Source organism: Epinephelus fuscoguttatus, linkage group LG1, assembly GCF_011397635.1.
Source record: "Epinephelus fuscoguttatus linkage group LG1, E.fuscoguttatus.final_Chr_v1".
Lineage (NCBI taxonomy): Eukaryota > Metazoa > Chordata > Actinopteri > Perciformes > Serranidae > Epinephelus > Epinephelus fuscoguttatus.
Window position 1 is genome coordinate 6,142,783 of NC_064752.1, and position 102,861 is coordinate 6,245,643.

The window sequence follows — 102,861 nt, forward strand, 5'->3', positions numbered from 1 at the left end:
TATGGTGTATATAAGCTCTATTGAAGCTAAGATTTTTGGTTCAGAATATGAGAATGCATTCTGAGAAAATGGCCTTTAAAGATACATATTTCTAAAATTACGTACATTTTTATATCAACAAAAAAAACCCAACTTTTTGCACAAATTTCCAAAACAGAAATCTGAACTAAAATTATTAACATTTGAATTTGTATTTTAGATAGTTTCTTTCCGATAGATTTAAAGATGATTGAAGATTGTGGAAGCAAAATAGCCCAAAATCTCAAAACTGACCAGTGCGTCCAAAAAGGTGTTCTGTTACTAGGGTGTCTAAGCATCACAAAGAAATGTCATAACTTCACATAATAGAACTGCTGTCCTTCTTTTTTTGGCAAACTGACACTTTAACATGTTAATTTGAGTGTTACATGAATTCAAATTGAAGTTATCCAACAGAATGAGACAGGCAGACGTCTGTCAGCTCAGCCTGTGAGCACCGACCTGTGTCATCCTGTCTACCACTGATTTAAACACAATGAGGTTCAGCTAAACTTCAATAAGAGTAAAATCAGGTTCACCTCTCAGCCTGATGAGACCGACCATTCATTTCAGCTTGATTACAGGGCAGCAGCCTTATGAATAGATGCACACATGTAAAATAGTGTGTAGGGCCTCTGCTGCCCCCTGATGGACTCCAGCAGCACTGATACATGTGACACCAGCAGGTTCTGAGCAGAGGCTGGACACAATAATGGAGTCCTCATTGTTCTGCTGGTTCTGGACTGTCTGGAGTGAGACACTGCATCATTGTTTAAGAGATAAATATTATACATCTTCTCTCAAACTATTTCTGATCTCACCCAGAGAACAAGATGATGTTTAGCAGGTGATGTTTATCATGTTTACTGTCTTACTTTAGCCTGTTAGCATGCTAACATTTGCTAATTGGCACAAAACATGGATGTCTACAGAAAACTACCAATAGATGATGAGATATTTCACAGAATAAGTAAAAAGTTTGTGTTTTCAAACACCTTCTAAGGTGGAGATTTTTCAAAAATTTGGTTCCATGAGAGACAGAGCATTTGGAAAACAACAACATCGTCTCCTCATGTAGTTTTATTTTAGTTATTTGCACATACATGTGTATAAAAAAGACAGACTTTAAAAAGTTTAAACATTTTGCAGGAGAGGTCAGAAGTCAAAAGTGGGCTGCTCATCTGGCAGCTGCAAATCTGCCACTTTTTCCTTCCATGTTTCGTCCTTCTTAATGTGATCACAGTAAGAGCTGGAGGACACATCATACAGCCAAAGCATCTGCTGCCACAACTCCACAAGGTTTTCCTCTCTGCTGGAATCCCACATACTTCTTTAACCGTGTTTAGCCTCCAAGGTGAGCTGCTATCTGTCTGTCAGCAGTCACACTGTGAGATGGTCATCCCAAATTGTATCCCAGGCTGTCTTTGATCGCAAGACGGTCTTTGAAGACATTTGAACACATCTTTGAACCTCTCTCACTGTGTGACGTAGGACCACTGTTTTAGAGCCACGACCAAAGATATCGCTACGTTTTTGTCACATTGGTCATCTTTCATCTTTCACACACCGTGTATACGGGGTATGATGGCTGATCCAACATACCAAAGTTCCCAGCCTACTTAGTTTGTGAGGTGTCTCAGTTTTGACTGGTGTTCCTGTTCTTTTTCCGGAGATCCACAGTACTCACATGAGGCAGGTAAAAAGTTGAACAAGGTTTATTGAGAATACAAAAAAAAAAAAAAGCCACTAACTTGATGTCCTATTTCTTTCATTCTCAAAAACTTATTACAATCTAAATCAACACTGACTTCACGTCGTCTTTTATGCACAATCATCACAGTCTTTTGTCCACAATCTCTTGTCATGCAACCTAAACCGTCTTATGGCACCATACATAGCATAACTAGCTTGTGCCTGCATTCTAACACATAAATGCAGTAAATATAAACATAACCTCAGCATAGTCCACGACCATACACCATTCAAAATATACAGAAACTGTTGTGTAAACTTAAATATCATCAGAACCTACATGATATGTCATATCAACACAGCAACCTTTGTCAAATATAAATATGTGCTACAGTGGCTCTTACACCAGGCTTCAAACAGCGATAGTCATACTTTAAAAGACAAAGATTTCATAACCAATCAAAGTTTCAGGACTGTGCAGTGACACAAAATTGATAGAGATGTACAAATTACAAAAAAGTTTGTATTTTACAGCTGATTTTTTTTTTTTTACAAATGGATCAATGAATTGTTATAAGTCTTTGTAAATTAGAGTCATTTACAGATGTTTGTTATATAAGGATGATGTAGATGTTGATTGCAGTAATGGATGTAGGTTGCTCCACAGAGATGGTCTGTGGTCTGCTCGGTATTTCACTGAATACTGAATATGGAAAGTCTGACAGTAAGGAAAATTAAACTGTTCAATCCCACATTTTTCCCAGACATAAAACTTTCCAAAACATCATTATTTTTTTAAATTTTTCATGGAAAAGTAAATGAAAAGGTGTGTTTCATGGTCAGTCACAATTGCTACTGGTGGGATAATATGTTGTATCTACCGTTTATTGAGTAACATAATCTTCTATGCAGTCTTCAAAATTCCTATATTCCTATATATCCCAGCTCAGTTATTAACACATTTAAAACTCTGTCACTGGCAGTCCACAGCATTGCCACTAGAATACTCTTTCATATTCTTTGCTGTTGATGTTCCAAGACATGCTACCAATACTTGGACATCACCAAAAGCACATGACTGGGTTTAGAAAAAAACATCTCAGGAAGTGAACACTCGGCTCCCAGGTGAAAGTCTGTGATTTGTTGGAGACATCCATCTCCCCTCCTACCCTCCCTACATGCACTTTCCTGCTCCTTATATAACATGGTTACCAGCAGCTTTTCAAGCTTACTATGTCCAGCTGCGCAGCAAACCGCCCTGATAGGTGTCCATGTGGCTGACCAAAGATTATGTCTGGCTGCGTTACATACTGCCACAAAATACTGGAAACTTTTTTTGCTGTCACTATTGTGATCGATGAGACTAAATGGGTTAAAGTCCTGAGAGTGTTCATTGTCGCTTTATGTACTGAGCATGATGCTGCACCTCACGGTAGAACAGAGGCGTCTGCTGCATCCAGTTTATTTGCTCCACCTCAGCACCTGCGGTTTAAACCTTGGAACCCTGAGCAAATTGGTGTGATTTTTTTTTTTTTAAATTAGGGAATAAAGCAAGGGAAAACTTTATTTAAAATTTCTATTACATTTTAAAATTATGTTAAAATTAAATTAAAAATTAAAATTAATTTTTTAAGCACCCTTTCCAGGTCATTTTTTTTAATATTATATTATATAATATATATTATATAATATTTTCTTACTTTTCTTTATTATATTTATACGTAATTGTATTATATCTTCTAATTTTCTAATTTATAACACAATTATATTATATATATATACTATTACTATACTATTATTTGAATATATACCATTATATATATATATATATATATATATATATATATGTATACTATTCCATAAATATAGGATTTGAGTGTGTGAAATTTATGTTATTTTGTACAGATAATTTATTTTATTTTTTTACTTTGTGTATTAAAAATATGATTGCATTATTTAAGAATACAGATTAGGGGGTAGAATTATAAAAGTTTTTATTTCATTCTACTCCTTTTCGAGCATGTTGACTTATGTTGGATGTAACTTTTCTTTTTAAATGTTTGTCGTTTGTTTTGTTCCTTTTATTATTATTTTCTATTATTAATAGTATTATTTTCTTGTTCACTTTTTTTTGTCTGATTTCAGTGCTGTATGGTTTATATGTTCGAAATAAATTAAAAAAAACTTTTTTTTTCTTTTTAATTTTCTCTTTTTACTAATTTGTTGCTAATTTTTGGGGTAATTTCTTCTATCTTTGCTCATTGCCTTCATCCCATGTTTTTAAAGGACATCAAGCCAATTAGCTCAGGTTTCAAGGGGTTAAAGAGATTGTTATCGATGAGGAGTGTATGCTGAGCATCACTCATATCTTTGAGTGTGCTCCCTCTTCCTTATATCCAACGAGAATTAACAGTGATGATATCTGCAGTAGGCGTTTTGACAAAGTTAACGTTAGCCTGTATACTTAAGCTAACGCCAGCAAGCGTTTGGAGTCATTTTTGCATTCTGGTGTGGATGGAGATATTTTGTAAAGAGAAGATTGTGTGTATGGACAGAATTATTCTTTTTTAAATGGGGGAGGCAAACATTCATTATTCAAAAATATCTGTATACATGTAGACAGAGCCTAAAATGAATGCTCTGACCACCAAGGAAACCTGTAGCAACTTCCATTTCAGTACCTCCATTAGTTGTGTAAGTTGCATGGTGGCTATGGGCGGCATTAGAAGCAGCCTGTTCCTTTGTCGGTCCTGACTGTGAGAAAATCTGTGTGAAATAATCTTTGTTTCTCAAGATGTATGTAACCGAAATAAAAGATATTCATCAATTCATTCATTCATTCAATTTGCATTACTAATTCATACTGGAGTAGTTACTGCAGTCATATGCTTTTGAGGATTTATACAGCAATACATACAAGATTACTTGAATTGAAGTAGAACAAAGAAGGCGGCTCTTTTCTGCCCCCTTTCAATTATTTTCACTGTAATTCTGGTGCGCTTCTGTTCGTCGTCTGACCTCCGATGTAAAACAAATTCGCTCTGGCTGTTCAACACATCCTGTTTGTTTAATCTCCTCACACATACATTTGAATGTAGACAGAGCTCGTCTGTTTGTTTGTGTTGTCTTGGCACAGGCAGCAGGCTGAGACTGATAGTCGAGCTGGCAGTGAGTCAGTTTACCGTCTAAAGAGGCTGAGTCACCAAACGGACACCCAGGTGTGGTCATCCTCTGTCTCTCTTTATCGCAGCTTGTCTTTGAAGACTGAAGTGGGTGAATCATTGGGTTCAAGACTTGCTCATTCTCTACTCATCTGACTCTCTCTGAGACTGAGTGTGTCTATTTATCATTGTCTTTTTGGTGTTGAGACTGAAAATGGCAGTGTTTTGAAAGAGGAGGCTGTGCTGGGGGCGGGGGGCTTGTTGTTTCAGGAACTGGTGAGAACATGAAATACAATCCAGGAAAGCCAGTCTGAGTAATAGATCCCTGAGACTGAAGGCTTATCTGATGCTAAAACACGACACAGCTGTTTATAACACCATGACACAGGATTTTATATCAGATTTATCATGGTGGCAATGATTTCATCCTCCACCTTGATGATTGTGAGATAAGCAGCAGAGTTATAGTGTTACAAAGTCATCTGCCAGGAGAGTGTGCTCATGGATATTTGTCTACAACACCATAAAAATGACAGTCACGTACTAATGAATGGTTTTAGAAATGTGTTCTGGAGGAAACATTTCTGTTTGGGTTACGTTGACTGGCCAACACATTCTCACTCGGACCTCGTCACATATCGACATTCGGTCATGGACTTTCTACGTCCAGATTCGCCATGCAAGATACCCTGGGTGTGTTGGTTTTTGATGTTCTGGGACACTGTGTCAAACTCGTCGATACAACACTGCGAAGTTACGCTTTTTTTTTTTTTTTGTTCAACAACAGACAGATGTGGTTGGATTTAGGCAACAAAAACACATGGTAAGATTTAGGAAAAAAGAACAGGGTTTGGCTTTAGAGGGAATAAATTTCTGTTATAATGGAAACGTGCGCACAGTTATCTATATAAATTACACAGACACAGACAAACTAGCTAACTGATTGCCTAACATAAACAACTGAAAATTGAAAAAATTAGCTTGCACCGTTAGCTCCGGTAAGGGAAAGCATGAGGGAAAGCGGCTGACCGGAAGTTATGCACAAAAAAACGGAAGTTAATCACTATTTACTTCCGTGTTTGAAAATAAGGTGGATACAGCACAGCGAAGCGGCATAATGGTGTGATACTCTCACCTTAAACAGGCAGTGTAAAAGGAGAAAGTGACTAAGACTTAATAACATTTAAATGATTGAGTTATATACAATTTTACCCACTGTACAGTTGTCATGAATATTGAATTTGGCTATAGAGACCAAAACAGTTTTTGTACCAGCCTGTAAACATGTTTATTTCTGCTGTAAAATTGGGCATTTTAGCATGGGGGTCTGTGGGGATTGACTGGCCTCTGGAGCTAGCTTCAAGTGGCCATATGAGGTACTGCAGTTATTGACACTTCTCCACTGGCTTCATTTTTCAGCCCCAGAGTTTTCCACTTGACTGGGGCTCTTTCAATAGGCCTTTTTCATGGACAACATTTTGGGCCTGTCCCAATACCCACACTTCCCCTAGAAATGCCCACTTGCACTTGGTTGTGCGCGTTCACATTGAGGCCAGTGGTGTCCCAAAACAGAATTGAGGTAGTGGAAGTGGTTTCAAACACTTAAAACCTGCCCTAGATTCCAAGGGAGCCCCGACCCACACTTTCAGTGAAGTGGAAGATGAAACACCTTGCGAAGTCAGCACCGCCGGCAAGTTTTGGAAAACAATTTGTTACTGTACGATCGGAATGTAGGCTATACAAACAACAGATGACTGGGCTAGCGTAATCGACTTACCCGAACAAAATCGATCAGAACTAGAAGACGTCGTAGGCGCCTCCTGTTTTCATCATTTCTTCTCCGTTGATTCATCAGACGGAGAAGAATAAACATAGCACACGCCACAACACATCTATCTTGTGTCGCTGCTATGCGTGACGTATGCCTGCATGTCGGCCGCGCTGATTTGCATGAAGTGGTGTCCCATTTCTTTGGGAAAGATCTCTACCCTAATATTTCTCACTTCCCTCATCAAGGGTTATCTTGCAAACAAGGGCACTCAATACCAAGTGGAAGATTTAAGGGGTAGAAATGGGATTGGGCCTTTGACTTGTAACAGTAAAGAAAATCACAGGTGTGAATAATTAGATTAATGATGGCTGAATTCCATTTAGCTGCTTTTTTTTTTCAAGTTCCTTGTCCTGTGCAGGGTCGCTCACCGTCAGGTAGTAACAGAGCCATTATTAGTGTTTTTCCTACCATGACAAGTCAAAATGTCTGCTGTGAGAAAGGCCTATTACATCATCTCAGTAAGGTAAAGTACGTCGCCTCTGTAAATCTTCAGCAGCTCGGCTTCACCTAGCGCAGAATGCTGCGGCTTGTATTTTAACTGGGACAAATCGGATGTCACATATGACCCCATTTCTTGCCTCCCTTCATCTTTGGCCAGTTAATGTCAAATTGATTTTAAGATACTTCTGATAACTTTTAAAGCTCAACATGGTTTAGCACCAAGTTACATAGCTGAGCTTCTGACGACCTATGCTCCAAGACGTGACCTGAGATCCTCAAGCCTACCCTCGCTGGTCGTCCCTAGATTGATCGGTAACTAAAGGTGGGCGGGTGTTTCCCATCAAGGCCCCGAGGCTCTGGATTTATAGGAAAGCTTCCCTTTTAATGCCTGATTCGTACTTTTCAGTTTGTAAGTTTTGCTTTTTATTTCCTTTTGTTCTATTTTTGCCTCTGTGCACACTATTTTCATGCTCTTTGTGAAGCACTTTGTAACCTTGTTTCGATAAGTGCTATACAAATAAAAATATGATTATTATTATTATGTCTGTGTTTCCCTTTTCTTCTTCAGTGAGTTAATGGCACTCGACTGGAGAATAAGTACCACCTACTATTTATCTCAGTGTGCCCTCCATTCCTGAAATCTGCAAAACAGTTGTAGATAGACATACGCATTCATTTGCATTTTCTTTTGCTGATTTGTTTAAAATTTAAGCTAAAGTCAGATGGAAACTCGGGTGGTGTTACAGTGAGCCAGCATGCTGACACCAAGAACAGATAACCAAAACAGTTAAATGAAATTCAGCCATCATTCATTTTGACATAATACTCCCGTGTGTTTCCTCCTCTGAAGTGTCAAAATGGCTTCTGTGGAAAAACTCCTCAGGAAATAAGTCTCTAAGTTGTGTATGAGGTATCGTCTCTCTCGTAATGTCAAACTAAACTAAAATGAGGGAGTTTTCATTCCCACAAGAGGACTTTTCTTCCTCTATAACTTTTGCTTTATTTGTTTCAGTCTTCATCATCTCATTTTTCATCCGTGTGTTTGCAGGAATATGTGCATGTTTATCTCCCTCCTCCTTCCTGTATGTTTTTCACACGGTGTCAAAATGGCTTCATCCTGCGTTTGTTTCACTGTTCTCTCTCTTTCTGTGTATCTCACATTTCACTGGTCCCCCTTCATCTTCTCCGTTAATTCCCTTACTTTCCGTGTCTCTATCCTCATCCAAATCCCTCACGCTGTAATTTTCTTTCCACTTATCCTCCTGCCTCTCTCCTTCGTTTTCAATTCAATTCAATTCGACATGCATTATTAGCGAGCGAGACGAATGCAGAATTGCCAAAACAAACTTTTTTTTTTACTTTTTTTTTTACATAACTCTCTCCTTGTGTCTGTCTCTCGGCCCAGGTGTGTGGTAGTCTGTGTCTAATGCCTGGATTCGGGGTAATAGCCGTCAGAGTCTTAGGCGGTGGCCAATCCCGTTGCAGGTGGGATTAAACAGGGATTAAGCATGTTTCTCTGTGAAAGCAGACAGACAGACTAGCACTAATCTGACTTTAGCCCTGTACCAAAAAACGGCAGGCTTGAGCAGCCCCACTCTTCCGTGACTGCATTTTGTGTACAGTGTCTGTGTGTGTGTGTGTGTGTTTGTTCTTTTACCTTTATGGGAATCAAATCCCCTCTGAAGTACAGAATGATGCAGGAAGAACAATTAATTACACCTGAAATGCTGAAGTATTCATCACTAGCTGTCTCTCGAATGACGGCTTCTACAAATAACAGTTTTTAAAATGTTCCAGTGGAAATCAAAATCACACCAAATAAGACAACTGAAGTGAAACTACTGAGTTCATTTATAGCTTTGAAGGATTGTGTTGTCCTGTTGCACAAAGCTCCACTGTATGTTCTAAAGTCACACAATGTTGACACCCATGTGCGATTGCAGTCACAGTTTAGGTGACGTTAGACAATAAGAAACCAGAAAAAGAACAACACTGGTCCTTCAAAACCCAAAACAGATTGTGTTTATGCCTGTGGCTCTAGTTGTTGGGTGAATGACTGTTGCTTCTCAAAAGCAAAGCCAGAACAGTGAATAAAAAAAGGCAAAGTACTGCAAGACTCAGGAATATAGAGTAGAAAAGTTGTTGTGTAGTTCTGTTGGCTTCATCACACCATGACCTCTAGCAAGTACTGGGGTGGTTTGCAGCCGAGTCAGCACCTCCAAATCTGAGGCCGTCGTTCTCTACCGGAAACCAGTGGATTGCCCCCTCTGGGTTGGGAGAGAGTTACTGCCTCAAGCGAGGGAGTTCAAGTATCTCAGGGTCTTGTTCACGAGTGAGGGTAGAATGGAGCGTGAGATGGATCGGCGGTTTGGTGCGGCTTCTGCAGTGATGCGGACACTGTGTTGGACCATCATGGTGAAGAGGGAGCTGAGCCGGAAGGCAAAGCTTTCGATTTATTGGTCCATCTACGTCCCAACCCTCACCTATGGTCATGAGCTCTGGGTAGTGACGGAAAGAATCAGTCAGTCCATCAATTTTATTTATAAAGCCCAATATCACAAATCACAATTTGCCTCACAGGGCTTTACAGCATATGACATCCCTCTGTCCTTAGGACCCTCACAGCGGATAAGGAAAAACTCCCCAAAATAACCCTTTAACGGGGGAAAGAAAACGGTAGAAACCTCAGGAAGAGCAACTGAGGAGGGATACCTCTTCCAGGATGGACAGACGTGCAATAGATGTCGTACAGAACAGATCAGCATAACAAATTAACAGTAATCCATATGACACAATGAGACAGAGAGAGAGAGAGAGAGAGAGAGAGATGCAGGTAATGACAGTAGCTTACAACCACATTAATGAAAGTAATAATATTATAGTTATAGTTCTGGCTACTGCGGTACAATATGTTGAAAGTATGTATTATACCTGGCAGTATACATGTGTGACAATAATCATATGTGTATAATAACAGAAGAAGTATGACTAATGACTAATGATGGCAGCAGCAGCAGCAGGCATCTGGCAGGACCACGGCAGCAGCACAACCACACACGTCACGCTGTCCAGGCACCGCTGTGATATGAGTTAATCTGAGAGACAGTGGAGCACAAAGGCTCTGGAGAAGAAGCCGAGTTAGTGACATCCAGAATGGGCGAGTTAGCAAGATGCAGTAATAGGATATGAGAGAGAGAGAGAGAGAGAGAGAGAGAGAGAGAGAGAAGGTGCCCGGTGTATTATAGGGGGGTCCTCCGGCAGACTAGGCCTAAGTCAGCCTAACTAGGGGCTGGTACAGGGCAAGCCTGAGCCAGCCCTAACTATAAGCTTTATCAAAGAGGAAGGTCTTAAGTCTAGTCTTAAATGTGGAGACGGTGTCTGCCTCCCGGACCGTAACAGGAAGATGATTCCACAGGAGAGGAGCCTGATAGCTGAAGGCTCTGGCTCCTGATCTACTTTTGGAGACTTTAGGGACCACGAGTAACCCTGCGTTCTCAGAGCGCAGTGTTCTGGTGGGATAATATGGCACTATGAGCTCTCTAAGATATGACGGAGCTTGACCATTTAGAGCTTTATAAGTTAACAGTAGGATTTTGAATTCAATTCTGGATTTTACAGGGAGCCAGTGCAGAGAAGCTAAAACAGGAGAAATATGATCTTGTTTCTTAGTTCCTGTTAGTACACGTGCTGCTGCATTCTGAATTAGCTGGAGAGTTTTTAAGGACTTACTAGAGCTACCTGATAATAGAGGATTACAGTAATCCAGCCTAGACGTAACAAAAGCGTGGACCAATTTTTCTGCATCTTTTCGGGTCAGGATAGGCCTAATTTTCACAATATTAATGATGATATTATTATAATATTAATTATAATGAGATCACAGATACAAGCAGGCGAAATTAGTTTCCTACATGGGGTGGCTGAGCTCAGCTTTAGAGATAGGGTGAGGAGTTCGGACATCTGGAGGGAGCTCGGAGTAAAGCTGCTGCTCCTTGGCATGGAAAGGGGTCAGTTGAGGTGGTTCGGGCATCTGATTAGGATGCCTCATGGGCACCTTGCGTTAGAGGTGTTCCGGGCACGTCCCACTGGTAGGAGGCCCCGGGACAGACCCAGAGCATGCTGGCTGGACTATATATCTCATCTGGCCTGGGATGGCTTCAGGATCCCCCAGGAGGAGCTGGAAAGTGTTGCTGGGGAGAGGGACATCTGGATTACTTTGCTCAGCCAAGATAATTCCATTCCTGCTCTTGACATATCGAAAAAGGCATCACTTCCTGTGTGGCACTATGATTTCTGAAGGTTTATAAAATGCACTAAAATGGTTTGTTGTCAGTGGCAGCTCTGTTGAACAGGGAAAACTTAATACCTTATCATCAAAAATGTATTACATTTACTTAAATGTGAAAGATGTATTACACAGACAATACTGAAATTAAATGATTTAGATTTACTATCTGTTTTCTCCATAGCGTTAATGAGCCCTGACGCAATACTTAACATGCTTTACCCCAAATTCACAGGTGTGAGACATAAACGTTCTGCTGCTACTGTCCTCAGACCCTTTGAAACTGCTGCCAGTCACTGTTTATCCATCAGGCTGCGTACTGTAAGCACAATGTGGGCTCAGGATGTTGTGAAATGACCACGACTTCTTAACACCACATTATGTGGTGGTGGCACGTAATTTGTTAAAATTATGTACCAAAACCACAGAAACAATGCCAGAGGAAAGTCAGTCAGGATCCTTTGTTGTGGTGAACTCACGAAATCCCTGGTTTAATGACATCATGCAGTTGGCGGTGGTTATAGTAATAGTGCTAGGTAGTATAAAGAATGAGAAAGTCTGCACAGGAAGGAGGTCGGGATGGTGGATGGGCCACACAAACACAGGACTTTCATCGAGGAGACCACTGTTTGTGTCTCATGTGAAACTAAAAGCAAACGTTCCCTTCTTTTAACTTTACATATTTACATCCTTTATGTTGCCTTGTCATGTTATGTGGCGTAACAACGTCCCTTACGTAACAAACGCAGTTATTTTTAAAAAAAAAAAAACACAACATTTTTCTGCAGCTTACGAAGTAGTTTTGGTTTTGTCTTGTTTTAAATAATTACCCCCAGGAATTTCCCTGTAATGGCCAAGGTAGATCATAGTTTGCATATTCCGGTATAACGAAAAATAAAATAAAAAATAAAATCCACGATAGCTAGAACATTCTTTCGTCATGCAGCAGAAAGCAAACTTTTATATTTTACTGTGTCATCATGTTGTACGCTTGTAATTATGTCATTGTGCTATGTTATGTGTGGTGCAGAAACACGCAAAAAGTGCTAATGGAAAACCCTGACAGAGCAACACACATTTAGTTTTCATTCATTCATTCATTTTCCGTAACCGCTTATCCTGTTGGGGGTTGCAGGGGGGCTGTTGTTGTTGTTGTTGCCAGAATGGAATTGACCTGGATAAATGAGAATATCCACAGACTAACCATTCACACTCACATTCACACCTACGGACAATTTAGAGTCACCAATTAACCTGCATGTCTTTGGACTGTGGGAGGAAGCTGGAGCACCTGGAGGAAACCCACGCTGACAGGGGGAGAACATGTAAACTCAGAAGGGCACAGAAGGGTTCCCCCACCCTGAGTTGAACCAGGAATCCTCTTGCTGTGAGGCGACAATGCTAACCACTGCACCACTGTGCCGCCACATTTAGTTTTGTCAGAATTTAAACCATGCCCATGTTTGAAGAGAGAGATCTGAAATGTATCGAAAGCAGACTGTAGATTTGCCATGGCCTCATTAAGACAAGAGCTGATGGCATATAAAACAGTGTCATCTGCATAAAAATGTACAGTACAATTTGGGAGGGCAAAAGTAATGTTGTTTACATGAAGTGCCTCCACTATGTAATGCGGTGTTAAGAGGTTGTGGTCCTTTTATGTGTTTTTGCAAGATCATGTTAACAAGTAGTCAGGCAAACAAGGAAGTTTAAGGGTACTTTCAGACGTAGAGTTGTCTTGCTTTGCTCTGAATCAGGGACTAATTTTGTCACAAAGTTGTATAATTGCCTAGAGTTGGTTCGTGTTCTCACGGCAGCATTTACAAGAGGACCAGATCAAATGCCTTGTGTGAGAAAGCTGCTCTTGATTGGTCAGAATTTCCATGTGGGAAAAATCCAGGAAGTAAAGCAAACATTGAAGAAGAGTACACTTGCAAGATAAATGTGACACTTTGTAATGTCACAATGGAGGGACAACTACGCAGGTTGATTTTAGCGCTGCTCATCGTGGACTATATTGCTGTCATTGTTCATTTTAGTCAAACCATACAGTTTGAAAACGAGGCGCGGCTCCAACTAGAAAACAATGTTTTGATGCATTGGATGTGCTGAATGTGCATATTAAGGCAGTACAGGAGGAGGTGCACATTAATAATCCTCCAGGACTGTAACATGCTCATGTTTAACCCAAACAATGTGTCATGTGACTGCAGTTGGTTCACATCCAGGTCGGGACACGTTTGTTTGTAACCAGACCAGGTTTGAGACCACCTCTTCAAGAGGGTCTCAGTCTGGTTGTTTTGGTGCACATCCGAATGTGATTGCTGTGTTCACACCTGCCCAACCGCACTTAGGGGGCAAATGAACTTGGGTTTGATTGAACCGAACCAAACAGGGCAGGTGTGAAAGCACCCTGTGGCAAACCCTCAAAGTACAAAGGTGATTCATCTGTGGTTCAGCTTTGACCTGCTGTACCTAACATACTAACGTACACTCAATTTTTCTGTGTAAAGAAGGGTTACTGACATTTCAGGCATGCACATCCACCTTTGTTAAAGCAGGTAAGATTCTAATAATAACAGAAAGCAACAATGGCATAAAGCTACAAAAATAAGAGTAGACACGAGTGGGGTTTCTGAGAAAACACTCTGATAAAAGCTTGACATTTGACTAAAATCTGTGCTTCAGGATATTACAAACAGGTTTACGCCTGGCTGCACACACACACACACACACACACACGCACTGTCACCCTCTCCTCTCACTGCAGCAGCTGTGTGAGGTAATGTCTGTCTCTGTCTGTGTCTGTGCAACACCCTGCAAGAATAACAAATCCACCTCTCCCTCTGCCTCTCATCCTTTTTCTATCTCATTATCTCGCCCTCTGTCTGTCTGTCTGTCTGTCTGCCCCCCACCTTTACCTCCCTCTCTCTCTCTCTCCTGCGTCTACACTCTCCTTTTCCTTGCTCGCCCACCCCCTTACTCCCCCGCTCCTGTTTGAGGCTAGACGCAGTAGACTATTACAAATGTCCTCTGTCGAGAAGAGATTGTGTTGTAAACAAAGAGAGAACGAGAGGATGAGGGAAACAGGTGTGAGGAAGGGAGGCTGGAGAGGAATCACACGGGAGAGAAGAAAGACAAGCAAAAGAAAAATCAAATAATTTCCGTAATATCATTTGCTCTTTTAACCTGAATAGTGAGGTTTACATTAACATCACCTTCAACTGAAGCCTAAGCAAACGTGTATGGGTTTCATTCAGAGATGTTTGTTTCCACTGAGGTCAGATCCAAGCCCCAGCAATCTGTTGGTGTAAAGGTCAAGTCCAAAGGGGGTCAATTTAGAGTCAAGAAGCTCGGGATCAAGATGTTAGCTGTGTCAACACTGACAATAAACTGCTTCATGTTAGTTATGGATGTGAACTACGATTGAATAACAATAATTCATTCATTCATTCCATTTCCTTTACTTACCTTTTTCTAACCTCTTATCCTGTTGGTGGTCGTGGGGGGCTGGAGCCTAGAGAGGGGTGGGGAACACCCTGGACAGGTCACCAGACTATCACAGGGCTGACACATAGAGACAGACAACCATTCACTCACATTCACACCTATGGACAACTTTATATTTAATGTGTTGCATCTTTATTGTCAAGCAGTTTGGGCTACATCTCTTTGGCAGCTAGGTGATGCAGCGGTAGTGGTTAGCATTGTCGGGTTCCTGATTTGAACCCGGGGTGGGGGGTTCCAACTCCAGGGTGGGGGAGCCCCTCTGTGTGGACTTTGCATGTTCTCCCCATGTCAGCATGGGTTTTCTCCGGGTACTCCAGCTTCCTCCCACAGTCCATGACATGCAGGGTAACTGGTGACTCTACAGCCCTGTTTCCACTGAGCAGTTCAGTTTCCATTTCCACTGTGAAAAGCTGTGGATGGTACCAATGGAACCGTTCCGTACGGTCCCCATGTTTAGTCCCCCCTCTGTTGGAGTACCTAGCACACAGATCTGGTACTAAAAGGTGGAGCTGTGAACACTGCAGTCTGATTGGTCAGTAGAGGACGGTCACTCTGCTCAGGGCTGAGTTGTGTCTGGTTTTGAGGCTCATGTAACCACTGTTCATACTGTGGAGAGTTTTATTAGTAAACTGTAACTGTAAAATAAAGGATGTTTTGCTGCCTGACAACTTTGACCATTACTTTAGTTTTTTATGACTTTCAGTAATGAGTGGGGTCAGAGGGTCGCAACAGGCTAAGGCAACACTAAACCCCTGAGCTTGCCTGAGAAGGACTAAATGCACAAACCTGCTACTTTTAAATATCCCATCAAGAGACTCTCACTGCAGCCTGTTCTATTTTATTCTGAAAATGTCGAGGTGGAGCCTCGTTCTGTGGACGATAAACCAGGAGCAGACTTCCCTCTGTGTTAGGTATTGAGGAAATACAGTGAGTGCTGGACGGAGCAGTGAATGACAACAACCCCGCCCACATTTAAGAGGACTGTTTGAGGTGGGAATGCTAAACGAACCTGGGATCTAGGTACCGTGTCTGAAGGGTTACTTTTGGTTCCAAAGGTACCATAGCAAAAGTGTTTGGTGGAAATGGATCTTAACAGACTGAAAACAAACATGAGACACTAGGGAGGGTAAACAGGAAACACAAGAGGGAGGCAAAGCCAAAACCCTAAAACATGCATGGGAATAAATTACAATTTAATTTATTTCAATATATTTCTCACTTATGCTCACATGGGCTATATAAATAAATTTGTCTTGCTTTGCCTCAGAGGCCTTGAAAAGTTGCTAAATCTAGTGAGAGAGTTTGCCATGTTGGCAACACTGAGTACACCGCTGTAGAGGAGAGGGGTGTGCTTGATTTATAGCACCAGACAAAATGAGATCATCATTACTAGACAGCACGCGCCGCAATAATTGTTTTACCTCGATGATCTTGTTTTCATAATCATTGGAAGCCAAAATCATAATTGAATATAAGAATCAGGGGTGACCTCTGACTCACCTGGTGGAGTGTGCAGCCCATATAGGCTGAGCTCTCTGCAGCAGCCCGGGTTTGATTAAAATCTGTGGCCCACTATAATAAAGGCAAAAGGCCCTCAAAATAAGAAACAAATACAGAAAAGAAAGATTTAAATAATCGCCCAGTCCTGATGTTGGGATGTAGATGCTCAAATACCTGTGAGTAAATTCTGTGGTGGAATTTCCCTTTAACGGCTGAAAAAGACAAGTGTGCAGAGACACATTAACAGGATGAAACCAGGCACACACACACACATAAACACACTCCTACACACATTATGTATGCTTTTATTTCAGTCCAGAAAATGAAAAACAGCAGGCAGGCTGGTAAAACACACTCACGTTAAGAGACACACAAACGCACAGACACATTGTTCAAGACAGCCAAGGACACACTTTTTTTTAAAGAGACATATTACACTTAGATATGCACACACATTCAGCACACACACACACACACACACACACACACACACACACACACACACACAGTCTGGTAGGTTATTTTCACTTCATTGCTTGATGACTAAATTTGGTGTGTGTGTGTGTGTGTGTAATGGATTGATGATGTCATTATACCGTCAGACTAATCTGAAGTTTGATGACTCTCATTTTCTTGCCTGTTTTGTCCGTCTTGTGCAGACAGACAGACAGCCTGCTGATGTCTCTGAGGAAATAACTGTCTCTAAAGGCTCTGACACACCGAGCCGACAGTCGACCAGCGGTGAATCTGGGCTGTCGCTGAGCCTCTGATTGAGCATTTTGAATCAGTGACAGCAACGTTGGAGCCTGTCAATGAATAGAATTACTCATAAATACACACACTGTAAAATATATGACTGTACTTTCACAGTAAATTACTGTGACATTTTACAGTAAACTGTTGTGAAATGACAGCTGTATACTGTGATTTAGCAGTATGCTCCTGTAAAGTTACTATATTTAACTTTAACCTCACAGTTAAAGCCCATTACATTACTGTGATATCACAGTATATTCCTGTAAATTACTAAATAAACTGTATCTTCACAGTGTAAATACATTTAATTACTGTTTTTTTAGCAATATGCTCCCATAGAATTACTGTATTTCACTGTAATCTCACAGTTTAACTCCATATATTACTGTGATTTAACAGTAAAAGTCTGAATTTGGTTAATAATCACAGTAAAAGTCTGTCAGGTAATAATACTGTCCTATATTGTGAAATATTAGTTACATGTAACTTCCTGGAGATAATTTGTAGTACACATACACATATAGTACGGCGGTGAATGAAGAGGAATCTTAATGTTTTCTTTGGGTGATTTGATGAGAATGTGGATCCTTTAAATCAGTTTGAGGAGATCCTAAGGTTTGCATGTTCAACTGTGGCCCACAACTCCACAAGGTTTTCCGCTTTGCTGGAGTCCTACCCAGAGTGTCATTTAGCTGCTAGGTTGCTCACCTGGCAGCTGCAGCTCTATTTCCTTTTGTGCTTCAGCCTTCTTCTTTTCGATCATGGTAAGAGCTGGAGGACACATCATACAGACAAGACTTCTGGTAAATGGACCTGCATTTGTATAGCGCCTTTCTGGTCATCCGACCACTCAAAGCGCTTTTTACACGAGTCACATTCACCCATAGGTGGCTGAGACTACCATACAAGGTGCCACCTGCTACTCACTTTTTAACACACTCACACACTGATGGAACAGCCATCGAGAGCACTTTGGGGTTGGGTCAAGGATGCTTCCACATGCAGACTGGAGGACCCGGGGAATCGAACCGCTCATCTTCCGATTGGTGGACGACCCGCTCTACATCTGAGCCACAGCTGCCCACAACTCCACAAGGTTTTCGTAGATCGTAACAGCAGTCACACAGTGAGATGGTCATTCCAAATTTCTGACACTGTCAGAGTTTTATCCCAGTCTGTCTTCGATTGCAAGATCGTGATAACCGCCATCCTTGAACTTCTCTCACCGTGTGACGTAGGACCACCATTTTAGAGCCACGACCAAAGAAATCGCCATGGTTCCTTCATGATGGTGATCTTTCGTCTGGGACAGCCCAAAATCGCACAGTGTATACCAGGCTGAAGTGTGTCATGCGGTGTGGGACTCATCTGGTGTGGTCCTCAGAGACTTGGTCATGACTTGGTCTTGGTTTCGGTGGCGTTGACTACGATACTGATGAAAACTGACATAAATACTGTGGTTGTTCAAAGAATGAAAACAGAGGGTGAAAAATTTAAACTAATTTCCATACCCTCACACACCTGAACAATCTCTCTGCTCAGTGAGTTTGAATGTCTGAGTGTTGGTTTGAAAAAGTGTCGCTGTTCAACCCTCAGACAGGCACTTACGTGAAAGCATCCTGTCCTTACTGTCTACTTTTCTTGACTTTCTCTTCTAAATAAATGTTGGTTTTCTGTCTGTCTTGCTAATGGACTGAAATGTAAATGACTGCCTGTCTGGATGCATGTAAATGCAAGGAAAGTAAGTGAATTTGAAAACTGCAGATAATCACTCTTTCACTGCTCCCTGTATACAGACACTCCACTGTTTCCTCTGTAAACTGAGATTCCAGACAGTTATTAATCATTTTGCTTATGCATTTCATTGTGTGCGGCAGAATCATTGAATTTAAATGCTGTACCATGAATAGGGAGTGATAACGGAGACTGTGAGACATGATTTTACAGCTCTTTATCCTTCATCATGGCAGACGTCAGGTTAACAGCAGAAATGTTTAAATTACAGAGGAGTGTGTGTCTGCATGTTTTTTTTCATCGTGATGATGTTGCATTACATTGCAGCAAAAATTGAGTCTGGTCCAATTTTTTTTTGACTGATTTAAAACCATTAACTGTTTCACTGCCTGACCATCTGTCTCACATACTCTCCAACCCAGTCACCAAACGAAAATGTCGGCATTGTATGGTTCTGCAAACCACGGTTGCATTCCATCCATCGTTTCCAAAGTGATGCAGTGTATGAGCTGACCTTGTCATCAGGGGGGTGGAGGGGATGTCTAGGTGGTGTGACATCCAGGCGAGGCACCTGTCATGCTGCAAACCACTGTTTAAGACCAACAAACAACACAACTGGAGTTTTTTTAGCAAGGGCCGTAGGTCTGAATCAAACCCCGACCACTGCAAAGGACTATATGGGGCACACAGGTGCCAGGTGAAATAGAGGTGGCTCCAAAGCAGATGTTTTTACTGAAAAATCACAGCATTTCCAGCTGGTATAGTGGCTAGGATTTTGCCTCGAAAAGTTTGTCTTTTTTTCCCAAGGCATTGCTGAATTTACAGCAAGGAGAGCGTCACAAAAAGCAGTTGTTTTAAGAGAGACATCACTGCATTTCTGACTGGGATAGTGCAAACTGAGACATTGCCGCATTTCCAGAAGGTATAGTGCTTTGAAAAGTGGTTGTTGTCCACTGAGGCACTGCTGAGTTTCTAGCTGGTATAGAGCCATGAAAAGTGCCTTTTTCTGGGGGTGTTTTGACCTTCTTTGATAGTATAGCTGTAGAGAGACAGGAAAGGTGGGAAGGGCCAGGGTGATGACATGCAGCAAAAGGCCGTGGGTCTGAGGGGATGTCTGGATGGTGTGACACCCAGGCGAGGCACCTGCCATGCTGTAGACCACTGTTTAAGACCAACAAACAACACACCTGGAGTTTTGTTAGCAAGGGCCATGGGTTTAAATCAAACCCCGACCACTGCAAAGGACTCAGCCTATATGGGACACACAGGTACCAGCTGAGCTAGAGGTCGCTCCACAGCAGTTGTTTTTACTGAGACATAGAAGAGTTTCAGTGTGTTTTACTGAGGCATCGCTGCATTTCTAGCCAGGCTTATGTCTCCAAAAACAGTTGGGTTTTTTTTACAGGAGCACTGCTGTGTTTCAAGCAGGGATAGTGCTGCAAAAAGCAGCTGTTTGTTACCAAGACATTGCTGAATTTCCAGCAAAAAAAAATTGTTGTTTTTTACGGAAGCATATTTGTTTCTGTTTTTCGTTGTATTTTTTTGGTTTGTTTTTCAGGGTAATTTTTTCTGAGTTAAGAGAGCAATAGAACAGACGCTTTCATTCCTTTCTTGAGAGCTCGATATAATGGAAGCAAACATGACCCGCTTGTTTAGTTTAATCAAGTTTTACTTTGTTGTGGGTTTGAGACACTGGGAGATACTCTTGTCTTTAAGACATATAGATGGTGTTATCATTAGTTTGTTGACTTTACGCAGGCACCTTAAGACTTTGCGGTTGTTCAGACGAAAAGCCCATTCAGATCTCTGGGACATTGCAGTGTTTCTCCAGAATCAGTTGGACACATAACCCAAAACAAAGTAAAACTGGATTAAACTAAACAGGTGGGTCATGTTTGCTTCCATTATATCGAGCTTTCAAGAAAGGAACAAAAGCGTCTGTTGTTCTATTGCTCTCTTAACTCAGGAAAAAATACTCAGAAAAAGAGAAAAAATTATCCCGAAAAACACAAAAAAAAAATACAACGAAAAACAGAAATAAAAATTACCCTGAAAACCCCCCCCAAAAAAACCCAACAAAAAACAGAAAAAAATTACTCAATTAAAAAAGATTTTTTTCAATTTGTCAAGTGAATGCAATACGTTTCCGTAGTTTTTCACCGAGACTTCATAGCATTTCCAGCTGGGGCTCTGCCACCAAAAGCGATTGTTTTTACAGAGACATCGCTGCAGTATGGCTGGGTATTTTAAGTCAATCATGATGTTTTTCAACGATAACCAAGTGCTTTTGTGCCTAAAACTAACCACACATTTACCACAGCGTTGCTGAAATGTAAGGAAACATAACACTTCAACTTAATAGCAACATAATAACTTGTCCATAGTTTTCAGAAACATAATATGCCAACAGTTTTTCTGGCAATGGTACTCTTACACTTTTCTGTTTTGCTGTCTGGCTGTCTGTGCTCCCTAACTTTCTTGCTTGTTCACTGCTTATCTTTCAAAATAAAGGTTTGTCTGTTGTGCCGACTGTCTCACCACCTGTCTTATTCACATCTGTCTTTGCCTCATTTCAAGTTTGAATTCAGACAGAATGAGATTGCACACACACACATACACAGGCGTGCGTAGGAAGGTTTCTTTAGAAATTTAAAAGTCAATATTGTTTTAGTATACAGAGAATATTCTGTCACCTAAATGGCAAAGAAAAAAGTCACAGTTTAAAGGCTGAAACTGCAGTGCTGGATAAACCTATTACAGCCTGTGTGTGTGTGTGTGTGTGTGTGTGTGTGTGTGTGTGTGTGCGTGTGTGTTTATGTGTGTGTGTGTGTTGGGGAGGTTTTTGGACTCGTTGATTACTCATCACCAAGCTAAGAAACACGCACGCATGGAAAGTAAGTAAAGCCTGTGTGACTGATAGGGTTTCCTAACACAGCAGATCAGACTGTGTCTCTGTTCTGGCTCAGTGGTATTTAGCGTGTGTGTGTGTGTGTGTGTGTGTGTGTGTGTGTGTGTGTGTGTGTGTGTGTGTGTGAGTGTGTGTGTGCGCTCATTCACTCGTTTGATTTTTCTGTTTCCTTTCCTTTCTATCTCTATTTCCTCCACCCTTTCCTAGTTCCTCTCTATCATCCCTTTTGTTTATTCTGCCTTTTTCCCTCCACATTTTTTCCTCTTATCTCTTATGTTTGTTTTTTTCTCTCCTCTTTTCTTTCCTTTCCCCACCCCCTTGTTCTCTCCTCTTATTATTCTCACTTCCTAATCCTTTCATTTCTTCTGTCGTGTTTCCTTCCATCCTTTTCTTCCCCTTCACACACTCTCTCTTTCCGTCTCTGACACTACACCTCTCTTTCCTTCACATCACATCACATCCTCCTCCCTCTTTCTCCTTTTTCATGCTCCGTCTATCCCCCCCCCCTCCTCGTCCCTCATTATTCGGTATAATCGGTTGTCTAGACAGAAACTCCCCGCACAGATCACACCTGAGAGAGAGATGGAGGGAGCAGAGGAAAAAAGAGACAACGAAGGAAATGAGACGGAGGAGAGAGGGAGAAAAGAGGTGGTAAAATGATACGCTTTTTTCCCCCCTCCTCTTTAATGCTCCAAGTGTTCGAGAGGAAAAAGCTCTCGCACAGAGAGACAGAAAGAGAGATGTAAAAAAAAAAAAAAAAGAGGGAGGAATAAGAAAGACTAAAGGGTCTGACGCGCACACACACACACACACACACACACACACACACAGGCCCTTAGAGAAACTGCAGCTTGGCAATATGAAATACACTCATTAGTTTTGTTCACTACAGTCTAGACGGGTTGATTTTACAATGTGTGTGTGTGTGTGTGTCCTCTTGTTCTTCTATCTTTGTGAGGACCGCTTTGATAGAGTGAGGCCATTTTTGGAAAGTCAGGACTTTTTGGCCACATTTACAGCTGATATTCCCGTAAGACGCTACCTTTATCTGGATAAAGAAGAGGCATCTTTAAGGTTCAGTGTGAAGGATTTCAGGGATTTATTGGCAGAAATTGTATATAATTTAAATAACTATGTTGTCATTTATGATCACATGAAAAAAAAGAATTGTTGTGTTTTTGTTATCTTAAAATAGGACATTTATATCTACCTATGGAGCAGGTTCTCTTCCACAGAGTCCGCTATGTTGTTTCTACAACATATCATCATACAATGGTTTGTATGATAACCTACAAATTAGCACTCCACTGATGACGTTATGTCTTTAACTTGAAGTTACATAATTGACCTATGGATAAGCCACGCCCCCCTCCACTCACGCGGACAAAATATCAACATTCTTTGACCGGCGCTATGGCAGGTGTCACAGTACACGACATTTCGCAGGAGGCAATTGATGATTTTTGGGGACATAACGATCTGGGCCCTTATTCACAAAGATTCTCAAAGTCCTCTCAGAGAGCTCCTAACTTAGCCTAAAAATTCCTAGCAAGGAATCTTAGCTTAATTCAAATAAACACAAGAAGTTTGTGCTCTAAAAAAATAAATAAATAAATAAGTAAATAAATAAATAAATAAAAAGGGATCAGCACTCAGTGAATAACCTCCTAAGCCCTACGACAAACTATTATGGCAAGGCTTAACTATACAGACCAATGAGCAGTGATAACTAACATGTCTTTGGGGTCATCGGGTGGGAACCTCCTTTCACCGGTGTTTCGTCTAGATGGTCCCACGACACCTCCAGGAGGCTAGACAGTGATTAAGAGTGATTCAGGAAGTTTCTAAGAGCAACTCTGAGCAAGGAGGGGACACAAACTTTTATCTTAGTGAGGAGGTGTGGTTGACCCCGTTGCTAGGTATGACGCAGTCTTCTGAAAGCTGTGATTGGTTGTTACAAAAAGGAAAAAAGAAAAAAAAAAAGAAAAACAAATGCGCTCCTAGTAATGAATGGACAGTGAAATCAACCGATCATAGAACTTATTAAGAAATGTCTAATCGTGAAAATAATTTTATGTCATGATGATGAAACTCAGCAAAATTAAATTAATTGTTACACAGCTTCAAAATGTTTGAACGTACCTCATTCACATGCCAATTATTATATTGATTTGCTTGTTGTTATGTTTACTCGCCATGCTGGTAATTTTACAACTTAATCTATTTGATATTAACGGTGGACGCAGATTCAGCTGTCAGCAATTACTGATTGCTGGCCTCCTTGTAAAAAGCGGTTTGATTTGGCAGAATGACCAAAACAACGAACGAAATGGAGAAAAAAGAAGGAGAAAGCCAAACTGGACAGAAGAGCAGTGCCTGCTGTTGGCGCAGCTCGTGGAGGAGAACAAATTAGTTTTAAGAGGGAAATTCGGTCCCGGGATCACGGCACAAAGGAAGAGGCAGACTTGGGAGCGCATTGCCCGACAAATCAATGTGTCATTCCCTCTCCTTTTACGCACAAGCGATGAGTGTGAGAAGCGCTGGCACGTACTGCAATCCAAAGCGGGCGTTATTGCGTTACTACGCTGTGTGGGAAAAGTAAGCTAATCCCTGATGAGGTCAACCACAAACATTATCCCTGCATGATCAAGCAGGTAGCGTCTTATTAAATCACTGTCATTCAATACACGGAGAATATCTCTCCTTCCTCTCTGTCTTTCCGCCATCTTCTCTGTTTAAGACACTCCTAGGCTTCTTAAAAGTCCTCCTCCCTCCTCTTAACAGTTTTTACCTTAGGAGCTCTCTTAAGGCCTAAGATGCTTTGTGAATAACTTTTATCTTACCAAGAGAAAATTCTTCGAATCTTCGAATTCTAGGAATTCTAAGATTTTTCTTAGAATGACGTCACTAAGAGCTACTTTTAGTCGTAGGATTCTTTGTGAATACGGGCCCTGACGTCATTGAGAAGTAACAAAAGAGCCTAAACTACGCATTGGAGGGATATTCATTATTTTATTGCTGAGAAGGTCGATAAAAAGCTTAAATTACAAGCCAAAATTTACAGGTCACAGTGTAAGCGTGATAAAATGCATCTCGTTGCCTAAATTTTGGTGCATCAAAGTGCCACTGAAGTTAAGGTTTTTGGCTCAGAATATGAGAAAAGGATAACGGCCTTTTTACCATCTTTACCAAGAGTGTCTCTCCGTTAGTTTGGTGCTACAGTATTTACACTGAATCATTCAGCATAACTTCACCACCAAACTTCAAATCTCAGAAAAAGCTCATAAAACCGAACGAATCTGACTTTCTGTAATGCATTTCAATGGACATCCAGGCAGAGAATGTCCGAGTGTATGGGAATGGCTATACGCATTGTGATTGGCTCATCGCGTTTGAGGGCTGGACTGACCCTTCACTAAGTCCTTCCCTGAATGCAGACTGGCCAATCATAACGTAGCATCAGGCCGGCTCAGGGTCCGACAACAACACAGCTGTGCTCCATTGACTCTAATGCAGTCGTTTCAGATTTCCTTCATTTTCAGGCTGGTTTTGTGGATTTGGAGCTAAATGTTGTGCCTGGGGCACGTCGTGTATTAATGATACTCGTTACCTGGAGAGGTTGGAAAAAGATATACGTTTCTTCCCTGTTCCAAAACCAAACCCTGAAAAGTGTAGGGTTAGCTAGCTAGCTACTGAAGATATAGCCTACTGAATGTATACACATGCTGCTTTTGCTTTTTAATGATTATAACAGTGAAACAAAGACCAACCCTGCTGTACAGGAACCAGTGAAGGGAAGCAGGGAAACTTTGCTCATATTCAACCAGCTGTGTGTCATCACAGTGTGTGCAGATGAACATTTTTTGACTTTTGACTCCCCTGGAGATCCCTGGCTGTCCGGTGGCAAAGCTCCAGCAGTTGGCAGCACAGGGGTGAAGCCAAACACGTTCATCTGCACACACTGTGATGCCACACAGCTGGTTCAATATCAGCAGAGTTTCCCTTTATATTCATTGTCTTGTGTGGCGATCAGCAGTGATGTGGTGGTTCACTTTTACACTGTGATCTGTAGCCTATAGTTCGGCTTTAGCTTCTAACTATCTTTGTCTTTTTAACCTGTTGTTGCTGCTGAGTCAGTTTGACATCCTGGATACATCTTTCAAACACAGACTGTAGACCCCTCTGTCTGCTTCTCTCTGGAATCACTGCTACATAATATATCTTCAGGGAGTGCAGTTAGTTACTCCGACAGCCTCCCGTCAGCTCACTGGTCACCTGATTGCAGACTTCCAAAATCTGTGGGTTATGCCTGAATTACTGGCTCATCATTATGGGGGATATTCACACATTTTGGTGCATTACTTTTCGCAGGAAAATGTAAGAACAGTGCATGAAAACAGCCTGTGTTTCTACCATACAAATCTAACGTGGGCTCAAGACAAGCCATTTTGCATTTTTGTGTCAGCCACCACAGTTCTCCTAATTGACCTTCAAAGGAATAGTTTTAGAAATGCGATTTTGTGCTTTTTTGCCTGTAGTTCGATGAGAAGTTTGACATCACTCTCAAGGTGATCTGTTTTTTGTATTCAGCTTGAGCCAATAAGTGGGATGACTCTCGACGGACTGCCACATCCTTCAAGTGCACACTCTTTTATGCTCTCCCACAATGCAATGCATCACACTTCACAGAAGCAAAAATTGCAGTTGTGCAGGTGCAAAAAGGCAGGGTATTTGTTGAAGAAGAATACAAACTACAACTTGAAACATGAACTAACCTGCCTGACTGTCAGCTGACCACCAACCACTGTCCCCACTGTCTTCTGTAAACATCCCTCGTCTCTTTATACTCTTCTCTCTTCTTCTTTCTCAAACACACTTTTTCTGTCGACTGAACTCGCCCATGTCTCTGTGCAGCACAGCTCTGCATCCATCTCATACTGTAATGACTTTGTCTTCAGCTGCAGGTGTGTGTCTTAATTAGTATCAATTGAAACCATAGGTGCACGTTGCCCTCTGATGGTCTTTTCGGTGTACTGCACAAAGATTTTCAACCAGAACCAACAACGTCATTCTACTGTTTTTTTAATCAAGATAGATGTCACTGGGAGTGGAGAGGAGTCTTTAACGCAGAGCCTCATGTTGACCTCCAACAACAACATTTAAACAGCAGAGATTTGATCAAGGGACACACTTTGATCAAGTTCAGACTCAACTGTCACAACGTCCATAAAGAAAGATCTCAGTTTCACAGTGTGAGCAACCTGAAGCAGTTGGGTTAGTCCTCTGTCACCCAAAGACTCCTCTTTATTTAGATGAGCAGGAAAATAGGAATCATCATGAGATATCAAAGTCTGGGATCAAACCCGTGGACCACACAGAGGGAGACTGATCTGAAATCTGTGTGTGATGCCTTCCATTTCACAATGAATGTATTCAACTGACAAAATAAATGTCGAGTACAAATCCAAAAACGCAACACTTAGAAAATCTGTCTATTCAGTTCAGTTTAAAGATTTCTTGTCACAGGTCTAAGTTAAGTAGAAGGAAGTATAAGGTGCAACAATCCCAGAATGTGACATCTTCATATGAGGACGCAGGCTCTCGGGAGGATATTCAGCGTCATACCTGCGTTCGGCCATGTCGTCGAGTTAGTTTGCCGTCTCTGTCAAGTACCTGTCTGTTAGGGCACATTCACACCAGGATGGTCCGGGGGACTCAGTTCGATTGGGCGGGGAATGCCGAAAAATTTCACACCTTCATTTGGTTTGGTTCACTTTCACACTGCACTTTTTAAAGTCACGCAGTTATAACAGCTGCTCGTTTGGGGGCGGTATTGCCCGAAATGACCACTGACATGCATGAGGAAGAAGAAGAAAACCCGGCTCATCGATTGACCAGGACCGAAAACGGAAATTCATCCCCTTCAGCCAGCTTGGTCACCACAAAAACACCAAACACCAAAATGCACTGCGCTCTACGTCACTTCCTCTCTTTGGTTCGCTAGATAGTCTGTTTGCATTTCCCACTGTAAGCAAACCGCACCAGGGTTCACTTGCAAGTGAACCGAGACCCCCAGTTTTCAAGCAGACCAGGGTTCACTTGTTTGGTCCGCATCAGAGTTCGAATGAGCGTTCACACCACTCCAAACGAACCGAACTATCCTTGGAAGTGGACCAGGGTTTGTTTAAAGCGGACCAAATAGCGCCAGTGTGAATGCGTCCTTAGTTATTCACCCTACAGCAGGAAATGGCACTTTTAAAAAAAAATGCACTGCACTTCAAAATAGAGTCTGTTTTTTACGAACTTGACATGTTCTCAAGTCACTTGCGGTCCATTCAGAATGGACCTGCAACCCTCTTTTGGCCTGCGACCCACCAGTTGGGAACCACTGTGCTGGGCTATTTTAGTTTTGGATCAATGACAATTGTGAATCCTGCACACATTTCTTCACCTTTGCAATTAAATTTTAGATTATTGTTAAACATAAATTATTTTTGCTAAAAGCTGCTTCTGCCAAATGCAGTTGATTCTGACATATTTCTGATCTCACTCTTTTATTTTTCCTCTCAAGACAACTGTAAATATGACAACTTCCTGATTGTGGCTTAGGAGCTATAAAATGTTCTACCCGGCAACAGTAGTGTAATCATATCTGATTGGCTGCTTAAAGCTTGTTTGGAGCTCGTACCTCAGACATTTTTTTGTCAGAACACAGCAACAGACTTGAAGTTAAGATGACTCTGTCTGTGATCCTGCTGATCGTATTCACCGGAGCTACATCTGCAACAAGTAAGATATGATCTACAGCCTTTGTCAGAGTTCACATGGCTCTTTGTCCAGAACTCAGCAAGTGTAAAGTGAAAGTAAAAGTTTAGAATGATGTACTTTTTCTTTTTGTAGAAGGGGTATAGTCTTAATTTTCTGGGAGGCAGGGGAAGATTTTCTAAAAATGTCTTCCTTCAGATTTATATTTCATGTCAGTCATCCTTTTAGATTTATTATAAAAGTTAAACAGTTGTGTGTGTCACAGGTCTAATGACTGCCTGACATCCAAAGTCTTTTTATATTGAACCTTCAACAAATAACATTCAACAAATGCAGACATGTTGCTTCCAAACACTCAGCGGCATTTATTTGTATGTCTCAACTACACTATCAACATAACATAACATAACATAACATAACATAACATCAGCTGTCTTCCCGTATATCTCCTAACATCTCGTCATTGTCACTATCATGAGATCTGTACCACTGTCATCATACATCATCATACATCAACAAGAAAGCAAAAGCATACTTCCTCAAATGCTGAACTATTCCTTTGTCTACAAGTTGAGTATTGTGTATCATAGTGCTGCTGTCTGCCTGAATAAAATGTTTCACCCACCATCCCAGTTGGTTGATTTTGATTATTGTCAGTACAGTCTGATAATCAACTTGCAAAGTGTTTAAAGTGCCTCCACCTTGTGATGCTGTTTCATCTCCTTCTTTTCAGCGCCTCTCCATGACTTCCACTACATCTATGCATGCTTTGAATCAGGGGAAGTGCGGGTGGATGCCCTTGTTGATGGGGACGTGGCCGCGTATGCTGATTTCAGCAAGGATGAAATGGTGATTGCAGTACCTCACGTGCCACAGTCTGCAGAAGAGATAACAAAAACGGCTTACGAATTTGCTAAAGCTAGCATTGTTCACTGTCACAGCATTTTAGGTAGAGCACTAAAAGCAGATGCGGGTGCTATTCTACGGCAAGGTGATGAGCTTATTCAACTTTATTAAAAAAAATATTCGAATTTTTAATCATTATATATAAAATAATGATAATGATAATAAATATAAAATCACACCCTCAATGTCAGTTCTTTCCATTCTTTTCTTATTGACCAGATGCTCCAGATATCTCCATCTACACCCGGTATGAGGAAGAAGACGGTGTGCTGAACACTCTCTTCTGTTTAGCCAATCACTTCTACCCCCCCACCATCAACTTCACATGGACAAAGAACGGGGTGGAGATCACCGAGGGGGTGCTGGACCTGCGTTACCTCCACAACAGTGACGGCACATTCCACAGAATTTCAACATTGATTTTTACCCCTCAGGAGGGAGACGTTTACTCCTGTTTGGTGGAGCATCAAACCTTACATCAGCCTCTCAGCAAGAGCTGGGGTAAGACAAAGAGCTGTGGTGTCTGTCGTTCAAATCACTGTTGTAATTATTATTATTATTCATTTTGGAGTCATTTTTCTTAGGACTGTCTAAGACACTAGTTCCCAACTGGTCAAGCTACGAGGTCCAGTTTTCTCCTGAAGCTGGGTTTATACTCGTGCGTCAGCTCTACGCAGAGCCTACGTTATAGCCTATGCCGTTGTGCCGCTGTGTCAGTCACTCTGCAGTTACACCTCCAAAATACTAGTTGGCAGTGGGGGTTTGTGTGAAGTGCTGTAAAGTTTAGTTGACTCAAAACACACATGAAACATGACTTGATAGCAACAATTTCAAACACAAGGACACAAATCAGCTTCACTATAACTCGCAGCATTCACAGACAAACACTTGTCTTTATCTGGACACATTTTCCCCACAAATACAACATGCTTATGTTTTTAGCACAAGCCTATGGCATTTTACATTGTATAAATTAGCCTAGTGGCCAGCGAACTTTTCCTGTACTCATATGAAGCCAGGGACAACAGCAACATTTAACTAAGGTAACATTACAAAATTTGTCTCCATTACAACTCACAAGGTTCACCAACAAAACATCTGTCTTCTACTAAACATGTTTTCCCACAAGCACAAGCCTATGGCATTTTACATTGTATAAATTAGCCTAGCAACGTGCAGAGATTTCCTCTGCTCATATGAAGCCAGGATAAATTCTGAAGTATAAATCCACAAAGGATAAATTACACACAAGACTATTACAAGACAAGTAAAGTACTATTTTTGTGGAGGCCTTATTGTCTTCACAATTTATTGTTTCTTATCTGTGAAATTAAAGAAAATAAAAGCTTCCTTTCCACTGAGGGAAATGGTTTCAGCTTACAAAAGTAGACAGGAGGTCTGTGCCGCTGCGACATGCAGTTACATTTCTGGGGAGGTGCATGTCAGGCCATGGTGAAGGGTACAGCATAAGCTCTACGCAGAAGTATAAATTCTGCCTTAGTCGTTAGTTCAAGGTCCACACAGTTTAACACAATCAGTGTCATACTTGAGTTTGGCCATGTCATCAAGCTAGTTTGCTGTCTCTCTCAAGTAGCTGTCTGTTAGTCAGTCACTCTACAGCAGGAAACAGCGTTTAAAAAATGCAGCTCTGTCTCGGAAATGTTTTTTACAAACTAGACACGTTTGCAAGTCACTTGCAGTCCATTCAGAATGGACCCACCAGTTGGGAACCTTGGTCTAAGAGATCACATGGTTACTCATCTCAGACAAAGTTCTTCTCTGCTCTGGGGTCTCATTTATAAAAGAGTGCATAAGATCCATGCTAAAAATGTATGCACAAACAAAAGCCAAAAATGGCGTGGCCAAAAAATACTCAACCATTTCTACAATCAGGCCTCCAACTCACAGTCTACATCGCCAATTTCTCGTCTCCAAAATGTTCATAAGCATGAGTCAAAGTTTCTCCCATCAAGTCTGTCTTTATAGATCACAACTTTTGTGTGGGAAGTGGCGTACGCCTCTTTCAGGTCTTGTTTTGTGCATACGCAATGTTTATAAATGAAACTTCAGCAAAATAAAAACCATTCCTTCACTCCCCGCCTTTTCATACATTTAACAGAAGGATGTGATTGTTTTTGTGTCATCCACAGAGCTGGAGAAGAGTCAGAGCAGTTTGAGTCCTGCAGCTTTATTCTTCATAGCGAGCCTCGTTTTGTGTCTGATTGGAATCGCGACTGGAATCTTCTTTTTTAACAAGGAGCGAAAGTAGCGCCTTTACATACTACTGAGAGAGGCTCAGCCAGCATGAAGCTAAGCACTCACATGTGTGTTGGCATATTCAAACACAGATGCTGATGTTTAAGAGTTTTTCACTGTTTATTTAACCCCAAACATTCAGAGTTCCTACACCTGAATAATGTTATTTATATTGTTTGTTATTTAATAAAGTGTTAAATCATTGTTGGATGATGTGCTTGAGTTGTTACATGACATACGTATGTACAACTATATATATATTTAACCACATATGAGTGACAGGGAACAATAGGTATCAATAAATGGATGTGCTTCAAAAACTGTTCATATAACATGTGGCGTACCACAAGGATCTATTTTGGGACCTTTATTATTTCTTATTTACATTAATGATTTCTTTTGTGGTCTGTAAATTTTCTTGTCCTATCTTGTTTGCTCATGATACCAACACAATGTTATCACATACTGGCTTACACACTGTAATAAATAACACAAATGACGGAATGGTGAGTTTCAAAACAGTTTCAACTCAGTAAGCTCTCATTAAATGTTAAAAAAAAATCAGGAGGTATGATAGGAGGTATATAACCTCGAACAAAGTCATCAGTGCAGTAATTAACAGGGCCAGATAAACAGATGAGGGGCTCCAAGGCATAAATAAGCTTTTGGCCCCTGTTGATACAAGATAAATGATTAAAATTTAAATTTCTTTTACTTTTGTTGTTGAACTTTTTTAAAACTTTATTGAACAGGTATCATCAAGCCAGCTGTTCTGTGACAGAAAACATAAAATCTCTGCGCATGGCTCTGTTCATAAATGTTAAGTCCAAAGTTAAAGTAACATCTAGGTTTGTAGCAAAATACTGGTTTTAAGATGTACCGTGATATGACGTTGACAGTTATTGCACCATGTATACATCTGCTTATCTACGATATTGGAGATTCTCCCCTTTATTTTAGTTACTTTCAAAGGAAAGACTTTCAAGTCTCAGTTAAAGTAATAAAATATTCATTCAACCAAAAATAAGCCCTCCATTTTGATTCCTTCGGCAATCATTCTGACTGATGAAAATATAAAATCTGCAATACCATCAAACTGCATTTTTTTCCTGAGATGGTTATTGTACCGTGAAAATCTAATATCATTGTAACTCTAGTAACATCAGTGTCCTTTTTGGTAAAAAAAATTGCAGGATTTATACCAGTGAATGTCCCTAAAAGACACATATTTCACGTTTGTTGCAATCAAGTATTTAGATAATAAAATCATCCAGCTGAAACAAGATTAATTTTTTGTGAAAAAAAAAAGTACGAATTTTATTGCTGTTATTGAGCTTCTTTGCAGAGAAACAGATGTCACCAATATAAAATAAAAATAATGATAATTTGTTATCATAACCCATAAAATGTCTCTGTTATCCCAAAACATTTGCTTATTAGACAAATTTAAAGTGAGTTTTTCCCAGTAGCAAATATTACTACGTAATATTTAAATTCATGCCAGTAACCTGCTTCAAATTGAGGTACATTTTAAAATGGCCTCTGCTATTTATTCTTAAAATCTCTCTAAAAAGCATAAAACATATTTTAAACTGGTGGTCAGTGTCTGCCTGAAATACTCTTGTTTTACCACCAGGTGTCACTAAAGGCATAATAAATGTGTCATCTCTTATTTCCTCCGGCTGCAGTGTCGGTGCCTCCTTCATTATTGTCCCCGGTCCCACTTCCTGTCATTCTGTAGTTCCACAACACGCGTGTATCTGACGTTAGCTGGCAAAAACTTTGGTGACATGAGTGCTGATAATAGTGGTGGAAATGTTTCTGTGCCTTTACGAAATCTTCTGAACTCCATCCAGTGTGTAAGAGACCGGGTCAGAGGTAAATGTGACACATCAGACGTGACGCAGCACAAATAGTCAGCCGTTAGCCGAGCTAGAAGTTATGCTAGCAGATGTCAAGCTAAAGTGCTAACCTTCGCTTAAACTGTCAAAACGGGTATTTATTTTTTTATGTAGAGTTACTTTGGGCACGATTTCTTAGCTGTGAATTTTAATATTTACTTTTACAAATTAGATAGAGTTACCCCCTGTCTGTTTGCTAAACTGTGACGAAGTTGTCAGATTTTTATCTCAAGTCTTTGGTCAAAATAAATACTCAGGTTGTCGGTGTATTTGGTAACTTACATACAGCTACATCTAGTTATAGCAACAGTTCTTCGCTAATTAATTAACGTTAGCTACCTTATATATTGGCGTTGATATTCAGTTTCTGTCAAACTTGTGTCAGAGACGTGTGGATGTACATTCATGGTCAATTTTTGGAGGCTGTAACGTTAGTTTTTAAACAGTATTGTGAGTTTTTGTCTTGAGTTCGAGATGGAAGAACTATTCAGAAATGTAACTTGAGTGAAAGTAGCAATACTGCAGTCTGTCATTCAATATTGTACTCAAGCAAATGTTCAAAGGCATCAAAATATACTTAAAGTACTGAGTACAAGTTCTCATAATACAGAAAGCACCATTTCAGAATCATAATTATGCTGTTGAATTATAATAAGTGATGTCAGTGTGTGTTACTTTAATGTTGTACTTAGCTGTTAAAGGTGGGGATCATAGTCATCACTTTATATATCGCAGAGTAGGTTAACCTATCATAATACATTAGCATTTACTATTTGATGTATATTTTTGTTCTAACAATGCAAATCTTTAAATGGTGTGGATTAAAACACAACACAGCTCTGCAGCCTTCAGAATGACCATAAAGTTGAATTTACACCTCTCGAAACCAGTGTTGTCATCAAATGTTTTTAAATTGGCAGCTGAGTGTACATTTCAAGTTTGAGTGTATAATTTGGATCAAATCTGCTGCCAACATGTTTTATAAATATGCATATATATCATGATCTTTTACATTTTCTAGAAAAAAAAACACTTGAGAAAAGGTTTATGGATAAAATAAGCAGACCAAAACACATGATAAATTACAGAAGCGTATTGCATTCACTTGACAAATAAAAAAATCTGTTTTATTGAGTAATTTTTTTCTGTTTTTCTGAGTAATTTTTTTTATTTTTCTGTTTTTTGTGGTAATTTTCTGTTTTTCGGGGTAATTTTTTCTGAGTTAAGAGAGTAATAGAACAACAGATGCTTTCATTTCTTTCTTGAGAGCTCGATATAATGGAAGCAAACATGACCCGCTTGTTTAGTTTAATCCAGTTTTACTTTGATTTGGGTTTGAGACACTAGGAGATACTCTTGTGTTTAAGTCATATAGATGGTGTTATCATTAGTTTGTCGACTTTACGCAGGCACCTTATGTTTGCTTCCATTATATCGAGCTCTCAAGAAAGGAATGAAAGCGTCTGTTGTTCTATTGCTCTAACTCTGAAAAAAATACTCAGAAAAACAGAAAAAATTTACCCCAAAAAACAGAAGAAGAAAAAATTACCATGAAAAACAGAAAAATAGTGAATGCAATATGCTTCCGTAATAAATCAATAATTTTCCCTCCATGGAAGTACACATCCACCCAGAAATATTATCATATATTATTATAGATCGGTATTGCTGGTACAGCATAAACAATGCAATGAAAAATATGTTAGTTTCCAAACTGGGTGCGACAGAACACAAAATGGACAACTTGATAACACCAGCCAGTAATGAAAAGCAACCATTACTAGGAATGAGCATATACATGAACATAATGTTGCCATATTGCCAAAAAAAAGTCTTAAGCTAGTACGTTTCATGCAGCCTGTAGCTATTTGCGGCGCTGCGACTAGCGATTATTCCATTATCTGTTATTATTCTTTAAAATCAGTTGTTTTTAACGGAACAGAAACGGCGAGGTGCCCATCACAAGTTCTGAGAGCTGAGGTCATGTCTTCAGATGTTTTGTTTTGTCTGACCGACGTTGCAACACCCAAATATATTCAGTTTACATTGATTTAAAACAGAGAAAAGCTGCAAATCTTCACATTTTGGTGATTAAATAACCAATTATTTGACGAATGGTTTCACGTATCACCGTTTTTTATTTATAAGAATAATAATAATAAAAATTCAAGAAGTTTAGAAGTACATTTGTTCTTATTTCCACATTGTAGACTTTTAAAGTAAAATACAAGTCCAGGCATTAACTTACGGGCTTGGTACAAGGGTTTTTCCTTTTGGCATGTTAGTATGGTGTTTTCCCTGGAAGAGAGAACGTTTGCTAACCGAACACTCATTTTCCACCACAGACAGAGAGTCCAATGAGTCAGATGGAGCGTTCAATCTCTCCAACTTCTGGGACACTCTGAGTTGAGTATCATTTATTGTGGCCATCCTCCACTTCCTGTTCCTTTCCCTGCTTCTGTGAAGGCTCCATAATTAATAAAAAAATCCCATCTTGTCACCCTGGATGTCTTGTTGTTAGTTAACAAACATATTTTTGAATAATTTTTATATTAAACAACACACTCATTTTTGTGTGCTGGTTCTAGAAACCTCCAGATTGTGTTACAAATATTTTTTCATCTTTTAAAACTCAGGGCACTCCTTATGTTAAGTACCAGTACCCCATTATCCTCCTGTTCATTTAGTGGGAGCTTTAAATGTGATGTAACCGTGACTCCTCTGTCCTCAGACCAGGCGGTGAAGGCAGTGTCCCAGGAAGCCACTAAACTCAGCCTGGCCTTCTCCAGACCCCCGCTGCCATCACAACAGGTCAGATTATATTACTAGCATCATGATGTTTACCTTGTTGTGTTTATGTTGTATCAGCTATGATTCATTTTTAAAGCCTCAGGAAGTTTGACTGAGAGTACAAAAATATAGGGATGGGATCTTAGTGATTGTTATCAGGACTGATCAAGGCATTTTTAACTGAGTGGCACCGGCCAATGCAGGGCCACACGTAACACACAGCAATGCGAGTGCAGCCATTGTCAGCTCTCCAATTATCCGCTGTCTGTGTGTGTGTATAAGAGCAGCGGCTGAGCCCTGCCTGTGGCGAAAAAACCACACATGCACGCCATAAACAAGAGTAAAACTCAGTCTGAGACTGTTTATCTTACTATATAATAACGAAAACTCTGTCTGTGTGTCTGTTCCACGTTTTTCTCCTCACTGACTTGGTCAATCCATGTGAAATTTGGCACAGTGGTAGAGGGTCATGGGAGGATGTGAATGAAGCAACATTACATCAGTTGGCCAAAGGGGGGCGCTATAGCAACCGATTGAAATTGCAAACTTTGAATGGGCATATCTCATGCCCCGTATGTCATAGAGACATGAAACTTTGCACAGAGATGCCTCTCCTCATGAGGAACACATTTGCCTCAAGAACCCATAACTTCCACTTATATAGATTTCCTGCCATTTTGAATTTTTTGAAAAACACTTAAAATCAATCTCTTCTTAGGAAGTTTGAGCGATCTGCATGAAACTGGGTGAACATAATCTAGGGACCAATATCTAAAGTTCCCTCTTGGCAAAAGTTGGAAAACTTCCTAAAACTGAGCTTCTATAAGGCAATGAATATTGCGGAGGGCGTGGCTCATCACATAAAGGTGTATAACATCTCAAGGGTTTCACCCATCACCACGCAACTTTGTAGGCATATGACCACACATAATCTGAGGGGACCCCTCCATTATTGACTCCATCAAACAAAATGGGGGCGCTAGAGAGCTAATTTCTTATCTAGGCCTAACCGCCATATGGATTTTTACTAAACTTGGTAGATATGTAGAACATAGAACAACATCCCTAATGAAATATTAATAAGGTGTAAATCCAAAATATACACAGTGCCAAAAAATATAAATAGGTTAACAGTAAAGATCATCGATATTTAGTTCTAATATTAATAGTTAAACTGTCATGCAATTCCCAACATGTTCATGTGTATTCTGTCTCTCTTCTTTCCTTCCTCTCTGCAGGATGGAGAGAAGTTAGCAGAGTCCATCCTGAAAAGTGTCCTCACTCTGTCCACTGTGTACTACTGGCTACCTAAGAGCCAAGGTAACGCCACCACTCACCACCCGAATGGTGCAGGACTTTGGCTACTTGGCTGTCACTTCAGAAGAACAGCGTATTTACTCTGTTCTGATATATTATCACTGCAACAGTATATGGAGACAATCACAGGATGTTAGAAGTCTTCGGTGAATCTCAGGCTACACTTGATATTGTGGAACCAAGAGCATGCAGCCAAAATTAATATAAAATGGATGTAAAGGTTTTATTAACAGCTTCAGCTCGTCACCGTGTTTCTGTTGTCTGTCCTCTGTGCGTCTCAGGTGTCAGTCTGCGGCGACAGGTCCGAGACGCCACAGTCCAGGTTCTGGAGGGAGTCACACAGCTGGTCGAGGTCATACTGAGCTCACCGCTACAGAGGTACATGAACACACAGACACAGAGTCAGTGTAAGATATAGCACATTTATTGAGTCACAGTAGAACAGAATGTATGAAAGACACAAACACACACTCACACTGGTGTTGTCATAATACCTGAAATTTCAATATTAGTGATACAGAAATCTTTTTTTTTTTTTTTTTAAAGATTTATGTATTCAAAAAAAAATATCCTGTACAGCATTGCTCATAGTAGAGCACAATACAAATATTTATAATTTTTCTTTTTTATAACCTAACCAAAATATAATATATATACTAACATATTATAGAGCAAATAAAAAACAGTGATAAACAGTATTATACATAAAAATACGAACATTCACATACACAAAACTGGTAGGAAGCTGAACTAGCTCGTTGAAATGATCTATGAAGGGCTGCCATATGTCATAGAATTTGTTACTTGAGCCTCTCAGTGTGTATTTTATTTTCTCAAGTTTCAAAAAGAACATGACATCATTAAGCCATTGGGCTGTGGAAGGACTTGGCGGACTTCCAGTGTAGTAGTATTACACGTCTAGCTAATAGGGAAGTGAATGCAATTATTTGTTTTTGTTTAGGGTTAAAAGCAACCTCAACAGAGCGGGTTCCAAAAATTGCTATAAGTGGACATGGTTGCAAAACAAAGTCAAGGACTGAAGACAAAGTGGTAAAAAAACTGCCCCAGTAAGCTTAGAGTGCCGGACACATATAAAACATATGGCTCAAGTTGCAAGGAGTTTGCCGGCATCTGCTGCATTTATCCTCCACCTCCGGATAGAATTCGGAAAGCCTGGATTTGGAGAGATGGGCTCTGTGCAGTACTTTAAGTTGTATGAGGCGAAAGCGAGCACAGGACGTAGTAGAGTGTATTCTGTCCATAGCCTTGTCCCACCGCACGTCACTGAATTCCATTCCCAACTCCCGTTCCCATTTCGTCCTAACTTTAGTAGGACCACTGTCATTGAGTGACATGAGGGCACCATAGATCCTAGAAATGGAGCCCCTTTGGAGTGGGCTTAAAGTGAATAGGTCTGCCCATGGCTGATTGGGGGGAGCGAAGGAAAGGAGGGGAACAAGGTAGAAGAGCAGTGTCTCAGTTGAAAGTATCTGAAGAGATGGGACGGGGGGAGCCCAAAGGAAGAAGCTAAGTGGGAGAAGCTGCAAAACACCCCCTCCATATACAAGTCTTTAAACATTTTGATACCTTTACTGTGCCAGATAGAAAAGGTTGAGTCTAAAGCTGAGGGGAGGAACAGATGATTATTACAAATAGGAGTTGATACTGATGCAGAACAGAACTTAAAATGGCGTCTAAATTGCTGCCAAATCAGTAAAGTAGTAAGAACAACTGGGTTATCTGAATATATTATATATTTATAATATAATATAAATATAATTATATAATATAATTTATATATTTCAAAGGCACTGAAGAGTGGAGAAGGGCTGAGGGGGAAGATAATGTGCAAGAGCGGGTCTCCAGCCTGCACCAGGGAGTATTAGGGGATTCAAGCCAGTAAATGACCTTGTGGATATGTGCAGACCAGTAATAATACTGAAAATTAGGCAGCGCAACACCCCCACTCAGTCTACCTCGCTGAAGTAGGGACTTGGAGATTCTGGGTGATTTGTTGCCCCATACAAAAGAGTCTATCAATTGGTCAAGTGTCTTAAAGAAGTTTTGGGACAGAAATAGTAGGACTGCTTGAAACAAATAAAGAAATTTAGGTAGAATGTTCATTTTCACACTATTTACCCTGCCAGTCAGTGAAAGCGGAAGACTGCTCTGGAAGTCAGTTTTAGTCTTAGAGACAAGGGGGACGAAACTGGCTGAAAAAAGGCCAGACAGCGAACGGGTGACTTTAACGCCAAGATATTTAAAGCCGGATGGATTAACTTTAAAGGGCAGAACCGAATGGTGAATATTCAGGGCAGAGTCGTTCATGGGGTAGCATTCGCTTTTTTGAAGGTTTAATTTGTACCCTGAGAAAGAACTAAAGTCGTCCAAAATGGACAGAACAGTAGGGAGGCCAGATAAAGGGTTGGTTAAAAATAACAGTAGATCATCTGCATATAAAAGCAATTTGTGCTTGATTCCCCCCCGTATAACCCCATTAAATAAAGAGGAGGACCTAAGTGCAATCGAGAGCGATTCAATTGCCAGGGCAAACAGCAAAGGAGAGAGGGGGCAGCCCTGGCACGTCCCACGTGAGAGGAGGAAATACTCAGAGCGATTGTCGTTGGTGTGAATGCTAGCTTGAGGAGAATTGTAAAGGAGGTGAATCCATGATATGAACCTTTCCCCAAAGCCAAATTTCTTCAGTGCTACAAAGAGAAACCGCCACTCTACCTGGTCAAAAGCCTTTTCGGCATCGAGGGAGGTTACAAATTCAGGTGCACTAGCCTGGCTTTTAGAGTAAATAAAATCAAAGAGTGTGCGAGTGTTAAAGAAGATGTGTCTGCCCTTAATGAATCCTGTTTGTTCCTCCGATATAATATCTGGGAGCACCTTCTCCAAAGGAGAGGCCAACAGCTTAGCCAGGATCTTAACGTCCACGTTAAGGAGAGACAGGGGCCGAAATGAACCACAGGAGGTTGGGTCTTTGTCCTTTTTCAGAAGCAAGATTATGGATGCTTGGGTTAAGGTAGGAGGTAAGGAGCCATTATTAAGTGCCTCCTCATACATAGACAATAACATTGGGGCCAGCTTGTTGTGAAACTTCCTGTAAAATTCAACACTGAACCCGTCAGGGCCTGGAGCTTTATTGGTCTGCATTGCCTGGATCGACTGGACTATTTCCTCAGAGGTGAGTGGAGCATCCAGGTCCAAAGCAGAGAGGGGGTTTATCACTGGGGCCTCAATACCATCCATAAAAGCAGCCATCTTAGAAGTGTCTAAGGGAAATTCAGATTTATACAGGGAGGAATAATATGATTTGAAAATATTATTAATATGTATAGGATCTGAGGTTAGAGTACCAGAGGGATCTTTAATTTGTGGGATAGCACGAGAAGCTGCGTTGCGCTTCAGTTGGTGGGCAAGCAAACGTCCCGATTTATCTCCCTGTTCATAATAGGTGCTACGTGATTTTAGTAAGGTCTGCTCCGCCTCACGAGTGGAGATCAGGTCAAAGTCAGACTGTAAGTTAAGCCGTTTAAATAAATTGGAGGAGGGATTTGAGGAGTAATCTTGGTCCAGCTGAAGTATCTTAGAAGTGAGCTCCTGAAGCCTGGCTTTGTGCGCTTTATTAGAGTGAGCCGAAAAAGAGATGATTCGCCCTCTTAGAAACGCCTTCAGCGTTTCCCACAATAGTGATACAGAAATCTGATCAACATGTTTTTCTCCTGTTAGCTGACGTGTTTTATTAGTACAGAAAATAACCTTTTTACAACCGTCAATTTTCCATTTTCAGACAGACAAAAAACAGTATGCTGTGTGGTTTGTTTCTTTTCTGTCTTCCTCCTTTTCTCTCCCTCCTCCTCTTCTCCCTCTGCTCACCTTCAGTCTGTCCCAGGAACAGCTGACGTCAACAGGAGGTGTGTGGTCAGCCTGCGACCACTTTGCCCAGTTGCCACAAGGTTAGTAGATTTAAATAGATTTGATTTTTATAAGTGGAGTCGTTACTGAAGTCAGACACAGTGAAATCCTGGCAAACTCTGTCACTACTTTGAATTTCATTGTTTCAGTAACAGTAGAAATGGTGATGTTAGAAGTGTCAGTAGATTACTGCAGCCTCCAGGTGGTGATGTTAAGTTTAATACAGAGTGTGTTTGTGTGTGTGTGTGTGTGTGTGTGTATGTGTGTGCATGGGTGTGTTTGTATTCATTTATTTATTTCATTTGTATTTATGATAATAGTAACCTTTAACACATTACAATCGAAACAGTGACGATAATATAGATATAAAATGTGATAGAAATAGCAAAGAATAAAACAGACACGGTCAGATTACCTGACATTAGAAGGCAGTTTAAACAGTTAAGTATTTACATTGTAGAAATACCAGCATGTTCGCAAAGTGCTGAGAAAAATGGAAAAGGAACAATAAAAGGACTTAAAATTAATTGTGACCTGAAAGGTAGAGCAGTAGGTCTCGTGAGGTATTAAGTCATGTAAGGTTACAGTGATAATGATATGATACTTGCCGCAGGAGAAAAAAGGACCAGTTGTGCAGGGATTAAACACGAGAGGACTGGACTCGTTCCAGAGCTAATTATGTTCAGACTAGTACCAAGTGCTCAAATCTCCCTTTAAAACTGAATATTAAAAGTGCACATGTACTTTTCTCCACCACCAAACATACTTTTAGCAATTCCATATTATTTCTAGACATAAAATCATGATAATAGATGATTTACAAGTGAGCATGTTTTCATCCTCTGTGTCAAAGTACACCAGATTTCACCATAAACAAAAACACGCATGTGTTTATGGTGATTTTCTGAATCTATACAAACATGCTTTTAGTGTCATTTATGGTAAAAATTTAATAGAGAACCATCCTTTTTTGGCATGAAGCCAAACAAGTCGAGCGGCCAACTGTAAAATATCCCCGGATGATCAGCACGGCTTCCACATAGGGCACCCGCAGTAGAGACTTGTGCAGTCAAGTCGACTGCTTCCGGTTATGCACTTCACTAACTTGAATACAGTTAAAATGATTGAGATGTACAGCTCATGTAGATTTACCAAATGTTGTCGGACTGAATGGAGCAAATTCTGATAGTGAAATGAGTCAATGAGCTCAAAAAAAAAAAAAAAATGTAATCACTGCTTGTAAGTTTATGTGAAAAAGTCTTTTTGGGCCCATAGCATCACAGGAAGGTGTAATTACACGGTATGACCACTACAAAAATTGGCCTCAAAGCTCGGCTCACTTCCTGGGGGCGTGGATGTTCTTAGGGGCCTGGCAGAGATGCTGAGAGGGCAGATATGGAGTCAAAGCAGACTGTGCTTTTCAAGAGGGGCTAAATCTGAGTATTTCAGACAGAGGGTGAATACAGGTGTTTGCAAACTGGGTGTGATTATAATGACCTGTTCCTCTTAAATGAAGTAGGTGGCACACGATCAATCCATTTTGGGTGGCAAAAAAATCAAATGATGTGACATTGATAGGAATGCAAACAGAGGAGAAGAAAACTGGGTTAACAAAGACAGCTGATAATCACAATTGTGATATTATCTTTGATTGGGTCAGCTAACACAAAGAAATATCTAATATGAAAAGAGTTTATTTTGCTTTCATGTCTTATTTCTGTTATTTTGTTTTGGGAGTTTTGCAAAATTTTAACCAGGTTTGTTGATGAAAAAACGTGTGTGTGTGTTTCACAGATAATAAAGCAGCAGTGCTGGTGGTTCTGTCCAATCAGATTGGAGTTGTGAAAGATGCCATAGAAGAAATTGAACAGGTAGAACCACACACACACACTCACCTGCAAATAGATCCAGGCTTTTATTAGAGACCGGCCTTTCTTTAATTTTAATAAGTTATCATAATTTAATCAGAGGCCTCCTTTACTGAATCTTGCCCCCCCACTCAGGCACTGTCTGAGGCCCAGGACCCGTTCAGTGACGTTCTTGATGATGACCAGCAGGAGCCTCGAGGCAACCAGGACACTTACTGGTCAGAGAAGGACAGACGTGTGATTGGTCCGTGCCAGGGGCTGATGAAAGCATCAGCAGCATGTCTAAGGAAGCTGACGTCGGCCGTCAAAGCCAACGGGGACGTCAACACGTCTCAGAACCTGGCTCAGCTCGACGACCTGGCTGACATCACCAAGGAAATCAGTCCTGGGTAGGAACACGCACACAGTCGTATTATTGTGTCATCAAAGTGACGATTTTCTCTGTATTGAGTTGTATGGCAATATTTTATAAGTTACCATATTTGGGTGAGAGGCTGGAGCTGCGGAGGAGTGAGGGGTGGATCTGACTGAGAAGCCGAGGACACTATTGGCAGATAGACTGTTGACTATTAATCATGCGTAACTTTAAGCCTTAATAAAATGTAAACGGGTGACTTATATTAAAATTTACCTCCGCGCAGGTGTCATGGAGGGGGAATTAGCTGTAGAAACCAAAACTCGCTCTTGGAGCCAGCCTCAAGTGGCCATTAGAGGAACTGCAGTTTATGGCACTTCCATGTTGGCTTCATTTTTCAGTGCTGGAGGTTGCTGCTTGTTACATTGGCTTATGAAGTAATTTGCAGTCAATCGCAAGCTCACCATTTTACCAGCCAGATGAGAACTGGAGTCTGAATTAAATACGCTGATCACTCAAGACAGTACTTTGCTACATTTGCTCATCAATAAATTGTCAGCATTAGCGCCAGGGGGCACTTACTTCAAATAGTATTGTTTTTTTGACCACAAATGAGACAAGAATTAGCTAGCTAGCACAGCCCATGAACCCTCCGCCTCACTTCCTGCCGCCATGACACTACGTCCCCGGGAGCAGAGTGGGCTGCTGTAGCAACTTAAATTCAGCCGGCTGGGTCGAACATGTGTAACGGCAGCAACAGAAAGTTTGCTGATCCGACGGGGACTTGGGTTGGTTGAAAGGGCGGTATGGGATCAGACCCAGCACTCGGGTGCTCGATCTGGCTCTTGGTGAATTTGAGTTGTCACAGGGCGCCAAGTGAGGGTCCGTCTCCAGGCTGCTGCTGTTGCAAAATGTATCATGGAAACACAGTATGTGTCGACTGTATGTTGTGGTGGCTACAGGCTGTTTGTTGACTTCAGCAGACTCCATTTCTTGTTGTTACATTCTATTAGTGCTGTAGTGGAACTGAAGAGAGGCAAGGCAATCATAAGTGCACGTAACGTCCCATCTTTTGGATCTTCCTGGAAAATTTGTTTTGAGTTCTCGCATTGAAACAATCAATAGCTCTTTCTTTATCAGCACAGCAGTTCGAATGAGATGGTGCATGTTTTTATGCATTCATAGGCTTCGATCCTGCTGTCAGTGATTGTTGCGAGGCAGCTTTTGCCCAATAAGCTTCTAAAGTTTGATTTTTTTTAAACAGTCATGCAAACAAATCTATGCGTCTTTTCTCCTCAGTGTTGATGATCTGGCTCTCTCCCTCTACCCACCGATGGACTACAGCGGAGTAGAGAGCAACGTAAGACACACACACACCATTGTTAAATTTCTTTGATGTTCAGAGTAGGGGTGTAACAATCCATTGATCTTGATCAATATATCGATTTAATGATCAACGATCCAATCACATCGATGCAAAGTGAAAACATCGATCCATATTGTCATCTTTAGGATAAGCTTTTATTTTGAAAGTCTGTGTCACTTTCAAACTGCGGCAGGCAGATGGGAAGCAGCCAAGAGAAAGACAATTAGGATAACGTTGTTTACTTGGGAATAAATCAGCATATAAGGATCAACAGATAGAGCACGTGGTGTATGTAAACTGATGTTACGAGATAAAACACGACGTAACGTTAGAATGCTGTTCTGTCGGGAGATGCAGTGACTTAAACCACCGGTGAGTAAGAAAAATAATAATGTTACATGTAATATGTTAAACTATGAGAAGAGGAAAAATGAGATCTCTCCACTTTGTGCATGTATAGGTCCTGTTTGTGCGTGTGTGTGTGTCTTTCAGACCTGTGTGTAATTGACAAGCAAGAGTGAAAACATTGAATTTCCCCTCAGGGGGATTAATGAAGTGAATAAACTTAAACTTAAACTTAAATGTCCACGAGGCTAATTTATGCAATGTAAACATGTTTAAGCTAATAACGGGTGATTAGCAAAAAACAGTTGTTTTGTCCATGAACCTTGACAGTTATTACTGAGCTGAATGTGATACCGTTCTTGAATGATCTTGTTGTTAATCTGTGTTTTATGGCTGTTGGGAGAAGTTTGGCTTCAGGGCTTTAACACAGATATTCCTGAAGTTTTATGAAAGAGATCATTGTTGGGTTAAAATGAAAAGATTTTTTCTTTTATGGTCAAAAGTAAAAAAGAAAGGGGTGGCAGCGTCTTCTGTAACAGACTGTGTTAAATGGGCATTTGATTTTGCCTAATATCAGTCGCAGATCCCTGAAACGTATCGAATCAAAAATGTATCGTGGCAGACTTTGTAATATTGAAAAATATTATATTGTTGTCCGCAGAATCGATGTAATATCGTATCATGATGAAACTGGTGGTTTACAGCCCTAGTTCACACGAGCCTTTATTGAAGCAAATGTTACAAGCCACTCTGTGTTGGCTTGAATGTGCTCCAACAGGTTCATAGGGATATGTTGGCATGTTGAGTGATAAGAGGTGTGACAGAAAAACATTTTGCATGTCAGTTGCAAGGCTCAACGGTGTGAGCGTTTCTCTCGCATTTGTGACTAAAAATAGGTGTGTGCGAACTGAAAAAAAATATTTAGGGGCACATGTGCGCATAAAAAAACAGCCGAAGCAGCCTATTTTTGTCAATAAAAAAAATATGATAATCTAACCGCAAATGTTGGAGGAACTCCAGCCGCCTTCCCTCTTCCCCGTGTGACACGGTTATGGGCGGTTTCCAAGCCACTGTCGGCACAATGAAAAGTCCCACTGTCGGCAGCATGGAAATAAGTCAAAGTGTGGAGGAAGCGGCGGACCTACGTTTGGGGAAGCCTGCTCCGTTCTCCCCGCAGTTAGGGACTGTTCGCCACGGTACCGCTGCTGGGCAGGGTGGAAATAAAGCATCCCAATCTCCTCGAAATGATTGGCTCCACTATGAAGTTTTCAAGATAACATTTTGAAAGTCTAAAAAAGCTGCATGATTAAATCATGTTATCCCCATTCGTAGCTGAGCGCGAAACTGGAAGTTGGCCACTTGCCACATTCAGCTGTGCTCAGCTGCCGTAAGTCTCCGATGGGCTTACTCTGTGAGCCCAACGATGCAGAAGCAGCACAGATCATCCAGGTAATTTCATACCATGAAAAGAGAGCATTTTGGTTTAATGCTCAACTGAGCAATCGTCATAGGAATCCATGGGGCCCCGCCGACAATGCTGTATCCAGGCTCCAGCCTCCGCCCCCCTGTGCAGCTCTTAACAGGATATCGGTTACAGATAATGAATGAAGAGAAAGAAGAATACATCACAAAATAATGTGATTTCTTACTCTTCTCTAGTCATATCTAAGCAGATAGTTTTGGCTCATTTTAAGGTGAATGGAATTTCACTTAAATATTCACCATTTTCAGAAACAAAGTCCACATTACTCAGGATGATTCACAGAATACAGTGTCAGAAGTTTTTAAAGGGACTCTTTCATCTGCAGAAAGTCAGTGCGTTGCAGTCAGAACAGGTCAGGATCTGGTTGGTTGGGGTTTTTTGTGTGATGGTGCCAGCTGCTTCTGTGTGTTATTTACTTACATGCTCCAGCCTGTCAGTTTCAACACTAACCCTTGTAAAGTATACAGTATGCAACAGCATGGCCCCGTCCCTGTTTTATATTAATACATCAGTTTTATTGATGAGCATTGTTGGTCGAGGAGGAGCTAATCATATCTGCTTTATTTACTGCTTTGTGGTTCAGTCTGTTATCATGCATTGTATTTTTGTGTCCTCATCTAAAAGGTCATTAATGCCTCTGCAGGGAGTGGAGCCTCAACATGAACTCCACAACACCTTAAATGAACTTCCTAAGTAGAGAAACTTCACAACAGACATCAAACACCCCACAGGGTAAACATGCAGTATAGACAGAGCAGAGTGGGTGGAGGCTGAAGGAGCAGGCTCTTTACGTATCTCACTGAAACAGTGAAGTGCTCATGATAAAGAATCTGTTTTTAACCAGCAGCAGCACGGCTCTGTTGATCAGCCAGACGCAGCAGTGAAAGACGTAGTCTTGTATGAAATTTGAAGTAGCAGTACCACAGTGTGGAAATTTATTAGTTAAATTATAAATGACCCAGATGATGATGATGATGACAAGCAACTCCAGCGATTCATAAAAACATATTGGTAAAATGAACGAGTTTCGCAGCAGATAATGTGTTCTTTAGAGCCTCATTGTCAGTGCCCCAATCATTCCCACTACATGGATGTACGCGGCTCTCGCAGATCTATGACACCAAACTTATCTGGGTGAGTAAACAACAGTATTTAATGCCAGAAATAAGGTCCAGGTTGTAAAAAATGTAACTTTCCCTTTAAGCTGAATCATCTCTCATTTGGCCTGGCTTCATTTTGCAGTGTGTCACAATATCTGTCAGTTTAACCACTTTCATACAAGAATCAATTTCGTAAGTGGGACACCTAAGAGAATATGTCAAACAATGCTGTGCTTTGTTCTACCTCCAGTAGAGGTATTTTTAGCCTAGGATTTTTTTTAGAGCAGTGTAAGGTACTTATCAACATTCCTAGCAGTACATATAATTACTGTTGCAGTATGCAAAATTCAGAGCATTAGTACAAGGCTTGGGGGTTAAATTCTTTTCATACCTTCATACCAAACTCAAATTTCTGTATGACGGTATTTGGGTGAAAATCTATCTCGGTCAGTCTTGTTATGTCAATTGCAATATGATGTTTTTCTTTCGTCTGTCTCTGTTGTTGCTGACTGACTGTTTACAATCCTCTAAAGCCCCGTTTGCACCGAGCAGTACGGTATGGTTCAGTTCGGTGCGCTCTTTTCAGTTTCCACTGTGAAAAGTTGTGGATGGTACCAATGGAACCGTTCCGTACCAACCCCATGTTGGGTCTCCCCTCTGTTGGGGTACCTAGCACACAGATCTGGTACTAAAAGGTGGAGCTGTGAACACTGCAGTCTGATTGGTCAGTAGAGGACGGTCACTCTGCTCAGGGCTGAGTTGTGTCTGGTTTTGAGGCTCATGTAACCACTGTTCATACTGTGGAGAGTTTTATTAGTAAACTGTAACTATAAAATGAAAGGATGTTTTGCTGCCTCTCACAGCAGCTGGAGTCTGGGAAAAAATATCTTCATTCACTGGGCCGACTGCCGGCAACTTTTAAGGTGGAACATTAACTTGTAACGTTAACTTGTAATATATTGATTTCGACCGGGTTATGTGAACTGCATATATTCTAATCCTCGCACTGTTCCCATTGGCAACACTAAACCCCCTGAGCTTGCCTGAGAAGGACTAAATGCACAAACCCACTATTTTTAAATATCCCATAGAGAGAGACTCTCACTGCAGCCTGTTCTATTTTGTTCTGAAAATGTCAACGTGCAGCCTCTTTCTGTGGACGATAAACCAGGCGCAGATTTCTATCTGTGTCACCGCTGATTAGGAAATACAGTGAGTGCCGGACGAAGCAGTGAGTGACAACAACCCCGCCCACATTTAAGGGTACTGTTTGCAGTGAAAACACTAAGCGGACCTAGGGTCTAGGTACCATGTCTTAGGGTTACTTTTGGTTCCAAAGGTACTATACCAAAAGTGTGGTGGAAACAACGCTTAATATTATCCCCACCACGAGCAGCCACCATGTCTGTCAGCTCAGACTGACCTCTAGTGGTGTGTGGTGTGTACTACATACAGAACATCCTCAATACAGCACCTTCATATGAGTTTAATAGAAAGATGAGCGTATATTTGAGAGTGTAGAAATCATACTGTCTGGATTTCTAAATACCCTGAAATGTCCCTGTGTGTGTAAACCACTCCCTAGCTGATATCGCCCTTACAACCCAAGGCATTATCGCGGAAGCCCAACACCCACTCTCCTGTCAGCACCGTTAGCTGCTAGCACTGTTTACTGCTACTCACCGGCTCAGACACCTCCATATTGGGGCCTTGTGCAGGCAACCCTGGCTCAGGCTCAGAATCATAGATTCGCTCTAAATGTTGATAAACAGCTTCTTTTTTTCTTTATTTTAATTTGATAGGGACGATGCACTTAAACATAGTTCCAGTAAAGAGTGTGGGACCGACGTGTTGCACAGAGAGTTTATAGCTGCTGCTAATTTTCAACTCTTGTCCCAAATTGGGCTTTTACATGTCAGCCTAAAATGTTATTAAAGATATACAGTTTATAACATCATAAAACTACAATACACTATTAACATGGAAGGCACAATAAAATACATTTACCACAATACATACATCACAACATATACCACAATGCATCTACTACTATACACAATACGCCAATACACGTCCAATTTTAAATTGTAGAAATTTTTGGCGCAGTTAACTAAAAGTGGGTACAGCTTTGGTTTGCTTTAAGCCAGCACTCGACCTTTCTGATCGTTTTCAATTTGTTGACGTTCGCAATGAACCATTCTTACGTACTAAAGTTTGTTTTGGAGTTCCGCAAGGTTCTGTGCTCGGACCAATCCTGTTTACTCTATATATGCTTCCTTTAGGTAACATCATTAGAAATCACTCTATAAATTTCCATTGTTATGCGGATGATACTCAGTTGTATTTATCAATGAAGCCAGAAGAAAGCAATCAATTAACTAAACTCCATAATTGCCTTAAAGACATAAAAACTTGGATGAGCACCAATTTCCTGATGTTAAATTCAGACAAAACTGAAGTTATTGTTCTTGGCCCCAAACAACTCAGAGACTCTTTATCTGATGACATAGTTTCTCTAGATGGCATTGCTCTGGCCCCTGCCACTACCGTAAGAAACCTCGGAGTAATATTTGATCAAGATTTGTCTTTTAATTCTCATTTAAAGCAAACCTCACGGACTGCATTTTTTCATCTGCGTAATATTGCGAAAATTAGGCCTATCCTGACCCGAAAAGATGCAGAAAAATTGGTCCACGCTTTTGTTACCTCAAGGCTGGATTACTGTAATTCTCTATCAGGTAGCTCTAGTAAGTGCTTAAAAACTCTCCAGCTAATTCAGAATGCAGCAGTACGTTAACTAACAGGAATTAAGAAATGAGATCTCATATATCCTGTTTTAGCTTCTCTGCACTTTAAACCTCTAAAATCCAGAATTGAATTTAAAATCCTACTGTTAACTTATAAAGCTCTAAATGGTCAAGCTCCGTCATATCTTAGAGAGCTCATAGTGCCATATTATCCCACCAGAACACTGCGCTCTGAGAACGCAGGGTTACTCGTGGTCCCTAAAGTCTCCAGAAGTAGATCAGGAGCCAGAGCCTTTAGCTATCAGGCTCCTCTCCTGTGGAATCATCTTCCTGTTACGGTCCGGGAGGCAGACACCGTCTCCACATTTAAGACTAGACTTAAGACTTTCCTCTTTGATAAAGCTTATAGTTAGGGCTGGCTCAGGCTTGCCCTGTACCAGCCCCTAGTTAGGCTGACTTAGGCCTAGTCTGCCGGAGGACCCCCCTATAATACACCGGGCCCCTGCGCTCCTTCTCTGTCTCTCTCGCTCGCGCTCTGTCTCTCTCACACTCTCTCTCGTATTCTATTAATGAATCTAGCTAACTCGCCCATACTGGATGTCACAAACTCGGCTTCTTCTCCCGAGCCTTTGTGCTCCACTGTCTCTCAGATTAACTCATATCACAGCGGTGCCTGGACAGCGTGACGTGTGTGGTTGTGCTGCTGCCGTGGTCCTGCCAGATGCCTCCTGCTGCTGCTGCCATCATTAGTCATTAGTCATACTTCTTCTGTTATTATACACATATGATTATTGTCACACATGTATACTGCCAGGTATTAATACATACTTTCAACATATTGTACCGCAGTAACCAGAACCATAACTATAATATTATTACTTTCATTAATGTTGTTGTAAGCTACTGTCATTACCTGCATCTCTCTCTCTCTCTCTCTCTCTCTCTCTCTCTCTCTCTCTCTCTGTGTCATATGGATTACTGTTAATTTATTATGCTGATCTGTTCTGTACGACATCTATTGCACGTCTGTCCGTCCTGGAAGAGGGATCCCTCCTCAGTTGCTCTTCCTGAGGTTTCTACCGTTTTTTTTTCCCGTCAAAGGGGTTTTTTTGGGGAGTTTTTCCTTATCCGCTGTGAGGGTCTTAAGGACAGAGGGATGTCGTATGCTGTAAAGCCCTGTGAGGCAAATTGTGATTTGTGATATTGGGCTTTATAAATAAAATTGATTGATTGATTGATTGTGACGAACTTTAAATCTGTCATCAGTTTGATTTCAGTTGATAATGTGTGGTATTTTTCAAGTGCACTTCACGCTGCGCCTTGTTACTCTTTTACTGTCTTCTCTTTGAATAAATGTTTAAAGAGACTGGAGCTAAACTGTTGATACATTTGAAAGCTAATTTCAGGAAACAAAAGTTGATGAAGCTGTTCAAAGCTGAGAAGATTGTATTGCTCTGATATGTGACAGTGATGCTAGCGGACAGGCTTTTTGTCCATTATTTTAATGCCTGATTATGTAAAGATGTAAGGTTCCTTGTTGTTAAATATTCAGTTAAACATATTGCTGACATTTGTTTTTTCTCTTCAGGCCTCTAAATTGGCAGCACTGTTGAAGAAAGTTCTGGAGATTATCAGGTAAGATTGATTCACCTTCATCAGACAAAACTAATACTTTCTATGGAGAGTTGTCCTTACAGTCAGTCTTTATATTATGGGCAACAGCATGCAAAACCACTGACATGTTACTTAAAGTGCCGTAAATGATAAAGAGATCGCAGCGCTGCAGTTGAGTTAAAGTTGAGCAATAAGGGCAAGTTTATTTAAATCGCACATTTCAGCAGTAAAGCGATTCAAAGTGCTCTACAAAAATCATCCGAAGCGTCAATTAAAGGCAGTGCCGCTAAGGAGGAGTGAACTTGGCATGGTGAAACTGCAGGTGAGGTGAAACATTTCCATGGAATCAGTAGTGACTAGCCAGATGCCCCCAGAGAAAGGTTTGGGTGTGAGAGACAGTTTGAGAAACAAGTGGGCGGTGTGTCTGTTACCAGTGTTGTCACAGAACTGGAATTTCTAACTTTGGCACAATACCTTAGAAAATGTCGATATTCAATACCACTTTTGATAATATCTGGAAAAACTGACATTGTGTGATGGTTCTTGGTTTGCTTATCGATTGTTGTTAATGCCTTGTTCATGCATGACATCTTTGAAAATGAGTTTTAAATAAAGTTTTGAAGAAAATGAATATGTTTAGTTAAATTGATAATGTCCCATCAGCTCATCTTGTCTGTTTGTTCACTTCATGTTTCTTAATGACAGCCCTGAGGCCACCTGTGCGTGCAGTTGCTTTCTGTGACTGATGGAAGCTGATGATGGTCGACCTTTAATTATTATTCTACCGTTGTTGTTCGCCTTTCTTACAACCCTCCATTCCCTCTCACCTGTGCAGATCCAGTCATGCGTGCGGGGAATCCCAGCTGACGTGGGTTCAGTTCTTAGATGGAGCTGTCGATCACAACCTGCAAAAAGCCAAAGACTTTATTCAGCAAGACAGCTAGTGTGTGTGTGTGTGTGTGTGTGTGTGTGTGTGTGTGTGTGTGTGCAGAGCATGTTTAAGAACTGTGCAGTATTAATGCTTGTATAACATATAAATAAAAGGGATGACTTGAGTCCTAACATGAACTCTTTGTGTGTCAGTAGTGTTGTTTACTCAGTTAATCTTCACTTGACTGCACAACCGGTTCCAGGGACAGTTGTGTCACAGCACTTTACCAACTGAATTAATCACAATAAGAAGCAAATCTCTTCTATTTGTCTTGAATCGATGGTCCTTGATGACTGACTGAACAGCAAACAATTTAACACAACAACTTTAAAGGCGGTGCTATGTCATGCTTTATGCAGTGTCCACAACAGGTTTCAAAGTGGCCAAAAAAATCTGTTATTGCAGGTGAGAAGTCACCTGGAAATACAGGAAAGTCCTCAGAATGAACTCGTGCATACAAAAGTTAAGACGGCTCTATAGATATAAGAAATCTATGCATGTGTTTGGGTAAGAGTCAAGTAGATGTAGCGACATTTTCAGGGCCGCTGCTGGACATTTGGGTGCCCTAAGGCAAAATTTATACTTCTGCGTTGAATCGACAACATACCTAGCAGTGAGGCAGACCCTCGTCTATTTCTGTAAGCTGAAACCATTTCCCTCAGTGGAGACAAAGCTTTTATTAACTTTAATTTCACAGATGAGAAACAATAAACTGTGAAGACAATAAAGCCTCCACTAAAATATCATTTTAACTCTTGTGTGATTTATCCTGGCTTCATATGGGTAGAGGAAATCTCAGCTCGTTGCTAGGCTAATTTATACAATGTAAAATGCCATAGGCTTGTGCTAATAATGTTAGCATGATGTATTTGTTTGGAAAAGGCGTTTAGTATAAGACAGTTGTTTAGTCGGTGAACCTCATTAGTTGTATAGAGTTGAATTTTGCAACGTTACCTTTGTTAAATATTGCTGTTGTCCCTGGCTTCATATGAGCAGAGGAAATCGCAAGTAGCTGGTAGGTTAATTTATACAATGTAAAATGCCATAGGCTCGTGCTAATAACGTTAGCATGTTGTATTTGTTTAGAAAATGTGTTTAGTATCAGTCAGTTGTTTTGTCGGTGAACCTCATTAGTTGTAATAGAGTTGAATTTTGTGATGTTACCTTTGTTAAATGTCGCCTTTGTCCCTGGCTTCATATGAGAAGAGGAAAAGTTTACTAGCCGGCAAGCAAATTTATACAGTGTAAAATGCCATAGGCTTGTGCTAATAACGTTAGCATGTTACATTTGCTTGGAAAACGTGTTTCGTATAAGACAGTTGTTTAATCCTGTATAACCCTCGGCCTTTAACACTATTAAACTGTCCTATCAAAGACAAAAAGCCAAATAAAGACACCAGAACTTTACAATGCCAGTGTGTATTACACTATAGAGCTAACTACAGGAAAAGCAGACACACATACACAGGTTTGTGCAGTCTTCTTCAATTAAATAAATCATTACAGACTCACCGAGGAATGAGTCCTAAAGCACTGCAGTTGAGTTAAAGTTGAGCAATAAGGGCAAGTTTATTTAAATCGCACATTTCAGCAATAAAGCGATTCAAAGTGCTCTACAAAAATCATCCGAAGCGTCAATTAAAGGCAGTGCCGCTAAGGAGGAGTGAACTTGGCATGGTGAAACTGCAGGTGAGGTGAAACATTTCCATGGAATCAGTAGTGACTAGCCAGATGCCCCCAGAGAAAGGTTTGGGTGTGAGAGGCAGTTTGACAAACAAGTGGGCGGTGTGTCTGTTACCAGTGTTGTCACAGAACTGGAACTGAAGAATGAGTCCTAAAACCCAGACATGAGTTAGCAATTCAGCACTCCTGGTTCCCTCGTCTCATAGTCAATGGGTTTTTTATGAAGATTATCATGCTGGACAAAAGGTGTAAGGATCATAAATGTTTGCCACGGAGCTTAATTTCTGCAATGAGTCAAAATCCAATGGAAAAATCCAGCAGGCTTTTTGACAATTGAACCAGGACGATGCTAACTTCAACTGGGAGAGTCAATGAAATATGTCTGATTATGATTGATGATGATAATATTGGGCTGTTTTGGTCCTGCGTGCCCTCAGCAGCGGTGCTGACTGCTCATTTTTCATCCAGTAGATCTCATCTAAGATTTTCTCAGCCACTCCTTGTCACTTCATACTGAGTGTTTGTTTATACAGCTGTTCAGGATGAACCAGCTTCGTTTATAATACTAATCACTTTATTTAAATAGCACCTTTATGAACAGAGTTTACAAAGTCTTTTGAAACGCAAAGCGAAAGCAGAAACAGGATACTCAGAAAGCAGTAAAACAAAAGTTTAAACAAGATGACAAAAAATGCAGAATGCAGGACACAAAATGTTAGTAAGTAAACACAAATCCATCCATTTTCATCTGCTGATCCGGGGCTGGGTCACTGGAGCAGCAGGCCAAGCAAAGCATCCCAGACGTTGCTCTCTCCAACAACACTTTCCAGCTCCTTCTCAGGGACCCCAAGGCGTTGCCAGGCCAGATGAGATATGTAATCCCTCCAGCGTGTCCTGGGTCTGCCCCGAGGCCTCCGACCAGGGGAACGTGCCCGGAACACCTCTAAAAGGAGGCGCCCAGGAGGATCCTGATCAGACACCTGAACCACCTCAACTGACCCCTTTCAACGCGAAGGAGCAGCGGCTCTACTCCAAGCTCCCTCTGGATGTCCGAGCTCTTCACCCTATCTCTAAGGCTGAGCCCAGCCACCCCACGGAGGAAACTCATTTCAGCCGCTTCGAAATACAAATAAAAAGACCAAAAACAACAAAAGCAATAACAAGGAAATAAATACATATAAATAAATAAAAGACAACATCACATAAAAGCATCTCTTGTGAGGCATTAGTAAAATGGCGGGGGAAGGCAGTGATGATGGAATCTACTAACTTGGATAAAATTCTGGTGATGGAGTGATTTGCTAAATTTAGAGGAGAACGATGCTCTTGCTTCTTCAACTGCCTTTTGATATTTTTTCATTGCGTCTTTTTGTTACGTGACGAGGCAAGCTGCTGTGATGGCAGATGGTTACCAGGTGGAGAAGGAGTGGAGCAGGAGGCAGCAGACCTGGATAACGCTGCAGGTACAGAGAAGCAGGTGCATTAATCAAAAGCACAGGATTCACAAGGTGGCTTGAACGTGACTGACTAGTAAGCAGAGTCTACGATCTGGCAGCGTGCTGGAGTTGGAGCCTGGTATTTGAAGCTGAGCTGATTGAAGATGATGAGCAGCTGTGGTGACTCCTGTGCACCAGACAACACTTCTGTAATCAGAGCGAGAGAGGGGAGGTGGAAAGCTCCTGGCTAGGAGGGAGAGGAGGCTGCAGTTAATAATAATTAATAACTTTGGCAACTTGATATATGTGCCTCCTTCCTCTTCAGCCCAGACAGCACAGTGGTGCAGTGGTTAGCACTGTTGCCACACAGTGAGAGGGTTCCAGATTTGAACCTGCTAGCCAGGCGGGGGTCCTCCTTGTGGAGTTTTTATGTTCTCCCTATGTCAGCGTGGGTTTTCTCTGGATTCCCCAACTTCCTCCCACAGTCCAAAAACATGCAGGTTGGGTTATCTGGTGACTTGAAATTGAAATTGTAGGTTTGAGTGTGGCGTGAATCTACAGTATGTGTCAGTCCTTTGATAGTCTGGCAACCTGTCCAGAGTCCAGCGGTTAGAAATAATGAATGAATGAATCTTCATCAGCACTCACAAACCATGTCTGACTTTCATTTTTATGTCAGTGTGCAGACCATCAATGCGTTGTTTATTGTCATAAACACTTAGTTACACAAGTTGCTACCTGCCCATATAACTGGAGCTGAGGAAGCGTCTGCACACATCCCACAGTATAGTATGAAATGCAATCACATACACACAATCATAATATAATGTGATGGCAGCAAAGTGAACAGACATCTGTTACAAGCCTGCTAAAAACATTCAATGCTTAACCGAACCTTCAGTCTGATCGCAAAAAATCAAAAAATCCATGTTGCAAGATGTGTTGTATGTAAATGTGAGAATGGGGCTGGGCTTGCCAGGTCTTTAAAATCAGCCAAAGCTGGTTCATCGGTCAGTGCGCTGCACACAACCTGTCAGTTTGCATTGTACTGTCTTCGAATCAGTAGAACCTGTGGGACGTGTGAGGCTCCTCTAATGATGCCAGGGGGGACTACGTCGAGTAAGTACACTAGAGTTTTTATCAAAGGTATCTGTTTTCACTTTGACGTTTTATCTTGTCCTGTGTCGGTCTCTGCATCCACACCCCAAACCTGATTGCGTGCACTGTATTGTGCTGTACATGAATACAGTCTGTAATGTTGTATCTGGTTGCGTAATGTGTTTAGACAGAAGCACACGGTATTGTACAGTCAGCTGGAAGTTTGGGGGATGATGCATACAGCTTGGTATGTACTTCAAACAGTAAATTAAATCAACATAATAAATCCTCACAGATCAGCTGCTGCTGTCGGGTCACATGGGCTCAGTCACATATCCGGTTTCCGTATGAAGCTGTCTGGCATGTGGTTTTTCATAGCAAGGTGTAATGTGTCTCACAGAAAAACAGAAACAAAACAACAACAACGACACAAAAAACTACAAAGAAATTAAAAGCAACAGGGACAATGCTGTTTATCAGCTGTTATTTTACTGTCTTTTTAGCAGCTTAATTCAGAAAACATGTTTTCAGTTTGTCTCAAACTGTGTCTGTCTGTGGTTTGGTGGTCAAAGCCTGTTCTCATGCCAGCTGCTGCTGTAAGTGTTCATATGACTGTGGCGAGACACAAAAAAACAAGAAGCTGAGGTTAAAATGCTCCGTAGAGCTGACGACAGCTGAGGCATCAGGTGATAACTCTCTGTGGGTTCGTCAAAGGAAGCAGATCCTTCATGTTATACATTATCATTTGATCTATTGTTAATATAAAAATATTTATTTGTAAGTGCAACGTTGGGGTTTAAAACAAGCTCATGACAAAGGAGCAATGGAAAGACAAACTTAAACTCAACAGTTAAAAGTTTCAACTAAGTCATTGCTTGTCAAGAATTGCCTCCGGGACATTTGAGGCACAGGTACTGTAAAGGTATTTCAGACTTACTGTGTCATGTTCAAGGGGTCATTTCATGTTGCACAAACTTGTCTCTGCTGCGTATCACACACAGCGTTGAATGAAATTGCCTCTGGCGGCTGAAACTGCTTTTATCAGAGTCTGGATTGTGTTTGTGCGTGACTGCATCGCCCCCGCAAGATTTCGGGGAGGGGGCTGACATGATTTTCCAGGCTGCTGTTCTGGGGGGCCTGAGGTGGAGCCGAGCATTTTTCTTTTCTTCTCTTAGACTGTCCTGTTGCATCACGCCCCACCCAAGCACATTTCTTCACCACATACTGTAACTCTGCCAAAAGTGGTTGCATGTACAACCTGGCCTGTCCACCCCTGCCCTGCTCCAGTTTCTGCCAGAAACAGCACGCCAGTTGTCAACATGCTCAGCCAGTTTGTCGAGGTGAATCTGGGTCTCTCCACATCCTCACCTGAGCGCCAAGCGTGACCCTCACCTGGGTCAGCACCAGGCTGCAATCTCCAAGGCTGAAAATGAAGCTAACACTCAAGTGCCAAAAACTGCAGTTCCTTAAATGGCCACTTGAGGCTGGCTCCAGAGCGAGCCAATCCACACAGACCCCCATGTTAAAATGCCAAACTTTACAGCAGAAATAAACATGTTTACAGCCTGATACACAAAACAAACAAAGAAAAACAGGTTTTGGTCTCTGTAGTTAAGCGTCTACGTATAAGGGATGCACGATATTATCAGTACATCATCAGTATCGGCCAATATCAGCTTTAAAATGAACTACCAGAATCGGCCAACATGCTTCTTCTAAATTTGCACAATGAGCAAAAAAATCCAGTAAAAAAAATCCAGTATCATGCATCCCTGGTATACATGTCTATGACTACGATGACAACCATAAAAATTGCACTAATCTGATTTGTTTTGGATATGAAAGAGATGGTCAAGTAAATGTTAGACATTATATTTGATTGATGCAAATTAATTAAATTATGGTCACTATCTTCGTGTTTGTCACGGATAAATTAGACTTTTCTTCTACTCGAGATTTGCTCTTTATAAAAGGTGGATTAAATATCACTGCCATCAAATAAATAAATAAATGTTGTATTGTATTAACTTGTTCATGGTTGCTTGTTTTTAATCTCTTTCAGTCTTTGACTCTGTGGAGTCTTCCCCCATGAAGAACAACTTTCTACACCGCACCAGTGACATCTCATTTGAGGAGCTGATTGTGAGGCGAGGCCAGTCCTTCGACGTGGAGGTTAAACTGACGAAACCTTTTGACTCTAAACTTCACCCACTCAAAATTGTTGCAAGTACAGGTTGGTGTTTCATTAAGTTATTTGTTTTGAGTATTTGTTGAGGTCTGTTCTGCTCTACGAAGCCAAAACACAGTAATATCTGGAAAGAACTCCGACCATGTGGCATCTTTTTACTGTATAAAAACATATGAATTGTTATTAATGAAATATTGTCACCGTTAGCGAGACAGAAGAGTTAGCGTTGGCCCGACAGGGAAGTTAACGTTAGCGTCTTAGCTTAGCAGAGCAGCAGTAACTGAAAATATGCACACTTCTACACGTGTAAGAAATAAGATAAAGTAAGACTTCATGCATTTTAATCTGAGTATTCAGCTCAACTCTAGTAGGTACTGAGTTTCCCCTTAAGATTGTAAAACTACATTTTAAGTTAGCTTGAAACTTTCCCACAGTTTTTCCTTAATTTCACTTCTTAAAGTTTGAGGGATCTTGACAGCTAGTGAAATATCACATCACTGCATTAATTGGATGGTCTGTTTAAACCAATGGATGGATGAATGAATGGATGAATGGATGGATTGTTACATCAGTAAATGAAACGTCTGACTCCCTCTCTGCAGGAGAATATCCAAGCGAGGACTCGGGGACAGCATCAACGTTCGGCATCCCAGATACTGCGAACTGGTCAGCATCAGCAAAGGCAGTGTGGAAGGTGGAGCTTCACAAAGACTCTGACCCAAAGTCGGGCAAACTGGTCCTCATCATCACCCCCCCAGCTGACGCCCCCATAGGGGAGTACACCATCATGGGTTATCACAGGGACGAGGAAAAACTGCTGGCAAAGCCTGTGGTGCTCTTCAACCCCTGGTGTCGCGGTAGGTCAATCATCTGTCTTGTCTGTTAAAATACTCTGTTACAAGTAAAGTCCTGCATTCAAATTGACCTATGGCTAAGCCACGCCCCCCTCCACTCACTCGGACAAACAATCAATATTCAGTGACCGGCGCTATGGCAGGTGTCACAGTACACAGCATTTCGCAGGAGGCAATTGGTTATTTTTGGAGACATAACAATCAGATGTCATTGAGAAGTAACAAAAGGGCCTAAACTACGCATTGGAGGGATATATTCATCATTTTATTGTTGAGAAGGTCGATGAAAAGCTTAAATTACAAGCCAAAATTTACAGGTCACAGTGTACGCTTGTGAACCGCATCTCGTTGCCATCGCCATCAAAGACAACAAGTTAAAGTGCCACTGAAGTTAAGGTTTTTGGCTCAGAATATGAGAAAAGGATAATGGCCTTTTTACCATCTTTACCAAGAGTGTCTCTCCGTTAGTTTGGTGCTACAGTATTTACACTGAATCATTCAGCATAACGTTTGCCAACCTTTGTTATCTCTGCCATTACAGATAAGTTAATGAAGCTAATCTCCAGAAGTTAACGTTAGCTTAACTAGAGCCCTTTGGACAACAGCTAACAATGATGTACGATCACCAAAGTACAAAACTAGAACAAAATAGGCTAATGAACTCCCAGCAAACAAGGTGACATGATGAACAACGCAGCTAGGAGCTAACATTAGGCTAACTTTAGCTAACGTTAGCTAGAGATGTTAAAGATAACTTTATATTTCTTTCCAGCAAAGTGACAATATGTTGCCTCAAACACGATGTTGACTTACCTTAGAACAGATGTAGACATCATTGTTAATCTTATTCACGGTGAGTTGATGTTGTGGTCTAACGTTACCACACAACTTTATCCAAAGGAGACACTTTTCTCGGTTGAGATGTGGTTTAAAGGGTAAAAAATACACCTCGTCGCCCAGCCTCTCAGGATACCTTGTGTCAGAGTTGCATGTACCCCATGCACACCGTTTGACCATTTTTAAACTTCAAATCTCAGAAAAAGCTCATAAAACCGAACAAAACTGACTTTCTGTAATGCATTTCAATGGACGTCCAGGCAGAGAATGTCCGAGTGTATGGGAATGGCTATACGCACTGTGATTGGCTCATCGCGTTTGAGGGCGGGGCTTAGCCATATGTCAGTTGTTACGTAGGAGTAGGCCTGCACGATTAATCGTAATAAAATCGTGATCTCGATTCATATGCATATGCAATCTAATTTTTCAATGACGGCGATTCTGCCGGCCCCGCCCGTGCTGGCAGTCAGGACATCATCTGCATGAAAACAAGCGCTCCCAACGACACAGCATTATACCACGTGATGCAGAGCACCAGCCAGCCGGCAGTTTGGAAAGCAGCGAGACGTGGGGAAACACACTGCACACTGTAGCCTCATTTTGTGCCTCATACAGACCTGCTGGTAAAGTTAACTTAGCGTTAGCAAACGTGATAAAAGACGGCAGAGAGGCGACGTTGTGCAAATAAACCAAAGATTTATTAATTCTCTGTAGCAGTAAACACATGGGCCAATAACAAATGTGTTAACTAACTATGCTAAAGCTTTACAAGCTATTCAGGGCTGCTGACGATAACATTAACATGACAAACAGCAAGGCTACGGCAAGTTAACGTACTGACACTCCTCAGACACACACACACACACCGGACAGCCTCTCAGTCCTTAGCCGCTAACGTTAGCTCATGTACAACACAGGTACCACACAGAAACTTTTACAAAGGGTCATAATGTGCTTCTAGTGACTGTCAAATCGCCAGCGAAAGATGTTTACACCACGGACACGGACGGAGAACAGCCGCCTGCTCTCATGGGACAAAGATCCCCTGAGAAGAAAGATGGATCACTCTGCTCTGCCGTCAGGAACAAAGTGGGGGGCAAAGATCCTCTCTGAGGAAGAGGGTTCACTTTGCTGCAGGGTTCACCAAAACTTTTTTTTTTCTTTTAATAAATTGAACACACATTAAAGAACATACAAGATCCTGTAGAGAACTAATACATATATTACAATACGATAAACATTGTCAAATTAAATGAAGGAACAGGATTTTTTAAAGGCAAATAAAATATTGAGGATTTTTGTAAAAATATACGGAGACATATAAATAGTTATATAATTACAGATATGTAGGCTATGTTAGGTGAATACTCCTGTCAAATGCATGGTGTTGAAACATTTAATTTTGACTTAATTCCAGGCCTGGAATACCTACCTCAGAAAAATGTTGTTCAGCATTGATATTATTGTTAAAATTGTTCAAAAGCTGTAAGAAAAGACAAGAGACTAAAGCTAAAAACAGGAGTATTCCCTCTCTGCTGACCAGAGTTTATGTGCATTGTGTCTCTTGTATCAGGCACAATCATAGGTTTTGTTATGTAATGATATTTTTTTATTGTTTATTTATAATTTTTGTTACTTTTCCTTTTGTATCAGGAAATAAGCACAATATATCTTTATGTTGAAAAAAATCATGAGAGAATCGTGATCTCAATTATAAGCCAAAAAATGGTGATTCTCATTTTTTCCAGAATCGTGCAGCCCTACGTAGGAGTATATAAGTATAATCAGGAAGAGTATTTAAAATGCAACAAATACAACATATACCGTAATACAAAAATCCACCATAAAACAACAACTATTCAAACATAGAGGCCTCTCAAGAAAAACAAGCACATGTCTCTGTCACCACATTCTTCATGATGCCCTTAAATTCATTAGTGGATATAAGTGTTTCTTATATTAGATCTTTTTGAAGATTGTTCCATGTCTATGATGCATAGTAGGAAAATGCAGTTTTCCCCAGATCTGTTAAGACCATTAAAAAGCAACCACTTAGAGGAGCGTAGCTGGTAACTACCAGAGCCGACACACAGCAGGGTGCAGAAGTCAGCTGGAAGTTTGCCCAATATTGCTTTATAGATAAAGATATACCAGTGCTCTTGTCTACGAGTGGTCAGTGACATCCAAACCACTACATCATAAGGAATGCAGTGATGAGTAAGTGACTTTGCATTTGTAATAAAACATAGAGTTATGCATTTTCGTTTGCTTGAGCTACACACGTGAGCATAGACTTTAATGAAGACTGAGATCAGGAGCCACTGCAGTGATGGCAGTGAGGCAGGTAGATGAGACGACTAACTTCAATGTTAAGAAATGGTGCGGTCCACTTTAGGGGTGTCTGAAATCGTTTTACAAGATTCTTCCTGGCACAAATACGTGAAAAATATTGTAATATTTACGATTACAGGTAAGCAGAATTTGTACAAGTTTCGATCCCCCCAACCTGTTGTTTCGACGTCTTCTGGGGGGGCAACTGTCATAATTCGGGAGGTGGCAAAGTGGCAACTCGAGTAAAGTATAATAAATTTGTACTCAAGTGCAGTACTTGAGTAAATATACTGCTATCTTTTACTTTTAATACGTTAAATACATTTTACTGATAATGCTGATGTTATCTTATGTGGAAGACTTTGAATGCAGGACTTTACTGAAGTAAAGTATTTGAATACTTCTTAACCGAACACTATCATCTGTCTGTCTGTCTGTCTGTCTGCATGTATTCACTCTCTGTAGACGACCAGGTGTACATGGAAAATGAGAAGGAGGTGGAGGAGTATGTGTTGAATGAACAAGGAGTCTTGTACAGAGGAAGTAAAAACTACATCATGCCTCTAGACTGGGACTTGGGACAGGTACACACACACACACACACACACACACAAATAAGCATACATATATATATATATATACATATATACATATATATATATATAAACATATATAAGCAACTGAATACCTAATTGTGAAATTTAACCACTACTGAATACGTAGCCTTGATTCAGTATATCATGAATCTCTAGGGTTTATTATTATATGTCATAAATAATCAATAATTGCAGTCTGATATAAAATAAGAGCAGATGATGTCTCTTATAAAGTTTACATAATAACCCCATCTTCAGTTTAACACCACTGTGTTGCCATCAGTAACATGAACTTGCACCTCCTCACCTCTCTTCCTGTCTGCTTCTGTCCAGTTTGAGGAAGACATGGTCAAAATTTCTTTAAAGATGTTGGACGTCAGCCACAAACACTATGAGAACCCAGCTGAGGATGTTGCCTCTCGCAGCGACCCCGTCTACGTCGGCCGCGTGATCAGCGCCATGGTAGGACACAAGACAACTCCACGAACCTTTTACAGCAGCAAAGCGTTTACAGGCCGACATTTCTGACTGTTGTGTGTCAAAATCCGGCCGTTATGTGATTCAGAGTGATGCCATGTTGGGGCTGGGGATGGAGTCTGCAACAAATTAAAGTAATGAGAGTAAAAGTAGGGTTTTTATTTTGGGTTTTCTGTGCTAATTAGCAAGTATTATCGTGCTAACATGATAAACTAAGATGGTGGTGGTGGTGGAAGCACTTGGGTAACTTACTTGAGTAAACTGTAAATGGACTGCCCTTGTATAGCGCTTTTTTTAGTCTTCTGACCACTCAAAGTGCTTTTACACTACGTCACATTCACACAGTCACACACTGGTGGCCAAGGCGACCATACATGGTGCCACCTGCTGTTCAGTGACCATCCACACATACCCACAAACCAATGGAACAGGCATCGGGAGCAATTTGGGGTTCAGTATCTTGCACAAAGATACTTTGACATGCGACACTGTGGAGTCAAGAACTCGTCTGTGCAGGGAGGCAGGTTGGCGAAGCAGTAGGTGCTCAAACTGTGTTTTTCTCCTATGTAATTTCACACTAGCTCCTGTATGTGTGTGTGAGAGAGAGAGAAATAAAGGGGTGGTTCCTTATCAGTATATTTTTGAACGGTGGTATGAAGCCACATGACCCATCCCCACCTTCAGTGTTTCTCATGATATCCACTTCATGCCCCTCCCCCACAGCCTGTCAAATCACTAAAGGGTTAAAAGTAAAATTACTCATTATACTGAAAGGCCACATATAAAAACATTAAAAAGACTTGGCAAATGTGTCTCATGTGACACGGTTTTAGGGTCATTCTTTGGAGTTGTGATTTTGAGGCAAAAAAAAAGTCACATTATGAGAATGAGAGTTTCCTTGTTTTCTTCCAGATCAATTCTGAAGATGACCACGGTGTCTTGGAGGGAAACTGGGGAGGCAGTTTTGAAGGCGGGTTCTCACCCTCTCACTGGAGTGGCAGTCACCCCATCCTTAAACGCTGGTACGACAGCGACTGCAAACCGGTCAAGTACGGGCAGTGCTGGGTGTTCGCTGGTGTGATGTGCTCAGGTAACGTCTCACTCTGCAGGTCCCACACCTGGAACATCTGTAAAGATAATTATCAACTCGAGTCATCGCAAACTTAACTGACAATTTTTGACTCAAATGTATGGACTTGTGTCTCCTCTCTGTTTTATATGATTGTAGATTGAATGTGTTTAGGTTTGGGACTTACTGGAATGACTCAAATCTTTGTGTTTGGTTCCAGTGATGCGTCTGCTAGGTGTCCCCACCCGTACAATCACCAATTTTGCGTCAGCCCACGACACCAATGGAAATCTGACCATCGACCGGTTTCACGCCGAAGAGGGAGTCACACCAAAACAGAGCCAGGACAGTGTTTGGTGAGACACACAGCGCTTTAATACAAGTCCATCAAAATTAAAACACGTCCCACCACATTCTGTCCTTCAGTTTCCAGTTTCCTTAAATTCAATACATTGATCTGTAATGTGACTGATTGATCACATGCACCTTATTCCTGAGGGCCATTGATATGAGAAATAAAGTTTCACGAGACATAGCGAAAAAGTATCAAATCAGAATTAGCAGAAGAGAATGACACTTAGACTGACAGGTCCGTCACTCAACGTCAGTACATGATCCCTGTCTTTCCCCGTCTGACTTCATTCTCAATCTACATTAGAAAATTGCTCGTTATAAAATAAACTCAGCAACATACATTGAAATATGTATTTAGTCATTAGGGTTGAGAATGTGTTACTGATTTACCGTACGTCCATTATATCATATAAAAAAACGAATGCCAAAAGTTATTTCTTTAACTACTACTTTATATGACTATAACTGAAGTCTGCTGCTAAATTCAGCTTCATGTTTCGCTCAGAACAGTTTTTATATCGGAAGTTAAAAAAACGTGTAAACTGCGTTGCTAATGCAGATGAGCGGAGGATTAGCTGTGAAGCATCACATTTATTCACTTTACATGGAGCTACAGTTAATACTGAATTATGTTCGTATCATTCATATTCATCAGAAATCAGAAATCCTCTTCAGAAGGAACAGATGTTAACCTTAAGCTAGCTCGGGCCATGTTAAAGTTAACGATATTTTAACGGAGTAAGGCGAGTTAATTGCTAGCGTGCTCAGTTGAAAAAGAAAAAAAAAACACAATGCTTTGAGATGGCTGTCAGAGATGGCAGAGCTATGATCACATGATCCTGTTTGAGCTTTAACAGGTGGTGTGTTCCACGTTTTATTTCCCAGTTACTCTTGGAAAGAAGAATAGAGTACGGTAAATAAACTGTTACCATTGGAAATCACTGGTTTCGGCTCAACGCTGGAAGTTGAACACATAATTACCTCCGCCAAGGAGGCTATGTTTTTGCCGGCGTTGTCTGTTTGTCTGTTTGTTTGTCTGTTTGTCTGCAAAATAACTCAAAAAGTTACAAACAAATTTTGATGAAATTTTCAGGAAAGGTGGATAATGGGACAAGGAACAGATGATAAAATTTTGGTGGTGATCAATTGAAGCAAAGTGGATAAAATAATGAAGTCTATCGTCTGACAGCCTCAGCAGCAATTACAATTTCTAATGACACGGTGAAAATAGCACCATCTGGTGGCCGGAAAGCACGTCTTCTTTTACTTGCTAAATATTGTTGTAATTCTAAAGTTGAAATTAATGTTCTGTGTTGGAAAAAAAGAAAGTGAAAAATACAAAAAAAAAATTATATTCTGTGTTGGTACAAAATAAAATCAAAATAAATACACCACAGTGTCTCCATGGTGAAGGCATATATAACCTAATAATGATAGTGATGCAAATAACCTAATGGTGATGCAGGCTGCAAAATCTGATGCAGAGGGGGAGGGAATATGACCTACTTGGCGGAGGTCTGCACTCTCTGAGTGCTTCTCTAGTTCGCGCAAGGTATCATGGGGGCTAAGAATAAGGTGGATAGATTATGTGTATACAAAACATTACAATCATAATTCAAAAATAATATTTACAAAATATCACTGCATTTAGGAAAAAAAAGGACCCATGCTGTCACACTACACAAGTCATTTTAAGCTGTTAGCTAGCTGGTTAGCAGCACACGTTACAGACGTTTTCGAATTCATTGAAAGATTCCTTTTCCGTGTCTGTGCTGATATAATATTCACATGCTGCTGAATTATTCATTGACACGCTGTCTTGTAAATTTCCATGGGTGTGTAAAGTATCGTGCCAGACCAGTGCCACTCCTTACAGCTGAGTAAATGACAAAAATGAATAAAAACCAAATTAACAAGGGCAATCTGCCATGTTTTTAATGAGAAAGTGTTCCCAGTTTATAGAGGTTGGATCAGAGTAAAAAGGTTTCACATTAAACACATTCTCAGGCCTATTATCATGACAGCATGTCATTACCTGCTAACTGCAGCTAGCAAAATAATCTGACCTCTGAACAATGTGATGTCTTTTGCGTTGTGGCATTTTACCTGATTTATATCTGAACATGTGGAGGTGTTTGGGTGTGGTGACTTACCGTAAGAACTTTTGATCCACCAAGAAAGAATGTCACCATTGTCTACTGTGGTGGAGAGTTGAAGTTTCCCATGACGCTTTGAATACTTTTTTTTGGGTCTTTCCCGACACCTTAAGTGTTATATTCAGATATCAGAATAGATTTTATTGTCATTGCACAGGAAGTACAATGAAATTTGCTGTGCCGTGCCTGAATATAAAAATAAGAAGAATAGACAGTCATAAATACACAACACATATGCGTACACAATCATCCCAAATCAATTCCAATATTGAAGAGTTCGTCTCAACTGTACGAGAGTGATGACTCACTCAGCGCCACACATATCCACTCACATAGTGGATGTGGTTTCAGAGTTGGAGGTTTCAGAGAGCACTGAGCTGCTGCGTCTGTTAGCGCCGCCATTCTCCACCCAGAAAAACAGAAAACATCAGAAAACAATATGACTAAATACTGTTGATATTTTAAATGTTTTATGCGTTCATGCCAGTGATAGCTGTGGCTGTGTTTTCGGGTTGTGCGTCTGTTCGTCCGTTGTATTCTTGTGAACCCATATCTCAAGAATGCCTTGAGGGGATTTTTTTCTTGGCACCATTGTCTACTAGGACTCAAAGATGAACTGATTTTAATCAGGAGAGACTGGTTCTTAGAGAATTTATTTACAGGTGCACTTAGGTATGAGAAATGTCTTTGGCGATCAGACCCCATTGTGATGTCATCTAATCCAGGGGGCAGAAACCAAACCAACATGCTCCTCCTCTGCCCTCTTTACGCACCGCAGCCCCAAACTGCACATCATTTTTCTTTATTTAATTATCAGAGGCGCAGTGTGGGAGATGTAAATATTATTTCAAATTAAGTTTTGGTTTAGACCTGTGGACGTGGGAAAGCAATTTGCTGTCCAACCAGGCAGCTGGTGAACCCGAATCTGGCAGAGAGTTGGAGGGAGACGGTGTGGTTTACGCCAGACTATCATACTTGTTGTTCAACTTAACGGTGGGTTATTGCCTACATCAGGCTGCCTGTATTAAGATGTTCTAATAGTGGTGTCATTTTACAACAGAGACAAACAATGCTGAGGCTCAGGGCAAACTGACAGAGACGTCTCTCTGCTGATGTAAGCAATGCACTCGTCTGCAGCAGAGAGCTGTGACTGGGAGGAGCCTGCTGGAGCTGTTGTGTTATTTTGTGTGTACTTGTGCATTTTTTTGCATCTAGTTTAATGTCGAACTATTTTCGTTTGACTTTTTGGATGGTTCAGATGATACGGAGTTAACTGCACCTGTTTCATTTCATTTACCTGTCTCACATTACTGATAACAGAAGAAAATAAAATGTTTTCTCACCTTCTTGAAAAGGTGGCTGAGGGAGGTTTACCATATTTGCGCATAGCCACAAACCTGTTGATATCCAAGTCTTTCATGATGTTTGAAAGTAGTTGTGTTTCTCCTTCCAACCAGAAATGTTGGCTTTTCTTTTGAGCATGCATCTCTACCCCAGCCTTGCAAACTGTTGGCTAGTTGGTTTGTATTCAACGCACAGAGCCGACCATAAACAAGCAGGAGGCCGTGTGTTGGACCAGAATGTTCTGGTTCTTCTAAATCCAGTTTATCAGTGATGTATCTCAGTCTCACTGCACCACTGTGGCAGAATCTGAATGCTGTGTGTGTTGGACCAGAATGTTCTGGTTCTTCTAAATCCAGTTTATCAGTGATGTATCTCAGTCTCACTGCACCACTGTGGCAGAATCTGAATGCTGTTTTGTGTTTAAGGAACTTCCACGTGTGGGCGGAGTCGTACATGAAGCGCCCTGACCTGTCAGAAACAGGCAAATATGACGGCTGGCAAGTTCTGGATCCAACACCGCAGGAGATGAGCGATAGTACGGACTCCTTTGTTTATCTCCATAAACTTTAAATGTGATGCACTTTCTTCCCTGCTCTGATGACCTTATTTCTCGCCCTGATTTTACACGCTGACCTGTTTCTACTCTGAGAATTTATCAACAGTGTCACTCGTAAGTCCAATGCTTTGATGCAGATGATGATGACCAGGGAATGAGAACGGGCTGGAAAGCCCCTTTAAAGAAGTATTTCACTGCTGGAAAGAGTCTTTTCATAACGCAGAAAAATGCTTATTAGTTGTAGACATGTCTCTGTCTCTTATGCAGCATGTGAAGAAAATTACAAGCACGGCTGCTCTCCGCTTTCAATGTCAGATGGTCCACCACATTTTCGTCACGTCTTGTCTCATCGACGAAAAAAAAAATCGATTTTGTCTTACTTTGTATTATCAAGATCTATTTTTAGCTCTTCATCGTTGTGTTTTCATCATGGAGAAAAAGGTAATTGACGAAAAATTATCACCATAGTTATCGGGGGGGGGGGTTCAGGTTGAGTTTCTCTGGGCGGGGAGCAGGAAGACGAAGGCGCTGGTTAGATGGAGGGAAGTTTACCATAGCTCATTTACACATACTACCCACAGTTATGACACAAAGCTGGTTGAAAATCTGCAAAGTATCCTTTTAAAGTTATCATCTGTAGAAGTTCTCTTTGACTGCAGGAGATTATGGTTGCATATGCGAGTTTCTTTTTGTATCAAAAGGAAACTCTATCCAAGAGGAGTCTTAAGTTCAGGACTGACGAAGCCTCTTGGGTAAGAGGTGAAACGTTTTCCAGTTGCCGACGATACAGCAATTAGGACCATCACGTGGCAGCAAAGTGAGGAATTCAGATCAGACAGTGGTTTTCTGTGGTGGGAAAAAAATCTACTTTAAGTTGAGCAGTTTGTTACAGCATTTCATGATTTAATTGTCTCTTCTCCTGTAGATGTTTACTGCTGCGGTCCAGCCTCGGTCAAAGCCATCCGGGAAGGACAAGTAGACCTCATATATGACTGCCCTTTTGTCTTTGCTGAGGTCAATGCTGACGTTGTTCATTGGCTGGTCAGTGAGCAGAGCTTGAGTCTAACCTCATCAACATATACATTTAATCAAGGGCTGCAGCAAAAGCTAATTTGATTGCAGATTTTGTGTGATGCATTGTTTCTTTTTGTTGTTTCTTTTGTTTGTCCTGTCAGGTCAAAGAAGATGGCTCACAAACAAAGATCGAGTCTTTCCCTGGGAGAGTTGGTATCAATACCTCCACCAAGGCTGTCGGCTCCAAAAAGAGGGTGGACGTCACCGACACCTACAAACCAAAAGAGGGTGGGTTCACCTAACAAACAGATCATACACACAAACTACTGAACTACAGTAGTGGCTCTGGAAATTGACCGAATTTCTTCATTTATAGGGTCAGATAAGGAGAGGGCTGTCTTTAAGTATGCCGTCAACATCACCAAAGACTACTCTGCAACTGATGGCGATGAAGAGGTGGAGGAGAACAACAGCGCTGAAGAGGGGGAGGACAGCGTCGAGACAGAGGAGGGTGCTGAGGGTGAAGTGGTGGAGGAGTCAGATGATGAGAATGAGGAAGCTCCACCTCCAGCTCCAGTTCCACCAGTGGTCATGACGTTTAAAGAGGTGCGTCACAGAAAGCAAAGTCCCTGAGTTTCCCTTTAGTGCAGTTGATCAGGGTGTTTTTTATCTTATTTTTAGTCTCAATTTTGTTTCTCAATGTTTTTTTCTCTGGTTAGGTTTAGGCACAAAAACCATTTGGTTATGATTAGGAAAAGATCACATTTTGGGGGTCCGATCCCTGCTGGAAATGCAGCGATGTCTCAGTAAAAACCAACCGCTATCTGTGGCACTACCCCGGGAGGAACACAGGGACAAAAAACAACTTTGTTTGGTGGCTAAGAAGTTGCTGGAAACACAGCAATAACCCGCTAAATCACAACCGGTTTTGTTGTTTGTGAGTCACAAACAGTGGTCTGCAGCTTGGCAGTCTTCTCACCTAGGTGATACGCCATCCACCCTCTCCTCCACCTCCAGATTACAGTGTCAGCTCATAAACTACATCAGTTTAGAGATGTTGATATGATACGTATGAAATGTGCACATGTGATGAATCTGTGGTTTGAAGAAACATACGCTGCCAACATTTTCTTCCAGTGATGTGGCTGGTGATGTAGCACTGAGCAACGGCTAAATGTTAACAGACAACAGCGTGCAGAGTTAAGGGGGATTTAAACTTGTGTGGCAGACCCTTTACTGTGGCCTACGGCGTTGTGAGCATTTATACTTGTGCAGTGGTGTGTCTGCCATTCTGCAGTTACACCTACAAAAACTAGGCAGCGGTGGTTTCAGCTTTTAAAATAAACAGGAGGGTCTGAAGGTTGGTTTATTTCATGACTCACTCATTTCGGTTACTCTTTCACTCGTGGCACCTGCAGTCTTTGGCACTTCCATGCTGGCTTTCAGCCTCGGAGGTTGCAATTTAGTAATGATGGGGTTAACCTTCACCAACCAATATCTGGGTCATGCCCAGGGTCCAAAACTAACTTTTTCACTTACCAGCCAGGCTGGCTGGTAAGTGAAATTTTTTTACCAGCCAGGCACATATTTTACCAGCCAACCAAATAAAAATAGCTTTTAAGTGTTGTAATTTGCTATCAGTTTTATTTAGCATGTCATTTGGGTCTTGTATGCGATTCTCAATCAATATTTTAATAGTGTGCACTAATATTAATAATAATGTATGCTAAAATATGAATAACTGTTTCAACAGTTAGGTGTAATATTTGGGTTAACAAATTCTGTAATATTCTTACTACAGTGCAAAAAGAATCTTTCATTAAGGGATTTTACATGAATCACTGACTTCAGTCCCCTTTGGACAGTTGAGACATAAGATTTTAGCTCGACCAGACTGCGACAGCAGGATCTGCCCTATATAAACATGAATGTCTGACCAGTGGTGGACAAAGTATTCAACGACATGACTTGAGTGAAAGTAAAGATACTCTTGGTCAAATATTACTCCAATACAAGTGAAAGTTGTTCAGTCATTTTTTTTTTACTTAAGTGAAACTGCACCAACTGATTAACATACAAGTAAAGAACAGTCCCTTCATAAGTAAAGAACAGTCCCTAAAGTGCGGTGAGGTTTGTGAATGGTTACCTGCCACAAAGACAGAAATGTGAACAGCTCGTTTCTCCTCTGACACAACACATACCTGTGTGCTAGGCTGTTCAGGTACGTTTGGGCAGCGATCACAGCGCACCGAAATTCTCGCGCGAGCCCGTTTACATCAGATGCGCATTTCTCTACGCCGGTCAACAAGCAGTTCTGCTCCCAGCTGTTGTCTCCGTCATATTTGGGGCTGTTTTTCTATCATGGATAACTGCCCAGTTTAACACATTCACTCACGGCTCGCGTAGAAAATAGACCAGACGCTGAAACGATCACTGCAGGGCAGCTCCGCAGCTCCGCCGAAAGGAAACTGGCCTGTGGCCCTGGCGTTACGTGACCAAAGATCGTCTCTGTCTGAAATACACATTACTCTGCCGGGAAACCAGCCGATACCAGCACCGTTCTACAGTAACCTCTTAGCTGTTACAAAATCACCCTAATCCGGCTCATGCTTAAACAAACACACACCTTTAACTGTTACCTGTAATTATGGAATGGGGTTGCACATTTATTAGTGTAAAGCACACCCAAATAAGGAATGTTTTTTTGGCACTGTTGTATAGCGTGCCCATGCAGAAACACTCTCACCATCCCATGGTAGAGCACAAGCTCAAGTGCATAATTACTCTTATGTAACATTGAATAGATCAACCTTATTAAAGACCAACTTAGCTTTGTTTCAATTAAGTTTCAGTTGGCCCTTCATCAATGTCTTCGTCCTGTCATTGCAGGTGACTCACCCGACAAACGGGAAGGATGTGAGATTGAAGCTGAAGCTGAAGAGCAGTACTGCCAGGAAGCTGTCCATCAACATCAGCGTCCAAGCCATGCATTACAACGGCAGGCCAGCTGTCAACATCAAGCATGAGAAGATGGAGAGGTCACTGAAACCTGGGAAAGGTGAATCTCTTTCACTGGACAGAGGTGTTTCTGTTGACTGCTGGAGGCAGATAAATAAAAGGGTGGAGAAATAAAACCAAAACTGTCTGCAGGTTTAGACACTATGATGGATAGGTGAGAAAACATTGTATGTTTTTATGGAATTTGTTGTGAACCGACTTTAAATCTCTCGTCTCCTCTCTGTCTCTCAAAGCTCTGTCAATCCCTATCGAGATCCCGTTCACCATCTACCATAAACACATGATTAATGCTGACAGCATGAACGTATCAGCTGTGGTCACAGACATGGAGAACCCAGATCACACGTACCTGGCTGATGATGACGTTGTGCTGCTTGACCCTCCCATTTCCCTGGAGGTCAGTAGAAAACCTCTGTCTCTAATATCCCGTAATGTCTGGCTTCGTTCAGCTTTGTCACGTTGGTATCTCATCTCACACTCAAAGTCTGGGATTTTACAAAAACTATCTAAAAACTAATGAAATAGTAATAGCAATACTAATATAATTCAGTAAAGCTTTAAATAATGGCAACGCGCTTGAAGTTTTTTATTCATTCATCTTTTGTTTGTTTTGTTACGTTTGGTGCATAATGTTGATTTGCTGATGTACTACGTTGTATTTTTATAGCTGCAATATGAGTGTAGAGCCCAAGACAAATTGACTTTTGCACACTACGTCTGTATTTTTCACAAGCATGTCAGAATCTTCCTCACTCATCTTATAGAACATGATGCATTGCTGTAGGCGAAACTACCCAACAGTATTTTTAGGAGTTAAAATGAGCACAACCTTCAACATCTACAGTAAAATGCAACATACAGGCCCTGATCACACGGAAAGTGTTTTAGCAGCTGGAGGCGGCTTTTTGTAATTGTTTTTAATGAGAATGAAGCTTTTTGCTTGCGGTTTTGCGTTGCAGCCTGCCTCGCATATCTGCGCTCTAGGCGCCTGGCATTTTTGCCGCAGCGCTCTAAACACATCGAGTTGAAAAACTTCATCTCAGAGCGGAACGTTTCTTCTTTCGTCATCTTTGTCCAATTGGATGATTTGAGAGGCGGGCCTTCTGTGGTGTTTTTTTTTTTGTTTGTTTTTAAATATATTTTTTGGGCATTTTTAGCCTTTAATTGACAGGACAGACAAGTGTGAAAGAGGGAGAGAGAGGGGGAGTGACGTGCAAGAAATGGCCACTGGTTAGAGTCGAACCCGGGCCCCTGCGGCAGCAGCCTTGTACATGGGGCGCCTGCTTTATCCACTAAGCCACTGACTTCCCAACAACAAGTTTACAGTTGGTAAACAATGGAGGAGAAGCTGGTGGTAGTGGTTGCTGGATCCCCCAAGCTGGACAATAGAGAGCAGGTTGTCAAACTGCCCCCGAGTCATCCTAAAATATGCGTAGAAACAGCCATCATCGAGGAGAAGCTCCTGGACCAACTGGTGGTACTCCCCATGACCCACCCTCTTTTTTAGGGTCTGCAAAATGCATTCTGTTTGATCAGAGCCTCATGCAGCAGTAATAATAATCCAAAAACATCAGATAGTGTAGTACAACACTGACAGGGAACATTTACTGCAGAGAAAATACTTTTTACTTTGAGTAATTCAAGTATATTTAGCTGAAAATATTTTGCAGAAAGTATTTTCACAAAGTGGTGTCAGTACTTTTACTTAAATGTGGGCCATTGTTATGTTATTACTTGGTTAGAGTTTGGGAGACAAATATAATAATTGACATCAATAAATCATCAATCAATCAATTAAAAAAAATATATACAAAGAGGATATTTTTGGCAGATATATAGATGAGGACAGGTTGTGTTAGGGGAGTGCACATTTATTTAGCAACACTGGGTGGTACTTTGACTGTAAATAAACTGGGTTTATTACTTATTTATTTAATTGGGTTGTAAATAGACTGTTGAATTTGTTGAAATATTGTATAAGTTAAAAGAAGAAATGTGAGAAAGGGATAGGGACTTATAAGTTTTACTTCTGCCTGCTTCTGTTCAGACACTGTTATCTTTGTCGATGCTCATGATATAAGAAGATATAACCGTAAACGTACACTGCAAACTTCTTTACATGAAAGCACATCTTGTGTTTGGGCTGTTTTTCTCTCATCTTGATGCATGATGGGAAGTGATGTTTCAAGAGGTTGCAGTTTGGTTTCCTGACGGAGTGTATCTGAATTATCTGTTAAAATGTGTGTATTCCAGATTTTCGGTAAGCCCCGAGTCCACCGAAGAGCGAGAGGGGAGGTGGTTTTCATGAACCCGGCCAACGAGACGCTGACAAACTGCCATCTGACTCTCTCTGGAAGTGGCCTGTGGCGAGATGAGGTTGATGTCAAGTGAGTGTGTTTTCTTACAGCTGATCATCTTTTGGTACCTGACAGTTTTCGATACTTGGCGCTACGGACACATTTGAGTCGGCACCAAAAAGGTTTTGTGGTTCGACACCCAGCTTTAGTTTGTGGCATATGACGGCAAAACAGTGCATCCGTTCAAAGTTGTGTTGCCTTTTTATAATGCAGACAACACCAGGCAACATAAAGAGCTTTACCCTCAAACTAATCTTTTTGTTTATTTTTACTCTTTGTGTTACTCACAGGATTCCAGATCTGAAGCCAAACATACAAGCTCGTGTCACGTTCTTTTTTTACCCATACAAGGCCGGTGAGAAGACCGCCATGGCCGACTTCGACTGCAACGGCTTCAAAGACGTCAAGGTCTCTTGCCCGGTCAACATCGAGAAGTAAATTCTCCCTGATGCTGAGTGAGAGTCACATATGTTTACTCAGAAAGGTTTACTGTGGAGGTATGGAAGCATATAAAGTTTTCTTCAAGAATTCAACGTAACACGCAGGGAGTAATTATTATACAAATGGTCATATGCGGGTGAAGTATCCCTTTAATGTCAGTAAGGTGTCCACAACAGTGCAACAATGACTCTGCTTTGTAACAGGTGAGGGTGGTGGTGGGCTATTTTTGATAAGTTTCTCCTCAGCATGTGAAATAAAATAAATATCAGTAAATCGTCTGAGAGTTTGAACATGTTTGCCGTAATGGAATTACTAGAACTATACACAATTTCAAGTCGTGCTTTTTAGACAAAGTAAGACAAAAATGTCCCGTGGATAAGTAGAGTTTCTCTATAAAGGGTGATGTGGGAGTACTCAATGCAACATGCATCATTAAGAGAACCTGTTAGATTTGATGAGCGTAAATCATAAGGTACATTTCAGTTTATAGCTTTTGGTGAAGCATACATTTAACAAGTTTTTTTAAATATTGAAATCTTTAATTTGACTCTTTACCCGTGACTGCTGTAACACTGGAATTTCTCAATTGTGGGATCAATAAAGGTGTATCTTATCTTATCTTCCATTTTTAATTTGACTTCATTCAGTGATTTCCAAAAGAAAGAGCATGTTGTTTTCAGTCAAATGTGGGTGCAGGGCATAGACTGTGTGAAAGAAGTGGAAGGAGCCACCATGACGTCGCCCACTGGCTTGTGAAGGCCTGTTTTGAAGCCTCTCATTTTGGCATTTGGTCATCGCCATCTTGGTTGTTTGGAGCCAGAAGTGACCATATTTGGACAAGAGAGTGGAGCTGTAAAGCAGTGAGAGGTTGATCTGACTAGGACCCTACAATACCAGAGTAGCAACACACATTGGTCATGTGGAAAGTTGGTTACGTGCCCTCTAGTGGTGGGATAGCGTGTTGCATATCCGACCAAGAACTGACTGAACTTCAGTACTGCTGCATTGCTGCCGACCAGGAATTCTTGTGCGTTTCCAAAGTCAAGCAAACCTAAAAGCATAATCTACCATAATCTATCGTAATAAGAGCATCGGTGACCTGTTTACAGGTAAAACAAACAAAAAAACAGCTGTGTACCATAATGTTACTCTCTACATTTTGAAATAAACAAATTATAAGCATGACTTAATATGACCAAGACACCTAAAAGTAAAAACAAGGCTGTTTTCATCAACTTACAAGCAAGTGCACGTCAGACATACTGTCAGTGAATGGGATTTCTGGATGGGAAGGTAATGCCCTCATGCCCCACTAGAGGGCGCGTGAGGCTTAACTTCAGCATACCACAGGAGTCAATGGAAGTGTCGTCACTGCTATTGTAGGGTCCAAGATCTGACTAATGCGGGATTTATACTTGTGTGTCAGCTCTATGCAGAGCCTACGCATGTGGCCTACGCAGTTTATACTTGTGCGGTGGTGTGTCTGTGTCACTCTGCAGTTACACCTCCAAAACACTAGTTTCTGTGCTGTCAAGTTTAGTTGATTCAAAACACATTAAACACACATTAAACATGGCTTAATAGAGACAGTTTCAAACACAGGTACACAAACCAGCTTCACTATAACTCACAGCATTCACAGACAAACACTTGTCTTTATCTGGACACATTTTCCCCACAAATGCAACATGCTAATGTTTTTAGCACAAGCCTATGGCATTTTACATTGTATAAATTAGCCTGGCAGCTAGTGGGCTTTTCCTGTACTCACATGAAGCCAGGGACAACAGCAACATTTAACAAAGGTAACGTTACAAAATTCGGCTCAATTATAACTCACAAGGTTCACTGACAAAACAACTGTCTTATACTAAACATGTTTTATACACAAATACAACATGCTAACATTATTAGCACGAGCCTATGGCATTTTACACTGCATACATTAGCCTAGCCACGAGCTGATATTTCCTCTGCTCATATGAAGCCAGGATAAATCACACACAAGACTTAAAATGCTATTTTTTGTGGAGGCTTTATTGTCTTCATAATTTATTGTTTCTTATCTGTGAAATTAAAGTAAATAAAAGCTTCGTTTCCACTGAGGGAAATGGTTTCAGCTTACAGAAATAGACAGAGATATGTAGTTTCATTTCTGGGGAGGTGAACGTCAGGCTACAGTTTAGGCTCTACGCCGTAGGTTCGGCATTGATTCAATGCAGAAGTATAAATCCCACTTAAGAACTCAAGCAAACCACCATGGTAGTGACGTGTCAGTCACAAGGTAGCCACGCCCTGAAGCATACCATGTTATTGTCTATTTTACTCTAAGTGTGACCATAACTTAGTAAATGAACATCATGCTGTACTGAAGAGGACATTAAACTAGTGATTGAGGCCATGAACTCATCAGGAAAACCTTTACTAAGGTAATAAATCAAGTGAGTAGTAGAGTCATTCTCTCAGAGACAGTAGAGTCGCCATCTAGTGACCATTAAGGCACTTCTGCATTAACTTCACTTCTCAGACCCGGAGGCTCAGTGTTGCCGACTTATTTCCAACGATAGTCACCAGCACAAGCTCCAAACGTTGCTAAAAGTCACCAGATGTTGTCATATGCTCATTTGCATATTGGTGGTGTCATCAAGTGTTAATGGAAGCATTAATACTCCGCTGAATTAGATTCAAAACATTTGAGTGGCATGAGAGCAATAGCACTTACACTACAGTGCTACAGAAGTCGCAAAATTTGTCGCCAGTTGCAATAAAGTCGTAAGGGTCTGAAAAGTCATTGAATCTATAGTGATAAAGTTGGAAACACTGCAATGCTACATTCACTTCTTTATACAGTCTGTGGTGCAGGGTATAAAAAAGCCGGCTATGCGACTAACAGTTGGGATTTTTTGTCAGAACCAAACTTATTTGTTGTTTGCATTTTGGTCTATTTTGTGCTACAGCCGCTCCGACTTCTCCTTGTATGGTGTTCAATATTTGGGTAAAATGGGAGCTGTAGAAAAGAGCCAGCTCACTCCACTGCTTCTTGGTTCCCAGGAAGAGTTTACAGACCCACTTCCTGCTTTAGTTCAAGGAAACTCTCAAAAAAAGGAAGGGTCATTACGTCAGTGACAGCATTCGAATTTTGCATTGGTGCAAGACTTTGGTGCCACTTCTATTGAAGTCAATGGGGCGGCACGACAAGTCTCACTCTAACCCATCATATCTTTTTTTTGTTTCACCTTTGACTCAAAAATGCATCCACTAAATAAAGAAACACACATTACGTGATGTCGACAGAGTTTTTTAATCTAAACATACACGTTCGATTTCCTTGTTATTGGTCTCAAACACATCATGGCTCTGTTAGTTAGCTGCATGTAACTCAACTCAAACCCATTTGGTCCAGTACATCATGATACGTGACCAAACGGGGCATGTTTGACCTGTTATCACTGACTGAACTGCAGTTTACCAGTCACTGTGCAGCGTGTGCTTGATGTTGCTTTGCTCCTCAGATCAGTCGCCTGGGTGAGTGCAGTGTGACCATAGCCGAAGGAAGTGCTGCCGAAAGGTGCGAGAACAACACCCATGTTATTGTAAATTGCCTTTGTCGCACATGTTATTCAGTCATGCTTCAGTGACAGCTAATGACATGAGAGAACAAGGCAAGACAAATTGATTTGTAGCGCCAGTCAAACACACAGGCAATTCAAAGAAAACACGGCGAAGATTTGTCAGAGCAACTTCACAAAAGACAATTAAAAAATGACGTTTAGTGCAGTCAGAAGTCGCCCCAAATTTAGTAAAGGGAATGAAAAGCTAAAGAATTATTAATCAGTCAAAGACAAAGTGAGTAATTGTCAACCTGCACCCTATTTTCCCATGTTTTGTGTCTACGTGACTGAAGGGACAGTTTTTTAAATTTAAGTATTGAGTGAGTGCACAGCAGCGAAACAGGCTGCAATGTGACCACTCGGGGTAGCTATGCAATGTCACTTTATGCCCACTGTAAGTGTTTGTTTTTGCCACTGACAGGCTCCGATTAGAATAAGTGTCTGCATTATGGAAAGGATCCCGACAGAGACAGGCAAGTTTTAAAAGTTAATCAATCAATTCAATTTTACTTTTTTCATCTTGGCTCATCCTTTCTCTCTTCCGACAATCCCCAACTCTGGTTTGGTTAAGATAAGCAGATAAATAAGGGGTAAATGGATAAATTAAGGCTCTATTTTAACTGCAGCTTAGGGCAACAAAAAGTTTATCTTGGCTGCGTCAGTACAATGGACAACCAAAAAAGGGGACGTCAGAGGCGATACCCGCACACAAATGCAACTGGGTTGGACGGCCACAAAAAAGTTTAACAGGCTGAGATCAATGAAAAAAAAAGGTCAGTTTATTTAGAGACATTTTTTTGTATTGATCTCATTGATCCGGGTTTGGTGATGGCGACTTCGGGGCTTTCTGGTTGAATAAAAAGGATCTTAATTGTAGGTTTCTAATCAGTGAAGCCATAGCTTGACACTCCAATCATCCCCTTCATCTTAATCCACATGTGCAAGAAAAATTCACTGAACCGCTCAATAAAGTTTAACAGTTTAAAAAGTCAAAGATGGTACAGAAGCAATCATCTCTTTCCAAATCTAAAATCATCCAGAAAAAAGAGGTGAAGAAAAAGGTAAAGATGTAAGAGATAAGAGGTCAAAACTGTGTGGCTCATCTCTCTACTGCAGTCACCTCTCTCAAATCCAAAAACTCCTGCTATTACTGGTGAGAGTGTAAGGAAGGGGCAATTAAAGGTACAATGCAACAATAATAGGACCCTCATCTTAAAAGTTACAAATGTAAAACTGCATTTAGGCTCCTACATTAATCCTTAACGAAGAGGTCTATCTCTGTAGGGAACGATTCTATAATGTTATGAGGCACTTATAACAACAATCTGATCTTGGCAGTGGCAGACACGTGCACTTTAAGTTTATAAACCCTCTTGTGAAACTATCCATGAAGGAAGAATAGCTCTTTGGTTAAACTGTTCATAACTCATGTCCACGTCGACAGCGTGATGAGGGTTCATACAATTTTAAAGCTCCTGATTAACAAAATAAAATGTTTTGACAGACATGTTGGAGATACTGTGTGATGGATTTCTTTCTTTGTCACAAACACAACATTTTACAAAACACAACAACATTTTAGGAAACACAACATGTTGTCCTCTGAAATGTCATTGTGTTTTGTCCCTTCAGGGCCACTGTACTTTAGGTACAGCTCCTAAGAAACTAATAAAATCGATAGATCTGAAGTTTGTTGATTACAGGGAAACATACAGTCGATGTAATGACACTTGAATATAACATCATAACACCTGTCAAACACACGGGCAATGCAAAGTGCGCAAAACAAATTCTGTCAGAGTCACATTTCAAAATACAATTTAAAAAATTGCGTTAAATAAATGCAGAAAATCAGCATAAATAATAACAGGAAAGCAGTTTGAGTGCAGTCAGGAGTCATCCCAAATTTAATAAAGGGTATGAAAGGCTTGAAGCACAGTGAATCAGTCCAAGGCAGATGAAACAGCAGATTTTACCTGAGATTTGAAACAACAAACTGAAACAACGCGAGATTTCCTCCTTAACGTTTCCTTTCACTCAGCCTGTTCTCAAAAATAGAAACTTACCAACTGCTGCCCTCTGTCTGATGATGCATTCATGGCAGTGGGAAAGATGGACCACTGACAAGTTTTCACCTCGAGAATAAAACAGGACACCCTCTAATTTAACAAACTACTATTTGTTAACTCGTAAAAAATAATGTGTGTTTCTATTTTATATATTTATACATATATATTGGAGTCAGAGCTGTACTCTGTAAGAACTTAGTTAACATTGTTCAGGATTAGGTGCTCCACACTGACTGATGAGTGTAAATCATTTTCAAATCAATTATAAATGTAACCCTTCATTATTTTAACGTCTACACTGTTTTATGTTTTAGATTTTTTGGTTTTCGCTTGTGTGATTTTCTTTGATGAGTGTTGCTGGAGGGGGCCTGACATTAAGATTATCACTGCCAACAACTGCCTCTCGTTATGGAGGATGAAAAATGACACAAGTATTAATAAATACAGGAATAAATAAAAACAGATATGAATAAAAGAATAATAAATATTGAAATGTATCCATAAATAAATAGATATATAATTAATTAATATAATAAATGAAACTACTTCATGTTTATCATCACCTTCTCAGCACAGCAGAGGTCTTCTCTTACAAATTTGTCAACTTGTTTAATTAATTTCCCACATTTTTCACATCCTTTTTCAAAACAGTTAATACAGATCTCATCGAAAGACCCAGAACTCTATTGGATTAACTACTGATTATGAATCTCTGATGCACCTGGGTGAAACTCCTTTGCACAACTCTTTAATCAGCAATCAGTCCTCATCCATCTGGAGAAGACACCACCTCTGCGTTGCTGCTTACAAACATGGATCAAAGAGGCCTCTTCAGCGTGTCTGAGATCCAAAAGTATAGAAACATCACTGGGTAAAAACCTATTATAAGGCTGCTGTAGCCCAGCGTAAAATAATGACAGTCTGGATGTTTCTTTATTGGTTGTTTGGTGAAGAAAGAAGGTGGTTAAAAAAAACTATCTGACTTCGGCTTGTCAGCTAGAGAGCTGTAGCCTGTATGGACACAGAAACACCTCCACACCTGCCCACAAATAATGACAGCATTTCAACAGGACATAAAAAAGGTGTAAAAGGTGCAGATGCAGAGTGCAGCAGGGCTGGTTCTGAACGCCCAATATTCTCCCAACAGGATTGTTAATTTGTTTATGTGGGTTATGAGGTCGAATTCAGGACGCTTGTTTTTAAATTTGGGGAAATATTTTGTGCAACTCTGTCTCGACTGTGTCTTCCTTGCAGCTGAACTGGGGCCTGCAAATGATTCAGATGGTCAAAATAATAATTTTCTTTTCTTTTTGTGGGTAGAATAGTCAGCAGTAATCTATAACAACATCTAATGCTTATTCTACTGAAACTATAAACTCTCAATAAACTTTATATACATATTAAAAAAACAGATAAAGTAAATTAATAATTTGTTTTTTTATATTTTTGTCATGTACAAGTATGCAGTGATGATTGCTGGGTAACATGTATGGTAATGTTGTTGAAAGTCAAGTCTCTATTTGATCATGTAACAAGACAATATGATACAGCAGCTACCTTACGCCACTGTTGCTGTGGCGTAAGGTAGCTGCCATGGGCCCCAGTGCATGCTAGGTACTAGTCATGAAGCACACACACACACACACACACACACACACACACACACACAGTTTTAGGTATACATACTGTATATTTTATCTACAGTGTGTCTTACTGTTGCTTTATCTTATATCCACTTGCAGATGTGCACAGCTTGTCAGTTGGGAGAGATTTTGCACCTAAACTAGCTGCTGTAAACTGTATTGTCTCATTACATGAGACTTGATACAGGACGAGATTACATTACATATCTGTATATGACAAAAACTACAAAAGAAAATGGTAAATCATTAGTTTAACTAAAGTTTATTCACAGTTAAATTATAGTTTTTTATAGTTTATGTAAAATAAGCACATCATTTTGTTATAGATTGGTGCTATTTTACAAAACAAAATGATGTTGCCTTTCTGAGGGCGTATATTAAAAACTCTTACCATTTTTGATTTAACATGAGTTCTTTGAACAGTGTATGGGTTATGTGTTTGTTTCATTTATGATTTATTATAACTACTTGTGTTTTCTGTTAGATTCTCATGTTTGGGAGAGAAATACTTTTCATATCAGAAGAGAATTGAAATTCTAGAGAGGAGGTTTTCACCATAAGCTCCTTCGTGTTTCTTACCTCTCCCACACAATGCCTGCCATGTGTATGTCTATATACTTGTTTTTAATCAAATACTGTGTGCTAATAAAATTCAAATTCAAACAGGCGCATATCTCCAGGTGCCAATCGGGCTCCTCAATGTGCCATGTGTGCCCCTGAGACTACGTCCTTGCACATTTGACTCTCTCAACAGGTGTTATATCCATTTTGACCAGCAGAGGGCGAAGTACGTTCTCGCAAATCCTACAGCTTCCACATGACTTTGAACGCAGCTTGAAAACCGAAGCGAAAGCGATACAGTAGTGACGCCCCCCTCAGCCCTTCCTCCTCCTCCTCCTCTTCCTCTGGCCTCAATAAGCAAAGAGAAGTTACCACAAGTTACTGGCAACTTCTCCGCTGCACCTTCTCCACTTTAAACACAGGCAGAGGACCGGTCCGACCCACCTGGAGGGAGCAAGTACACAGAGTAATGTCAGTATTAACACCGTACACTGCGGGTACAGATAGTTTCAGGTGCCGGTAGTCGGTTAGTGTCGTGAAGAGGACTAACGTTACTCGCTGCTTTGCTTTCTCTCAGAACCGGCAGCCGGTAAGAAGCGTGAGAGCCTCCTACCGTTAGCACAGCTAGCTGTATGAGTGTGCTAAGTTAGCTTGCTAGGTTAGCTTGCTAGGTTAGCTTTATTTAAACAGCGTACGAATGCAAGTTAGCATGGGTAAGCTAGCGAGCTAGAACTTAGCAGTTAAGCTAGAAAAGAGTGGAAGTAACGGCTAATTTAAACAAAAGACAACTCAGAAACATTACGTCCATGTGTGTCTTCATTTAAAGCCAACTTTTAGTGTTATTTTTGACACAAACGGTCGTAAAGAGCTAACGATAATTGAAGCTACCCGGATAAAACAACAACAACTACTGGCAGTTTAAGCTAACGTGTATCTTGAATAAGTTAGCATACCGGAACGGTAACGTTATGGATAGTTAAACTGTGTTAAATTGATTTTAAGACAAACGCAGGTAAATTATATATGTGGACATCATTAGCAAACATAAAGTCTCTATTTTGTACTCACAATGTATTGTGTCCAGCTGGCTAAAACCAGGTCAACACAACAGCCCTGAACTACATTTTACCTTAATGAATTTAATTTTTGTTGAAACTGTTTTATATTAAGGAGAGTAGTAGATATTAGAAACACCTCTCAGGAGCAGTACAATTAAATAGCAGCACAAAAGCCTTCAGATTTATCATAAAAGTGAAATTAAACCTCTCTAAACCAGAACATACAAGCTTTAACCAGGGGTACCTAATATTCCGGCCACTAAGTGGAAGCAAAGTGTGTAATGATAGCTGCATATTTTAACATGTTTTAACCACCATTTCTTGTCTTATATCTATGTTGAGATGCAGTTATTATTTAAATTGTGATGCGGAGCAGTTAAATCTGAGTGAGCAGGTGTGGAGCTCAGGAGCACACACTGCATTTGATTGACACACAACATTTGTCACAGCTGAAGTTATGTGAGTGAAAACCTGTGGCCTGGTAGTAACAGAAAAGCCAGGGGTAGGCAACCTGTGGCTCCGGAGCCACATGTGGGTCTGTAGCCCCTGTCCAGTAACTCCCTGTGGCTTTGACCAAAAAGTTATATGTAAATGATTAACAGTTATTTTTTATTTATCAATTTTATAGGCCTAAAGAAATTCTTAGATTCTCCAATTGAAAGAATGTTAAGCCTATATACCTATTAAAATGTTTTAACAGAGCCGTTTGACTCTGTGATTATTTGACACAGATTGTTTTCATGTGCAGATGGTAACCAGTGTTTCATCTTTTCAGATAAGCCTCAAAAAGACGAGATGCCTCACAAACACAAGTCCAAGTCCTGGACGGAGTTGAAACAAACTGGGAACGATAGTTTCAAGGCGGGCCAGTATGGAGAGGCCACCAATTATTACAGCCAGGCCATCAAAGAGCTGGAGAAGTCCAGTAAGTGTTGCTTAAATATGACCTGTTTATTGTTTATTTATTTGCACACATAAAAAGAACAAATTATAGATTCAGCACAAATACTCTATATAGAGAAGGAGTTAGAGAATGTGCAGGTGAGGTCGGGGACCCAAGGAGCGCTTTTAAATTACACAAGTAGTCTACAATGAAAATTCAGTCAGTAGTAGATGATACATTTATCTAAAAAGATAAAATAGAAAATAGCACATGGCACAGAGGTCTTCCAGAAAGGAAATGTCTTTTTCAGAAGAACAACAAGGACACTATCTGTCAGCTGCTCTGGAGACCCAGACCTCTCACCCTGCTCAGCACAGACCAGATCAAGAAGGATATTTAGAAATACTGAAAGATCTTTGAGCAGAAGCATCGTCTGAGCCAGTCCAAGGCCTCCAAGGAGCTGGTGGACAAGCGCAGGTCCATGATGGAGCTCTACAGCCATAAATATGAATATATACACATTACAAAGTCCAGGATATCCATATTTTGTGTTGAAACATTTATATTTTTTGTAGTATTTTTATTTTTGTAAGTATTTGTGTTAGGTCAGAGGCTCTGTACATGAGGTCTTGAATATTTCCCAATGGTTAAATACTACACAGTGACAAATGACACGCTTGACTACATGGACACTGATCCTTTAATCAGTGTTTTATTCTCTCTCTTATTATTGCGACAGTCTGTCTTATTAGTTGGCCTTTTCTCATCTTTCTCTTTATGTATCCTCTAAAAGGACCGAGCTAAAGGGTGTTTGACTCAGGCTAAATGACCACTCAGGTGAAGTGCTTCTTTTAAACCATCTTATTTCTCTCTTAAGATAAAAAGAATCCAGAAGATTTGGGCATTTTGTACTCAAACCGTGCAGCCAGCTACCTGAAAGACGGCAACTGTGCAGAGTGTGTGAAAGACTGCAACACGTAAGTGTTTTTATCTTTTATTTTTAACCACTTATCTTTTATATATCTTTTTTATTACAATTTTACACTGTCATCTGTAGTCTGTGATTCTTTGCAGGTGTTTTAATTCTTGTAATTTTTGTTTGTTCGTCGTTCAGATATCACTTTGTTTTAGTTACACCGCACTGTTGTGTGGTGTAACTAAAACAGGATGTTTGTTCTTGACACATAATTTTCTAATGTGGCTCACATTTGTTTCATAAGTAAACTTGTTAAAGACCCCAACCTTTAAGTTTTTAAGTATTATGAAGATATTAACCTTCATGCCAACAGCCCTTATGTTGTAGTACGGATGTACTTTCAGTTTTGACACTTGACCTTGTTACAAATGGAAAATAAGCCTGTTCTGCTGTTTTGCTCTTTGTAAGTGTCTAACTTGTGAACTGAACACATTTTTTCTCAGGTCTCTGGAGTTGTACCCGTTCAATGTGAAGTCCCTGCTGCGTCGTGCTGCTGCCTACGAGGCTCTGGAGCGTTACAGGCCGGCCTATGTAGACTATAAGACTGCTCTGCAGATCGACTGCAACATAGCAGCCGCTCACGATGGCACCAACAGGTACCTTGGTTGTAGACTGGATTTATCCACTCTGGGGAATTTATAAGAAAAGATAGAGAGAGATGTTTGAATTCATCCATGTCGGGTATTTGTCCCACTTTTAAACTGTATATTTTTTATACTAAAAGTTTGTTTGCTCTGGTCTCAGTGAGGGACTAGTTTTTCACAATGTTGCATATCATCTCAAGTTTGTCCTGCGTTCACATGGCGTTATTTACAAGCAGACCAAAGAGGAAACTGCTCTCTAACTGGTCAGAATTGTCATACGGAAAAACTACCAGAAGTAATCAAAGAGCAGAAGAAGAGTTCTGTTACCGAAATAGATTAACGCACCACTTTCCACTTTCATAGTGGAGGGACTACACAGGTTGATCTTGGCTCTGGTCATTGTTAGTCACATTGATTTAGCCTTTTTTAGCAAACAAGATGAAAGGTGAAAGTCAAGAGTTCTCACTTCGCTGCAAAGCCTAGGGAGCAAAGTGTCCTCAGAAGTACACAGCGCAGCACACTGACTAGGAGAAAACAACAACAACAAAACGACTACTCGACTTGAAGCACTCGCAGTCAACTTCAGGGGGTCTCTGACTGACGATTTGAATCTGTCACTTTCAAGGGCCAGCCCTAATAACAGAGAAGCTCCAGTTGTTGCCAGGGTAATTGATGTCCAAATCAGTATTCGAATGGTGAATATATATAGATCGATCCATCTATCGATCATTCATTCATTTTCCATAATCGCTTATCCTGTTAGGGGTCACGCGGAGGCTGGAGCCTATCCCAGCTGACATTGGGCGAGAGGCAGGGTTCACCTTGGACAGCTCACCAGACTATCACAGGGCTGACACATAGAGACAGACAACCATTGACACTCACATTCACACCTACAGACAATTTAGAGTCACCAATTAACCTGCATGTCTTTGGACTGTGGGAGGAAGCTGGAGTACCTGACACTGACACAGGGAGAACATGCAGACTCCGCACAGAAGGGCTTCCCCACCCTGGGGTTCAAACCCCCCCGCCAAAAACGATTTCAATTTGCATCACTATTAATCAATATTAATTATTCTCAGACAGGGACTCTAAAACTTAGCGATAGCTTGTCACAATTTTAGGAGCATCGAATGAAAACTGATGATTCAAAAAAGTCAGATTTTTGAGTGTTACTCAATTAGCAAATCTGTATTTCTGGTTGTTTCTGTCCAGCTGTTGGCAAACTGTTCTTGGAGTTTTAATGAGCTGACTAGAATTATATTTGACTATAACACGATGGCAATAATTATCCTTCAGACTATAATTTCTGATTGTGAAAGCGCACAGGATGTTTTGTCTCTTCTGACATCTTTCAGTGCCCATAAAGGACCGCACAGGGTGTTAAACTCTAGATCTGTTTTCTCCCTATGATTGTGTCTCAGGATGACAAAGGCGCTCACAGAGGCAGACGGTCTGTCGTGGAGAGAAAAGCTTCCTCCCATCCCCACTGTTCCTCTGTCTGTTAGAGAGAAACTGGTCCAACGAGCTGCAGGCAACGCTGCACCACCAAACCCTACACCAAAACAGAACGGCACCAGACAAACAAACAAATCTGGTAAGAAGATTTTATGTTTCCTGTTTTGATTTCTACTCGAGTAAGTAAAATCATAACTAACTGGATGAGTGATTTTCATTAAGATAAAAGGACCTAATTTGTGTCAGCAAATGTATTTGATAATAACCAGTTTGAAAGTGACATCACTTAATATAGGATCAATTTGGAGATGTCAAAGAATCTGATTACTAAGCAGCTGCATGTTAACACAGTACCTGATTTCCACCAGTAACAGTTTCTTCTGTGTATGTCGTCAGAGTCAGGAGTATTGTCAGAATCTTAAAGGTTGACTCAGATCTTTTTCTTTTCTTCATCTCTGGCCCTCCCGTCATATTTTCCACTCTCGTCAGCTCCCAGTGAAAAAGACATGAAGAAAGGCCAAACCCTGAAAGAGGAAGGCAACGCCCTGGTGAAGAAAGGAGAGCACAAGAAGGCCATAGAGAAGTACACCCAGAGCCTCAAACTCAACCCCACTGAGATCACAACCTACACCAACCGGTAAGTCACATCTTCTTATTCTATCCCTTTAACCTTTTCCACTCCACTAGCTGACGCTGGCATGCTCTGCCAACATCACCGTCTTTCAGAATTTTAAATCTATTTTCTTCTTTATTTCCTTTTAAATTTTGGCAAGTGAGAAACTGGCTTAGCTATTTTTATAGGGCTCCCTTGACCTCTCACCTCAAGATATCTAAATGAAAATGGGGTCAGTGGGTGACCACAAGTCTCCCCTTAACAGACATGCCCACTTTGTGGTAGTTCTATTCAGCTTTTCCCATGCAGAACATGTGTTTCAATCGGGAGAGACTCGTTCTGAAAGAAAAGAATATTTATTTACATGTGCACATATGTATGAGAAATGTGAAAAGGCTTTGGTGTTTAGTCCCCGTCGTGATGTCATCTTTTCCAGGAGGGTGGTAGTAGATAGTAGACGTACTAGATATGAAGTCTAGACACTGGTGGTGGTGATGAGATGAAGAGGGAGCTGAGGATGTGGATGTAAAGAGGAGTGGGCTTTTGATGAGCTCGTCCTGGGCTCTGGATTAGGTGACTGGAGGTGAATGGGGTGGAGGAGAGCATGAAATTTCGTCCTGAAATGACAGCTGACGGGAGCAGAGAGGAGAACAGATTTAAAGTCAGCTGATTTGAGGAAGCGGTGGGAAATGGGATAGGGAGAGAAATGTGAATGAATATAGCATAAAGAAAGTCTTCCTGATTGAACTTGCACTAGGCTTCATCAAATTAACCTATTGTATTTGAATATTTTTGCATGATCGGGTCCATAAACATTATTGAAATTTAAATTGAGACTTTTGTAAAGTCATTGAGCCCGATTTTATCCATATGTGATGATGTTACCTCTCCTTGTAACCATTTCACTGTAGTGAGTCATGTCTTTCAATTTGACATCACTGTGGAAAATGACCTCTCGTGACCTCTAGGATGATCACAGCCTCATGAAACTTTACAATCACAAACTAGAGACCTCAGACATTCAGAGGACGGATGGCTTTCATAGGTATTTTGACAGTTAGAGGGTTCTCAGCTGTTTCCAGAACAGAAGTGCTTGAAAGTGTCACAGAAAAATGCCACTCTTACGGTAATCTCCAAATCTCAAAAGTGTTTGATGTCAAATCACAGCATGGATTTTTCTACGGTGTTCCTCACGGGCTTGGTATCTTCCTGTGGTGTTTTGGAGGGATTTTTCGATCATTTTAATTGTTCTCAAGTGGTAAAAAATGCTTAAATTTAAACCTAAGCCGTGTAGCAAATGGCATCAATGCAAAAATTGCTGCCACAACGTAGGAGACATAATTAAGCATGGGAATGGCCGTCATATACCTCCATCATAATATGTTAAAAACCAGTACACTCTAAAAGTTTGAATAGGCGCCTGACAGAAACACAGTGTTTATTTAGATTTATGACTAGAAATACTTGACACACAGAGCTGAGCTGCATCTCAAATTAATCTTCAGGTTCCCAGTTGATGTGAACCACTGCTGACTCACTATCTTTCCCCAAAAATCCCCTGCCCCCCCTAAAAAAGACAAAACTGGAGGGGAATATGTCACTGTAACCCAGTGTAATAATTATGATAAGCAAATACAACCTTTATTCATCAATATGTGAGTCTAATCTGATCAGAAGGTATTACTATTATGTAAAGAATCAGTGCAGATTAAAAGCATCCCAGAGGCAATACACAAAATTAAGTGACTTTCTGGGTTAAAACACACAAGTAGCATATGAGCTCTCTGATGTTTGATTCAATTGTATTTATTTGTGTGTGTGTCTTATCAGGGCGCTGTGTTACCTGTCAGTGAAGCAGTACAAAGACGCTGTCAGAGACTGTGACGAGGCCCTGATGATTGACAGCAGCAACGTCAAGGCTCTCTACAGGAGGGCTCAGGCTCACAAAGAGCTCAAGGTGAGAGCGTGAATCTTCATCACTGCGCTACAGCCCCCGATTCCCACAAGAGAGTAATCAGACGTTCGTTTTTAAAAGCCTCTCTCTCTGGAGGATTTCAGGGCGGGTGACAAAATAAAAGCATTTCCTGCCTTGATAATTGCTGATGTTTCCCCTGGCGGCCTCTCCTCATCAGTATTCAACACACACACACACACAGAGGACACGGTTAGCTCGGCTCTCGCTGCTCCCTACAGTTGCAACTGTCGATTGTTTTGGAGGTTTGAGTTGTGTGAAAAACGTCTGGGGAAAAAAAAGCCATGACGAGCTGAGTAAACATAAACCAGCATAAAGGTAACATTAGTGCGACTGTCAGTAGACACAGGTGGCTGAACATGTACCTGGGTATGTTATCTGGATCAGGACAAAGTAGCAGTGGTTGATATGTCGATTATACGCGATGTATCACGGCTTGTTCCACGCAAGATGTCCAAAATAACGTTTTTGAGAACATTTAATATTAGTAGTCACACCATTTTTTTGTTTTTAGGCCACCAACATGAGACCTGCTTTGGTGTTTCCGTTGTCTTGCTCTGTCCTATGGCTCTCTCCCTATCTCACAGACAGAAGGAGACTCACAAACATGACGAGTCACGAACACCCCCCCTATCGAGTGTGTTTTTGTATCTGCCGGGCTCCAGGCCACGACTGTATAGCAGTGTTTTGCAATCATGGAGCACTAATGTGAGTTGTAAATACTATAACATATGAACTGGAGAGCTGTTAGGTTGTTTTCAGCTCACAGTCACTCGTGTTTAACAGTGTGACAGCTTAACTTTAATAGCGAGCAGCAGCAGCAGCGACTTACTGTCCAACACCGGCACACAGTGAGGAGAAACAGGGCTTGGCAGGGACGGAGCACCTGCTGCAGCAAGCGTTTGGAGCCATGTTGAGTTGACGAGCAGACTTCACTACAAGCTGATTAGCTGTTGAAATAGATGACAAGCCTTATGTTCTAAAACCAGCCGCCGGCAATTTGACCAGCTGAGTTGCAGGAGACACCATCAACCGGCTTGAGTCGAGCTCAGACCGGCCAGTTCACACCGCTGCAAAGTTCTAAATCTTTGGTCTGAAGTGGGCTTAACTGTTAAAAGGAAGCTTCAAGTTCACGGCAAAAACATCAACGAATCACTGATGCAGTGACATGATTCAGCCACTTTAAGTCAAACACTTGACTTGTGTTTCCCACAAGCTTCATCCACACCAGATACAAGTTTGATCTGTTTACTGTCGCTGGGACAAACGTGAGCTTGGTCTCGAGACGCTTCTGGTAAACGCAGCTCTGGTTGATGACAACTCAGCAAAAACATCAACACTTCTGGCCCGAGGCGAACAGGGGGCTTCGGAATAAAAGCGTCAGATGTTTCGCTTTGATTTATTTGGCTATGACAATATTTAACTTGATCATAACAATGCTTTATTTATCTTTATTCTAACAGTACGTGACTTTACTGTAACAGTACAATCTAAGACTTTAAACCTTTTTGCGGGTCCGTGAGCGCAGTGTGCGTGGAAATTGGAAGGGTTTTTTTTTTCCTCAGCAGCAGTTTGTTCAGTTTGTCGACTGTGTAACGGGATGCAAAGTCTTATCAGTCGATCAGTTTTGGGTTGGATCACTTAGAGCTGATCGGCTCAGATTAGAGGAGCAGCAGCTGCAGAAAGCGAGTGAAGCCAAATCCCTACTGCTGAAGCACAGGTTAGACCAGGCACTAGATGGCGGGGTGTGCGGTTTGTAAGGGAATGCAACCTGTTTTATGAGCAGGTTGGAAAAAACGATAGACGAGACATGTCAGCTGTCTGTCCCACCAGTAGACACTGACCTCTGGTGGCCCATGTTTTGCACTACAATACAATGCCTCAATAAGGCATCTTAATATTAGCTAAAAAGAAAGATGAGCGTCTGTAGTTTTGATGCTACTGAAAATCACACTGTCAGATTTCTAAATACCCTATCGTGCACACGTAGTTTAAAAACAGTGGAGACACCTACATCTCTGAAATCACCCTGAAAATGTACTGTTTCATTTCAGTGTCAGCGCTCTCCTCAACCTCGTTTTGTTTTTAAATCTAAGTCCTCTTTGTACGTCCTGCAGAACATCAAAGCCTGTGAGGACGATCTGAACAGCCTGCTCAAAGTGGAACCAAAGAACTCTGCCGCCCTGAAGCTGCTGCAGGAGGTGCAGAAGAAGAAATGACGACACATCAGGGACTCTGGAGGCAGCGGTAAGGATCTGTCACTGCATTGCGTACAGAAAGGAGAGGACGACGAATCACTGATGCTTTTATAAGAAAATTTAAACAAAAACAGCCGAGCAGTGACACGATTCAGCCGCTTTAAGTCAAACACTTGACCTGTGTTTCCCAAAAGCTTCATCCACACCGGACATGTGTTTGATCTGCTTACTGTCGCTGGGACAAACGTGAGCTTGGTCTCGAGACGCTTCTGGAAAACGCAGCTCCGGTTTATGAGAACTGAGGCGCCTTGGCCATGTTTGTATTTTACCAGTTCAAGTCACTTAGTATTTATGTTTATTTATAAGAGGTGAAATTACTGACACGCATCATAGTTCTAGCTGAGAATGAACCTTTACCGTCGTCATTTGTTAAACTTCAGCAGGTAATCAGCCATCATGTCGAGCTCCGAAACCTAGATGTGTTAACATGACAAGCTTGTTCTGCTATCACATGACATTAGGTCATGTGATCCAGCTCCACTGACAAGTTTATGGCTTAAAAATGTTCTGACATTAGAACGGAATAAAAAAGATGAGGTAATTAGTTGCAACTCATTAGGTTTCAAATAGGAGTGGGTGATATAGCAATCTGTCATGGTATATATTGATCAAAATGTATTGTGATACAGTCAGGGTTAGGAAAATAAATTGATAAAGGCCTAATACAAGTACAGAATTATTTCTTCTGTTAGTACTGTCTTGTTGAGCACCTTGTATTGTCATTTTGCACAAAAGGTGCTATATAAATAAAGTTTATAAAGAAAACATTTTACCTGTTGAGACGTTTACATCGTCCCATGGTTTACGTCATATTTAGCAGCTCAGGTTCTCGTTGCAGTCAAGGTAATCGTTTGTTATTGCCAATAATCATATTCTGGAAACTCAAGATGACATTTTCAAGTTGCTAGTTTTGTCTGACAATCCAAAGATATAATTTAACTAGCGCATAAAACAAACATCTTCAAATGATATTTTACAGAATGTCGTGCAGTGAAAATAACACAATCAGTGGAACTGGCAAACAACCTAAAAACAGTGATAACAGCCTCTCAGCTTATAGTTAATCTGCTCCTTATCGCATCAAAGCTTAAACTGTGTGTACACCAGGTCTGAAGGACGCGTGAGGTACCCACATTTCATGAATATCAGTTTGTGTGTGGCAAAAGGCGTACACATGGTTTTTATGCACACACATCATTAATGCACCTGGTCCCTAGTGTAGGATGTAGCGGTATCTAGTGGTGAAGCTGCAGATTGCAACCAACTGAAACGTCTACCGTGTGCCAAGCGTGTGGGAGAACTATGGTGGCCGATGTGAAAACAAGAAAACATCTTGAGCCACTGTTTGTCTGTTCTGGTCTGCTGCAGAACATGGCGGACTCCATAGACGAACATAACGAAACATAAACAGCTTATTCGAAGGTAAAAACACAGTGATTATTATTTTCAGGTGATCATACACTAAAGAAAACCTAGTTATGAATATTAAAGTCCATTTCTCCCTCACATCAAAATCCAACCAACCCGCCCATCCAAACTTTGGTGATCGTAAAGGTTTATTCTGTATTTCATTGACAAGTTAACGACCATTGTTCTACACTCAGGTAGTTAACTTATTTATCCTATATTTGGTTTTCTGAGGCTTTTGCATACGTGTGAATGTGTGTCTTTTTCTCAGTGGACTGATGTTCATGCCGTGTTCACGTCATATGGGATGGATTGTACTAGAGCTGCAACTAAAGATTGTTCTCATTATCAGTTACTCCGCCCACTAAAATAATTGTGCAATTATTAAAATAGTTGCCAGTTAATATGAGGGTTCCCACATATTTCATGGACAAAATTTCCAAACTTTTCCATGACTTTAAGGACTCACAATAATGATTTTTTTATTTCCTTTGTTTTCTGTTGATTGACTGATAGTTACAGCTCTAGAGATTACCATGTTTTCGACTTGTAAACATTTACATCGTTGGGCAACATGTGACGATTGCACTTAGTTATTGTTTACCATGCCATGGCAATATGGCACCATATATGTTTATTACCTTGAACGGCAGACTTTAGCAGACATGAGACGTCCACTTGTGCACTTCTGATTATTCTGGACAACTGATGTGAACTCTATTTACAACTCAAACCAGTAGTTATCATAATTCCGATATGACTTGAACGTAGCATCGCAAATCTGTTCGTCAGTATTGAAGACGGCGGCATCCTCAAATCCAGAGCCTGTCGGGGAAAAAAATGAAGTGTTCTTACCTTCTTTCCTGCCTTGTTTCAGATGTCTGAGACACACCTGTCACTCCACTGAGTTATATTTTTTTGTGCTTTTAGGATCAGAGCTTCAGTTTGTTCCCTTTCAGTTTGAAAGACAAATATGTGAACCAAGTGAAACTATCCTCAAACGGGTCATTATATTCACAGTACTGTCACAGTCTTCATTTCATTATTTTATTATTGTGAAACAAAATCTCATCGGTGATCCTGCTGTAGCTTGGCAGTCTCCATCCTGCCTGAAGTGCCTGTCTTCATCCTCTGTAGGTTTCAGCTCAGATGTATAACGTCAGTTTCTGGTTTTAAGTAAAACAAAAACTCCGAGTACATTGTCATGCAAGGAAAGCTTGTGAAACACATCTACACTTACTCATGTCTGCGCCATTGAGCCAAAAAGCTGCACAGTGCTACCACAGCCTGATGCTATTGGAAATGGAGATCTCTTATTTTATCTCACTTTTATCACCTTTCTGCTGTTTCTGTAATTTGCTGTTTTGTTTCTGTTGAACTGCTTCTGTTTTAACTGCAAATAAACATGAAATAAAAACAGAATAATCCTGTCTTTTCTTCATCCTGAATGCAAATGTTCTATACGCAAAGTATCAATGCCCACTCATGTCTGTTTGGTTTATGTGAAGCTACATCCTATTTAAGGTAGAAATATCACACTGTAATGTCGCCTTGCTGTTCTGCATACGAGGTACGATCGCAGAATGGGAGGGCAGAGGTAGTAAAAGCAGAGAAACAATAGCTGTATAAATGGGATAGCCAGCAGGATGAGATCATGGGTGGCACCGGCGTGATGTTTTGACAATGTGTTGTGTATGCAACCCACAGTGGGAGATTTAAAAGTAGCTGATAGCAGTTAGTGGCTAACGTAAAGAAGAACAGTGACCAAAAATGTCCGCAAATAGGGAAAACGAGGTCTGAGAGCAGAGGACGAGATCAGCCGCCAAATAACAGGGATGGTGAAGGTTTAAAAAGAGCTGGTGATGCATGTTACATGTCAACATTTTTGATTCTGCAATGACAGGATGCAATCTATAATCACACGCTGACATGGTACGATGCTGCTGTCGTTTGATTCCAAGTAAAAATGTGGAGGTGGCATTAAGAGTGGACTTCATGGCGGCGCTACAGCACGATTTCTGTGTAAAAAGGGTAATGGTGGGCTGGTTTCAACTTGTTAAGCACTTTATTGACGCCTTGAGGGGTCAACCAAACGTATGTGTTTGTTTCTAGCTGCGGTGCCGTGTTATTGAGCTTAGTTAGCCAACGCTATGATAACTTTGGATGGCGTTCAGTTGAGGTGCTTTGTGGCAGGTAGGGGATGCACACAAACCTGTGACAACATACCAGCGTTAACAAGCACTTGAGCCACACTTTAATGGTGACTCGGCAATAACGTAGCTGGTCATATTGATGCTGTCGCTCGTAGTGTGAACACAGGCAGCTGGCCGGCCTGACAAAGAAAAATTGCAGAACATATCCCCACTGTTGGATAACATATCTAATATCCATTACATATCTGATTCTGTACAAATGCCGACAGGAGGATTGTGGTAACTATGGACAGTCTATGCTAAGCTAACTAGCTGCTTGCTGTAGCTTCACATTTATCATACAGACATAAGATGTTGTAGTCATACCCAGCCCCAAAATACATTTTATATCAAAATACAAAATCTGCTCGAACACATTTTGTAATTGAGACAGGAAAGAATTTGTTGTAGCAACTTTTACACCTGAAAAATAAAGTATCACTGGTTAGCTAGCTCAGAGGTGTTAGGTGAGCGAGCAGTAGATGCACGTTTCCTTCTGCGTGGTGATACGGTTGGTGGGTGAAGTTCGATAGAAAGAAAATAGTTCCTACATCAAACTGCTCACAACAAATCTGTGGATTTTCTTGAGTTACTGTGTCATGATTTCTGGAAAGAGACACTGCTGTTGACTTTTGTTTTTTTTTTTTTTTGGCACTTTGAGCACTCTTAACTGAGTGTAATCTAGTTCCATTATGTTGGAGAGAAGGCAGACATCTCTACACCCGATATCTCCAACACTCTGCAACTCACACTGAAACAATCTAGATTGATAGCTAGCACTACAGGTAAGATGAAACATTTATATTTTTGATTTTAGGGTGAACTGTCCCTTTAAGGACAGCCCTGAACGTTCTCACTCTTCCTGGGGGTGTGGATTTTGGGAATCTGTATTGTTTGTTATTCTTTTTAAGTATTTGAACTTCTCCCTCCTCTGTTAACACAGACAGCCTCAAATTGAAAGTGCAACTAACAGATTAAGATAAGAGATATTTGTGTTGGCAGTAAACTCAGACATGACTCCTTTGGCAGATCCGGTCCAACTCAAACAAAGGGATGGGGACAAACTCAGTTTAGAGGAGAAGGTGCTTACTGAACGAGCACATTACAAATGTTAATTTAGTCAGAACTACAGCTAAAAGTTGTCTTTGTGTTAAATCATTAATAAAGGAATATGTCGCTCGTAAAAAGAGCATTTGGATATTAATTACTCAGCACGTGTTACCTTGAATTTTTCTCGCATGTATCAACAGTGAATGAGGAATTCAAGAAAGACATCAGTTTACAAACTGTAACATGCGCCATGCCACACTGCAAACATGGCTCAGGAATGGCCCAAGGAATGTGACAAAGACCTCAAAGTGTCAACCTGGCCTCCAAATTCCCCAGATCCCAATCTGAATGAGCATCTGTGGCACGTGCCATTAACCCACCTCACAACCCACTGGACTAAATGGATCTGCCGCCAACGCACTGGTGCCAGACACCGCAGGACACTCCCAGAGATCCTGTGTCCATGCCTCCACAGGTCAGAGCCAAGTCCGACCCAAGGAGGCCCCACCTTGGATTAGGGGTACATCTGGGGTACCGGCACATCACAATAATCCTTGAGCAGATTGGGACCTGGGAAATTTAGAAGCCAGGTTGACACCTTGAGCTTTTTGTCACGCTCCACAGGCCATTTCTCAACAGTTTGTGTAGTCTGCTTTTTTCTGCTGGGGGGCCACTGCCTCTGGGGAGTACTGTTGCCATGAGGGGGGGTACATGTCAGGTGGTATCCACATGAATGCCAGAACCAAAGGTTTCCCAGCAGAGCAATGCATTGGAACAAGATAATCAAAGTTATTCACTTCACCTGTCAGTGGTTTGAATGATTTGGCTGATCGGTGTCTGTGGTCTTGTGCAGAGTTAAGTAGGAATATGGTTATCAGAGTGAGTTAAGTCAATCTACATTTTGCCAACAGGTAAGTACGAGTACCAAGTAAAATAATAGTATTATAGTTTTTAAAGATTTGTAACATAAATGTGGACTTTTACATTGAACTAATTATCGTCACTAATTTTCACAAAAACATTGTGGATAAATGAAATTAGATAAGATGTCTGCAGTAGTTAAGAACTCACAAATTCAAATTTAAGACTAATGACATTTAAGGCCTTACCGTTGTAACATTCAAGACTTTTTAGTTGACACCCTCATTACATATCAGCAAAAATCTATTGTTTGTGAAGTACTGAGCTCACAACTGGATAAATGAGACTTGGATCAAGCTGCACGAGTTGTGTGAGAGTGTGAACTGAAGTCTTGCTGGTATTAAACGCAGACCCCAGTGACTTCAGTTTATAAAGAATTAGATGTGTCGAGGCGTGCAAGAAAAACAGTTTTCTTTATGAGTTCAACGCAATATGCAGTGAGTGATTGTTAAACTAATGCCCAGGTTGTGGGTAAAGTCCACTGTCCCTCTGGTTTGTGCAGCTTTGTTTAAAGTCCAACCATCTTAACGTGCATTTCGGTTGACGCATACTGAATTATATCGACTCTTAACCAAATAAAAAGCTTCTCTCTGCCTCTCAACATGTACGCTTTCTAATTCAAGCTTTCCACTTTGGGAGTCAGTTTAGTGATGTTAAAGCGGCAGTACTGTTTATTTCCATTAATGACAAAAAAAGAATACAACAGAACGGCAAAGTCAGGCAGCGTCCACCTACATCTAACCCCAGTCACAAAGGAAGGTCATCTGACGGGCACTGACACAACAACATAAATCACCAAAGTGTCACCGTGTCTGAACGAGGTATCAGGGTTCTTATGCTCGTATGCAGAATTGGCACTTCTTATTCTGCTGTGTCGTCTTCTATGACAAGAATAACATTTAGCGTCTTGCTGCTTTTGCACTAAACAGTTCAGGTCCCAGGCACTCTTTAGGACAGTGACACTCAACTTGGAGCCCGTAGGCCAAATCTGGTCCGCAACGGGGTGCATGTTGGTCTGCTGATCATTTTCTAACTCACAGTGAAAATAAACAAGCTTTGTCTCAATTCAGCAGCTGCAGCCTTTGGAGAACGCGGCCTTCATGGTCATCGTCAGTCAGCCACGTCCTTTGAGGACCGCATCAGCCAAACTTAATGGTCTCCGAAATGTGATGGTCTGGTCTGCGGAGGATTTCCTGGTTGCATCACTGCTTGTTCTTGCCCCAGCCTGTTGGCGTTACTGTTACCTAGTAACCAGCTACACTTGATAAAAGGAGCAAGCTAGTTAATTCGCCCTAAATCATGGACCCAGTGATTGTTATTATATATTTATATGTTTATTTCAATACTTGAGTAGAGGATTCACTGCAGGAGACACCACGGTTTGATATATTTCAGGCTGATGGAGGACTTCTTTCAGGTAAGCTTATTAAATTAAGATTGTTTCAGCTGTGTGCTTTTAGCTAACAGTAACGAGTTATTGCTGTTAGTTAATATATAATCGTCACCGGCACTCAGTGCATCTTGGGATAGGCTGGGCCACGAAGGATTCATCCGTTGCATCCTCTGGGAAAGAAGGCTGCATTTATTGGCCGCATTTGAAGAAGCCTTCAAAATTGGACATCCTTGGTCCCGCCGATGTGACGTGGTTGTTCTGTGGAAGGCTGCAGCCCCCGAATTGTACTTGGAATATAAATAAGGTGCCAGAGTTCATCAGAACCCCTCAAAAATATATATTTTTATTTTAAAAAAAAAAGTGCCAGGGGAGGATACAGGGTCTGGGCTGAGCCCCTCAAATCAATGTCGTCAAATCCTAGAAACACCTCTCCTGTTTATGGCTGATGCGACTGATCTGCCTCGTCTAGTCATTTTACCTGATAAATATTATTATTATTATTATTATTATTATTTGTTTATTAACTGGCCCCCAGCCTCCTGTCATTTTGCAAAAGTGGCCCCCAAGCTACGAAGGTTGAGCATCCCTGCTCTAGAAGAACAGAGCAGCCTTCTGTTATCCTGATGAATATTTGCATTCCTGTCCCAAGTGAGTGTTGACACCGGGGCGGAGAAACCCAAACCTTTGATAAACTCACACACGTCCATGGCTTCACTGAATTTTGTTTATAGCCTCCTGGGACCCTGTGTCCTCATACAAGGACATCACATATTGGGTTTACTGAACTTAGACCTGTCATCCTCGTTCGTGGACACTTTTAGTGCCATCTAGTGGTAGTAAGAGCACAATACACTAATCCATGTAAAAACAAGATGGCAGCCATCTCTGCCAAGTCAGAC

The 102,861-nt window shown here is 40.9% G+C and overlaps 4 protein-coding genes across 5 annotated transcripts; all 4 read left to right on the plus strand.

Moving 5' to 3' along the window:
* The first annotated feature begins 28,506 nt into the window (after positions 1–28,506).
* On the plus strand, positions 28,507–32,204 carry LOC125897273 (H-2 class II histocompatibility antigen, A-Q alpha chain-like). The gene is made up of 4 exons (XM_049590486.1): positions 28,507–28,625; positions 29,335–29,592; positions 29,727–30,008; positions 31,658–32,204. Exons 1-4 carry the CDS (start codon positions 28,571–28,573, stop codon positions 31,774–31,776), a joined length of 714 nt encoding a protein of 237 aa, XP_049446443.1. The 5' UTR covers positions 28,507–28,570; the 3' UTR covers positions 31,777–32,204.
* Positions 32,205–33,486: 1,282 nt separating this feature from the next.
* ccndbp1 (cyclin D-type binding-protein 1) lies at positions 33,487–53,641 on the plus strand. Its single transcript, XM_049590164.1, has 11 exons — positions 33,487–33,641; positions 36,010–36,069; positions 36,396–36,475; positions 37,693–37,774; positions 38,053–38,149; positions 41,660–41,733; positions 43,487–43,563; positions 43,696–43,949; positions 45,215–45,275; positions 52,545–52,591; positions 53,406–53,641. Exons 1-11 carry the CDS (start codon positions 33,554–33,556, stop codon positions 53,512–53,514), a joined length of 1,029 nt encoding a protein of 342 aa, XP_049446121.1. The 5' UTR covers positions 33,487–33,553; the 3' UTR covers positions 53,515–53,641.
* A 3,942-nt stretch (positions 53,642–57,583) lies between these two features.
* On the plus strand, positions 57,584–77,928 carry tgm8 (transglutaminase 8). The gene is made up of 15 exons (XM_049589607.1): positions 57,584–57,739; positions 59,781–59,951; positions 60,509–60,763; positions 64,394–64,512; positions 64,858–64,986; positions 65,914–66,091; positions 66,291–66,426; positions 70,350–70,459; positions 71,406–71,521; positions 71,656–71,782; positions 71,871–72,100; positions 74,384–74,552; positions 74,746–74,909; positions 76,766–76,899; positions 77,160–77,928. Exons 1-15 carry the CDS (start codon positions 57,715–57,717, stop codon positions 77,305–77,307), a joined length of 2,211 nt encoding a protein of 736 aa, XP_049445564.1. The 5' UTR covers positions 57,584–57,714; the 3' UTR covers positions 77,308–77,928.
* Positions 77,929–85,506: 7,578 nt separating this feature from the next.
* On the plus strand, positions 85,507–96,518 carry tomm34 (translocase of outer mitochondrial membrane 34). Of its 2 annotated transcripts, none has more exons than XM_049581052.1 (8): positions 85,507–85,665; positions 87,028–87,177; positions 88,013–88,112; positions 88,555–88,707; positions 90,123–90,295; positions 90,646–90,793; positions 92,600–92,726; positions 94,859–96,518. In XM_049581052.1, the coding sequence occupies exons 2-8, from the start codon at positions 87,048–87,050 to the stop codon at positions 94,958–94,960; spliced, it is 933 nt and encodes a 310-aa protein (XP_049437009.1). In that variant the 5' UTR covers positions 85,507–85,665; positions 87,028–87,047; the 3' UTR covers positions 94,961–96,518. The 2 variants fall into 2 exon arrangements, with proteins under 2 accessions (XP_049437009.1, XP_049437000.1); XM_049581043.1 differs by having other exon boundaries at positions 85,519–85,783.
* The last annotated feature ends 6,343 nt before the right edge of the window (positions 96,519–102,861 follow it).

Excerpts from the sequence above, each read along its gene's own strand:
- tomm34 (XM_049581052.1), top strand. The coding sequence starts at position 87,048 with ATGCCTCACAAACACAAGTCCAAGTCCTGGACGGAGTTGAAACAAACT. Across the intron at positions 88,708-90,122 it reads GCTCACGATGGCACCAACAG|GATGACAAAGGCGCTCACAG; the intron begins GTACCTTGGTTG and ends ATTGTGTCTCAG. Across the intron at positions 92,727-94,858 it reads AGGCTCACAAAGAGCTCAAG|AACATCAAAGCCTGTGAGGA; the intron begins GTGAGAGCGTGA and ends TACGTCCTGCAG.
- tgm8 (XM_049589607.1), top strand. The coding sequence starts at position 57,715 with ATGATGCCAGGGGGGACTACGTCGA. Across the intron at positions 64,513-64,857 it reads TAGACTGGGACTTGGGACAG|TTTGAGGAAGACATGGTCAA; the intron begins GTACACACACAC and ends GCTTCTGTCCAG. Across the intron at positions 74,910-76,765 it reads ACCCTCCCATTTCCCTGGAG|ATTTTCGGTAAGCCCCGAGT; the intron begins GTCAGTAGAAAA and ends TGTGTATTCCAG.
- LOC125897273 (XM_049590486.1), top strand. The coding sequence starts at position 28,571 with ATGACTCTGTCTGTGATCCTGCTGATCGTATTCACCGGAGCTACATCT. Across the intron at positions 28,626-29,334 it reads CGGAGCTACATCTGCAACAA|CGCCTCTCCATGACTTCCAC; the intron begins GTAAGATATGAT and ends CCTTCTTTTCAG. Across the intron at positions 30,009-31,657 it reads GCCTCTCAGCAAGAGCTGGG|AGCTGGAGAAGAGTCAGAGC; the intron begins GTAAGACAAAGA and ends TGTCATCCACAG.
- ccndbp1 (XM_049590164.1), top strand. The coding sequence starts at position 33,554 with ATGAGTGCTGATAATAGTGGTGGAAATGTTTCTGTGCCTTTACGAAAT. Across the intron at positions 43,950-45,214 it reads ACCAAGGAAATCAGTCCTGG|TGTTGATGATCTGGCTCTCT; the intron begins GTAGGAACACGC and ends TTTTCTCCTCAG. Across the intron at positions 52,592-53,405 it reads AAAGTTCTGGAGATTATCAG|ATCCAGTCATGCGTGCGGGG; the intron begins GTAAGATTGATT and ends TCACCTGTGCAG.